Below are 144179 nucleotides of genomic sequence, written 5' to 3' on the forward strand. Positions count from 1 at the left end.
TCCAAGGGCCCTGGACAGACCTGGTTGTGTCCCTGGGTCTCCATGGAGCTCACACTTGGTCTTGATGTAGCCTGGAGCATCCACTGCTCTGCCTGATCCACCATGGAGGCTGCCAGGTTAATTAAACACAATATTCCCTTCATAAATCCCTGCTGACTCCTGGGTTTGTCTTTCTTGTGTTGGGAAATGGTGCCAGGATTATTTGCTGTCACCTTCCCAGGGTTTGATATGGGGCAAACCAGCCTAAGCTTGCTCAAATCCTCCTACCTGTCCTTCAGGAAGATAAAGTGATGTTTGCTTTTCCCAGACATCCCTTTCCAATTGCCATGAGCTTCCAGAGGTTCTGTGCTTATTAAATAAAAAATCCCAGACTAGTTTGGGTTGGAAGAGACCTTAAAGCTGACCCAGTGCCACCCCTTGCCATGGACAGGGACACCTTCCACTGTCCCAGGTTGCTCCAAACCAGCCTTGGGCACTTCCAAACACAGACAAGTGAAAACAGCAGCAAGATAGAATTGCACAAATAGAAATCAACTGATGACAACACCAAGAAAGAACTGCACAAATAGAAATCTATTTCCTTTTCAAAGCCTAGAAACTTATATCCTTCCTAAAGCTCTTCACATCTAGCGCTAATTTAGGTGGAGCATCATTAAGTTCTATCCAGCAGAGAGGGGTTGGACAACACATTCCTTCACTGAAAGATGCAGACTCTCTTTCTCTTTGTGTCTCCTACCCTTTTCAAACACTGATGTTTTCACAATTATTTCATTATCCTCTTCTATTTTGAGTAATGAAGAAAGGAAGAAGTAAGGACTCAGTTCAATTACTTGAGCTGGCAGAGGATGAAGTTGAGATAACAAAATCTTAATGGGAAGGAAGAGAAATCTCATAAACATCTTTGTTGGATCTTTGTACAGTGATGCAGAGACTGATTTGACAACAGCAGCTTGGGAAATGGAAGCAATTGATAAACAGATTTGGGGCCAACCTTTCTAAAATAATCAAATGCATGAAACAACTCATCATCATTATATAAATATTATTATACATAAATATATATTAATATATCATTATATATTAATATAATAACTATTTATAATTAATAAATAAATGATATTATTTATTATATTGTATTTAACTATTATTATATTACATGATATTATATTATGATATGATATTATATTTATTACACAATTATAAATAGTAATTAATACCATATATAATTGTGTAATAATTATATATTGTATTAATTACAACATATAATTGTAATTTAAATTATAATTTTTAATAATTTTAATATTTATCTATAATTATATATTAATGTAATATTAATATATGTAATATATATTAATATTATATGTATATATAATTATAGATAAATATTTTAAAAGCAGCCTGTACTGTGATGAGAAGGGGAGGCACTGGTGTGTGCACCAGATTCCCAGCTGTGGGAAGGAGCTGCCAGTCACAATTAACAATTACACAGCCCCTCTCACAAAAGGTCATCTCAATGTGTAATAGTCTTTGAAAAGGGGATTTGTTACATATTTCCTCTTTTTAAATGGTCTAATTCTCAACATCAGCAGTTCTGTACAAGCACAGGGTGCAGTGACAGCCCTGAAGGACAGGGTGACATCCAGAGGGCCCTGGACAAGCTCCAGGAGTTCCAGTGGAACCTCAGGCAGTTCAACCAGGGCTGCTCAGGGCAGCCCCTGGGGTCAGTCCAGGCTGGGAGGAGCAGCTGGAGCAGCCCTGGGAGAAGGGTTTGGGGGTGCTGGGGGTGAGAGCTGGAGCTGCCCCAGCCCTGAACCCCCTGCCCTGGGCTGAGCCCCAGCCTGGGCAGCAGGGGAGGGATTGGGATCGTGCCCCTGTGCCCCTGAGCATGGTGAGACCCCACCTGCAGAGCTGCCCCAGCACAGGGAGGAGCTGGAGCTGCTGCAGAGAGCCCAGGGCAGGCACCAGGATGGGCAGAGGGATGGAGCAGCTCTGCTGGCAGGGAAGGCTGGGAGAGCTGGGGTTGTGCAGCCTGGAGCAGCTTTGGGGTGACCCCACTGGGGCCTTGCAGTGCCTGAAGGAACTGACAGGGAACATGGAGAGAGACAATTTCCAAAGGATGGAGTGACAGGACACAGGGAATGGCTTCCCACTGCCAGAGAGTAGGTTTTGATCGGATATTGGGAAGGAATTGTTCCCTGTGAGGGTGGTGACGCCCTGGCACAGAGTGCTCAGAGAAGCTGTGGCTGCCCCTGGATCCCTGGCAGCGTCCAAGACCAGGCTGGATGGGGCTTGGAGCAACCTGGGCTAGTGGAAAGTGTCCCTGCTCTAATGTTCCTTCTCCCCACCCTCTCCATGATCCATGATGCACATTAACAGCCACAAACACCCAGGCACTCTGCCTGAGGCAGCTCCTGTCTCTCTGTGTGCCTCTGCTGCTGGGAATTGCTGTAACAGTTTGTTCTCCTTTACACCATTATTTGCAGTGTAAATTCTGCTGATGGCTTTCTGTTACCAGTATGCAAAACAAAATCTGCCCCATATTTCCTGATGAATGAGGAACAGCTGTCTGAGGTGCCTGGGAGAGCACAGACACATTCAGTGAGGTACCCAAGGATGCCAGAATGTCTCAGGCACTTGAAGCACAGACTTTTTCAGACAGACAGGACATAACTTATCCTTACATCTCCTAATGCAGTTGCCTCCAAGTGGGAGCAAAGCTATGGATTCTGCTCCTAGACCCATGCAGGTGTTCATTTATTTCCATAATCTTTCTCCAGGAGCCCTCACTGATTTAGCAGGGATGCAGCAGCATGGAGCAGTGATTTCACCCAGCTCCTGAGCCAGCTGTGCTTCCCACACTGCTGTGGCAGCTGGCTCCAGGCTGGGAAGCATCACTAACACCACAATGATGTGATTCTTCCTCTCCATTGGTGCTTTCTAATCCCTGCCCTGCTCCATCCACTCTTTGTCACTGGCCCTACAATTACCAGAGTTATTCACAGCATTGTGCTGCTGCAGGAGATAAGGTCAGACTTCTGCACAGAGATATCCCACGTTGTGGCTGATGCAGGCAGTTCTAATTCAAAGGGAAAATAAAAAACCTACAGAAAATTAAAAAAAATAAAACCCAAACCAGTCAGCCTGACTGTGGAAACACTGTAAAACACCAGCAGGCTCTCACCAGTTTGTACCCACACTGATTAAACAAGCATTTTATGGACATCATTGCACCTACTCAAGTGCTTAATGGTATAGTTCTCTCATGTTCCTCCCACTCTCAATTGGGACAACTTGGAATTTATATGGTAATTAAATGCACCCCATTTTAATTAGCCTTTTTCTAAAATATGTAAATATGGCACTGCTAACCAGGTGATTTTATTAACCATTTTTTTGGTCAGAATTCATCCACAAATATCAGCAGTTCTTTCTTGCTCTAATATCTCTGCTTCAGATAACAGGAGATGATCTCTGTCACAGGCACATTTTATGAAAAATCCTTTCCCTAGTTTTTTTTCTCCTGAGAAGCTGAGAGGCCTCAAGAACAAAATGTAAACAATGGTTATCTGCTGCTGTGGAATGCAACAGGTGGATCTTTGATTGGTTTCATGTGGTTGTTTCTAATTAATGGCCAATCATAGTCAGCTGGCTCAGACTGTGTAGTCAGTCACAAGATTTTATTATCATTCCATTTCTTTTCTTTGCTTGCTAGCCTTCTGAAGAAATCCTTTCTTCTATTCTTTTAGCATAGTTTTAATATAATATATATATCATAATAAATCAAGCTTTCTGAAACATGGAGTCAGATCTTTGTCTCTTCCCTCATCCTAAGACCCCTGCAAACACCACCACCACAGATCTCTGGGGCAAAAAGGATTGGTCACAATTGTGATCCTGATTTAGAAAGAGTGATATTTTTCAATTCATGTTACTGCATTTGACAGCTTCAGCTTCCCTGTGCCTTAGCAATAACAAAGCCATTGGCAGAGGTGTTTAAGAGCAAAAAAAAAAAAAACCCACCCCAAAACAGGCAAAGGCAGCTGTAATCACATTAAATCCTTATTTTCAGCTCAGGAATCTTTCCTAAGGACAAGCTGTCAGCTCCTTCAGATGTGGAGCCAGGTGTAAAAGGGCACAGATCAGCCCTTTAGAAACAAGATTTTTTAGACACCACCAGGGGCTGAGGCAGGATGTGGAACCTTTTCCAAATGGTGATGGGACAGAGACGGTCAATGAGTGTCATTTCTGAAAAATCCCTTTGCCAGGATTTTTCTCCTGAGAAGCTGAGAAGCCTCAGAGGAAAAGAAAAACAATAATTATCTGCTGCTGTGGAATGCAACAGGTGCAGCTTTGATTGGTCTCATATGGTTGTTTCTAACTAATGGCCAGTTCCAGTCCAGCTGTCTCAGACTCTCTGGTCAGTCACAAGATTTTATTATAATTTCTTTTCTATTCCTTGCTAGCTTCTGATGAAATCCTTTCTTCTATTCTTTTAGTATAGTTTTAATAGATCATTTTCTTTTCATAGAATATATATCATAAAATAATAAATCAGCCTTCTGAAACATGGAGTCAGGATTCTCATCTCTTCCCTCATCCTGGGGACCCCTGTGAATACCACCACAAATGAGAGGAAGGATCTGGGGGGGAATGGCTGTTTAGCACTGCCATGCAGCAAGAGGAGATGTTAATGAGTCCTGCCAAACACCAGAACTCTGATTTTCCCCTGGCAGAGCAGAAAGGTCCCTCCTGAGTCCCCAGGTGTGATGAGATGAGAGGTGTTCTGGGGAACCCCAAAGGCTGGAGGAGCACTAAAGATCATTTTGTGATGAGCAGATAGAGCAAGGTCTTCTTCAGGCTTGCCTTGCCAGCCCAGAGTTTAGATGTTTCAAATGTGCTTTCTGGGCTGCCATGAGTTACCTGCTTCAACAGCTCGGAGCAGGAGGGAGAAGCCTCTGAGTGCTGTGTTCAGAGTTATTAGGAGAGAAAACAATCCCTGCCTGGCAGATTGCCTGCAGTCAGCATCTCTGCACTGGAGAAACACCTTCTTTTTGTTTCCCTGGCAGCTGCCCTGGGTTCCACACCACGCTTCAGAGACCAAAGAACAAATGCCACCCCCAAAACCTGCAGAGGCTGGCACAAGGAATGAGCCTTTCTTGACAGTGCAGCTCGAGGGTGAGAGAGAAGAGAGCAGCAGTTTTGCCACCACTGCCACTGGCACATTTCCTGGGAAAGGAGGTTCATGTCCCAAATAATCAAAATGAATGGGAGCACCAGTGCTCAGCTCTGTTACAGCGCACATGGGCAGCAGGTATCTCACCCATCCTTGGCTGCGGAACATGGGCTGCAGAAAGGACAGGGGCAGAAAATGAAGAATAATTTAACCATATGGCCCTTTAGTTTGTGATCTATCTCAGTGACAGGATGGCAGGTACTTTATGTTGCACCTGGAGCAGAGACACCAACCAAAAAATGGGGTTTTATTACTAACAAGGTTGGAATAAAGACCAGAGACTGACAAAATCTCTTTGTTACTTTTCGTTCTAAAGTTGCCCTTTCTCTTCCAACTTCTGGGTGCATTACAGTGCAAATCAAGTTAGTTTTATTCATGTTAAACATTTAGTCATTAAACTGCTTTTGAAATTGTTTAGTCCTACTGCAGAACCCAAATACCCGATTAGAGATTTTTCAGCTATTTGTGTTAAACATTGAAAATTTAAACCAGAATATTAGAAATGGGAGAAAAATTATATTATTTAATAAAATTTTATCAGAACTTTAAATGCACAGAACAGATTTGTGAAAGCATTTACATTTCCATAAAATCATGAAAGTTGGAAAGACCACCAGGATCATCAAGTCCAACCTGTGACCAATATCTTTCCATTGTTAAGTGCCACATATTCTCTTTTTTGAATATTTGATGTATTTAAATCCCATTAGCTCTGAATTCTGAGCTAGGCTGATCACAGTGATTTATTCTTATGAGGTGCATGCTCTTTCTGGTAGTTTTTGCAGAAAAAAAATCCACATTTAGTAAGATGGCTGATTCAGAATAATAAGGAGTCACAAATAGGGAAAACACATCCTCTGCTTTCCTTCCGTGCTTCTTCCTCTCCTTCTCCCCATAGCTCTTATTTAAGTTTGTTTGTAAGCAGAGATTGTTTTCATCCTATTTGAGTGATTTTGTGTAAACCAGCACTGAGAGAGAACAGGACTTGGGAAAACTCAGGGGGTCAAATCCACAGCAACAATTCTTTGTGGATACAGTAAAACATTGTTTTTCCTTTAAAAGTTTTGTTCCAATTTCAATGACACCTCAGTGATCCTTTTACTTGCTATTTTACCTTAATTTATCCCCTAAGGTCTATAATTTCATGGGGTGATACTCTATTAAGAATGTTAACAAGATTCCAAACACCAAAAAAGGTACCATGCAGAGCTGCAAAGGCAAAGTCAAATTTATCAGGGAGAATTAGAGCAGCCATTATAGAATAAAAATTGCATGTTATAGTAAATATTTTCCTCACTGTGTAAAGAACTTATTTAAAACAAGGATACACCAGAACAGGACTCATTATATATGCACTCCAAATGTATCATATAGCAATCTTTTACCAATAAACTGGGAAATTTCTCATGGAGAGCTGGAAATTTGTTTTCAGGTTATTACAAAAGGCCATTGAGAAAAGTTGCTGGTACCTTAGACCTTCAATGTATATGAGTTGCTAAAAAATAATGTATGTTTTTTGCTCCTTGAATGAGATGATGCTCAGATTCTTCTAACATGCCATTAGTTTCAGTATGAACTGAGCTGAACTGGGTTGAATTCAGGAGAATTCAAAAAGCTTAAAACCAGGCCTTAGTCTTGTGGAGTTTGGGTTGTTTGGTCCATTGGCTTCTTTGTGCTCGAATAAGACTGAAACTTTTACTGCTGCGCATTCAGTGGCACTTCCAGAAATTCAACTTTTATCTCCACATTATGATTTCTTCTGTTGTTCACTTCATGTGTTACCTCAAAAACACCCTGTGTCCTCCTAGGGATCAACAGCAGAATCATTTTAATTCTTCAGGAAATAAGAGAGACCTTAAAATAAGAAATAAATCTCATCCTTCTGTGTGTGTGTAACTTTCCTTGTTAAAATCACAGTTTGTTTAAAATCTTTAATTACTTTACCTCTCATGTATGCACAGTACACAAGGAGATGTAGCCATCCAGATAATAAGGCCATAAAAGATGAAAGTCACAAAATAAAATCTGTCGTTTTGTTTTCCATCTTCTCTCTTCAAAAGAAATAATCTCAGGCAATACAGAGAGAAGATAAACACAGAATGCTGTTAAAAGTGAAATGAAAGATAAAGAAAATATTTACTTCCTGAGGTATTCCCACCTGATATAAAAGATAAAAAAGTTGGACTTTCAAGATGATACTGATGGAAATATTTCCCTGATTTATTTTACCATTCCTCAGCCACAGTGTGTGTGTGCAGAATGTGATGTCCATTATAATAATCACATTTTCTGGTTTTCCAGACAGTGCTCACTAATCTTTCCTTGAGCTGTGGAAACAATAAGATGTGCTGGATGTCATAAAATAAATGTTTTGGTTTATTTTTCTCTTCTTTGTGATGCTGTCATCATAAAAACCTTGCTGCTGTATGCTTTTTTTTTATTATAATATGTTTGATGTTTTATAGGTATTGAATTTGGTGGGATTAGCAGTGAATATATTTGGAAAATCATCTCCCACTCCCCAAGATACAGCTGCTGCTGGGGGAAAAATGTGCCATCCACTATGATAGCTGTAGTCAAGGATGATAAAGAAGGGAAGAATAAACATCCAGGAAATTCAGGGCTAGGAAAAACGTCTTGGAAATAAATTACCAAAAGAAATGAAAGTGGAAATATTGTCTGAATCTCCCATGTTCATATCATCTTTGATTCTGGAGTGGCTGCACTGAATTATCTGCCATTCCCTTGTCAGTAACTCCCTTAGTTAAAAACTGAGAGCTAAATCATTCCAGAATTTTAAAAGATGCACGTCAGATAGCAACTGAACCTCTCCTTGAACCATGGTGTAAATTCTCCAACAGTTCATGTTAGAAATGTTCCAAAATTTAGGAGAAACCTGGAGAGTTGATCTAAACATGCATCGTAAAGTACATTTCTTTGCACTTTAAGATTCTTTAGGAATTAAAGATTTAATTTAAGATTAAATATTAAATTTAAGATTCTTTACTAAACTTGACCAAAGGAAATATTTGGGATTACTAAGGCCATTACTGTCTCTGGGCACAGCTCTGAATGAGGAAAGGCTGGGAGAGCTGGGATTGTTCACCTGGAGAAGAGGAGGCTTCAGGCTGACCTCACTGTGGCCTTCCGGGACCTGAAGGAGCCAACAGGAAAGATGGAGAGAGGCTGTTTGCAAGGAATGGAGGGACAGGACAAGGGGGGATAATGGATTCCCACTGCCAGAGGGCAGGGACAGATGGGCTATTGGGAAGGAATTTTTCCCTGTGAGGGTGGGCAGGCCCTGGCACAGGGTGCCCACAGAAGCTGTGGCTGCCCCTGGATCCCTGGCAGTGTCCAAGGCCAGGCTGGATGGGGCTTGGAGCAACCAGAGATAATGGAAGGTGTCCCAGGGGTGTGGGACCGAATGAGCTCTAAAGATCCTTTCCTTTCCACACCACCCATCTTTCACACATGGCCCTCCTGCTCACACTCCAATCCTCACTTGTCCATTTCAGTCCTTGTTTTCAGCTTTTCCTTTTTTCCATTCCCTTTTTTTCCAACACAAAATGCCTTCTCTAAACCGCAAGAAATGTAAATATGGTGGGGTTTCAGTTTATTCCAATTTTTTTTCAACTTTGAACATTTAAACTTTGACACTGTTGTTGTCTCCTCCGACGGGAAAAGCTCAAAACAATTTGAGAAGGGCTGAGTTTCTGGAACATCCCTGGTCACCCCTGATTCGTGTATGAGCTGGGAAGCATTTGTACAGCTAAGGATAGAAATTCAATGTGAGCTGAGACCTCCTTCTTCCTGTCCCTGGAAAGACCAAACACTCTTCTCCTCACACTAATCTTGCAAGAGTAAAATATTTCAAGCAGTGCAAAAAGCACCCCCCAACCTCATTTATTTAAAGCTTGTCTCCCATTTCTCTGCTGAAACCCAGTTCCAGGCTGTTCATTTATGCAGGCACAGAGACCTTTCCCCACAATGTGCTAATTCTCAACAACCTATTAAGCTGCACCACAGGCTCTGCCCTGTGCTGAGGCACATATTGCTGAGAGAAAATGTTGGAGTGCTTTTCATTTCCCTGTGTTCAGCCACAATGTGTTTACAACTGGGTGGGTTTCAAGGTAGATGTAAATAAGCTTCTCCCTGGTATACAAGCAAGCACTTTGTGCTAGATTTCCTTGCTGATTGAGAGGAAATGGATAGCAACATTACAGTGCTGTAAATCACAATTTGTGCCTGGCTCCTCGGATCATCAATTTGAAAATCTATCAGAACATATTGTTACAGAATAAACAGCACGACTCTGTCGGAGCTTTCTGGCTCTTCCAAGTGCTCCTGGATTCAGGCAGGTGCCTCCCTTCAGAGCAGCTAATAAACCCAGGCTCTCTCTCCCTGTCTCTGGGATTAGGCTAAATCCAATTGCATCTTTCAAAACAAATACAGCTGCTGGTTAAACATCCTTTCTGATCTAGGGGAAAAAGGAAGAGTCAGGTTCTTCATGTCTTCCCAAATCCGGTTAAAGCACAGGTGCCTGCGGGGTCTCTAATCTTATAACCTGACACATACAGAGAGTGCCCATCGGAGCCACAAACCAACTCCTGACACATGATGGGAGCCCTTCCCCTCACCTTTTAAATGGAATCAGTGCTGAGGGAAGTTCTTCTCCAGGTCATTTTAATCACTCAGCCAAGAGCACCGAAAATCATAATCCAATTGAGCTGCCTCTGTCGTCTCCCAGTATTTGCCTTGCTGACTTTCTTCTCAGCTTAAGTTAAATCAAGATCATCCCTGGTCGATCTTGTTGACCTACACTCCTCTACTAATAATATTTAATGAAAATTGCAAGCATATCAAAAGCACTTATAAGATGCAGGGAAAAGAAAAGCCCTTCTCACCAAGGACAAATCATGACAAATCCAGGAGGTGTTGGCTATCCTGGCTATAAAACCAACAAATTTTTAAAGCTTATTTTATCTCTGCAGGTCACATAATGAATGATCACAATTTGAAGCATGTCTGATTCAGAGAAAGAGATGGGCCAGCTCCTTATATGCATAATTAATACATCATATATAGGAATAAGATAATATTTGTTTCTAGCATAATTTTATGTGTTGTTTCTCAGAAGTCTATTTTTCCAGAGAACAGTCAGATATTCTTCTCTGCAAACCAAATGGGTTCCTATGAAGACAGAGAAATCAGACAGCCAAGAAACAGTGGTCCATCATATTTTAATTTCTCTTTATCTATCTATCTATCTATCTATCTATCTATCTATCTATCTATCTATCTATCTATCTATCTATGTAGCAGATGAAGCAGTCAATCTGCTTCAAAACCAGCTTTCTGCTTTCATTTGAGATCTTTCCTGCAGCAGCTTATGTTCCTCTGATATTTCCAGGTCAGTCAAGGATATTTCCAAAATGTTTCTTCTCATCACTAAGATAAAAGTGGGAGCTGCTTCCCAGGAGCTGTCCCAAGGAAAGGTTGGGACATCATTACCATCTCCACCACTTCTGAGGTGCCAGGAGATGCAGCAAACTGACAAGAGAAAGTCACATCCCACACACCTGCTGGAAGGACAAGGGAGATTAAAAAGCCCAGACCTGTCAGCTTCACCTCATTCCCTCAAGCTTCCTCATCTTGTTAAGAATTCAGACCCATGCAGAACAGTTTGAGACCAATAAAATCCATCAAGAGTCTTCCAAGGGAAAAGCAGACCAGACCTGATCACTTTCCACAGTGAAACAAGGGGCCAGGTGGACCTGGGAAGGACAGTGGGTGTTCTTTACTTTCTTTAAAGTGAGGTCATAGACAGAGCCTTCCATAAAAGTCATCTAACCTAAATGGAGAGCTGTGGGATTTGTTTTGTTCCAATTTCTGCCCACCAATGAGGTGGGCAGAAAATGGGCTGGAAAACTGCTCTGAGGTGACTGGTGGTACAAAGTCCAGCCAGTGGGTAGCAAATCCTATTGAGGAGCCCCAGGGGCTGGTACTGATATTGGGATGGACAGGACAGGGAACATCCTCAGCAGGTCTGCAGACAGGGTCAGACTGGGATGCAATCTGGATGGGGAGGGCTGTGATCCCAGGAGAAAGGGCCAGAGCCCAGGGCAAGCACCTCCAGCTGTGATTAACCTGAAATATTGCTCTCCACAGTGGCCTAATGGGAGCGTGAAGATGAGACAGAGCAGACTCTTCTCAGAGCCATGCTCCAGCGGACAAAGAGGCAACAAAAACAAGCCAAAACATCGAAAATTCTGTTTAGATAGAAGGAAAAATTGCTGCCAGCGTTGTGGTCAGATTTTTGCCCAGATTTCCCAGGGGCACTGTGAAATTTTCATGCTTGGAGACAGCAAATCCTAGAGCTGGGAAAGGCTCTTAGTGACCTCCTGTAACTGTGCCTGTGCTGCCTGACACTGGACTCAGTGACCTCTGGAGGTCCTTCCCATCCTGTGATGTTATTCTCTGTCTCCAAGGTGTGGCAGCATATCCAGTGCTGCTGCTTGTCTGGATGGAGTGGGAAAGCAAGGGGAAGAGGGAAATTTGTTATAAAGCACATGTGTCTGGGTTAGCAGTTCTCTGACATTCCCTTTCAATCATTAGCCACAGGCCATTATTTCTGCTTGTCTGAGTACCCTTGACGTGTAGGAGGTAAAAAAGAAAAAATAGAGTAAAGTGCCTAAAATGTTTTGCCAATGAGAAAATTTGATGATAGAATGTCTCCTCAAACTGTCCTTGTCCTGTATTCTCCTGCCTGGGAGAAGTTTTTAACTTCTCTTACTTTCTGATTTAAAATATCTCTGACTTTGTCCACTGTGCATCCCAATTAGACAGAAGAATAAGCTGTTGTTAAGCTGTATCTTGTCAGACTCCTGCAAGAACAAAAAAAAAAAAAGAGAGGGAGTCTGCTGCCTTTTCTCCTTTCTTATATGACTCAGAGCTCTTGCATAACAAGTAAAGCAAAGTCATGCCTTGATGAGAGAGGTCAGAGCCTTTGGAACAGAGAAAAAAATTCAATTGAAAAATCAGTTCTATATTTGGAGCAACAGCAACAACAACAAAAAGCTTTTTCAAAGGAAAGGTAAGTTCATAAATATTTTGTAAACTTTCTGTAAGCTTGATTAGGAACCTGAAAGTGCCTAACTTTATTTAATATCCTGCCAACTTCAATCTGTCTTTTACTCTTCTAAGCAACTGTCTGCACCAGGATCCTGTTCCCTGTCCTTGGAAAACATGTGTTAACCCTATTAGCAGAACAGAAGGGAAAAGCTGAAGTGAAAAGCTCCTCTCCCTTGATCTGCACAAACACCTTGAAAGCTGTTGACATGTTTGGATTAGAGTCTAAGTCTATAGCATGTTGGAGCTACACATCTGGCATTTCTAATGACACTGTTTCAGGAAGCTCCATAAACTCTGAATCTTCACCTAATGGGGAGTTGGCAGTGAATTAGTCCCTTTAAACCTGACAGAAATGATCCAAACTCCAAGTTAACAGGCATTTTTTAACTGTTTTGCCATGTTGCATCAATGTGTGTGCAACACTCTGTGATGGAACAGGCCTTGGTTTCTTTTATGTCAGTTAAGTTTATTAATTATTGATACTGATCCAGCCTGGGGATTCCAGCACAGGAAGGTGCTGGAGCTGCTGGACCATGTCCAGAGGAGGCCCCAGGATGGGCAGAGGGATGGAGCAGCTCTGCTGGGAGGAAAGGCTGGGAGAGCTGGGATTGTGCAGCCTAGAGAAGAAATGCCCAGGGGTGACAGAGAGTATAGTTTAGATTGGATATTGGGAAGGAACTGTTCCCTGTGAGGGTGGGCAGGCCCTGGCACAGGCTGCCCAGAGAAGCTGTGGCTGCCCCTGGATCCCTGGCAGTGTCCAAGGCCAGGCTGGACAGGGCTGGGAGCAACCTGGGACAGTGGAAGGTGTCCCTGCTCCCTGGATGAGCTTTAAGGTCCCTCCCACCCAAACCATTCCATGGTTCTGTGACTTCTCTATGATTTACTGCTGACTTTAAGTGTTGTAACAATTTACTTCTACACACAAAATGGCCATTCCCCACCCCAGGGATGGATGGGGGCTTTCCCCAAAGGTTTTTCCCAAGCTTTTGATCCCTTTTCTAAGCACAGGTTTATCTCTAATGAGGCCCACAGTGGGCTGGGATGGTTCAGTGCATCCTTGCAGAGCTCTGGTGTTCCCAGGCCGCAGGTTCTGATGCTGGGCTCACTCAGCCAGAGCCTTCTGGCCAGGAATCCACTGTCACACGCATGATGGGCACATCCAGAGAAGCAGAACTTGCACCCAGTGGGAAGCTGAAGAAGTTTTCAACCAGTTTTACACTTCCCTGAAGTATTTCCTGAGACTTTTAGAAGCTGACAGCCTGATTCCCAGCATACAATCTTTCCTGGGAACTGTTGCCATGCTCAGGACACAGCCTTGCAGTTGTCTGCTACAATGCCACTACCAAAAGGATGATAAAATAATTTTATTTCACTATTTTTTTTTTTAATGATGGATAAGACAGAGCAGAGGTGAGGCCCTTCCCACATTTCCAGATTTTCCCTTTCTTGTATCTCCTAACTATTTTACTGACCCACAGAAGAGCTGTATAAATAAACTTCACCTGAAAGTTTGGTGAGGAAAATACCCCATGGGAATTTGGGGAGTGATAACTGAAAGCCTGTTTTTTAATGGTTTACACAATAAAAACAGTATGGAAGGAATTGTCCAATTTATTTTGAGGCCAAGATTGATTCTGTTGTCCTTATATGGCAATAATAGATACCTGGAGAAAATAATACATTGATCACAGAGCAATGAGACAACTGAATAAAAATTAAAAACAATAAATTAAAAGCAATAATTCCAAAAGTGCTAAAGTTCAGGATTTTGGGCATCCATTTTCCATACTCAGGATTTTGGGCCTCTTTTCCATTCTCTAACAGATGTCCAAGTTTTGGACATCCATTAGAGTATGGAAAAGAGGCCATCATCTTCTTTCCTTTAGTGTATTCTCAATTGCTTCAGTCTGATCTTGTATTTCTATATTCAAGCCTATGCTTGTAGGATAAGCACAAGCAGAATTAACACATCATCCATGACTTTTTAAAACCATGTAAGCACTAAATTCCAGGTGTCTCATCCCTACCTAACTTGCCCATCAATCATATTTTTTCCCTGCGAAGGGCTTTCCTAGTAAGACAAATGCATGAGGAGGTGGATTAAACACTTAACTCTTTAAATTATTCTCATATATGTGCTTAAATAGTCAGCAATTCCATCCCCTGGAAGTGCTAAAGTGAGGAAACATCCCTCATTTTCCTGAACTTGTCTTCTTCCATGCACAGCAAAGTTTCACAGACAAAATGGCTATTAGAGAGGGGAGAAAACAATTATTTTGTCCTTCATTTAAATAATATCAAGGCATCGTTCATCTCACAAGGAATTACAGAGTGTCCCTAAAGAGTGACACTAAAATGCAATGTAATTTGGTGGAGAATAACAGTTAAAATAAATATTAAAGAGATGTGTTCCTTTTTCATATTTTTGTGTCAGTAACTCTGAAATTTCAGCAGCATTGAAAAAAAAAATTTAAAAGCATTTTTGTATTTTTCAAAGCAGTGGGAGCAAAGCTGTAGCAGTGCAGATTAAAATCAAGACTGCAAATCTCACTGGCTTTGGTATTTTGAAGATGGACTGATTTTTATTTTAAATTTTTTTCCTGAATTTGTGTCAAAAAACTTTCATTGCCAAAATCTCTGTATTTTTTATACTACATAAAAATAAAGGTTTGGATTTAAGACCTCCTGCTAAAACCACCAGCTGCAGATGACCCCACATGCTCATAGAGACCATGGGTGTATTTTCACCTTGTCTGTGCCATGTGGAACCCAGCAGGTCTGACTTCCCTTGTAACCAAAGCCTCTCTGGATGCCATAAGCAGTGTGTGACAGAAACCACTTTGGGAATTGAAGGGAGATGCCATTCCCAAGAAGATCTTTGTGTGCCTCCAGCACAGAAGTGTTTGCAGGATGGAAGCAGAAATGTGCCAACACAGCTACGAGAGCTGGAAGGGATGTGAGAGGGTGCTTTTCTGTGTGCAGAAAAATCTGGGATGTTCTTGGCACACCTTGTGTTCTCCTCCACCTGTGCTCCCAAATTATCCAGCACAATCCTGGGGTGACTGCTCCTTTGCTGGGAACAAGTGGGAGATTGCCTGAAAATTGCCAAGAAGGCTGAAATATGGGAAGAGGAGAATATCTGTACAAAAACTCGTGGCTAAAATAAAGATTTTCCTTGGCTTTAATATCAAATGCTGCTGGAGTACATAAATTGGCAAATTCTTGTGCTGCTTTATTGGGACAAATGGCTGTTGTCTGCTTTAATATACCCCCAAGTACTCCAATAAGGACAACAATAAGTCTGGAATATCTGCTTTCTTCTTAGATTGATATAAACAGCAAAAATGCACTCCTTTGTTCCTGCATGCTGGGATTAAATGGCTTTTAAACAGTATTTTTGCATGTCTGCGTGGGAGCAAAGTAACAAAAGAAAATTAAAGAAGTCTTCCCACCCCCAACCCTTTCTTTCAGTTGAGCTCAGGGTGGAATATTGTATTTTCCCCAGAAATATTCTCCTGAAAATCAAAGAAAGTCTGGTTCTTAAGCAGCCTGTGGATTCTCTTTTAATAAAATCTAAAGTTATTATCCTATTTTTATTGGAGACATCCTGAGTGCACATGTACTCATATTTAGGCATGTGGAAAATGTGCCAAGATAAAGTTATCCATAAAAAACCTCTGTGTGTAGGAGCCATGCACAGTAGGCAGAGACCTTTGGCTTACCAGGAATTTGCTCATTACCTCAGTCTGGTTAAATCACAGAATAATGAAAAATATCCTGAGCTGGAAGGGATCCATCCACAGGTATCATGGATTCATCTCCTGACCCTGCCCAGACACCCCAACAATCCCACCCTGTGCATCCCTGGCAGCATTGTCCAAACCCTCCTGGAGCTCTGGCAGCCTTGGGGCTGTGCCCATTCCCTGGGGAGCCTGGGCAGTGCCAGCACCCTCTGGGGAAGAACCTTTCCCTGAGCTCCAGCCTGACCCTGCCCTGGCACAGCTCCAGCTGTGGAATGTGCTGCATTAACATTTATCCAGGTTGTTATGTGACCCTTCACTTGTATTTCCCCCATTTTAGCCTCACCATTCCTCTGGATGATGTCAAAACCCAAACAAGTTCCTTCTTCCTGGACTACTGTGGCAAATATTTCCTTGGGGTTGTCCTCCCAGTTATAAAAGGAAAATAAAGTCAACCTACTGAGCTTCAATTTGTTACTGGAACACATTTAGCTCAATGCTGTTGTCTGATACATCTGGTTGTGGCTGGACTCCTCACTGGAGAGATATAAGCTGCTTGGAACATTCCCAATGGTATTTTATGGAATAAAAGCTTGGGAACCTGGGGAATTCTTCACTCAGGCATGGACATTAAGCATCAGCACATTTCTTTATCCAGCAGTGAACATGTGTGTGTGTATATAATAAATATAATATAATATAATATAATTAATATAATTAATATAATACATTATATAATATTATATTACATTATATTATATATAATGTAATATATAATATAATATTTCTAATATATCATTATATATATTTACTGATGTATTATATATATTTCTATATTATATATTTTTATTTATTTAATTTCTAATTTATTTCTATATTTTATATATAAAATATATAAACATACAATATAAAGCATATAATACATTATATATATTATATCTTGTATATACTATATATTAATATTTATGTTTTATTATATCTATATATTATTTGTATATTTATTATTATATTATATGTAACAAATATATTCTAATGTATTTTGTATATTATATACAATATATCTAATATATATCAACATAGATTTTTATATATATATGGTTAGAGTTTGGGTCAGGTTTAGGTTTAGGGTTAGGGTGTTAGGTTTATACATATATATGTATGTCTATATAGATATACATATATATACTTTTATACGTACTTTTTTACATATATATATACATACATATATATAGACGTACTTATAAATATATACATACTTATATATATACAATATATATGAACTGCAATGCTTGCAATATTTCATCTCTGCTGTCCCATGAGAACTTTCTCATTAACTTCCACCTTCCATTTTTCTGACACGCAGACCCTGGAGCACCTAATTAACTCCTGCAAGGAAGAGTTTGGAAAATATGATCCCAGATTCTCTCAGAATTAATAACATCCTGACTGGGAATATCCCAGAGCTTGAACAGGCTCATCCTGAATATTTAAATTTGATGAAAGAGGTCTGCTCTGCTGTACCACTTTGGGCAGAACTGAGATATTTTAAAAATAGGCCCAGGATTTATTTTTCACCATGTAAACAGGGTGGAATAGCACAATTTTAGTTCCATGTGGAAGCACAGCCATGTGTTCAGTAAACAACAATTCCTTGGTTCTCTGCCAAAGCCTGAAACAGAGAAAAAAACAGGTACTTGTGTAAATACACATCACATTAATTCCCTCTACAAATCTCTGTATAATAACTTATTTCACATGAATACATTTGCAGTTTTCCCTCCTTTCCACCACAGCACTGCAAGTTACTTGTTTTGTTACAAAACATGTCAGTCCTTATAAGAACTCAGTGGTTTAGATATAAAAAGCAAATACAGAATCTCAAAAAGTCTAATAAAATCTGACAAGCTGTTAAAAGCACAAGAGTTCTGCTAACTCTGGTTTTCCTGTGCTCATGGAGGCTTTGCCATTAAAGGGTTTTAACAGGGCAGAATATTTAAGCTATTCCTGCAATCAGTTGCCCTGTGGTAGGTGATGACACTCATATCCAATTAGAAGAGCAGCAATTATATAATTTCTGGAATTTCAAGGAAAAAATACTGATATTCATGTGTAGTGGTTTAAATTATGCCAGTGTGAAGTCCCTTTTTATGCTGTGGAATATCAATTAAATATATCTGTTGGGGAGATGCTATTAAAAAGCTGGAATGTTTACTTCATTGACTGAGCACTTGTAGAAATAAAACATTAAGTTGTGAAAATGCTGTTGTAACAAGGCCAGTAAATCATGTTAGGGCTTTTAATGAATGAGCAATATTCAGTTTCTGGGTTTGGTTCTTTGCTATCACTGGTGTTTGGTGTTGGAGTATCCACCAGAACATTAAAAAAAATCCCACTGCACACAGAGCAAAAGAGTTTAACCAGAAGAGGTGAAATTATAAAACAAACCATTAGGTAATTTCACAGATTCTCAGCAATAAAGAGAGATTGCAAATACTGAGTCTCAAATTCTTTCACTGACTCAAGAAGTGATTCAAGGTCAGAATATGGAATTTGAAGGACACTTCCAGCCCCTCATTTAATCTCATTTCATGAGATCTGTCTTTCTTTTCCTTGGGAAAAGAGGGAGACAATGGGTATTCCTTTGGGTGGTGTAGTCCATGATTTACAATCATAGTCCTTGTTAGAGGGATTGGCTGATAAAATAAATACATTTTAATTGGACAGCTTCAGGATCTGCCTCCAGAAGCTGCCTAAAAATGATCATTTGTTATCAAATGAGCCTCTTGGCTCCAGCCAACAGAGAAAATTCCACTTTCTTTGCTATGGCCCACACCCACTTCTCTCATAAACCTTGACCATTTGCTTCAGAACTTCTGAAACTGAGCCAAAGAGTAAAAAACTTTTCTTTTTTTTCCAGAAAGCAGGAGAAATAGAACACAATGACCTTGCAATTTCCCTAGCCCCGGCCGGGCTAACCCTTGAAAAATGCAGCACTGAAGTGAGCAGAACAGCTTGTGGAAAAGCCTGACATCCCCCAGAGTTCCAGTTCCACTCCTGTGCTCAGAACAGCCTCTGCAGCAGAAGGCTGGCCCAGATGACAGGAAAATAACAGCAAAAAAACAATAAAAAAACACATTTATTTCACTTTGAACCTGAGAGCTCTTCCAACAGCTGAACCTTGTCTCATTCACAGCACTCTATTTCTACATTATAACTTCCTCATTACAACAGGAGTTTGCCAGACCTTAAATAAGCACTTTTACTGAGAATATAAAGATTAATCCTTTTTGCTATTACTTTCAATATTCCTTGTTAAAGAGCCACCCATATATGACATTTATTAATGTGTGTATACTGCATATTAATTCCAATTAAGTTCTACAGTGAATAATGCTAAGGCCCTCAAATTAAGTGATTTAATTCCTTTCCTCATCTAATTGCTGAGACTATTATTTAATGTCTCTTGTTTTTCTCTCTATTAATCTGTTTGCTTTATTAAATTGCATTCTGTTGTTCCACTCAGAACTTGTGCAATTAAAAGAGGCAAGGAGAAGGTTTTAAAAAAAAGAGCAAAGCATTTGCAGGGAAGGAGAAGGAAAAGCTGGTGGAGGGAACATACATATCATGGGGTACCTGTCACAAGTTGTCCTCTGTAAGGGAGGGAAGAGCTGGAAAGGCTCAAATTGCAAGGATTATTAAATAATGGGAAGGAAGATAACCAGGGACCTGGGATGCACTGCTGGTGTTGGACCCCCCTGGGGCTGCATAGGAAAACAAGGATGGAGCTCCTGAGTCCAGCCCAGCCTGGACTGCAGCTGACACAGACAAACTGCTAAAGCCAAAAAGACAAAGCTCTGTGCTTAACATTTTCATTTTAAGCACAACTGTGTCACCAGGCTTTTCAGATGCTGTTGTAACTAATGGTTACAAGCCTGCACTGCTCTGAAAAGCTTCTCCCTCTCAGTGTTCCCTGCCCAGGAATTGTGAATTTTTCCTTGCTTTTAGCATTATGTTTTGTTGGTTTTTTTTTTTTTTAATTTCATTTTTCCCTTTTTTCCTCTCCTCCTGAAGGAAAGAAGCAGAGCAGGAGGGTTATGTGGGATAAAGGCATGGTTCTTGTTCACTTCTAAGACTTTCCTGTGACAAGGATAGTTGCTATGAATATAAAATCACCTTTTTTTTTTTAAACACAGTTTAGCTAAGGATGAAATAACTAAATAAATTAGGACTTGTTTCACTGTAATACCCGTGACTGTAATGCAGTCTGTAATTGCAGCATTTCTCTAGGTCTGTTCACAAGGAACCTGCACATGTTTGAAGTTCACATTACTCCTGTGGTGACTAAAATATTCTGTGCAATAAGGAGGTAAAATAATTGTATCATTTCTGCAAATGAGCCCTGTGTTCAGGAATGAGCTGTGCAGTGGCAGAGAGACCTGCACTCTTTTCTGCATTCACAGTCTCCCCTCACACTGGGTAATTGGATGCAGAGCCATTTCCACACTATTTTTCCCATCATCTTGGAAAACACCTTATGTTTTGCCCCTGACATCAGCCAGGATGGACATGCAGTGTGAAGGGCAGCAGCAGCAATAACATTGATCCCTGCTCTGAATTCCAAAACGGGTGTGTGCTCTGGGGGTATCTGACTTCCTTATGGAAACCCAGCACTGCTGAGTCAAAATACTGCACAGAACAGCTCATTGTCCTTCAATGTCCTGCCAATTACTGTCATTGAAGTGGAGGGGGAAAAAACTACAAAGAGATCTTGGTTTCAGTTCCTTTCCACAAGTTGTAAGCACACAATGAGTATTTGATTGATTTATATCAATCTGCCATTTTAATCCGCAGGAAACAGAAGTGTGGGAATGGCAGACAAACTCTTTGCCACAATTCTTTTCTCTTCCATCCCGCAAAACTTACCTGTGGGCATTTTCTGAATATTGTATCTGCACAAGTTCATACAATCATGGAATGGTTTGCATTGGAATGGACATTAAATCTCACCTTGTTCCAAATCCCTGCCAAATGCAGGGACACATTGCACTAGGTCAGGGTGCTCACAGCCTAAATTAACTTTGGAGAGCAGAGAAAGGAAGGAAAACATAAACAACTTGTTTCTTTTCACTTTTTTCTCTTTAACCTGGGACAGGACCCAGGGAACATTTGAAGCTGTGCCAAGGCAGGGTCAGGCTGGAGCTCAGGGAAAGGTTCTTCCCCAGAGGGTGCTGACACTGCCCAGGCTCCCCAGGGAATGGGCACAGCCCCAAGGCTGCCAGAGCTCCAGGAGGGTTTGGACAATGCTGCCAGGGATGCACAGGGTGGGATTGTTGGGGTGTCTGGGCAGGGACAGGGTTGAACTGGATGCTCCTGTGGGTCCCTTCCAGCTCAGGATATTCCATGATGCCATGGTTTTTACTTTTCTGCCTTCAGCATAACACAGGCTGGTAAAATCCTGTGGGATTCTACCCACAGACCTTGTCACAGGGGTTGCTGTTGAATGCAAAGAGGTGGCATTTTTCCTGGCACCAAAAAGCCTCTCTGGGAATCAACAGTGTTGATTCAACATTTTGGTTCCCCCCACCTGGTTCTGCCCAGAAGTCACCCCTGTGCTCCCACACAGAGCCAGTATCCCAGCTCACCCCCTCCAGTGGAGTGTGTCCTATTGTGTCAGGGAAACACCCAGAGGTCACCCCCTGCCTGAGGGATCTCATCCCACAAACAATGTCACAGGGACATTCCAAGTCCAGCTCCTGGCCCTGCACAGGGCAATCCAACCGTTCTGCTGCAGGTCCAACTCCTCTCCTGAGCAGCTGGGTGCCACACTGGCACTTGCTTTATCTCCCTGAGCATCACCCTGACCACCCCAAAACACTCAGGTGTAGGGCAGTGCTGCTTTTCAGTGGGGTTAGAAACAGAGGGAGTGATGCTCTCTGGAGTGTGAGCTGTGGACTGGGACACTGCAATCTGCTCCTCCTTGGTCTCTCTCCAAGCATCTCTTGCTCCCAAAGAGCTCTGTTTCCACAAGCCTCTGCAGACCTCAGCTTTGCTCTCTAAGATGTGAACTGCTGGCCTCTTGTTTGAGCTGTGATCCTCTTTATATTCTTCAGAGATTGTAGCTGTGGACTGATCTTGGCACCAAAATCAATCTTTTTTTTGCAAGCAGAAGAGGATTTTTACATGTCAAACCTTTTGTTCTAGGATCTTAGAGCTTTACTCACTGAGGTCTAAAGAGTAATTCCTACTTTTAAATTTTTTTTAGCATTTGCAATTCACATCATGAGTTTTCCTCTGGTGGATTCTCTGTTGTCCCCGATAAGATCCACAGAAGTGACTCTGATGGTCCCTAATCTGAAAGAATAATTGTTTCTTAGATTTTTGGTTTGCTTAGTTCTTTTTTTTTCCCTTCTCCTATAAATCTTTAGCTCGAATCAGTGTGATTATATAACAGACAAATCTGGCCCACTGCAAACTAAAGTGTGCTGTGTTTGCAAACCAAAAGACTTCTGAAATAAAGCTGGAAGCTGGTGGAATATCTGTGAAGTGGAGCTGCACCCATTTCTTTAAATTCAGTAATTCATTTCAGCCCCTGTCTGGGTTTATCTGAGTGACAGAAAAGAGCTTTATTACTGTTGACTTCGGGTAAGAGAATGCACAATGAGATTCTTTAAATGACTTGGATGTGTTTGGACAGCTAATATCTCAAAAAGTCTATTATCTGTATTGACTGCAACACTACAGAATGTTATAAAATTAATTATATTCTTCATAGCTTAACAATGATTGCCTCATTTAGAAATATAATTACCTATCACTGAGGTTTTCAGCCAGAAGGGGTTTTTTTTAACAGTGTATAATAGCTTGGTTTGTCAGACTTCATTGAAATCCTTTGCTGCTTTCTTCTCCTCCTTGTAAAAGTTTGATATTTTAGTTGACTTTTTCTTTTTTGATGCCACAGTTTTATTCCAGGTATTTAGTATTGTTATTCACAAAGGACAGACTGACACTAAAGGAGCAGCCTGGCCAGCAAAACAAGGAACCACAAAGTGACAGCAGGTTATGGGATGCTCTGGGATATGATGGGATAGTCTGAGAAGTGTCCTTCTCCCTAAGATTTAAAAGAAGGGAAAATTATTATTCAAGAACAAAAAGTATGATCCATCTCCTGAAAGGGTCATTCAATGAGATAGAAGTAAGGAAATGGAAACCTGACAATCTTTGCCGTGATTTTCCAAGAAAACCCTTTCCAGGATTGTTGTTCTGATTTAAAGTTACTTTCTTGAAGCACAACCATTATCCCTACAGACACATCAAAGCCAAACCCACCTGCTAGAACCCATAATTTCTATGTGCATTTAAAAAGCACAGAAAAGAGAAAATAAGTGCTGAACACTGTCAAAGTTTATGTCAGGTTATGCAAACAATGGCTCCCTTGCCATCCTGCTCCCAGCTCCATCTCTCTCCAGCCAATGAGGCAAGGAGTAGTTGAGAAACACTGAAGAAAGGCAGATAATGCACTTTGTTCCTATTATTTTTCCTGCAGACACAATTTTTCCCCCTCGATTGTATCAGAGCTCATCATTCTCCAGAGCCATTAATCTGGCATCTGTATCGACAGCGTGGGATTGTAAAAGATGTTATTTATTTCCTCCTGCCTTCCAGCTCCAATAGGAGAGAAATACTGAGCTGCCCCCAGCCTCAGGAACTAAGTAATAAGAGGAAAATGATGCTGTGTGATAATTTAAGCACAAAGAGATCAGATCCTTGCACTCAATACATTGGTTTTGCTTAAAAATTGCAGCAGTTTTGTTGGGTTTTTTTTCAGGTTTAGCTGAAAATTAGAATTTAGATGTTTGGATTGAAGCTGATTTAGCAGATGAGATGCTGCTTTGTTTTAAAATCTCTCTTTAATAAAAGACACCACTAAAATTAGGTGGATCAGTAAAATAAATAAAAGAGCAACACTTCTGGGGCTTTTCATTCCCTGTCTCTGGTGGGGGTGATTACGGAAAATACATCTGTAAAACAAACACAGGCTGCTTCTTATGCAGGCACAGTGTGTCAAAACAAACAGCACCAATCTTTGGCTCAGATTTGGGCTTTTTAGCACAACCCCTTAAATCCAGCACAAAATCCAGCCCTGCATATAGATGCAGAATTATGTATTGATGTCACAACCATATGAACTTACACTGAATGCTTTCTTACGTGAGCTGGACACCTCTAGAGCCCTTTACCTGAGCACTGGGGAAATTGTATTTTGTTTATATAAACTGAGCCCCTCAGTTTACTAAATGATCAGCAATATTCAGAAAACAAGGACTCATTAATTATATCCACACAGTAAAATACAGAGTAATTTAGAAATGTGTTAATTCCTAATATTTTACAGATATTTTTGCTGTGAGGCCCTGGCACAGGGTGCCTAGAGAAGCTGTGGCTGTTTCTAAAACTCTTCCAGATCAGCCTGGAGCAACCTGGGATAGTGGAAGGTGTCCCTGCCCATGGCAGGGGTGGCACTGGATGACCTCTGAAGGTACTTTCCTGCTCACACACCACCCAGCTTTCACACTCCAGTTTCCTCACTTGTCCACCTCAATCTTGTTTTCAGCATTTCCTTTTTTTTCCCATACCCTCTCTATGTCAGCAAACACAAAATGCCTTCTCTAAACCATGAGAAATGTGAATACAGCGGGGTTTTCGTTTATTTCAATTTATTTCAAGGATTGGGGGGATCCCTTTGATCTTCATGGGGAGAGTTTGGCTTTTCTTGGCCTTTTTTGTAGCCTTCTGTACAGTTCCTACAAAACCTCCAGTGCCAGGCTCTCCCCAGTGATTTTGTCTCTCCAGGATTGTCCCCACACATAGCCAGGGAACGCTGGAATTGCTGTGAGATGTGCTCCAGAAGGATTGGGACACACTTGCAAAAGAAACACAGACAAGAATTCATTCTGCATTCTGAGGGATTACAAATACCTGAACAGGCAAGGATGTTGAGTCTTAACTTCTTTTTTGCCAGGGTATTAAATGCATGAGATGGTATTTCTTGTTTGGACTCAGATGTTTATTAGTTCTTATCTATATTACAGTCTCACAAACCATGAGTTCTGCATCACTCCTTTCTAACAAACTAAAAATGGAGCCCTATCACTCCCTCTACAAGGCCTTTTAAACTGTCTAATTAAGAAATGACACCTAAATTATTTTTATTTTTAACCCAATAATCAATCATCCATGGCCCTCAGTGCGGACTATTTTATCCAATTACACAAAACTACCCAAACCCATGAAGAAGAAGGAGAAGAAGAAGGTGAAGAAGAAGGACCAGCCTTCACTCTAAATCCTCCATCTTGCTTTATATATATTACTATATTCTAAAACCTCAAACTCTAAGTTTTTATGGGATATTACACACTTCTATTCAAACTCCACACCCATAATCCCAGTTCTATCCAATTTTGGAAGCTTGCTCCATGGCCTCAGGTCAAATTCTCTTGCGTATCAGCACAGAAAGTCTAAAATTCTCAGTAACCAGGGTTCCAACACATGAACACATTTAATCCTCACCCTTTTACTTGCCAAAGTGCATGGAACCTTGAGTCACAGCGTTGCTCCCTTACAAGAAATAGAATATCTCAAGAATCACCATCCAGGGCATGGTACAGGACGTTTCCTCTGAGCACAGACTATTTTCAAACAGACTCTGAGCTTTGGAAGTCTTCATTTCAAGGTTTTATGCTCTCTCAAAGTAGCAAAACAGAGCAAACACCTTCTGAAGATCTCCACACAATGAAGGTGGAAAAGTAATTTAATCTTGGATCAATATTTGCAAGTGGTAAGTGGAAATTGCTACTCAGTAAGGATTTTGGCTCACACAATTCCATTTCATTCTGCTTTTGTGTGGTGCAAATCTGGGATAACGTTCCCAGTGTTGGATTGTAGAGAGAGAAAAGAGGTAGTTGCACTATTTATTCCCTGCTCTATATGAATATAGAACCTTTATGCATCATATACCATACATTATATGTGATACATCATCAATACCAATAAAATATATGGTAAATTTTGAATATATTGAAGTGCCAGACCATGGATTCAGCTGTGCAATTGAGCAGGTCACAAGCTCAGCTGGTGCCACACTTGTTTTGCCATTTAGTGAATATGAATTTCAATCTCATATATAAATAGATATACATATATATTTAAACATACATAAAACAATATTATCTGTTAAATAAGTAGAAATTTAAAAGATTTTGGGTTTTCTGTTGGGGTTTTTTGTGTGGTTTTTGTTGTTGTTTTGGTTTGTTTGGTTATTTTACTTCTTGTAGCTACACAAAATTAGGTAAATAAAAAGCAGACTAATGGCTGGATCACTTCACCTCTGCCTTTCTTTGTCCCTTGGTCAGTACAAGATTGGTTTGTACAAGATTCAGTGAGAACAGGAAAAAACTCCAAGGGTGAAAGTGTAGGAAACTCACCTTGCAAAAGCCACAACATGTGGAGGTGTCAGAGCTGTGCCAGCAGTGGAGGAATTTGCTTAATGAAAATTTTCCCCAGGCATCCCCTAATGTCACTGGTGGCTCCCAGTGCAGATTACCCATCAGTTAGCACAAATTTGCTTTTTAATTGGCCTGTATTGCACCTGCCACATGCTGGCTCCCCAGCATCTGAGGCACTGGCAAAAGGAGGAAGGTGGAGATCTGGGGGGATTTCATTTAATGCATTCCAGGAAGGGCCTGCACAGCAACAATTAATGTTTAAAAGACAAGAATAATGTGCACCAGCACGAAGTGATGAGGACAAGGCAAGGGGAGCTGGGGAGTAACTAATGAACAAGATTAATTAGCCACAGCAGAAAGATCTAAAGCTCCAATGGCTTCAGGGGGAAGCTTTAATTCTGTTGACTTTTGTGGGTCCTGGGAACAGCCCAAGAAGTCCAGGAGTAAGGGATTCATCAGCAAGGCTTTGTTTATCCATGTTTATTTTAAAATGATGCCAAAATCATGTGTTCTGGAGGTAAACTGTGAACAGCCAGGCAAAGGAACCACAGGCAGTGGGTCTATATTTATTACCATATTCTAAAACCTTAAACTCTATGTTTTCCTCCATGTGATATTAGACTCTTCTGGCAAGACCCAGGAATGGGGGTGCAGTTCTCCTTCCCAGGTACTGGATGCTCCAGGTCCCCTCTTCCCATTTCCCAAGAGTAAGAGAATTGAACTTCAGTTGTGGAAGTTGGTTAGAAACCTCTCAGTTTTGTTCAGATCTCCCAACTATTTATTTTTCTCCCTTTCTTCCAGAATGGCTGGGCTCTCCTTGCTCAGATTGCTGTGGAAGTCTCAGGGAATTGATGTTTTTATATAGAGAATTAATGTGTAAGTTCCTTGCAGTGAATTCCAGTCCCAAAGCATGCAGCCCCATGGCAGCAGTACCAGCAGAAGGAGCAATGTGACTCCACAGCTCCCAGATGTTGTGATTCCAGAGAAATAATATCCTGCAGAAAGCACAGGCAGCTGGCATGCTAATTCCCAATGTTTGCATCTCATCAGGGCCTCTGGGAACTGCAGGAGTGGGAATGCAGTGAAGCTGCTCTGAGTTGGGTTTGTAAGGACAATCTCAATTCAGCATCAATCAATAAATAAATAATCTGCTTGGAAATTAAAAATAAAATTGAAATATCGATTCTAGGAAATGTAAGCATTTGTTTTAAATAACAAAAATTGGAAAAAACTTGAATTTCAAGTTTTAACTGGTTTTGTTGAGGGTTTTTCTACAAGTGACTGCACTTCCTTACTGTGAGTTTCATTCACAACCAATTTCTGCTAAAGGATCTCCCTCTTCCCCCTCCCATACCACTCCCTTGTCTCTGTTCCTTATTTCCTTGGGATTGTTTAAATGACCATGCAGAGATGTTCCATGAGTTGGCAAAAAGCCTTTTTCCCTCCAGAGTTAAATTCCAATCAGGTCAGTGAACTGATCTGCCTCACTAACCCAAGAGTGGTAGAGCAGTGGGAAGAGTTGGAGAAGGGAGAAAGGAGGCAGAATTGCCCCAATTTCATGTGATTTTACCCTGTTTTATGCCCATAGCATTTCTTCCTTATTATTTTACCCCTGCCATCCCCTTTCTCCAGGTGTCTGCACTATCTGTCTATAGTAGTTTATTAAGTTCTTCCTTTACTTTCAGGAAAAACAAAGTTATTTAATAAAGATATCCAAAATAAAGATACTCAGCTAGCAGCTGCATAAGTACATATTTGAAATTTTATCTTTGCAGTGCTGGTGTGTGTTGCAATATCTGTGATATATTGCTCTTCCCTTTGCCTTATAACAGACTACCTATTATAGAGGCACAATTTAATAAGGCCATGTACATTAACATTATGGCATAATTTCCTGGCTGCCAGACAGGAGAGATTTTGAATGTTAAACTGTGTTTGATATGTTAATATAGGATGTAAGTGCCAAATTGGGCTCTATTAACAACACTTGCTTAAAATATTTTCCAATTTTCCTGTTGAACTGGGATGTGGAGGAAAAGGCACTTGGTTGGAAGGGAAGGAACTGGGAGCTGTTTGATCTCATTTAACTGCAGCCCAGTTGGCGGAGCTGGGAGCTGTCTGTAGGAAAATCCAGCAAACAGGAGAACACATCTTGCTAATGGCATGAGATGAGCAGCAAGGAGTCCGTGAGCAGCAGATTTCTGGAAGATAAATGGAATAGAATTGTCATCAGGCACTTCCTCAGCTGTCAGAGATGTTTAGAAATAGATGGGCTTCACTAGGACAGTATTTCAGCTCATGTCCTGAATTTCCAGATATATAACCTGCCAGGAGTGTGGAGGTGGGCAGGTCAGGCTGTGCTCCCAGGAACAGGGACAGGAGGAGAGGGAACGGCCTCAGGCTGGGCCAGGGCAGGCTCAGGGTGGACATCAGGAGGAATTTCTGCATGGAAAGGGTGGTCAGGCCTTGGCAGGGGCTGCCCAGGGCAGTGCTAGAGTCCCCATCCCTGGAGGTGTCCCAGAAAGGCCTGGATGTGGCACTCAGTGCTCTGGGCTGGGGACAAGGTTAGACTTAGACTTGATGAACCTGGATATTTTTCCAAACTTAATGATCCGGGGATTCTGAATCTCCATATTTCCTTTTAATGCAAGGTGCCCAAGGGGAACTGTAAAAGAGATAGGAAAATTGAGAAGCCCTACAGCTGCATAGATCAACATCTCTAGAAACAAATTACCCCTCTTCCAGGGACTTTCATTTTGACTCAGGGTAAATTGCTTCTCTTTTTCATCTCATAGCATCTACTTTATTTCTACAGCACTTTTAAACCCTTTTGGTTAGGTACCTCGTATTGTGGGTAGGTAAAATCTACATGGTACCACCAGAGATGTAATACTAATACTAACTAAGTGTAAATGGAACTGCTTCTATAAGCACAGAAAATGTTTTTTCTGGATGAGATTAAAGCAGTCCCTTAATTTTTTAAAAGTCTAGAGGTTAAGCTGCTAAAGGCCAGTTGAATCTGTCTTCCAGCTCAAAGAGCAAATACCATAATGAAAATACACTGAGGGAGCCTTTAAATCAGTCTTTGTTCTGCCTGAATGCTAGGGGCATTGGTCCCTATCCTTCATATTGCTGCTTGTATGTGTCGCAGAAAAATGGAATCATGAAATGGTTTGGATGGGAAGGGACCTTACAGCCCATGGGCAGGGACACCTTCCACTGTCCCAGGCTGCTCCAATCGCCATCCAACCTGGCCTTGGACACTGCCAGGGATCCAGGGGCAGCCACAGCTTCTCTGGGCACCCTGTGCCAGGGCCTGCCCACCCTCACAGGGAACAATTCCTTCCCAATATCCCATCTAACTCTGCCCTCCAGCAAACCATGTCCCCTTGTCCTGACACTCCATCCCTTGGAAATTGTCTCTCTACTTTTTGTCAGCTTCTTCAGGCACTGCAAGGCCACAATGAGGGCATGCTAAACCTTCTTTTCTCCAATTCTCCCAGCTTTCCCTCCCAGCAGAGCTGCTCCATCCCTCTGCCCATCCTGGTGCCTGCCCTGGGCTCTCTCCAGCAGCTCCAGCTCTTCCCTGTGCTGGGGCAGCTCTGCAGGTGGGGTCTCACCTGAGCTCAGGGGCACGATCCCAATCCCTCCCCTGCTGCCCAGGCTGGGGCTCAGCCCAGGGCAGGGGGTTCAGGGCTGGGGCAGCTCCAGCTCTCACCCCCAGCACCCCAAACCCTTCTCTCAGGGCTGCTTCAGCTGCTCCTCCCAGCCTGGACTGACCCCAGGGGCTGCCCTGAGCAGCCCTGGTTGAACCTCCTGGGGTTCCACTGGAACTCCTGGAGCTTGTCCAGGGCCCTCTGGATGTCACCCTGTCCTTCAGGGCTGTCACTGCACCTTCAGCTTGGTGTCACTGCAAACCTGAGCGTGCCCTCCATCGCCTGTGTCATTAATGCAGATATTAAACAACAATGTATTTATATTCTGTGTTTACACATTTAAAGCTAAAATCTGCCTGTATGAGAAAGGAATGGCACAATCCTGACCCAGCCTCTCCTCAGCAGGGCTAACGCTCAGGATCTCAGCCTGAGCATGGGGCTGACACCAAGTTACAGCCAGCTGGAGGCTTGGCTTTGTCAATCACATGTGACATTTAAAGCAATTTCTCACCTTCACAGGCTCCCACCTTTGATAATGTCAGAAGCAAAGCACAGGATGCTGTCAAAAATCAAAAAGGCACCTGAATTTCCCTTCTCAGTACTTCCCTTTCTGCACTGGGAATCTTTTAGAGAGACCTTGAAAATGAAGGAAAACTTTAAATCTATTCCTGCCTTAGTAACAGTAACAACATAATGACACTCTAATGGTGTCAAAATTGGTGAGCTAAAATCAGGGAGAAAACTTTGACTTGTTTTGGTTTTTGGGTTTTTTTTTTGTCTCCAAAGGGTTTTCTAAGGATCTCTTCAGGTTCTAGCTGCAATTTGAGGAAACACTTTTCAATCACCAGTCCTTGCCAGAGATTTAAAGCCAATAGGAGCACCAACAATTGCAAAGGGCAGTCAAATCTGCACTTTATTTTGGAAATACTTTGGGGATTTGCAGCTCCAGAGTCCTCAGCAATGGAATAACTCTCAGAGGACTTGGTATAATTCCTCCCTGAAGGTCACACATGATTTCTGTCTGTGTAGCTCCCTAAAGAAGCTATTAAAATAATGACTGCTTTGTGATTTTTTTAAATTTTCTTGGGGGCAGCCGGTGGATTGTCTTACAAATAATTTACTATGTGGGAGTTGCTGCAAAAGCCTTCAATTCTTTTTTTATTGTTGAAACTCATCACACAGCATTAAATTAAAACCAGGCAACCGAGGGAAAAATGAGTATTGACAAAATTAGAGCCATTCTGAAAAAAAAAAAAAAAAACCAAAAAAGAAACCCTGACACTTCTTTATAGTGGCACAGAGTTTGAAAACTTTTGGGGTTTTCTTTTCTTCCACCATCAAATTTCTAAAATGTTCTGTCTGGGATTTGACTAATTTAGAGTGCACACCCCCAGGATGCTGAAGCAATGATCATTCCAGCTTGGGAAGGAGAGTCGGAAGTCTAACTTTCATGCTCAGTCCTGGCCCATATGAGTAGATATAGTGGCAATGTCTGCAAACAGCTTTAAAACACTTCAGTCCTGACCTAAAATGCCTTGGTTATTTTTATCACTCCATCTGGAACTGCACATCTTGGTCGAAACACACAAAAAAATGGTCTAAGCTGTGAATCAAAATGGATAATTTCTAAGGAAAGCTATTCAGAGTAATGGACAAGAAAGAAAATTATTAGACTTAAAGAGGACATGTGTATTAAACCTCTCCCTATTCAAGCATTGCTGAAACAATTCCTTGTGTTGGTCAAGTAAAATACCATCAACTACTGGATATTGCACCTCTCTGATTTATTTCACCTCAAATTTGGGAAATTAAGTAAATTATCTTGACTTCAATGAAGTATTGGGCATAATGTCACATTCCCAAATTATTGGTTAAGATGAAGATGGTTGGAAATGACACAACAGCCCTGAGAAAGGTATAGAAAGAGCCAAGCTTTGCCCTTAATTACAGAGCTGTAAAATGAAAATTTTCCCAAGCAGAGCCTTAGGATTCCTGATGAGGTTTTCTGGGACAGCAGCTACCAAGGCTGTCCCTTGCAGAGTCCTGTTGGTAAATTGGTGTCTCTGACCAACAGGTATCCAAGGATTCTTCTCCTGTCCCAGACACTGACCGAGGATGCCCAAAACCTGGGATATGTCCTGGCCACAGCCATGTCCTGGTGTCCCCTCTAGACAGGTGGTGGCTGACAACCCACCAGGGCACAGTGTCCCATAGAATCAGAAAGGTTGGAGAAGTCCTCCAAGATCCTCAAGCCCTCAGGAATGCGTCTCACTTGAAATAGTGAGGATAACATCCCCAAAGCTCACCATTAATGTTTCTCAGTTTGTAGACATTGTGGATGTAAGTTTGGGGACTTTCTTTGCTGTTTATTTTTCTTTTTGCCTTCTCTTTTCTCCACATGCAGGTGAGCATATCCAACTCCATCTCCTGGCTGTGATGGATGTGCTGCCCTCTTTCCTCAGCTCTGGTGTCAAGTCCAGGGGAAGCTCAGCCCCTGACCTGCCTCGGTGCTGCTCCCCAGCCCTGTCCCACATTTATCAGTGCAATAAAATAGCTGCAAGCTGCCTCCACTGAGATTTGCTTGGTTGTTTGCTTGCTTTATAAACACACCAGGTGATTTATTTTGGAGTTTCCCTATCAGGTTCACCTGACAGAACATTGCTGAGATAATTTACAGTTTGTTTCCATTGATGTGGACTTTTTAGCACTTCCTGACAACAGACAACCACTAATAAATAGGAGATGAATTATATTAATACTTTCTGTCACTTACAGAAATGTTTTCTTCCCCCTTCATATTTCAACTCAGTCATATCATTGTCTGCTGAGTTATTACAATATGGGAAAACAAGGTTTTTTAGAAGTATTAGAGAGATCCTAGATTTTCCTCACAGGGATACCAAACACCTGCCTTCAAAGATAATGGCAGTAACAATTATTTGCATTGTAACCCGAGCTCATTTGATAGCTAGAAGCTGCTGTTCTTATCTCTGAGCCTCCCAACCTGTCCCCAGTGAGACAAGCACAAATGAAATGCTCTGTCATTTCTCTCTGTGATACTAAACTTCGTGGAATGGGAGGGACCTGACACGGAGCAAAATCAGCCGCAAGGTCGCCTCTGGTGTTTGTTTTAGGTATGCAAATAAAAACAAAGATGTAAATGCTGTTCCTCCAAACAAGAAGTGTAAACTCATAATCAGCTCCCCTAACAGACCATGAGCTGCTGCAGGCCCTGCCAGCAGAGGGGAGCTGGTAGTTCAGAGGAGCAGAGCTAATAACGAGTCAGGTTGTTCTCACACATTGCAGTGAGGGTGAGCAGCTCGGGTGTGCTTCATCCAAAACACAGTTCTGCTGCTTTTATTAATGCCCTCAAACACAATTAGAGGATTTTGATGGGATGCTGGGATGAAATACTGCCCTGTGAGGGTGGGGAGGCCCTGGCACAGGGTGCTCAGAGAAGCTGTGGCTGTCCCAGCCCTGCCCTGCTTCTCCTGCACTTTCTATGGAAAGGGGAGGCTGTCACACAGGTCAGAAAGCATCAAAAGGTCTGATTTTTCAAACAGCAGTTTGAGGAGTGCATTTGTATAATATATTCATCAAGAAAAGATTATATAGGCAGGTAATAGAAGTGAAAAGATCCAGATGGGACAAACAACTATTTTTAGTGTCGTGTCTTGACCTTTCCATTGCCTTCCTGAAAAATTTCAGTCCTGAATCAGCACTCTGTCAAACAGCTGGCAGAATGCACACCAAATGTAAGTTTTATGAGTCCCACCATCCAAAGGCTGCTTCCATCCTTTTATGAGACTGATGCTGGATATCCCTCCTTTAAATTCTGGTCCATCAGCAGGGCACTCCCATGCCCAGACTGGTGTCTGTGTGTGTGTACACTGTCTCCAAGTGGCATTTTTTAAACACAAGTGTCTTGAAGTGGCTGACATGGGTTGTTTTGCTGTGTAAAAGGAGCAATTTGGCATGGACAAAAGCTGCATTTCCCCGTGCTGTTATCAACACTAAATGGTTTTCACATTGTCAGCTGTTCTAACACCAGTGTACATACCCAGAGCAGGCTTTCTGTCAGGTTTTTATTATAAATCTCTATGCTTGAGTCTATCTCAGCCCCATCTCTCAGCACTCCCTGATTTCTGATATAGATTTATTTCCATCTCCTTGGCACTGCTGTGTGCTCCCTTTTATGGCTGTGAAATATTTGCAGGGCAATCCCTGAATCACAAGGCACAGGGCAGGGAACAGCACCCTGTGCTCACAACATGCAAATCCACTCCCCCCTTTCCCATCCTTCCCAGCTTGGTGGATTTACTGTGCCCTGTTTGCCTCTCGCTGCCTCCTTGTGCTGGGTGGTGTTTCTCAGATTTAGAGCTTGGCAGGCTGAGAAATTTAATCCTGGTTCTAGCAGCAGACTGTGGAGCCTTGGCAGGGCTGCCTACACAGATGCAAATAGACTGGAAGTGCTCATTATCTGAGGAACCCTCAGCTCTTCAAAAGCAAACAAACCTCTTTTTTTTTTTCTCTCCCTTTCTTCCCACTGTGCCACGCTTCCATGTAAAAATAAGGCAAGAATATCACTTCAGAAATATCTTCCGTGCTTTACAAAAATAATACAAGCTCCTAGCCTTTTCCTAAACATCCCTTAAATCTTATACAATCCCCCAAATGCTCTTCCCCTGGGCAGAGATGAAAGGTGACCTGAGGTGACACATGGCAGAAAGTGCCACCAGGATGGTCTCCCATTACCGCCAAGTCAGAGACTGGGTTTTGGGGTTCCCCCATCCTTCCTTGCCCTGCCTTATGCCCCTGTGCTCCACAGAATATTTGGAAATCAAACTTTTATCCCAGGGTTGAAAACAACACCCAGGTTTGGACAGGTATTTTGAGCACATTGTCCTAAAAATGTTAATGGAGGGATTTGGCACTCTTCATTCCAGACAAATGCAGAGCCCTGTTTGGAATAAGTGAGATGAAAAAGACTTTCATTCACCAAGCAGAATATAAATAATATCAAGGCTGACTGGGGGTGAAAGGCCTGACAGCATGAGGGATGACTGCTGCTGTTTGCATGGCCCCATGCTCTGCTAAAGAGAGAAAAGTACCCAGCCCTGAACCACGGAACAGGCAGAGCAGGAGCACACACCTGAGGAGGGAAAAAAAACCCTGGATGGGTCTCATTTTTACAGTATAATTCAGAGAAAAGTCTGCACTTAAATGCTTCAGATATCAACATCAAATGGTGTGATTAAAATCCTTAAACCCACTGTGATTTTTCAAGTGCAAGTGGAATTGGGTTCAAAGGATTCGACTCAGCTGAGGAGGAATGAAGCTCAAAACTGAACCACACTCAAAATGTGGCCTGCTCAACACTTTTGTCACAGCTGATAAGATGACCTAAGTGTGTCCTAGTGACAACAGAGGCAATAAGACACACTGTGAATATCATTCTTGCCTTATGTTCTTATTTGGATCTCCATCCAAGATGATGAAAGAGGAAAAGGGAACACCAATTAGGAACTAAAAATAGAACTAGGAATATCAGGAACATAGAGAAGCTGTGGCTGCCTCATACCTGGAAGAGCCCAAGGCCAGGTTGGACAGGGATGAGAGAAAGCTGGGATAGTGGAAGGTGTCCCTGACTCTGGCAGGGGTGGGACTGGATGGGCTTCATGTCACTCCAACACAAACCATCCTGTGACTCTGTGATTATCCTTTCTCATATGACAGATTCTTGGAAGTAGGACCTCAGGTATTTAGCCAGATATTTCATTTCAAAGTATCTGGCATATGAAATGAAATTATGAGAAAGAAGTTCTTTGAGAAAAATGAGAATCAACATGGTAGCACTGTGGTGCATCCTGGTTCCCAAACAACTGGAGCCTGGGTATGATTTTCCCAGACTCTGGCAGGTGTCACAGACATCCTTTATGAAAAATCCTTTCCTTAGGATTTTTCCTCCTGAGAAGCTGAGAGACCTCAGGAACAAAATGTAAACAATGATTATCTGCTGCTGTGGAATGCAACAGGTGCATCTGGGATTGGTCTCATGTGGTTGTTTCTAATTAATGGCCAATCACAGTCAGCTGGCTTGGACAGAGAGTCTGAGACAGAGACTTTGCTATCATTCCTTCCTATTCTATTCTTAGCTAGCCTTCTGATGAGATCTTTTCTTCTATTCTTTTATTATAGTTTTAATGTAATATATATTATAAAATAGTAAATCAAGCCTTCTGAAACATGGAGTCAGATCCTTGTCTCTTCTCTCAACCTGAGATCCCTGTGAACACAGTCACAGGCAGGCACAGAAATAAATGTTTCCTTTAAGAACAAAAGTGTTTATAATGAAGCAGAAGACTCTCCTTGGGGCTTACCAGGAGACCTCCCTGAGTTAAACAATTTTTCTCCTGGCTCAAGGGTAGATTTGTAGGCACCAGATGCAGAAAAACAGTTCATGACCATTTTTTCCCTGCAGGAGTTCCCACAAAGCTGAACAGTCGGGACCAAAAAGGGCCTCAGCACATGCAAGCACATGCAAGCACAGAGCCAATGGAGCATGAGATGATATTTCAAATAAAAAGCATCCAGGCACACAAAGAGACTCATTCATGGAAATGGTGCCATCTGCAGCAGTGGAGATTTAACTCACAAGCACCCACAGGAGTGAGGTAACAGAGGCTAAGTTCTTTTCCAGGGTTTTTTGCCCACATCAAAATTCCTGAGGGAAGTTTAAGGCCATTAATGGAGTGGAGTCACAGATGGAAGCAGAGGTGGCTGGAAACAGTTCTTTTCTTAGTCCACTTTCCTTTATATTTTCAAACCAAGTGGGAAGTTCCAGCAGAGAGCAGTGAGTGAGCGGAGCGAGAAAGAGGCCAAAGAAATCAGGAGGCTGTAACTGGAATTGTAATGATCATGGAATCACAGAACATGGAATGGTTTGGGATGGAAGGAACCTTAAAGCCCATCTCATCCACCTCTGCCATGAGCACGGACACCTTCCACTATCCCAGGTTGCTCAAAGCCCATCCAGCCTGGATTTGGACACTTCCAGGGATCCAGGAGCAGCCACAGCTTCTCTGGATACCCTGTGCCAGAGAACAATTTCTCCTCACTGTTCCATCTGACCCTGCCCTCTGGCAGTGGGAAGCCATTTCCCCTTCTCCCATCACTCCAGGCCCTTGTAAATAGTGTTTCTTCATTCTTCTTGTCAGGTCCTTCAGGTACTGAATGGATCCCTAGTAGGAGAGTAGGAAAGATGAAAGTAGCAGGAATTTAATGGAAAAATATGTGAATTACCTACAAAAAGCTTCTCATGCACCACAGAACACAATTAAGGAAAAGAACTGAATCCCAGCCATGGAGTTTTGGGGGCAAACTCCTCTTCTATGCTCAAGCTTGCTTGGTGATTCCAGTGTGAGGCCTGTTTGCACAGCACAAGGTCTGCTTGGTTTTCCTTGATGCTGTTACATACTTTCTTTCAAAAATTTTCAAGTTTTTGAGCTATTAATTTTTTAATCATTAACCTGACAAAAAGGGATAGAATGTAATTAAATTAAAAAAAAAAAAAAAAAACAACACCAAATCAACACAAACAAACAAAAAACTTAAAACCAAACCAAAAACACTCCCCATTTGGTTGTCAAAATTCAGCTGAACTCCCTGGAACAATGGAGAACCCAAATAATTTAAGGGACTTTATCTGGAGCTCCCATTTCCATCTGAACATTGAATGTGGCTTGGTACAACCTGATCTAGTGAGTGGCATCCCTGTCCACATCAGTAGAGTAGAACTGGATGATCTTTAAAGCCCCTTCCAACCCAAAACTTTCCATGATCCTGTGATTCTCTGCTTTGCTTCCAAGGAGATCCATGCAGTGTGTTTAAAGGGTCCCTGCAGTGGGAGTCATTAGCATTCCCTGTCAAATTCTGAAGGCTCTTTGTCAGATAGGATTAGAGGGATTTCTTTTTTTTTTTTAAGAGATGAAATCCCTTTTGGAAATATCTGCATTTTGATAAGATTTACTGATCAAAGGGTAACTCTTCTAGAACAGTGAATTTCAGCAGGACTCCAGCTCCTGTGCCAGTTTTGAAATGAGGGCAGCAGTTGCCAAGTTATTTGGGTGCTTTGGAGCTGTGACCAGAACCTTGCTTTATCCCTCAGTTACAAGCTAACAATCTTGAACACTCATTTAGCAGGTCAAAGTGGGCCATTAAGTTGGGGTTTTGGTGTTTGATTTGTGGGCCAGGGCAGCTCTGTTCAGTCCCTGTCTCATCCCACATCTGTCATTCTTAAAAATACAAGGCTTGTTTTTAGGGCTGGGTGGGTTCTCTCCTTACTGCAGGTTTGGAGGTCTGTGATTATTGTAGTGTTAGGATCTCTGCAGTTCCAGGATCTCTGACTAACACCCTTCTTAACTGTGACTTGAAAATGTTTATTTCAGCCAGAGAAATGCAGCTGGATTCAGTTTAACCCTCTGACAAATCATTCACTGGTAACATCAAGTTAATGGAACCACGATTTTATCTTTTGATAGTTTTGAGATGGAGGTGATCTGTGGTTTAAAAATGAAGTTATGGTTTCACACAAGAATTATTATATTGTGATATTATATATTATCTAGAGGAACATAAATAAAATTGTTTAGCAAAATAATTCTGCCTTTCTGTTTTCAGTGCTTTTGTCTTTTTCATTCTAACAAAACTCCTGGAGGTTTTTCACTTCAAGCTGGATTTGAAGTGGGGCACCCAAGGGATCATTTTTCAGGGAAGATCACAGTGACTCAGATATGGAGCCTGGAATTTGCAGAGGTAAATGGCCAAGGTAAAGCTCAGAACTACTACAGAGAATAAAAAACAACCTTTCTCTAAATACAGAGTGGTACCTCTGGAATTGTAAGGAAAACTTGCCCAAGAGAGTAAAACCAAACCAGGGCAGGGGCATCAGCTTCTCTTTAGTCTCACACCAGCTTTACACCTGTTAGTTCAGCAGCAAAGGCCAAAGCCAACCCCAGGGATCTCACTGCAGACATTTTGGCCAAAGCCAACCCCAGGGATCTCACTGCAGACATTTTGGCCAAAGCCAACCCCAGGGATTTCACTGCAGACATTTTGGCTAAAGCCAACCCCAGGGATTTCACTGCAGACATTTTGGCTAAAGCCAATCCCAGGGATTTCACTGCAGACATTTTGGCTAAAGCCAACCCCAGGGATCTCACTGCAGACATTTTGGCCAAAGCCAATCCCAGGGATTTCACTCCATTCCCTCCTCTCCTCTGGGGGACTTTGCCACTGAATCCAGCAATCATTCATGGCAAGGGATGAGCTGGGAAGAAAATCAGTGCATCCTTTATAGCATTTTTGCTTTCTTTGGGAAGAGGATAGGAGACCTCAAGGATAGAATTTCTTCATAAAATGATTGCTTTTTCTCAGTTTACTTCAAATAACTTCCAGCTCTGCACTGAACTTGGTGGACATCTGTGCATCCACATTCTCCAGCCAGAGCTATTCCTAAAGGGATGTTTTGTTTCTGACAGTTTTAGTCTTTCTTTTCCATTATATATTTGTTCCCATAGCTCAGAAGAACATGGAGATGTCTCTGGAGATCCACCTCATTCTCTAAATGGGGACAATAGACTTTTTCTGGAAAAAAATTTATTGTTTAAAAGTTGTTCTTATGCCTTTTTGATGTTATCCATTCTGACAATTTTTGGAATGCCTAACTCATGGAATCATAGAATCATTCAGCTTGGAAAAACCTTTAAAATTCATAAGCTTCAAGCCCTCAACATGGTCAGGAAACACAGGAATGATCCCCTTCCACCTGTAATTCCCTCTAACAGCTCTGATGTCTTTTCTGCATGACTGAGGCTTTAAAGGCAATAATTTGTATTTAACACAGCAGATTCTGTTTCATTGCTCTGCTGTTTTCTTTTTACCTCACGATTTTTCTACCCAAAACAAACTTCATGCTGACAAAGCATCCAAGTTTTGATTTAATTTTGATTTCATCAGTTCACTGCTGTGGCAGAAAAACACCTCCATGCAATCATGGAATATCCTGAGCTGGAAGGGACCACCAGGATCATGAAGTCAAATTCCTGTCCCCACCCAGACACCCCAATAATCCAACCCTGGGCACCCCTGGGAGCATTGTCCAAACCCTCCTGGAACTCTGGCTTTTGGAGTTTTCTCTTCTCCCTACAGATATCCAGAAGATGAAAATTTTAGCTGGACTGTTATACCAAAAGGAAAAAAAAGCTTGGGAAAGAGCAGCAGGTTTTTGTCTCCCTGTCCCAATGGACACCCTCATGTTGTGTAGGGGGACACGGCCCCTGCTCACCAGGGAGGGGAGGAACAAATTCCTTCCCATTATCTCTGTTTATTAAGCACTGTTCTATTTATCTTGCCTGTCCTATACAGGGAGAATGCTCATCTGAGACAGCAATACTAATAACTTGCCAGGTTGTTTTTTTTTTTATGTTGCTTTGCAATAGAAGGCAGGAACATCATCTTAATTAGTCCTAGAAAGGGAAGAAATGCAAATACAGCAAGACTGAACTTTAGACCACTGCAAACTCTCTCACTGGCTTTCAAAACAGAAGCCAACAGCATAAATTGCTTTTATGAAAACTATTTCCCTGCTTTATGATGTCTGGAAAAGCAGGGATACACATATCTTTTAGGAAATCTTTTCCTTCACAATTTTGAAAGGCTATTTCTTAATTCAGAAATACAAAATGACAAGTACTTATCAGCATTATACAGCATAGAATATCCTATTCTCAGGTGAGTCTGACAGAGAAAGAAGGAGCAGCAAGGGAGAATGGAAAACCAAACCCAAACACAAGCTATATGAAAAAATATTTGATACTGTCAAATCTGGTTTTGTTAGGGTCCCGGAGTGGTTTGGAATGGATCTAAAAGCCCATCCCCTGGCAGTCACACCCCTGCCATGGGCAGAGACACCTTCCACTATCCCAGGTTGCTCCAAATTCTGTCCAGCCTGGCCTTGAACACTGCCAGAGATCCAGATGCACCCACAGCTTCTCTGGGCATCCTGTCCCAGGGCCTGCCCACCCTCGCAGGGAACAATTCCTTCCCAATATCACATCTAACCCTGCCCTCTGCAGTGGGAAACCATTCCTCCTCATCCTCTTACTCCAGGGCCTTGTAAATAATATTTTATTACATCTAAAATTAAGTTTTGCTAATTGAAATTCCCCCAAAGCAAATAGGAAGTGACAGAAAAACAGAGGTGAATTTTAAGCTGTTCAAGTTTCTTTTCCCCACCTTTTTTTGGTCTTTGCTTTTCACCTTTGCTTTTTTTTTTTTTTGGAGAAATTCTTTATTTTCTTTTTTACTGCTCCAGTTTATTGGTATCTTTGGCCCTGATATTGTAAAATAAAGGTTGTGTCACACTGTAATGTAGATTCAGGAATGAAAGAATTTTCAGTTTCCATACTCTGTGAGCATCCCATAGGAAATATTAAATCCATCTGTATGACGTTTTAGGAGTCTTCTTTTGGATTATTTTTAATTCAACCTATTCATTCCATCCTTGTTGCTTTATCCTGCTTGCTCCATGCAATTTCCATCTGCCAAAGGGGCCCAGTGGTTGGATTTCAGCTTGCACCCAGGGCCATGCCTAGGAAATAAATTAATTGTTTGCCCTTTCCAAATTCCCAACGACTTTTCTCCCCAATCTTTGAGGTTTTTTCCTAGCACAGACATAGGAATTCTTCTGCAGCAAATTTCCCCTCCCTTGATGGGGTGGAATACAAACGAGCAATTAAGCAAAGCCCTGCACTTTTAGCCCTGGTTTTCTACCCCCTGAGCCTCTAATGGGCTTTGACTTGATGATTTATTTGTCTTTACCCTATCTGGAGCAGGATTTCAACCGAGCTGTAACAACTGGGAACGATATAAGAATTTTCTCAGAGAGAAAATGGCAGGGAAAACTCCAAGCCATTGCCTGAAAGGCCATTAATGTGTGTCAGGGAGAGAAAGGTTATTTAATGCCAGAGGAATTGATACTGTAGCTTAGGCCAGTCCAAATGCTCATCCCTCTGGTGAGATGATAACCTCCTGTTCTGAGAATTAATTTATGAATCCTCTTTAGAGCTGGGAAACTTCTCCAATTACTGCTTGTAGCAGGCACCAGCAAAGAGTGTGTCATTGGAGGAGTTGCCTAGGAAAAGCTGGGTAGTTTTGGATTACTGTTGGCTTTAATTTCTGCTTTTTCTTGTTGGCTTTAATTTCTGTTTTTTCTTATATTTATAAATTAGAGTACATTGGTATATTCATATATTTCACATAAACACATATTTTACTCTATTTTGGCTTTTTGTTGCTTCCTGAGGCATCACAGATAAGATCTCCAGCAGACATTGCATGTCACACACTCAGATCCTGCTGAGAACATTCCCACCCTGTCATTACCAAGGTACTGAAAAGGGCACACTACAGAATTTTTGTCCTAACCATCACAGTGCTGAGCAGGATGCAGAATTGAAAACAAGCATAACAATATCTGAGTGGCAATATCTCAGTGTTTCAGAGCTGCAAATGCTCCTGTGGTGGACTCAGCAATAGAAAATAAAATTATCTCTAGCAAATTACCATGAGTTAAGTGCACACTGAGTAGCCAACACATAGGAGAGGAAAGGGGAAAAGATGAATCTGTTATAAACAGAAATGGTCCTCGTATTAAAACCTATTTTTCAAAGATTACTGAAGACGAATGGAGTTTGACCCCACTGAAGATTCCCAGAACCATTAAGTTTGGGAAAGATATCCAGGATCAGAATTCCCACTTTGTCACTGAGTGCCATGTCCAGGCCTCGCTTGGACACCTCCAGGGATGGGGACTCCAACACCTCCCTGGGCAGCCCCTGCCAATGCCTGACTACCCTTTCCATGCAGAAATTCCTCCTGAGCAGCACCATAACCCGAGTGTATCCACACAAATCATCCTTGGCTGAAATTGCTTGTGTTTGTATCAGGCTTTAATGGGTGTTAGTGGAAACCACTGGATCTATGCCTCCATCTTTTCCTTCCTTTATATGGCCACCTGGGAAATATGGAGAGTGTAAAACTCTGCTCAGATCAACTTTCCTTGGCAGAAATATTTTTATTATCCCTCTATTTCTTAACAGCGAGCAGAAACGTGGAGGAAAAACTAGTTCCACATAACGAAACCAATTTGCTTCCTCCTCATTATATTCACTGAGATTGCATTTCAGCAGTCAGGAAGATGGAAGGGAATATTAAAACCTTTAGATAACTGTCGACAATTATGTGTGAGCTTCAAAATTCAGCCTATAAAGGGAGGGGGTCTCTCATGCTGCAGGGTTTGTGACTGTCCAAGCAGCAATATACAGGTATAATTCCTGTGGCTGCGTTCCCTCATCATCCAAATCCAGCAGAAACCCACTGGACCATATAAGCTTCCACTCTTCTCAATTAAGGGCAATTAGTGCTGCTGTGCACAGGAGTGAGACAGATTGTTGTGGCACCAGAGACAAAACAGATTCCAAACAGGAAACAGAATATGGCTCTAACATCCTTAAGTGTTGTTTATGGCAAGCCATAAATGCTTTGCACTGTGTTTATCTGAAATTTATGGGGTTCTCAAGCGAAAACTGAAACTTGCCAAAAAGAAAAAACAAAGTAGAGAGAGAGAAAGAGAATTATACCAGCAACTACAGCCAGTGGTGCTTCTGCCTAATCAGGTTATTACAAAATCTACCTTTCCAGATGAGAGCTGATTGCAGCTATCAAAGCTAAAACACACCTGCTCTCCCCTGCTCACTCAGTACACAACAGAAAGCCATGGAAAAGCACTTTGGGAGTGAATTCAAATATTAACCTATTTTGAAGTGTTTTCTTTTAACAGGGAGAACTTTAAAATCAGTAATTTTACAGGTTGAAATGCAGGCTTAGATTTAGATCATGACTAGAAAAATTAAAATTTCAGAGGAGAATTTCCTATTGTGTACTTTAGGGGCTGCTAGATGGAAGAGTCTTTTTTCTTGAGCACATTCAGTTCTAAGTCCTCAGTGCTAAGATTTCAGTGAAGGTCAAGGAAACTCAAGGTTCAAGTACTGATTTTCTTCAGGTGTGTTGATAGTTTGAGGGCTGAAGAAAGGATTCAGTGCTACCTGGACCTGAGACAGAACAGCTGATTGAAGGGCAGGAGCATCTCCCATGGCAACTGTTTGGATTTAAGGGCGCACATGTTACTCAGGATAAAAAAGCAGCAGCTTCACAAAGGACCTGAGTTCTCCATGTCAAAAGACTTGGAAGAAAGGTGATGTTGGACAAGCACAAAGAGCTCCTGGACAGAAAGACTCTGATGCTCCAAGTCAGACTTGGAGGAAAGGAAAGTTTAGAGTTTGGGAGGTAAAATTATTATTGTGTCTTCCTGGAGCTGAAGGAAACAAAAAACCCACTTGTTCCCCAGGGCAGTAGTGGTGTCAGCGGGAAATGTGAGTCCCTAAAGTCACACTTAGTGTTGGGTTAGGGAAGGGCTTAGGTTTAGGAAAAATAGGGAAAAATAAACAGTTTGGCTTTGTCTATGCAATAAACTGTTACAGCCCTTCCTCAGGCCACAGCCAGGGGAAGATTTAGATGATAAAAAATAGTTAATTTGGTGAGAAGTCATAGGAATATGCTCTAGATGTACCTGGGGCTGATCTATGTCATCTTAAGAAAAAAATAACACCTGCCTAAAGTTTTAATTTTGAGTTTGTTTGCTGCTGGTTACTCCTGCCTGCATTTCCAGGGTCATGAAGACAGCTGATGTCACCGTTCCCAGGAGACAGCAGCTTATTTGGGGGATGAAGCAGTACTCTGAATCTTTTTATTATTTTTTTTCAATATTGCTTAAAAGATGACCTCTGTATTAAATAGGCTCCTAAGGTACTGGAGCCACAATGAAAGTGATTAGGATTAAATAACTTTTATTCCCCCATTACTAAGTGGGTCATAGCGCTGCTGTGCTTAAGGGGGGTTTAAAATGACCATTTGCTGAGATATTCCTCATACTACTGTTATTCAAAAATCCTGAATTCATTATTCTGCCCAAACTCCCAGAGACTACATAATTTATTGCACTTATATTAACATGCCTTCTAGAAGTACAAAAGTAAAGAAGAGTATACTCAGGCACAGAATATATTTCCCCTAAACCACAAATTGAACACAGAAAATCTGATTTGAATTTCATAAAGGTGTGACTGAGAGAAACACGAGTGAAAGTAATGATCTTTTGTAAAAGTGTTTGCTTGCAAGCTGATCTGGAAGTTCCCAAAAAGGAGTCACAGGGCAGAGCAGAACCTCTGTCTTATTGGTGGCTGTTTCCACATCTGTACCTTTTAGTAGCAAAAGTTTAAGTAGAATGATAGTTAGTTTGTCACAGGGTGAAAAGTAGAATTTTGGGGGTTTTAGAATGGGGGCTCAAGGTCCCAAGATGGAGGAATTTGGGCATGCCATATCCTTCTTTCTCTTTCTTCTTGGCCTCCATCTTCTGGGTGATGCAGCACTTTTGGATTGGTTTAAGGTAGGAACACACTGTCTAACATAGGTGATAGGTATTGTAAAATTATTGTAAATAATGTACATGTAGTTTTTAGTATAAAAAGATAACACCACCTTTGAAGGCAGTCAGAGTGCCACTGAATGGACCTCAGCAGGCCAGGAAAAGAATTTTATAGATAACAGAAAAACAAACAACCTTGAAAACCAGAACAGAAGAATCCTGACTCCTTCTTCCATTGCCAGGCTGGGAAAAGAGATTCTCTGACACATCTTGGGGTCTGACAGGACTATAGAGACCCCTGAGAGATGTCTGGAAGGACTGAGTGGGTGTTAATCAAACAGAGCTCTCCCAGGGAGGGGTTTTAGCTGCATGTGCACACTCACACAAACACCCACACATCTGCAATTTTCCAGGTTAGTCCAGCACAGCCTGGGCATTTCAAAGCCAGGGCTCTGCCTGCTGGGAAAATGCAGAAAACAGAGTCACTGTCATTCCCCTTTGGGTCACTTTGCACAGAGCTCTGAGACCTTTACCAACTATTTTCATCACAGACAAAAAATCCAGATATGTTCACCTGCCTTTCTGCAGTGGTGACCTTAAAATCATCCTCGTGCAGACAAAATGAGTTAGAATAGCCAAAATATTGGCTTTTATGTCCAGGGAAAAAGTGACTGTGTGAGGCTTGGCTGGAAGAATTATCTGTAGTACTCTCCTGGGGAGCTGTTCAAACCTTTCTGGATTCATGGATTTCTTATCCTTGTTTGATTCTAGTAGATAGAGACCATGTCTCACCCAGAACCCAGTATTTTAATCCTCTTTTTGTTTTTCTTTTTTAAAAAATCTTCTCTCTAAAGCAAAAAACCTGCCACAAAAACATTTTCCTTGACAAATTTTTTTTACATGTATTTGCAATGTCACCCTGGTGTCAGTAACAGTGCCCCATTTCTTCAGCTCTCCCTAAAGGCCACTGTAAATGAGTGAGGTCAGTTAAACATCCTGACATGTCTCTTTAGGCCATTCTCATTTTATTCCATAGATGGTTCCTGTCTCTTCTTCAGCTGAAGGGTTAAAGCTGTTCCCAAGTCACCATTTCCCAGATGGAGACTTCTCCTCATCAGATTCACGAGCCTTGGTGGAAAGTCTCCCTCCATGTTTCTGCAAGCCCAAATTAACTTCTGCAGTTAATTAGCAGCAGTGCTGCCTCAGGAGTGGAGAAAAGCAGTGGCTGGGTCTTTTCTCACTTTCTAATCCTCTACAGGATCATACCATGGAGAAAAATACTTACAAGGGATGGAGTGACAAGACAAGAGGGAATGGCTTCAAACTGCAAGAGGGCAGGGTAAGATGGGATATTGGGAAGGAATTGTTCCTTTTGGGATTGGGGAGGTCCTGGCACAGGGTGCCCAGAGAAGCTGTGGATGCCCCTGGATCCCTGGCAGTGTCCAAGGCCAGGCTGGATGAGGCTTGGAACATCCTGGGCTAGTGGAAGTCTGTAATCAGGTGATCTTCAAGGTCTTTTCCACCCCAGACTATTCTGAGATTCTGTGATTTCCTCCCAGAAATCTGGTGTGCCCACACTTGATAAATGGGATGGATGCTACAGTGATGCACCTTCCATGCAAAGCTCATCTCCTGTGCCTGTAGGGCAGAGCCAGGCTCCTGTCCTTCATCCCACATTTGCACTGAAATTTGATGAGTGTGGAATGTCCAGCCTGACCTCTGGATGGACACCAGGGCTCACTCACTGCATCCTGTCAGAGCTCGGAGACAGTGACAATCACAGCACACATGAAAATAGCTGTGATTGTCACTTCACCTCATAGGATCAACAGTTAATCTCCCTGGGTGTCCTCCAAACTGCCTCTTGTCCGCAGCAGTCGGGTGGCACTCCTGGTGTCACTTTGGCCCATGTCCCAGAGCGCGGTGCCAGGCCCTGGGCAGAGTTTGGCTGGTGGCAGCAGTTTGGGGATGGTCACTGTGGTCTGAGGGAGGAGGGGCAGGGCAGCCAAGCTCAGTAGAGTTTATTCCTTTCCATGTGGGGTGGGAATACCTCCCAGGAGACACCAGCTCACTGCCTAGAACACAAGAGGACACCTGATGTTGCAGGACTAAAATTAGACTTTATGAACACCTCCACCAATATTTTTTCTGACTGATCTTTTCTTACAAGCCTATTGTGATGATGCACTGCAGGTAGAAATTATTCTTCCAAAAATCCCTTTTTTTGCTGAGTTGTTTATGCGACAAGTGGCTTTTGCTGTGGCACTGCTGTGTTTGGTGGATGTATTAAGTGCCCCAACAAGGCTCTGCAGCACCATCATCCATTTGTCTTGCAGCTGTATCTTCATGAATTTGTCTTTCAGTTTGCCAGCAGCTTGTAGGATGTGACACAGAGGTTTTTATTGAGTGCCCTGTTATGTATTCGTTGAACTGCTGCTCCTGGACACCAGCAAACAGCACTGACCATCTTCATTTTACGCTGTATCTGTCTCCCTCCTCTCCCTCTGCTCAGCCAGTCCTTCATTCAGTTATTGCACTATACTTTGTCTCTGTCTCATTTTGCCTCATTGACTGCATGAATTCCTATTTTCTTATTGATTGCCAACATATTTGAGAAGCAAAATCTTCAGCAGATCCATCTCAGTCTCACATTAACTGAGTCATTTTTTTATTATATTCAGCAACCTCTCTTTGATGAATTGCTGCTTATGGAAAGGAAGCTGCCAAGGTTTTGGGGTTGAAATCCCTCCTTCCTGGCCATGAAGTTTCTCTTTTAACCCCTCCTTCCTGTCCTGGAGTTTCTCCTCCCCTACTGTTTAAGACACAAGTGCTGCTGGTTCCCAGCCTTTCTCAACCCGGGCTGGTTCTCCTTCAGCCTTGAGCACTGCATCTCTAAATTGCCACCCAGATAAACATCCTGCTCCTCATTATTATTTGTCCCTTAGCTCCTGTTTTGCAGAATCCACACCCAAATTTGGTATTTCTGATGTTATCACCACAGTGACATTGGAAGATTCAGCTTCTTCCATTCTAGGGAATGACTCAGTTCACAGCCAACACCAACTAAAAATTAATCCTAAAATCACAAAATTATAAATGTGGGAAAAGACACCTGGGATCATCCAGTCCAACCTTCAACCCACGCTGGACTGTGTCGCAAAGTGCCACATGCACTGGTTTCTTGAACCCTTACAGGGATGGTGACTCCACCACTGCCCCTCCCAGTGCTTCACCACTGTCTCAGGGATGAGATTTTCCCTGAGATCACTGATTAAAGTGCTGGCAAGGGATAAATCAGAGCTTTTATACCTCACTGCAGCTTCAGGAGCATTGCTGAGCTGTGACGTGGTGCCTGTGTCTCCCAGAGAGGATTAGTGGGTGCATCTGAGCACATCACCCTTTGGGTGATACCAGCTGCTCATGGCAAGTCAGAAAAGCTGGAAATCTGATATAAAGGCACATTCTACCACAAAAATTATGCAGAAGGCACCTCTCCACACAGATTTGTCCATTGCCCAGGTAATTCTGGTCACATCCTGCTGGGTTACCCTAAAACAGCTCTATGTGGAGTATTTGAAAGTTAATATTTCACTGAGGGCAAAAGACCTGTATTAACCTACCCTTTATATTAGACTTCACAACTAGAGTTTCTACCATTCTCCTGATTCCTGATGTCAGGGCTGAGAATGTGACTCTGTGTTGATCCAGCTGTGTTATCTCACTGCCCATGACCAGATGTCTTATCACCCTCACTGCTCCTGTGTTGTTTCACCACAGCCTTCTCCTGATTTAGAAATATATGTTTTTTAAGGAAAAAAAAAAGGCTAAAATTTTCCATAACTTATTCAGTGCACCGAAAAAAAAAATCAGTGAATACATTTAAATGTACCCCAGACAGAAGCAGTTGTTGAAATCCTTGGATGGCAGAATTAGCTTCTAATTTTAGAAAAAAAACAACAGTCATTATCTGGGTTCGAGAAACTCACGTCCTACAGAGGCAAGGCTGATGAATTGCTTCAGAATCTCTTTTCTTATTACCTGCAGCCACATCATTTGGAAATAAATGATATATAACACTGCAGGAAAAATGTGTTTAGGTAATGCAAAGGTACATGCATATATATATATATATATATATATAAAAGTAGAAATATGGATATCAATAAAAATATGCTCAAATGTATATAGGTGTAGGCAAAAAAAAAAAAAAAAAAAAACATGTTTATCATAGCCTAATAGTACAATAGCTCCTTTCACATCCATGGGATGACTATATTCATGGATCTGGTCCTGTAGCTTCCACTGGGTCAGTTAATTTTTATCAGGCAAGGAATGGTCTTTAAACATGAAATAAAATGAATTAAAACAGATTCCAAGTCCACACCCATGCTATATAGCTGCATCTTTGCCCACAAGAAGGAAAGAAGCCTTTTCCCTCTGAAACAAACACAAATCCATAAAATGGGGTGTGGAAGTGTGGGAAATGATTCAAAATTTAAACAAAGGCCAAGATTTGTTGCAGGCTCTGACTTCAGGTCTCATAAATCCTGCATGATTATGGTGGGTTTGTGCTCTGAATGTGCCTGGGACCTGCCCTCCTTTTATCATCTCCACTATTAGATGGTATTTTTTGCAGGCTTTGCCATGGACCAAAGTTCTAAATAAAGAAAAGAAGCCAAGCAGCAGGCATGTCTGTCTCTGCTTTCAGCCTGTCCTACTTACCTCAGCTGGGCTTATCATGCCTTGCTTTTGTCCTCTCCAAAGCTTTCATCACTGGTTCTTCCTCCAGCACATCCAGCAGTTACTGTTCTGTCCATCCCTTCTGTCAGGAACGTGTGACAGGTTCTTTCCCCATCACACTTTCTCCCCTTGCAGCCTGGGACTCCTAAATAGCATTATTTGGCCTCTGAGCACGGCACTTGCCCAACATTTGCACTTATCTTTGCATGTGTTCTCCTAATAAGTCCTACTGGACAACACTCAAAAAAACTAAAGAGGAAAAAACAAAAGAATGCTGATGCTCAAGGTGAATATTGATTAATTCAACAGGGCATTAAACCTTCTGATGGTAATTATTAATAGTTAATAATTAGCTGAACAGATTGTGTTTTTCAAAAATGCTTCAAAACTGACATAGAATGGCTCTGACACAGCTGGTATCACCTAAAAAAAGTATGAGTGCCACTGTGGGTTAAAGAAAAGGATTTTTGTAGCTGTAATCTTGTAGTAAATGAGTGGATTTTCTCTATGTGGGGACTTAGGGAGAAGAAATGTTTCTCTTGCAGGAAGGTTAAAGCTGGGTTTGATCAGATGTTCTATCCACTGTGTGCCTGAACTCGATGAGAAACCTTCATCCATGCAAGCACTGCCCCAAGTCTTCCATTTTCATCCTTCTGAAACAGGGACAGCAACAGATATTTCTGTCAAAAACATCTCTAAAGAAATACAATCAGATTTAACACTTTTGTTTTAGGAAGTATGTTATTTGCAGAGATTCTTCACTCTCCATACTGACCTCTCAGGAGCATCAGCTGAATTTTATCTCCTTTATAAATAATTGGTGGATGTTTTTTTCTGAGATGAGTGTATTCCTAAAAATCCTTTGGACTTCTGTGTTGCACTCATCTAAATAACTGAGCTCTAAAGGGAGGGATATGCCCCAAAGATGTGCCAGAGTGGTCATCCTTAAAACAGCAATTTAATATAAAAATGGACATTAACCTCTGTAGGCTTCACTTAATGTCTAAATCCAGAGAATTATTTTGAGGCTTTTTCTGAAAACTGTTTCCAAGGCAAGTAAATCTGATTTTTTATTTCCTCTCACAGCTTGACAATGTACTTTAATGTTTCTTGGTTGCTGCTTCTCTTCTTGAGTCAGTATATAGGGAATCATATACCATTATTGAGAAAAAACCACTCCAAACTTCTGAAAGCCAATCCTTAAATGATGCAGCAATGTAATATGGGGAATTATATATGATTCCCAGGCAGTTTTAGCTGTGAAAACATCAAAAGCCTGGAAACAAGATCAGAGAGTATTTTTACAAAACACCTTTGACACAGGAATGGAAGGAGAGCCCCCAGGTAACCTCCAGCCAAAATGGTTTTGATGTAAGACAGGTCAAAAATGGATCTTCAGCAAAGAAATGAGCAAAAACTGGGAAGAATTAAATCCTGAGTCTCCCAGCAGTGAGACAGCTCCTGAGAGAGGAAGAAATGCAGCCACCACAATTCCATGCAGAATCCTCACACGTTGAGGGCAAAGTCGAGGAAGAAGCTTAAAATATTTGTGGAAGGCAGTCTCTGAGGAGCAGTGCTGCTGGAAATGCTGGGGTGTTGTGATGATGAGACTTTCACACATATTTATCAGACCCCTAAGAAAGGAGCCAGAAATAACACAGAGATTAATTAACAAAGCTGCCATAAGGCTCTGTATGCCAGGGAAGGTGGTGTCATCACTGGGATGCTCTCCTGCTTTCAAGGAGAAGTAAAGATGCTCTAAAATACTCCCATTTCAGGAAGAAAGAATTGCTTGAGTTTCAGCCCAATCCAAGGGAAATAAAGTCCCATACAAAATAAAGCTCCATTCTCTCAACAAATAATCAGAGAGGCAAATATTAAATATGAAACAATCTCTGATAAGTGCAGAAATTAACTGAGATACAGAGGGGTGGGAGAGATGTCACTATGCTCTGGCAAAACTTGTTGGGTACAACAGAAACCCAAAATGTGAGGGAATGGCTGGTTAAGGATATTTATTGTAAAGCAAAAAGTAAATTTGAACTTGAGTACACACATTAATAAGTAGCTGAAAAACATGGCTGAGATTTCAGAGCAAATGGAAAAAATAACTTCAAAGGGGAAAAAAAGGCATGAGAGAAGCAATTGCAAAAATCTCGTTTAGCAGATGTCCATGAAACCTTCAGCCACAGGTCACAGCAGAAATGAGAGATCTACAAAAGCAAGCAGGCTAAACCCAAATCTGAAAGGGAGTGCATGAGGCTTTCTAAAGATCAATGGAAAATGTACACAAGTGAGAGCCAAGGAAATTACACACAACCACAGGAACAGCCTCCTCTCCCCACAAACCACCCTGGCCAGGGCCCCTGGAGCACTTCTCTCCATATTTTCATCCCATTTTCCAAATGGAGTATTTCATTCTGAGTTCTTACCAGCAGCTGTGGGGATGAGGAGCACCGCCAGGAGCCACTCACAATATGTAGCCTTATAATAATCAAAGAAACGAAAGCAGCAGAAATGTCTGCAGAAGGAAGCTTTCTGCAAGAAGTTGCTCACATAATTATTATTGGATTGTTTGTTTTTTCCTCAGTTAATTAGCTGCCAATGTCCATTTTATGTCTCCACTGTTGTTTGACAGCTGAGGATCTTCAATGGGCAGTTCCTAGAAAGGAGCTGAAGAAATCAAAACAACAATAATAATAGCAACAACAATAACAATAATTCTGTAATATCTTTGCCTTATTGTTTCTATTCTCAAGTTCCCTGTGAAGTGAAAGCTTTCTCTCAACCTGAGGCTGCTTCTAAGATATCAAAAGCCCTGGTTTTAAAATCCTCACACCACCAGTCTGAAAAACATATTAACAGTGCAGGGGATCCAATACAATTCTTGAGGATGAGGAATTTGTTTCCATGACTACTTCGATGCAGCCTGGAAAATTTTCTTACACCTAGAGGAAATTTCTAGAGATCCTTGATCCTGCTGGAGGATTCAATAGCACTGGAACTTGAGAGAGGGGCACAACAGGCTGCAGACAGTGAAGGACATCCTTGGAGGGCATTGAGATGAGATCCTTATCCTAGGGAGAGACACCAATTGCTCACTAATATTGGACTGATCAAGACTGGTGATGGCTTGGGCTCCACTGGAATTCATGACCTCAAGGGACATAAGACAGGAAAAATGTTTAGTAAAACCCCTACAACCTAGGAAAGTGAATATTCATTGTTTAAGGAACATTTTTTTTTCCAGAACAGACCACACATAACTGGAGACAGGGCAGCAGAACTGCCACTGTCACAGCTCAATAGCAAAGAGCACACCAAAAGATCAGAGGAGTTTTGGGTGGTGACCCAAACTGGCACATTTTAGATTAAATTTAAATACAACCCTTTAGGTAGCCTTGAAGGCAAATAAACAGTAGTAAGAAGTCATCACCATGATATCCAAAGTGTATCCAGCATTCTGAGAAAAAAGTCTAGTGGGGATCAAAGCTGCAGGTGAACCAAACAGGAGGTTGGGAAGGTTGGGTCTTTTTCCTAGACTGGGAAATCAGTACAGAATTCATGTGCTACAGCTGTTATTTATAATGTCAAGATTTACAGCTTGCTTGCATTTGAAATACCAGCCAGTGATATCAGAATAAAGTAGAAACTGCCTTATCAGAGGTTTGCAGTGACACAGAACATATGGGAGCCTCCAGTGTCCTGCACACAGGGAAAGCTCTGACATCTGTTCCAAGGGATGGGAGCAACACCTGAATAAAGCAGTGCTGTTTGCACCTGCTGGAATGGGCTTTGCAGGGGAAGAAATAAGAACACTCCATGCCCCAATTCAAAGCAGCTTTTAAAAAACATGGTGAGAAGAAAAAAACAAAAAGGCTTATTTTGCATCTTCTTTTAAATTAATGCCCTGGATTGCAACTAGCTATTCAATGTACAGAGGTAGATTTGTGAAATAAAGGTGCGAGGATTCATTTTATGAGGGAAGAAATTGAAAAATTCAGTGTATAGGTTGTTCAATTTGAAATACATTTGTGGAGTGGAAATTCCTGAACTGGCATGGCAGCATTTCTGTCACATTATTCTGGAGTTACTCATCATATATAGAAGGATTTGGTAATTATTTTTGATAGGTTTGGTGTCATGCTGGCCCTCATCAGTTCATTAGACTCTTTCACATCAGATCATCATCATAGTTAAGTCATTTAAGAAGTAAATTGAAAACATATTATGCATAAAATGTCAATCTACTGCCGTGCTCATTTACAATCATTAAAGATGTGCATATCTCCATACAGTTATGTGTATTTATATAGCAGTAGTAGATTGCAGGAGATTTCATAAAGCATAATGATCAGTATCTCTGTTTTATCAATGGAGAAATAGCAAAAGGCAAATTATATAACAGCAATACTCGTACAAGATTCATTATTATCAAGTCTAGGAGAAAATGCATTTCAAATTAAACTATGTTTCTTCTCTCCAGCCTGCTCACCTAATCCTGTCCTGACCATAGTGTTGTCCATGCACATTTCTATATTTGAGATTTTTTTCTTTTTCTCTCTTCATTTCCCTCTGGCACATCCAAGGCACATCCAGAAACAGCAGGATAATGAAACTAATGTGATCTAATTAAAGTACTGATTGTGGTGTTCTCCAAAATACCACAAATACCTGTTGGAGATTCCAGAGGAGGTACCAGGATGGTCAGAGGGATGGAGCAGCTCTGCTGGGAGGAAAGGCTGGGAGAGATGAGATTGTTCACCTGGAGAGGTGAAGTTTCAGGGTCACCTCATTGTGACCTTGGAGTGCCTGAAGGAGCTGACAGGAAACATGGACAGAGACAATTTCCAAGGGATGGAGTGACAGGACACAGGGAATGGCTTCCCACTGGCAGAGGGCAGTGTTAGATGGGATATTGGGAAGGAATTCCTCCCACCACAAACACAGCTCCTTTATTAACAGATGAGGCTGAAAGTATTTCAACAAGAGATCTTTAGCAAGCACTTTAAAGATTTGGGGGCTACAACACAGAACTGTTACAAATGAGTGTTTCAGATTGCTTAAAAAAATAATTGGCAAGTGTGCGAGCAAAAACCAGATTTAATATTAAATGAAAGCATGACAAGCTTGTTGGCAAGATTCTCTCTACTACCTACAGGACAGTTAAGGCACAACAAAGGAAAACAGGCAACAACAAAAGCAAAAAACCCTAAGAAATCAAAATATAAATCATCCAAAACCTGTGTATATGTGCGTGTGTGTGTGTGCGTGTGTGTGTGTGAGACAGAAGACCATGAGGGCAAGGATAAAAAGGAACACAACTCAAAAGCATAAGAGCACTCAAACATAACAGTACTTTAACTTAACTTAAACCTAACAATTTAACAATGAAGTAACACTTAACTTACACCTAACTTAACTTATACCTGAAACTTAATTTATAGCTTAACCTTAACAACTTAACAGAGGAATAACACTTAAAAAGATTTACCTAACTTATAATTTTGAAATTATACTTAGCAACTTAGTGATGAACAACACTTAGAAGCGTTTAAGTAAGGTGAAGATGTAAGTCACAAGCTTCCTTATGGGCATAACTTACTTAGATAGCCACATTACTTAAACATCTATTGATGCCTCTGGTTTTAGCTTTTATATTTTTCACATTCTGTGCTGCTTTAGTGTGTGAGTCTGGGCTTCATATGAGGGGATGGTGAGCTCTCTGCACAGAGCAGGGAGACAAAACAATTCCTTCTGTAGATGGGAACCAAGGACAGCCAATCCAGATCTCAAGCCCAAGATCATAAACAACATGGACTGAAGAGAGAAAACAAGAAGGATGGGACTTCATGGGATAAAGCTGTAACTGGACAATTAGTCCCCATATGCAAATGGACCAAAACCTATAAAAGTGTGAGACCCTGTGTCTGGTTGTCCATTTTTGTGGCTGTTTTGGGTTGTGCTGCCCAAGGTGGATCTATTGGTAGAATCACCATCTCTGGATGTGTTTAAAAAAAGACTGGGCATGGCACTTGGTGCTGTAGTCTAGTTGAGGTGTTAGGGGATAGGTTGGACTTGATGATCTTAGAGGTCTCTTCCAACCTCATTATTCTGTGATACTGTGATTCTATTATTCTATTGAGGCCTCTTAATAAATCCCTACTTTACTCTTTAGCTCTTGTAGTCACTGTTCTAGGTCAGCCTTCTCAAGTCATCACTAAGAGAGCAGCATATCTCCCAATATCTGCTCTAGCCCATGCACACAGACACAAAGAGTCAGTGCAAGCAGGGCACCTGTGCAGAATCCCCCTCAGAGCTCAGTGAAACGCTCACTTCAGTGCCCTTGTATCTCCCGGCAGGAAAGGGTCAGGCCTTGAGAAATGAGGGGTGTTAGCCCAGGATTGTCTCTGGTTGGGGATGCTCCAAGTACAGAAACATGTAGTTCTCTGGCTCTGCCAGGTGTCCTTCAGAGGGAGGTTCTGCTCACAGCCCACTGTGGCCAAGGACAACTCCAAGGGCCCCATTTTGGGCCCCGTTTATGGGGCCCCAACAGAGAGGCTTTGCTCATAGCAATGTTTCATTTCCAGCCACACTGTGAGCAGGTGCTTTCTCTGAAATGTGAGAGCAATGTCAGGCTGTAAAGGCAAGAAAAACAGCTCCAAGGCTGTTCCTAAGGAAAACACGAACTCCTTAGACAGCAGCGGTTGCTGGGAGCAGAGAGTGTTCCTGTCACTGTTGAGAAGATCTAACAAACAGAGGAACACAATGTATTTAAGAAGGTTTCTTTTCTGTTTATTTTAGCAGCACGCTGTCTTTTATACCTTCTCACAAAGTTTATACCTATTCATGGGCTACAATAAATCAACATAATGTTCATTTGTGCAAAGAGGTCCCCACCCCTGTTTTCCACCTAAATCTAACTGCAGGCCCCTCGTTTATCTCCTTTTCTGCCCCATTTCCACACTGACAACCTTGGTGGAACTCCTGCAGGGGAAAAGGCAACTCTTATCAGCTTCTCTTCTTCAAATAACTCTTTCTGCCTCACAGAGTCCCTTCCCCTTGTTCCTGATGAGCTGAGGAAGAGCTGAGCCCTGTGGCTGTTTTCAAGGCCGAGGCCTAAGGAGCATTTCTCAGAGCCAGAGCAGCCTGGGCAGGGCAGGGGAAGTGCACAAACACACACAATAAACATATTCTAGGTGGTTTAGGTTTCATTTTCATTTTGCTTGGAATTGTGTCCCACCTTTCCCAGCTGGAACACCTCAGCAGGAAGGCCCCTGACACCTCACTTCATATGGCCTTTTTGGAGAGCAACTGGGTGAGCAATGAGTTGAGGTGTTAGGGCATGGGTTGGACTCAATTATCTTTAAGGTCTCTTCCAACCTAGACATTCTGTGAGTTCTGTGAAATCTGTGAAAAGACCCCAAGGTGAGGAGCATCGAGTGGTTGTTAGAGAAGGGAGAGGTTTATCCTTAGCCAAGGTTATTTTGCTTTCTTCATTCTGCTGAAATATCTTTTGGTGCAACATTTGTAAGAGATTGATATTGTTTTGTATTCAGCAGAGATGTTCTTAGGAAGAGGAACCTGCCCAACGAAAGGAGAGAGAGCTTGGAAAGATAGTCTCAGTCTCCATCAGGCCTTTAGGTAATTACTGTGAAAGAAAGGATGGTGATGTCTTTATTCCCATAAAAATAAGTATGGATCCACAGAATCATAGAATTATTAACCTTGGAAAATATCTTTAATATCATCCCCCCAGCACCACTGAGCTCACTACCAACCCATGTCCCCAGGTGCCACATCCATGTGTTTTTTGAACACTTCCAAGTGTGCTGACTCCATCACTGAAGTTTGCTCTGAGGTTTTCCATGAAAAAAGTGTCCCTAATACCCAATCTAAACCTCTCCTGCATAACTTGAGGCTGTTTCCTCTTTTATTGTCCTTTGTTCCCTGGGAGAAGAGCCCAATTCTGACCTTGTCCTACTCCCCTGTGAGAGAACTCCTCTAGAAGCCAGGTGAGTGTGAGAATAGGAGAGGGAAAAAGCATGAGTGGATTTGGCCATTCCAATCCAAATCACCACCAAACAAGAACATTACAGCAAGAGCAGAAAAGTTTTAAAAAGTTCAAGGATCCCATTGCATAAATTGCCCAATTCTTCTCTACTTTTTCTTCTCTGGGAGAGGGAGTGTTTCTAATTCCCATTTTTCACCAAAACTTCAGAGAATGAAGAAATAAAAAAACATGTTCAGAAACAGTTTTTTCCCCCATAAAATGCTCTAGGAACTTCCCTTCATCAAACCAAATCTCATTTTTGCAATAGTAAAAAAGTATTTAGTTTCTCAAGTCTCAAAGTGTTTGTTTGGATGCAATTGGAAGGAAATTTGTGAGCACTTCAAGAAGTCTGGTGCCACAGCCCCATCTTTGCAGCACTGCTGAATCAGCACCAGTGGATTTAAAAATATTCCAATTTGAGCTAAAGAAATGGGAAAATTATTTTTCCTGGAATTTTTGTTTTACTTTGGTCTGCAGAGCTCTCAAGCATCTGCAGCTCTACATGAAAGCATCTCAGCTGAGCTCTGACAGCAATGCCTTTTTTATGGGCAGGTGTTAATCCACAGAAAAGTAAATGCAGGAAAGGTTGAGCTGCCCTCAGGAATGATTGACTGCCATGGCTGGGAAAGGTGTCCCAAGCCTGCAGCTCTGTAATGGACATCACTTTAATTATTGAGCTGGGAGTGTCAGCTCAGCAGCCACATGGTGCCTGCTCCCAGCTGGAAGTTAATCAGAAATGTTCCCAGAATTATCCCATGGAATTATATGAGACACGTAAGGGAGAAATGACAGAGGGATCAATAAATGTGGAGACAGAAACCAAAATTTCAACTCTAAACTCAGCACATTTCATGTTCTCTTGAATAATATTGAGGATCCAAACCCATTTTCTATCAAATCTGGTTAAAATCTTCCACAGAAATATTCCCTAAATATCAGATGAAAGGAATACATTGAACCAGGCCCCAGTGCTCAGTGTTAATATAATTCCCGTCCTGCTTCTATTCATAGTATTTACTAAAAAACAAATAAATTAAATCTTCAAAGACTGATAATGGCATTGACCCCAAAACCCAAACAAAATAAGGAACAAATCCAAGTATCCTGTCTGAGCGACATGGTAGCTATTTCTTGTCTTGTGAATCTACAGCTTTTCAGACCAAAACCACTGAGCTGATCAAGTAGGGAGCTCCATTTTAATCTTTTCCTCTTGTTTTTGTTGTATTTCTTCTTCTCTGCCTGTGTCAGGTGTAAAAAACAGGTATCTGTGCTAGAGTCCTTACTCAAAATATGAGAGCACAAGTGACAGAATTCCAAAGATGCACCAGATCCATCAGCAGAAGATTTAGAACTGGAATTAGAGCTACTTGAATGGATCTACTCTGCAGATAAATATAACAAATGTCAATTATAAACTTAGTTTGCTAAAATGGAGTTTATTTTGAAATTAGTTTGGTTTTTCAAATTGGGGATCTGATTTCCAGATGCCACTTACAAAGAACTTTTAAAATTAGCTCCCCATTTTATTTTTAATCACAAATAATAGAAAAGATGGATGAAATTCATCCATCACTCTCAAATAATGGGATCTGAACACTCATAACTTCACAGGTAACATTCCAGCTGATTGTTGTTCATCTGGACTGGAGCAAAATGAAGATTTTAACTTGTTTAGAGGGAGGAAAAGTAATGCTGTAAAAAGTATGGGGATTGTGCCATTAGAAACATGATCCAGTTTTGAGAAATTAGATCGTATAAGCCAAAAGCAAAACATATTTTCCATTGCTTCTCCCACTCCTCAAATTTCAAGTAAAGTGTCTATTAAGACAGTTTTTTATGACCTTTTATGCAGCTTTGGTAACATTTTCTGCACTTAACTTCATCACATCCCCTAATTTTACTGCAGCAACATCAAACTGTAATGATCTTGTTGCCATAAAGCAAAGTATTGTCATAAAGGCAACTTTTCCCAATCTGGAAATGTTTAAGGAGGGCAAGTAAGCCAAAAGAAAGTTTCCTTGGCACTCAGAGGCAAGGCTCAAATGTTAAACCCACAAGAAATGCCAACAGTTTACAGAGGTGTAATATTTTAAAAATGGTGAAAAAATCAAAATGCTTAATTTTATTTTTCCCCTTTTCTTTACTGCCTCCTTCCCCGTTTTCCTAGAGATGCAGGACACCTCTGTTTCCATAATAATGAGTTATAATTCACAATTTAGCCTTACAATTCACATTTCTCTTTCCCACAGTGACATGTACCTTGCAGTATATACAAAATAAAACCCTAGGATGAAAATCTGAATGTATTGTATATTTAGAGTGCAAAGCAGATTTTAAAAAAAAGAAACCCAACAGCCTTTTCAGCATCGTCATCATGAAAATAATAGAGAAAAAGAACATGAATCTTTTAAATTCCACTTGTAACTAGGAGAAACTGCTGTTAATGTGAAAGAAAGAACCTTTCTACCTACTGTGGCACCATACAAAGCATAACAAAGATATAGGAGAAACTGTGGTACATTCAGGGCTTTTTCTTTTTCTATTTTGTAAGGAAAGAAAAATTAAGTAGGTAGATGTCAAGAGAAAACATAAAGGATAAGAAAGAACCCAGAATATATCCCCATTTAACTCCATCTTGCACTGTTTCAAAGGCTTAATAATAGGCTAGAATTCAAATTATCTCATTATTGAACTGTGTAGAGGCAATTTTCTGATTCACTTGAATCAGAATTCCAGCCTGGATGGACAGGAGATTTCCACTGTTCTGCTCTGCAAGGTGTGGATGGAGTGAGGGCACAGGGGAGGGCAGAAAATCTGCATCTGAGAGGGAGCTGCAGGGAAATGAGCATCTCAAACAGAGCTGATTCCCACCTGGAACACACAAGGAGCCGGAATTTAACTCATTCTAACGATTTCAAAGGTGCCCCTGCAGAGAAGGAATTTGTTCCCTAGAAATTTGTGGATTACTGATTGGTGGTGTTAAATGTTAACAATCTGTTACTGGAGCATCACGTACCAGTTTGTTGCACCTGATTCCCAGAGCTCATTGTTCATTTTTCCATGGATTTGTTGCACAGCTGCCTGAGCAGATGATGTGGAACAACTACACCTCATATCAAAGACAAGAAGGGTTTCTTTGGTTCTCTTCTGCAGATCTTTCTTCATTGCTGTCAGATGTTACCCTTTTCTGACCTAGAGGCAGAACAACTCAGAAGCCTTTTAAAAACTTTTATTTCATTTTCAGTCTCATGAAAAGAGTGGGACAATACAGATGTTGTTATTCACACCATCACAATCAAAACCCACCTATTTCCTAATTACAATAGAATATAAATGTTTTTAGCCTATCAACTTTAAATATACCATGCTATAAACACCTTAAAACTAATCATCTAAAATTACCCTTCATAGGTTCTACTACAATACATTTTCCATAAAGTATCTACAAATACAAAGTATCTACAAATCCATTTCCCACACTGCCATCAGAGAAACAAAACCAAACTGTTTGCATTAAATCTGCCTCAAGTTGTGGGGTTCTGGACATAAGGGCTGTAAACAGAAGTGTTTGAGGTTCTTAACCAAGATGAAAAATTCCTTGTTCCTGTCCTGTCATTTCCCTGCTGTGATTTGTCAGGCTGGGCAGGACTAGGGGTGCTTTCCATTCCCTTCCTTCCATCAGGAAATGTCTTTTACATTTATTTTTACAAATTACAACTCCTTAGGACTAAGGGAACTCCTTCCTTCCTCCTGTGGGACTTTTGCTGACATTCTGAAAGGAAGGACATGCCTCTTCCGAGGCTCTGTGTCACATTGCAGCATTTTAAAAATCGTTAGATTAATTAGCTTATTTAAACAGCTCATAACTTAATAGCTGATGCTATTTTTGATGCTTGATACAGATATAGAGATGATATAGATAGATATAGACATATAGATATAGATATAGATATAGATATAGATATAGATATAGATATAGATATAGATATAGATATACATATACATATACATATACATATACATATACATATACATGTATATGTATATCCAATTTTTTGGGTTTTTTCTGAATTTCCCTGATCCCCAAAATCACAGAATCACAGAATGGTTTGGAATGTGGTGTCAGAGGGTGGGCAGGCCCTGGCACAGGGTGCCCAGAGAAGCTGTGGCTGCTCCTGGATCCCTGGAAGTGCCCAAGACCAGGCTGGACAGGGCTTGGAGCACCCTGGGATAGTGGAAAGTGTCCCTGCCCATGGCAGGAGTGAGTGGATCGATCTTCAAGGTCCCTTCCACCCCAAACCCTTCCATTATAGTGTTTTATTCTAATATTCTGCTAAAATTGTCTCTGATTTCCAGTCCCAGCTGGAAAATGTGGAGATACCTTCAGAGGTACCTCCAAAAAGCACTGTCCTGACTCCCTCCTGTGTTCAGTCTCCAAGCACGAGCTCAGCGCCCTGAATTTCATATCAGACACATTTATCTCAGGGCAAAGAGCAAGTGTAGAAGCTACAAATTACATTTTCCCTTTCCCAAGCACACCAAAGGAGCTGTGGGTTTCAGACAGGGATAAGGATCTTAATTAACCAAGGAAGTCTGTAACTGGCCGGGAAACACAAACAGTTTTCCATTGTCTGGCAACAGGACCATTTGCTAGGAAGGAATGTCACCTCCTTTCAGGCTCAAGTGTCACTAATTGGTGCACTTGAGATGGCCATAGATATCCCGAGGATAATTACTGCTGTTATCCTCAGTGGGAACCTCTGGAAAGGCAGCAGTGTTTCCCACCTGGCTTTTCTGAACTGCAGATCCCGCTGGGATAGAGATTATAGCCTGACTAACTCACAAAACCGCCTTCTATTCTGATTTTAAAAATGAGGATTTGTTCCAAAAGAATCACTAAATCCCAGAATTGTCAGATTATTATTTCTGGGTAAAGCCCAGCTGTATTAATTTCCACTAGTCAAACTCTGTAAGAATGACTGAAATTATAATATTCACCTCTTTTAAAACATCATTATTCTTAATAACATCTTATTCTTAATAAGAGCAATAATAATAAAATTTTATGCTGATAGATGTCCATGCAGTTTCTTGTCTAAATTCTTTCTCCTTTTGAGCATTTCCAGGGATGGTGACTCCACCATTGACCAGGACAACCTGTTGCAATGCCTGACCAGTCTTTCCATGAAGAAATTTTTCTGAATATCCAACCTAAACATCCCCTGACACATCTTGAGACCATTTTCTTTCATCTTGTCACTTGTTCTCTGGGAGAAGAGACCAGCCCCCACTTCAGTGCCACCTCATGCACCTGACTTCCTGCAATCTCCAATTATTAAATTCTTCCACAACAAATCTGAAAACATAAAGATACATAAAAGTAGTGGTTGTTTGGGGAGTTATTGCCAAACAATCCCTTACTGTGTATGTCAATAAACAAATCCTCCATTTCACCTTGCAGGAAAGCAGATTTTCCACACATTTGAACATATATAACCCAGCACTATTATTTGCAATTAAAGGACCCAAATAAAATGCACATAATCCCATATTCACCACTTAACACAAACCAGCACATTAATACTGATTCCCTGCACTTAATTGTCCATTCCCACCACATCGTGCATTTAGTTGTAAACTCTTTGAAGTGCACTGAATTCTCTTAGGAGCTTTACTGCAATTCAATTTTAATTTGCCTTTTTTATGTAGCATCTTTGATACAATGGATCTTGGAATTGTGTGATAGGAAGGTAAAAGTAATGAGAACACTTTCCAGAGTTGCACATTTGTAGGAGCGAGGCAAAATGATGTATGGACATGAGTGAGAGGTAAAAAGAAAATGAATGTCTATTTTAAACCAGAAAAAAAGCAGCATCCAGCTACTACCCCATTGGCTTTCATCCTGCCTTCATTAAAACCTTTTGGAAAGTCATCTTATAAAGGAGTAACACTCAGAAAAGCTTGTAATGCTCAGAAAAGGGAAGACACTTCATATTTCATGCAGCTAATTATTTTTTTTCCTGGTTTCACTCCTTGCAGGAGTCAGCAAGGAAGGAATTGCTCACTTCACATTGTTCAGGCAAGGAGGGCAGAACACATTCCTTGGACAGGCTACAAACTCCAGGGCTTTGTGCCTGGGATGGAGCTGCAATTATCCATGTCCATGGAATAATAATGATCCTTGTTAAATCAGCCCAGGTCAGGAGTCCAGCAGGCTCCGTGTTTCGAGCAGGAATGAAACCTTTCAAAGCCACTGGCAGAAACTCCAGCAAGGAGCAAGAGACAGGCAATGCAGGGATCACACCAAATCCTGCTTTTCCTTCCTCTTGGAAAGCACAAGGGAGGAAATCCAGGGAAGTGAACAACAAGTTGTTCAAAGGAAACACAAAAGATTGTTTATGAACACAATACAGATCCAGAAATCTGTGATCTGGATGGACTGAAGTGCTTCGGTTTTCCTCATGTGAAGTATCACATTAGTAAAGTCTGATTGAAAATCCTGCTGCAGTGCGTAGGGGTGTCGAAACACAGATTTCTTCATCTATTATAGTAAGGTGAAATAAATAATGTATTTCACCACAATATGGTGGTGGGATAAAAAATATTTATTATCTTTATAGTGGTGGGATAAAACATATTTTTATGGGAAAACATATAAAATATTTTAAAATATATAAAGAAGTAGAATATGCAAAATATATTTTATATATTTATATATTAACATATAGAATATATTTATATATGAAATATATTAAATATATTTTATATTTATGTATTAAAATATATTGCTATGGTTTTTGAGATTGTGCCCTTCATTTCTGCCAGATTTTCCTCTCTTTATTCATAATTTACCCTGAGCCAAGACATCCTTGCAGCAGATCCCCAGCTTGGTCAACCACACCTCTTCTGGTTCCTTGCACGGGCTATTCCTCCTGGAGGCCACGTGCAGCCTCCTGGGATGGATTCCTGAGCCACAATTGCTGACCACAAAGGAACCATGTGGAGTTTGCAATGAAAGCAAATCTACCTAAGCCTAAGAAGAGAAAACCCCTTTGTCTGTCACCACCATTAAGATCCTTTCTCAAAGCCACCTGTCCAATAAGGAGCTGTTTTTTCTAATACTATACATCAGGATTATAAAGCTCTGGTTCATTTTGGTTCCCTCGCTGCTTGGGAATTCCCAGTGACTGCAATTCCAGCAGAATTTCACTGGGAATTGTCCCTGGGAATACATAGTATCTGATTCCCTCTTCCACAGTCTGTAGATAGAGAGAATGACACTGCTCCTGAGGCAGAGCCACTAATCCCATTACTCCCATCTCTAATCCCATTAACCCTCAGGCTTTCTGGGTGGTTTAGAATCCTGGTTTTGGTTTTAGGAGGTTATTTTTAAAATTATATTGTGAATTCCTTCAACATTACTGGTTTGACTGCTGTAATTGTTGTTGTTCTGAGCTGGGGTTCTTAGGAGCTTTGTGACCTTGGCTGTAGAGTGACTGCAAATACAGACCAAAAACTTTCCTGTTTTTCTGAATGAATCCTTAAAAATGGGCTTTACTCATCTCATTGCTCTTGCTTTCTTTAATTAGTGACTTTACTCCTGCTAAACAATATGTTTTTAATTGCCACAGCCCCACGCAATCATAGCCATGAAGATTTTCCCCATTAATTCAGCTCCGAGGGCTGCACAAAGCAGCACTTTGATCTCATTAGCATAGAAAATAAATCAGAGAGCACAGCTACTGCCACTTATTTGCTGATATGCCTGAGAAACTCCTCACAAGATTGATGATTATTGGTCAGCTTCTCTGCCCCCTTTAGCCCTTTGGCACAGTCCTGCTTTGTGCACCACAGAGCCATGAAAAGAGTCCTTGTACAAGGAAAACCAAGTGGAAGAACAACAGAATAAACTCAGTTTGACCAAGCTGGGCTCACTCAGACAGAAATGGTGATGGAACTAACACAGAACTTGCCCTAGCAGAGAGTTTTGATGCTTCAAACCATTCTTGGTAGGGATGCTGCCCACCAATCCCTATTTCTTTTCCAGCTGATGGTAGATCTTGATGATGCTGATGACAAAGCTTTGGGGACATCACTTTGAGGCTGATGTTTCTCTGATGAAATGCAGAATGCACCACAGTGATATTTGTTCACAAAGCCAAACATGCCTTTCTTGAATACTCAAATTAAACAGCATCAACAAACCAACCAAACAAACTGACAAGAGTTCTTCTATACCTGGAAGTGGAATAAAATTTTTCTACTCGTTTGACCAACATTAGTGAAATGTTGAATTGCTGAATGGTTCGTGGCTTGCTTTGGGCTGCTGATTTCTTGTGATAGAGTGAGAGAAAGCACATCAATCCCTGGCTAATCTGAGTTTCTGCTGGCAGTTTTCTTCTACATAATTTTCATTTTCATAGAATCATGGAATTGTTTTGGTGTGAAGAGGCCTTTAAAATCACTTTGTTCCACCCCCTGCCATGGGCAGGGACACCTTCCACTGTCCCAGGTTGCTCCAAGCCCCATCCAGCCTGGCCTTGGACACTGCCAGGGATCCAGGGGCAGCCACAGCTTCTCTGGGCACCCTGTGCCAGGGCCTGCCCACCCTCACAGGAAACAATTCCTTCCCCAAATCCCATCTAACCCTGCCCTCTGGCAGTGGGAAGCCATTCCCTGTGTCCTGGCATTCCATCCTTTGCAAACAGTCTCTCTCCATGTTTCCTGTCAGCTTCTTCAGGCACTGCAAGGCCACAGGGAGGTCACCCCAGAGCTTTTCTTCTCCAGGCTGAACAATCCCAGCTCTCCCAGCCTTTCCTCCCAGCAGAGCTGCTCCATCCCTCTGCCCATCCTGGTGCCTCCCCTAGACTGGTATCAGAAGTGGGACTTTCTCTTGATAATGCAGACAGCAGACAAAAAGAAAAACAAACAACTGATAAATCAAAACCAAAAGAACTCCAAATGAACAAGAAAATCCCCAACAACAACCACAAAACCACAAACAACTCCTAAAATCCATTGCAGTTAGATAAAGAAGAATTTGTAATCAGATTTTTTTCCTGGGCTGAATTTTTCCAATGTTACTGCAGGATGTGAAAAGTTTCCAGTTTGTTTAAGGTGAGTATTAAAGCAAACTAGGAAAGCACACTATCAAAGAGACATCATAGATTATAATAACCCATAAAGCAAGTTAATTTCTTCCCTTTATTTTTAATTCCACCCAGCCATGAGCCATCCACCATTCAGTGCAAGATGAATGATTCCCACTCCAAATGCTTTTCACTTGTCAAACTCTACCCCAAGCCTTAAGTTTTTCAGAATCTAACGTCAAAACACTTTTTCTTTTGGGTAAATCACTGGGAGCTAAGTCTGTCAAAGGAAAGGATTCACTGGGAGTGATATTAATGACAGAGTTCAGGAGGATTTCAGTCCGTGCCATGGTTTGAGTAGCTTACAAAGCTGCTCCATCACTCCAGGCCACAGGGATGGATCCAGCCATGTATGAAACCACTGTGATCATCTTCTAATTAACACATCAGGCAGCTTTTTGCATTAATCACCTTTGTTTAGCAGACAGGCATTGCTCAGGCTCCCTGTGTTGGGTCTCTGCATGCACAGGCTTGGATTAAATTTAACAACTTTGCTGTTGCTAATCCAAAAAAGTTATTTCTGTTCCTCCTCCATCCTGACAAGAAACATGGCAGGAAGGAGGACAGGCAGGAGATATCTTTATCACACTGGTACCAACATGGGGGTTTGACACTTGGCAGATGACAGCAAATATTTTAAACCAAAGAAGCTTTTTAGATCCTTTTGCACCCTTGCTCTCTGCATTTCAGCCCAGAGAACAGAAGGCTCAGAGCATCTTCCAGTGCCTGAAAGGGCTCCAAGAAAGCTGGAGAGGGACTTTGGACAAGGGCTTGGAGCGACAGGACAAGAGGCTTCACACTTATAGAGGGCATGGTTAATTGGGATTTTGGGAAGGAATTGTTCCCTTTGAGGGTGGTGAAGCCCTCGCAGAGTATCCAGAGAAGCTGTGGCTGTCCCTTCCATGGAAGTGTCCAAGGCCAGGTAGGACAGGGCTTGGAGCAACCTGGGCTAGGGGAAACTTCATCCAGCCCATGGCAGGAGGTGGCCCTGGATGGGCTTTCAGGTCTCTCCCAAGCCACAGCAGTCTGGGATTCTGTGAGTGTCAAAATGCAAGGCTGAGCTCTCTGCCACACCAGCACAGACCCTTCCCTGCTCCTCCTGCCCTTTGTATTCCTTATCTGCTCTGCCCACAAGCTTTGCAAAGAGGAAATATGAAGCTAATAAGGAAGGGGAAGGTGATTCAAAATCCTCTTCCATTTCACCCATGTGCCCATGCAGTACAGCCACATTCTAATGGCTGCATTTGTCTTATAGGTAAATGCTACAGAAGTGACATAAATATGACAAAGGGGTTCCTGGTTTGTGGTGCATTGATTCCATTAATTTGACCACAAGGCTCTGGAGAGGGAATTGCACTGCCTACTCATCAATATTTGCTCTTTTTTTGCTGGAGCCTAGAATCAGGCAAGGCCCTTAAAGAGCTTGTTATAAATGCAGCTCTGGCCTCTGGAGACTCATTCCTGCCCAGGAGTTTGAAAAGAACTATCTTCAACTGAATTAAAAATTTCTCCAAATACATCATGACATTCCAAAATATTGAGCTTGTTCAGATATACTTCTGGATTTACATGGCCCTGAATAGCTCTCTCTGTCTAGAGGGTTTTCTAAGTTTATTGCAGGCTAATCATTTCAGCCTCAGAGTTGTTAAAGTTGTTAAAGTTCCACAACCATTTAAAACATGAATCAAAATAAACTTCAACAACCATTTAAAACATGAAACAAAATAAACAATCATTAAATCCATAAGGCAAATATTAATGAATTTTCTTCTGTGGCATTCAATGTCTGCTTGCACAGAAATAACAGTGACTTATGCAGTGAGGAGCAATCAGAAATTTCTGGAATTCCTAGTGTGATTCTCCTGGTGATAAAGATAGGCTATATTCTCCCTGTACTTGCTTTTCTGTTATTAAATCAGCATTCATCAACAACACTTGGATAAAATATATTATACTGCATACATATGACATGAACCCAATAAATATATATATAAAATATGTACATATAATAAATGTGCCCCATTATTATGGGTCTGATCACAATCTGAAAAGCAGTGGCCTGAAATATAAATATGCAAAGGCTGATATTGCCCAAGAAGCACAAGATTTAGGCTTCCAGCTCACACCATTATTTATTAGCAATTGCTCAAATCATAATTAGGCCTTTTTTTAAAAGCCCACACTGGAGGTTTCATTGCCATTTCTTTACAGCAGCCCTTTATAAATCATTCATCTGGAGGTTTCTTTCCCATGTGCCGTGCAAACATTCCTGTAAAATCCTCTTAATGGAGTCTATGAATCAATGCACAGCCAAGTGTCACCGGTGGAATCGATGGCTCCAGAAGCAAGAGGACCTTTTTAGAGGCAGGTGTCGAAAACCCTGACTGAATTAGAAACTTTAATCTATGGCAGGCATGAAATTTATGCTCCAAAGAGATAGTTTGAAAGTCTTCCTTTTTTTTTTTTTTCCCCACTGCTACAGGTATAAATTCCTGTCAATGGCTGAAAGAAGGAATGAAAATTCTTTTAGGCTAGAAATAAGACTGAAGGAATATATAACATTAAAATTATACTGATCCTCAAATACATGAAAGGCAACTGAAAAAAAAAAAGAAAAAAAAAGGAACTGACAGTGCTCTGGGGCTTAAAATGCAGAAAGGGATACACAGGGTGGATCCTGGGAACACTTTTTGATAGTGAAGGCTGGAACCCTAACTCAAAATTCAGTTATTGAACAGAAGTGACCTCATCACCAGTTATTCCAGTATTGTGAGTTCCAGCCCCACTGGGAAGGACAAAGATTCAGTGACATAAAAGGGGCATCACTTGGTTCTCCCTGGTCCTCAGAGATGCTGACCAACCCCACATGAAAGCAGCCCCCAAACCCTCACTTTAGCTATTTCTTCCTAAATTCCTCCTTGTCCCCAATAACTTCAGTATGCTGTGTGCTTTTTTCAGTTTACTTTGTGCTCTTCCTACTCCCTTCACTAATTTTATCGTTTTGGGTTTACAGTTAATGACAAAATATGGATTGGGGAAATATTCCATCACTTGTTTTGCCGAGAGTTTATCCTCATCTGCGCTTTCAGACAATGAAACAACAATGTTATATATGGAAAAATGATTTTTGAAGTGTAAAGGTACAAAACCTGGACTGTATTTTATTTTAGCTATTTCTGCCAATTCAAAAATTCTAAGATAAATCAGTATAATTTCATAGGCTTCTTAGGAAGTTTATCATCACATAGTCTTAAATAAAACCCTACAATTAATCTGCCTGCTGCTTTGTTTTATTTATTTTTAAAGAAACAAGACCTTTTGAAGTCTTGATCACACTATACAGTCTGTTATTTTCATATACTTGTTTGGGTCCAGGAAGTCTTGGAAATAAATAAGTTTAGAGGTGAAGGGAAAAAAAGAGTAAAAAAACAGAAAAAGGACTGTATTTGTACTTCAGCTTTTTAGAAAAAAACCCATGATGTTGTCTCTTTACTCTTTTTTACTCATTAATTAAAGCTGACACTTCCAAAAGCAGTATTAAATTACCTGAGATTTAAGAACTCATCTGCTCTGCTCATCTATTTTAAGTTAAGGTGACCAGACACCAAAGCAGCTGCTGCCTCTAAAGGATAATGGAGTTTACGACCATGTATCCCATACAAAATGTCATCTTTATCCAGGGATGGGGAAACCTTTAACCCTTGAAAGAACACCTTTGGATCAAACAACAGGAAATCTTTCCAGCAGCATTTTCAACATGTTTGAAGAGGGGTAGGGAGAGGAAAGGTTTTAAGGTTTCGTTTCAGGGGTTTTGGTTATTTTTGAGTGTTTGATCACCTGGGAAGCAAATCCAAAAGAAACTGGGATTGTTTTCCAAGGTGATAACACTGATAACTGATAACACTGATAACAGACTCCTGGAAAAGTCTAATGAGGAGGGGCTGAGGGAGCTGGGAAGGGGCTCAGCCTTTAGAAAAGGAGGCTCAGGGGAGACCTTGTGGCTCTGCACAACTCCTGACTGGAGGGGACAGCCGGGGGGGGTCAGGCTCTGCTCCCAGGGAACAAGGACAGGAACAGCCTCAGGCTGGGCCAGGGGAGGCTCAGGTTGGATGTTGGAAAAAAAATCAGTCACTGAAAGGGCTGTCAAGCTCTGCACAGGCTGCCCAGGGCAGTGGTGGAGTCCCCATCCCTGGAATATTTGAAATCGTCAGGATGTGGCACCTGGGGAAAAGGATTAGTGCTGAACACAGTGGTGCTGAGCTGGTGGCTGGACTTGGTGATCTTAAAAATATTTCCCAACCTTAACAATTGTCTGATTCCATAAAGCTTCTTAGGAAATGATTAGTGTTGCAGCACAGGTCTAATTTTAGCAGATTGGAAGAATTAAAAATAATCCACTTGTTTTGGAAGTCATTTAAGTTGAGGTTGTTATGTAAGTACTTTTACGGTGAAAAAAAAATACATCAGACACAAGCCATGACAGAAACTATCACTGCCTAGAAACTGGCTAATTTTTTAATCACCATATATGTATATATATATATATATGTTTAGACACGAATCTGTATGTGTTGTACAGGGAAGAACAAGAATTAAACAGGGATGTAAAGGCCAGAGATAGCTAATTCTCCCTAATTAAGTTTTCAATCAACGAGGCAATCAGCACAGAGCTGCCATCAGTGCTGCTCTGAGAGCATCCCGAGTCCTGGAGCAGGAGCACCGGGCATTCCAGGCTGAGTGCCTTAGGATAACACTCTCCTACACCCCAGTGGTAAAACAGGGACACGGCTCCCAGCAAAGCCTTTCCCTCGGTCAGGATAAGCAAGCAAATCGCTCTGGTGAGCACATCCAGGCTCGGGATTTTCCCTTGAATATCCCATCAAACCAAAGGGGATGTTTGCAAATGCTCAGGTATTTATTTCCCAATAGCTGCCAATCAGACTGGAGGTTTCCTCAAGGGAAAAGGATGGAAATGCCTTCATTACAAAGGCAGTGTGAGTGTGGAAAAGGCCAGGTGCCCTGTGCTGTGGGAGGGGACGGGGGGTTACAACAATTCAGATGCACTCCTAATTAATGAGGTGGCTGTGGCTAAATGGCATTTATGCCTTCAGTTTTAGCTTTTATATTTTTCAGATTCTATGCTGCTTTAGTGTGCAGTTCTGAGTTTCATATGAGGGGATAATAAACTCTCTTCACAGAGCAGGGAGACAAAACAATTCCTTCTCTAGCTGGGGACCAAGGACAAATGATCCAAATCTCAGGCCCAAGAGCACAAAAAACGTGGACTGAAGAGAGTAAAACAAGAAGAATGGACTGCATAACCTAAAGCCGTAACTGAGCAATTAACTCCAATATGCAAATGGAGCAGAACTTATAGAAGTGTCAGACCTTATGACCAGTTGTGCATTTTGAGACCATTTTGGTTCATCTTGGGTGCAGCACCGGCTGGGCTCTTGTGCTGCCCAAGGTGGATCTATTGAGGCCTCCTAATAAATCCCTACTTTATTCTTTAACTCTGTCCAGCCTCTGTTCTAGGCCAGCCTTCCCAAGGCATCACCATGACAAATTTGTGTGTCCTGGGGCCTCATTCCTACTGGGAACAGGAGGGACTGTTAATTAACTCCAGTGGCCTTTGGACTGCACTAAAAGCTCTACTTGGAATAAGATGGAGTTCTCTATGGAGAGGCTGAGCACTTCCAGACCCTGTGGAGCCTGACAGCTCCTCCCTAGGGCTGAGCATCCAAGAAGAGTGCAGGAGAGCTTCTCCTTCCTGCACTTGAAATCAAACTGGGGGCTTTGAAAGGAGCCCAGGAGGTCTGGTCACCTAAATGCAATAACTGCCCTTGAAATTCTTGGTTAAATTGTGGGAGTGATAAAATAAATTCATTCTTTCATAAGATGCAAAAAATTGAAGATTGTTATGGAATGCTTAAGTTGGAAGGTACCTTAAGCATCATCTTATCCAACCCCTTCCATGGGCAGGGACATCTTCCACTACAGACAGAACCCAACATACCCAGTTTTGATTTAAATTTTGCCATTTTTTATGAAACATCTTAGGAAAAATTAACATAGAGATCTTTTTCCTGTGGTTACATTGTACAGAACAATATGACAATTTAATTGCTGTAATCCACAAACTTTCTCAGCAGATCTGGGTTTGTCCCTACATTTAATGTTTGTTTATGCTTGGGTAGTTGGTACTAAAAAGGATACAATTGTGCTGTCATCTTCAAAGTATCAGAAAATACATATATTCTACAAATCCCCAAAATGCAGCAACAGAGTAATTGACAGCCATGATTATTGTGCCCTCTAGGAACATTCTGGATGACAGATGATGGTAATTTCCTCATAAATCATGTCTAAACCATGAAAAATGCAATGGAACCTCATTTAAGGAGTATGATCTTACCAGGACTAATGGAGGGGGGTAGAATAATTTGGGTCTGCAATGTTTATTTGAGCTTTTAGGGATAGAATCTTCCAGAAATTGCTAGCATGTGTGTATAGAGAAAAAAATCCCATTTCAGATGAGCAGCACCATCTCTTTTGCCTCTCCTGTGTTGCTGTGGTACTTTTCCTGATCCTGGCTGATTGACAGAAGGGAAGAGCTGCAGCTCCTATTTCAGAAAAAGTTACTAAGGTAGCAGTGAAGGGGTTTTTATTCAGGACTAGAGGAATAAAAGGAAAAAAAGAACATTTTAGACTCTGAGAATCCAAGTGAACAATTCTACATTTTCTACATGCTTTCAAGCTGGAATGTTTTCATTATTTTTAATATAAAGGAATTTTATTTTCTATTTTTGACTAGATTCGTTGAGTGTGAATTAGGCTGTCCTGCTCCACACTACATTTATATTCTGTGAAAAGCTCACAAATTGAAGTCCCAGTAACTTCTTTTTTACCATCATTATCTCCCCCATTCCACCTGTGTCTTTTAACATTTTCTTTTCATTACAGAATGTGGTGCCCAGTTTACTCTACAGTTCAGAAATATTTCACTTACAGGGAGCAGTTTGGGGTATTATGGAATCCCAGAATTATGTAGGCTGGAAGGGTCCCCAAAGCCCATCCAGTACCATGGACAGGGACACTTTCTGCAGCCCAGATTGCTCCAAGCCCCCTGGCCTTGGACACTTTCAGGGCTCCAGGGGCAGCCACAGCTTCTCTGGGCACCCTGTGCCAGGGTCTCCCCACCCTCACAGCCAAGAATTGCTCCCCAATATCCCATCTAAACCCATTCTCTTTTAATTTGAGTCCATTCCCCCTTGACCTGTCCCTCCATCCCTTGTGAACAGCCTGTCTCCATCTTTCCTGTCAGCCCCTTCGGGCACTGGAAGGCCACACTGAGGTCAGCCTGAAGCTTCTCCTCTCCAGGCTGAACAATCCCAGCTCTCCCAGCCTTTCCTCATGGCAGAGCTGCTCCATCCCTCTGATCACCTTGGGAATGGGTGAGAAGTTTGAGCCTTGAGCAGATCCATGTTTGGTGGCACACAGGGGCTGTTCAGGGACACAAGACAAAGTCAAGGAAATCACTTCATGGGCACAATGCACTCAGGGAAAATCAAATCATTGTCCAATAAGAATAGACTTAAATTATGAGAAACAAAACAAAATTAAAACAAAATCTTTCCCACCCCTTCTCCCCAAGCTCCACATCACCCCTGAGTGGTGCCAGGGATGGGGAATGGGGGCCGTGACAGGTCCAGTACAGCTCCCCTCTGCTGATCCTTTCATCACACTCTTCCCTTGCTCTGCCAGGGTTGTTCTGCCATGGGCCACAAATCCTTTGGAAAAAAACCTGCTCCTGTCTGGGTCTTTCCCTGGGCTGCAGGAGAATCTTCCTCCCTCTCTCCTTCACCAGCAAAGAAAAAAGAATAGAGAAAATACTGTTTCATTTTAAAACTAAAAGCCTTTGAGGACAAACTGCTGATCACTTTACTTTCCTCATCCAAATTAAAAGCAAAAGGACCAAGGCCTTCAGGCAGGATCTGCTGCTTGCATTTGTGATGTCCCAAAAAGGCTCAGAGGGTTTATCATCAGTAAATCATTTCCACCCCTGGAGCACCTTCTCTCATCCCACATCCTCCTCTGTCAGCATCTTCCAGGCTGAACAACCCCTTTTGCCTCCAAGTTACAGCACTGGAGAAAGGGAAGGGAAGAAAAGCTTTTTAAATAGGAATTGCAACATTCCCCATTGTTCCTAAAAAAGGCAATTGTTTTAATCTTCAGATGTGCTGCAAGGAAAACATCTTTGTAAGGACTTCTGCAAAGATCACAAGGCTTGCAGTGCCTCTTAGGAAGAAAACAGATTCTTTCTCTGGGGTAACTTAATCAGCATGACAGCTTCATCCAGAACCTGGATTCAGAAGAAGTTTAATGGCATTAGGAACCTTTAGAGCTCCATTAATGTCCCCCATCCTGGAACTGCACTTTATACAGTGCAATGTTCCCTGCACAACTCAGAGAAGAGGCCTGAATAGATCACAGTTCAGCCAAAGTTTAAGCAGGTGAAAGCAGGTTAAAAAAACCCAGTTAAACCTATTTTTTTCCAAATCTAATAAAATTACAGACATCAGATAAGTATTATGAGGGTAAAATTGCAATAATTGATAGTAATACACCTTCCCCCCGACACACAGTAAAATGTAAGAGTTTCTGTTTCAATGACTTTACTATTATGTTGTAAACACTTAATTTTGTATGTTATGGCTACAGGAATTCCATTTCCAAGCATTTGCTTTTCTGTAAGCACTGGCTTTGCATGATGATAAAATAATAAAAAAACCTGAAGGCATTCCAGCTTTCACAGAACCACAGAATCATGGAATGGCTTGAGTTGGAAGGGACATTAAAGCTCATCCATTTCCCATGGACAGGGACACCTCCCACTAAAAAATCTGAAGTTGCCTTTGTTTGGTGAAACCACCTGAATCTTAACACTTCAGATACAACTTCTGTGTCTGTTCACCAGAAAAAGGTTCAGCAGTGTCACCTTTCATGTTCCATCCACAGCTTGACCTTTAAAAGTGCATTAAAAGAAAATCTCTGATTCACAGAATAGTTTGATCTGAAGGGACCTTTCTAAAGTTGTCCAGTCCAAGCTCCCTGCAATGAGCAGGGACAGCTGGACCAGTGGCTCAAAGTGTCCTTTCCAGGGATCCAGGGGCTATTCTGGATCCCTGGAAAGGCCACTTTGAGCCTTCTCTGGGTGCCCTGTGCCAGGGCCTCCCCACCCTCTCAGAGAAGGATTTCTCCCCAGTATTCCATCTAACCTCGCCCTCTGGCAGTGGGAAGCCATTCCCTGTGTCCTGTCCCTCCATCCCTTGTCCCAAGTCCCTCTCCAGCTCTCTCAGGGCCCCTTTAGGCACTGGAAAGGGCTTTGAGGTCTCCCTGGAGCCTTCTCCCGGTGAGCACCCTCAGCTCTCCCAGCCTGGCTTCAGAGCAGAGGGGCTCCAGCCCTTGGAACATCTGCAAACCCAGTACCAGGATAAAAAGACACTCAAAAAAACCCCATGAAGTTCACCTTTAATCATCTCCCCTCAAAGATTTCCACTTAAAATACTGAGTTCCTCAAAGTGGGGTACAGGAAATGCAAAGATTTCAAGATAAACATTTTGCCCATTGAAATTAATGCTCCTACCATTTAAAGCCATCCCAGCTTTGGGATAAGAAGAGTTTTAGGTGCTGAGCTAGAAATGTGCCTTCCACCTCAACACAGGAATCTGTATGTGCAGCCAGAACATGCCAAGAAAAACCTTTGGAATGGTTTAGTTACACAGTTCAGTCTTGGGCTTCACATCAAACCCAGGGGAGAATCCCTGCTAAGACAAACCAGTGAAGCACCTCCGAAGTGCACATTCCTTTCATATCAAAAGTGAATGCTTTGAAGTTTTGAAAGAATTTAATATTCCAGGACACATTACTAAAGCCATAATCCCAATCATTGTCCTCCACAAAGGGAATAAGGAGAATGATGGACAATATCCCTGTACTAAACATAGCTTAAGCAGCCACTTGGGAAGTAGAAGGCAAAATATTTCGAGTTTGAAGGTCTAAATGCAAATAAGCAGATGAGGAAATGCTTCCCAGGAAAACTCTCAAGGCCTTTAGCAGTGTTTGAAGTCCTCTCTTGCAGCCTGTGTAGAAATCTGTGTACCAGCAATCATCCCTGGAATATTTGAACACTCTGGGAAGTGTCTGAGCACCAGAGATAACAGGAACTTCTCTTTCAGCCTGGAGAAAAGGGAGCACAGCCAGCCTAAAGCAAACACAGAGAGTGTTGGTGCAATGCAATGGAAGAGTTTGGAATCTCAGACTTTGAGTCTAAAGAAACCCAGCAGAGGTGAACTGTATCTTCTAATTAAGGATGAGGCTCAGGTCAATTCTAAAAATAACTCCGACACAACGTTTGCCAAGATATTGGCTCCTCTGAGGGTGAAAGGAATCTCCAGATCTCTGTGGCCATAGGGAGAAAAACTGGAATTACCACTAGGAATCACTCTGCTGTCCAAAGAGCTGACTTTCTGGCACTAGCCAAAAAATCCTACCATAACAAAAAATTCCTCATGGAATTCAGCATGAAATTCAGGTGCAGCACATGATTTGGAGCAATCCCAGGCAGGAGCACAGGAGAGCAGCCCTGTGGAGAAGCACTCAGGGGCTCAGGTGGATGAAAAGTGTGGGCAGCAGCTCCAGGGAGGAGATTGTCCCCCTCTGCTCTGCCCACCTGAGACCCCACATGCTGCATCCAGTCCTGGGGTCCCAGCACGGGCAGGAGAGACTTGGGACAAGGGATGGAGGGACAGAACACAGGGAATGGCTTCCCACTGCAAGAAGCAGGGTTAGATGGGATATTGGGAAGGAATTGTTCCCTGTGAGGGTGGGCAGGCCCTGGCACAGGGTGCCCAGAGAAGCTGTGGCTGCCCCGGGATCCCTGGCAGTGCCCAAGGCCAGGCTGGATGGGGCTTGGAACAACCTGGGACCGTGGAAGGTGGCCCTGCCCATGGCAGAGGGTGGCACTGAGTGATCTTTAAATCCCTTCCAATACAAACCATTCTGTAATTCCATCATTCTGTAAGAGGGGTAAAAAAAGTATTTCCCAGAATTGATAATCATCAATAGAGAGAATGGACAAAGAGAATTTTAGCCAACAAAATTCAGCTGTTCTGCCTAAAATGTTGTTTCCCAGCAGCCAAGATCTCACCAGGTGTTTATGGGATGTGATCACTGCATTGTGCCAAATGCAGGATCATAAAATGTAATTTTTTAGGGAATGGTTCAGTGGGAGTTTGGCAGTGCTGGGTTAATAGCTGGGCCTGATGATTCCAGAGGTCTTTTCCTACCTATGTGATTTTATGAAAATTCCAGTTATTGGTAAAATAATAGCAGAATTGGCTTGCTGCAAGTTACTGGGCTACATATCACTACAGAAAAACTTTAATTAACTTTAGCAAGAGAACAATAAAATCACCTTTGAGAATTGGCCCTGAAGGAAAAATCAGCTTTGTGACCCTGGCTCCAAAGAAATGTAATTTTACCCTTGACTTCCAAAGGGCCTCAATTCTACGTGTGATGTACTTAGGCTCTTTTTGGATTCAATGTGAATTGTTCCTTTGCCTTTGAGAAATCCATTGGATTCTTGAAAATATTTAGGGACCTTATTTCAGCAGCTGTTTCATCAATATTTGTACAGCTTCAATGGCTTAAATTCTGTTCACATCTCTTTCTAAATACTTTCTCCATTTTTATTTTCCCCCAGATTGAGCAAAAACATTTAAATTGTTTAAATGACTGCAAAAATTGGATTAAGAATACCAAAATGTTCAAAAGTCTAAAAAATGAAAGCTAGGCCTAAAATAAAATTCCACCATATTCCATGCAACAGTGGATGACATATTTCTCTCTCTCTGCTTTTTGTAACATTTTTGCAATATCTGCAATGAGTATATGATCTATATATTTAATATATACAGTAAATAGATGCAATAAATGCAGAATATGGCTTCAGCCAGGATTTCCACAGAAACATCTGAGAATATTATGCTGTCCACGTGCCAATAGGAGTACAGAGCTTTTCACATTATTATTTAATGTCAAATTTTACTTTCAAAGAGAAATTAGAATTGGAATTTTTGTCATATTAAAAACAGTCCTTCTAACTGTGCTTAGACACCTGAATATTTAACTACCCATTTCTTATCACAATGCAATTCTGTTGATCACTTTTGGGCTGGAAATGTCTTTTCTTCCCTTACAGTCACTAGCAAAACATTTAAAATAATCACCAACACTTCCACAAGACAAAAGCCAAGAAAAAACCATTCTGTACACACTTCCTCTCATTTCCAAGTTAAAATCAGAGCCTTTAATGTTACTTTAACATGTGTTAATCATATCATTAATGTTATGACTGACAGACAGAAATTAGTTTAATGGAGAGTTCAGGGTCCTTAAATCAAGACAGGCTTTTGGGTTCTCATGATTAATAGAGTAATACCCCAGCCACATGTGCTCGAGCTGCAAAGGAAGATGGATAATGAGCTCCTGCATCCACTGAAGGAATTTTAAAACCTATGGTGGACTACATTCCAGTGGAGTACATTAGACAGGAATTAATGCAGGATCATTTGTCTGTCATAGCCAATGTTCAAAGGAAAAGAGCAGAGACTAAGCAGGGATATTCACAGCTCCAGCTGTGGAAGGGCTAATGAGATGTGGGATGAACTGGGGGAGAAAAGAGAAAGGACCACTTGGTAGGTATAAAGATTTCCTTCCAGGCGCAAAGAGATGTTTGGTGATATGCAAGACTTTCCTGGCTGGTGCAGTGTCCACCTAACAAATCCCAGTTCCTCTCCACACCAGGCCTCACTGGAAGGAGCCTGTCTGCACAGTCCTGCCCAATTCTTACAAGAAATTCCACATCAGGAAGACACTGACACCTGGTCTCACATAATCCAGACTGGCTTGGGTTGGAAAGGACCCATCCAGTGCCACCCCCTGCCATGACAAGGACACCTTCCACTATACCAGGTTGCTTCAACAACACTGCCAGGGATCCAGGGACAGCCACAGATCCTATGGGCACCCTGTGCCAGGGCCTGCCCACCCTCACAGGGAACAATTCCTTCCCAATATCCCACCCAGCCCTGCCTCTGGCAGTTAAAATAATGCACTATTTTCCTTCTACCATAGTTTCTCCAACTTCTCCTGTAATTTGCTTAATTCTTTGTCAAATTGCTCAGTCTTCACAGAATTTATGGTGTTGGTGGTGTTGCAGTCCTCCAGGGAAACAGCAGGATCAGTAATCTTCACTTTCCAGAGAGAAAACATGGCCCAGGAATGGTTTTGAGCAGCTCTGTAGAGATGTACTACCAATGACCTGGGGGAATTACAGGTGTAATGCGGTCTGTATGACCTGAGCTGAGTTAGAAAACATTAATTACAGGCATTGAGGCAGTAAATTAGTTTATACACCTTGCTGGTTTTGTACAAAGAGTAATTGTTCTCTGTGTAAGTTGCAAAGATAAAAGTCTGAAATGTTCTTGATAGTTTTGGCAATATGAATTGTGTATTTGTGCTAAACAAGATCAATATGTGAAGTGTTTGTTTTCTAATGATAATGATAAAGTAATTTCTAATGATAAAGTAATTTTCTTTTATTCCTCATCATTTTCTTATTTTTCTTAGTGATCTTAAGATCCTCATACTGCTTCCTTTAGTTGGAAATTATGTGATTCTTATCCTGTATACTTTTACCTCATTCAGACAAAAAGCAGAGTGCTTTAATTAATTTTTTAATTCATAAGCTTAAGACGAAATCTTTAGCTTGTAATATGTTACATAATTATTGTGAATCCAGTAAAGAACAGAAATTATAGACTGTATTTCAGCAGGTAAGTAAATAGTGAAATGAAATGAAATGAAATGAATAAATGAATCAAGTAAAATGGCTTGGTTCCAGTAAACTAACTTAAAATATCATGTGACCCAAAAAAGTCATGGTTTTGTATGAAAAAAGGAAATGCAGCCAAGTAGTTTCCTTCAGATGCAACACTGGTTGTGTAGTGGAAAGTTACACAAAGTGTGTCAAATTCAAAATAAAAATTAGGGATTTTTTAAAGAATTCATCTTAATAGCCTATAATTAACTCAGAAATTAAGAAGAAAAAAGAATCCTCCATTAAAAGTAATCATTGGTGAAGGTTTTTGGCTTGAAAAAAGAGCATGAGAAGAGAAGGAAAACTTGAGGACAAATCAGTTCCTTCCTACACCAACTCCCAGAAAAGAGATATTTTTGCTGGAATTCAAGAAGCAACATGCAGGGAAGCTCCCTGAGAGTCACCAGCCCCAGATGCAACAAGTTTGGCTCCCAAATAATGAAATTTGGGTACAATGAATACCATATTTGGTGAGTTTTTCATGTTTCATGGAAGATGGTACATCCAGTGAAGTGTATAACTCCCACCCTCAGCATTTGGCTGAGGCTCAGGTGAAACACTGAGCAAACCTGGTGACAAAGTGACAGTGACACTGCTTAGCTTGCCTGATCCCTATTAGTTTTGGAAAGCCCCAAACCCTCCACCCTGTTAAGAATTTGGATAGAAAGGATAGAAGTCCCTGACAACTGCAATAAGACAATTACAGACTCACTCACCTCCAGGAAAAGTTTTTGTAATTTCTAATTGGAGATTTAGTTAAGATCTGAATCAAGAGGGTTTATATTCCTTCTGCATATTCTATTTTAATTGCTTTTTACAGGCTGGCTGGAAGTGCCATGAGGTACAGAGTTATAATTTGAAGATATTATAAATTTTCCTTTGGGGAGTGGAAAAAGCCAGCAGAGAGGGGAGCAGAGAGAAGGCAGTGCTCCAAAGGAACTGCCTCCATTCCTCTGAGGATTCAGTGCAATGCTGCCTTTACCCATTTTAAACCCATCCTTTTGTTCAATTAGTGGAAGGTGCATTTTCCCTTCTTTTCCCTCATTTTATGTGATCAGCCAAAAGAGAGCACCTAAAGAATTGTTAAGGGTAAAAATGTACCTTGGGCTTCATGCAAATGAGAACTGGGCTCTGCATTTTAATGAGTGAAGCCTGTAAACTTTGTTCTTGCTCATTAGCTGGAAGATGTGTCAAGACGTGGAAGTGCAATGGACACTGACAGCAAATGAGGTCCAGGGGCCTTGGGGCTGCTTCTCAATTTCCCAGTGTTTTAGTTACTCTTTGCAGCCTCTCCTATGATACAGCAGTGATGATAGCAGCCAGGCTAGGCAGAAATTACTGTAAAAGCTGTAACTTTTATAATGAATCCCAAGTTCTTACCAGAGGTTGTAATAATATCCTTAGTACTTCCACAGCCCCTCATAAAAAAACATTGCGCGGCGAGTTGTTCTCTATTAAATTGTTAGACAATCTTTTATTAAAACAGTCTGAAAGCTTCCTGGAAAGATTAAAATGAAACATTGAGGTAAGTTTTAATCCTGGGCTGTTGGTAAGGTCACCACTTGGGAGGATAACCCATTTTACAGGCAGGTGCAGTGCTGAGGGAGGGAGCCCGTAACAGCGTTAGCGCCGCACAACCCGTAGTGCCTCATAAGAGAGTTTGGTGTGCCTCAGCAAAAATTCATTCCAGAAGAATTCAATCACTTCTTGGGAGAACATTCTGATGTGAGAAAATAATTGAGTGCTTGACATCCAGCTCCAGAGGTCAACCACTGAAAAGGCAATATCTTGGCAATAAATTGGGATGAAATTGTCGAATTTGAGTTGCGAGGCGAGTTTGTGGTTTTATGGAGCAGATGGCTCAGATGGTGTGAGGTTCAGGGAGTGCTTTCCACTCAGAAAATAGCACACCAAAAGCAAGGTGTTTGTGGGGGTTTTCCCATCCTGGTGGGCTTTAAATTAACCATTTCAGACTGAGTTGAGCACTGCAGAAGTAGGCTGAGCTGGAGCTTCACTCAAGACAGAACAGACTTGGTTTTTTAAAATCAATCCCACTGGTTGGTCCACAACTTTATGCGCTTTTTCTATAGGGGAAAAAATGGGTCTAGTAAAAAATATTATCTCCTTTTCACAGCATGGCCTATTATACATTTAAAAATTATCATGGCTATGGAATCATAGAATCATTAAAGTTGGAAAAGACCATAAATTTCATTTTCAGAACCTTAACCAGAAGAGGCTGTTTCTTCTCCTTTGGGATTAGAGTAACATTCAGTGTTGACACCTGTGACTTTTTTCTTGCAACTCTCACTGTGAGAACAGCTACAGAGAACAATGTGAAAAGCCTTTTTTTTGTAAGAACCCTCAATTATTTTCCATGGCATTTCGAGAATCCTGTTATACAACATTCAAAGCTTGTTGTAGAATCCAAACCCAGAAACTATCTGTGCAAATACTACATCTAATTTTCCTGTCACATTCACCTCAGCACAGGAAATCAATCCAGCAGGAAGCAGAAGATTTTAAAATAGATGGCAGTGGCAATCCAATAAAACCCATAAATAAACAGGGGGAAACACCCTGTGTCAAGTGTGGATTTTCAGATTTACTAAATATATATAAACAAACCTGCATTGTGATTTGGGTGGCACTGAGGTCACAACTTCAGTGGTTTCACAGCATATAAAACTGGGAAGAGGAAAGAAAAGAAAAGAAAAGAAAAGAAAAGAAAAGAAAAGAAAAGAAAAGAAAAGAAAAGAAAAGAAAAGAAAAGAAAAGAAAAGAAAAGAAAAGAAAAGAAAAGAAAAGAAAAGAAAAGAAAAGAAAAGAAAAGAAAAGAAAAGAAAAGAAAAGAAAAGAAAAGAAAAGAAAAGAAAAGAAAAGAAAAGAAAAGAAAAGAAAAGAAAAGAAAAGAGTAAAAAAAAATTACCCAAAATTCTTGAAATCACTGGTAATAATAACAATCGTAATCATCATCATCATTGTGATTTTGTCAGGCTGGTAAATCTTAAAAACCTAATTAATAAAAATATCATGGTAACTACATTTTGAATGTTTTTTCCCATAGGTTTTTGAGTAGCAGAGTTGCTGGGGACTTTCTTTGTTTGTCTGCTTTTTGCTCAAGAAATCCACAGTATCCCAAAGACTCCTCCAAGGATTCAATAATGCAGACAGTTTCTGCTCCAAGTACTTCCAGCAATTGTTGGCATCTTTTAGGACTGTCTGGCTGGAATTTATTAACATATATAGCCAGAGCTCTCTCCTCTATTGAAAGGCAATATAACACACGTTCCCTGACAGATTAAAGCAAGCTGCACTATAAATTGTGCAGATTGAGCCCTCTTACATGGCTTATCCTAATCATAGCTCTGCCATTTGCTTCTCATGACAGGATAAAAATAAAAGTACCATAAAACTAAAATAAAATAGACAGTCTGCCATTCCTCCTTTAGAAAACATTTGTCAGAATCTCTTCAAAAATAATTGGGAAGAAAATGTGCTGAATTCTACAATTTATTGAGTCATTTTTAAAGCTTGTCCAGGCATGTTAAAAGGCTGCATTCTTTATATCAGCTAGCTCGGGAGAGGATGTATTTTACATTGTCAAAACCCTTTCAGAGTTTGCTTTTTTTACCCTTAAGAATAAGTTTCCCCTGACTTTAAACTTAAATATTTATCCAGTGAGTAAGAAACAGTGAAACATTTAGGTTCACTCACCGTGCCAGCCTTCAGTGATCTAAACCCTGCTTTCCCCTGCAATTTTTCTATAGTCTCACAATTTACTTCTCTTTTTCCCTTTCTGCAGTGTCTGCATTTGAACTGTTGCTGCTAAGGAAAGCTGTGTGAAAGTTTTCTTTTGCTGGAGATATATATATATATATATATATATATATATAAGGCAGTTTATGGCATATTCTTCAGTCTTTTTTAAAGAGAACTCTGAACTCTTCTGGCACTTTCAGCAAGGGCAGCTGCTTTCCCTCTTGGGAAGGAAATGGGGAAATGGTCACTCTGCAAAGGATGAATTCTGGAAAGTCAGTTTTCAGCTGTAATCACAAAGATTGACATCTGGGAGGTGTTGTCACAGTCCGGTGACAGGGGGAGACAGAAATATTTAAAGCAAGGATTGATTTAAATATTTCTTTATAGAGCTGGGGTGATGGGGAAAGAGGCCAACTCCAAAACTGTGTTTGCTGCACCAGTGGGGAAGGTGCAGCTCATCTCTGAGCACACCACATGAGATGAGGAGTGGAGTTTGTCCCACCTGAGCTCAGGTCTGTGCAGCAAGGCCATAGAATGGGGACAGAACAATTCCTGATTCCTCCTTTGTGTTTTTCCTTACCAAAATGAAATAAAGGTGTCTTGGTAAAGCACAAAAAGCACAAGGTATAAAATATCACCCCTGCAAAGCACAGATTGTGACATCAACTTTGTGACATGGAGATTTATAAAGGATATTGGGAAGAAATCCTGCCCTGTGAGGGTGGGCAGGCCCTGGCACAGGCTGCCCAGAGAAGCTGTGGCTGCCCCTGGATCTCTGGCAGTGTCCAAGACCAGGCTGGATGGGGGCTTGGAGCAACCTGGGACAGTGGAAGGTGTCCCTGCCCATGGCACAGCAAGAGCTTTAAGGTCTCTTCCATCCAAAACCATTCCATGATAGCTACAGTACACTTTGTGTCTGATACAGAAAACAATAAATTGAACAGCTTTGTTTTGCATACACTGGGACTTTTCGAGGGCCAAGAGTGGCTCAGTACTTGAGAGCTCACGGTCAGGTGTCCTTCCCAACTGCAGACTACATCCATTCATCCTGGTTTTGGAAAAACTTAAGCTCTACCAGCATTTTGTAAGGTTTTGTCATCAAAAAGGTGCAGTTTTGTCAGCCACACAGGATTCATCTAAAATTATAATTTACATCAATCCCAAACTGCTTGAGCCACTTCTGTGGCACTTCAGTTCTGATCCTGTGTTCAGGAATGTGCACTAACAACCTTCCTTACACACTTACACCTTGCACACCAGAGAAACTGAGCAGCAAGGTTGGTGCCAACCAGGGCCCAGCACTGTCCGAACCCTGCAGTGACATCAAATCAGCAAAATCATTGAAGCAGAGAGTGACAAAGGCAGCCTGACTGTGCTTGGCTTCACTACAGTTTGTCACAGCTGGTGGGATGAATGCTTCACCAGGAGCTACCAGCAGGGCAGGGAGGTGAAAAGGAGGAGCAGCAGTGAGACTGAGCAGGACTCTCTGTCTCATATGCAAAAACTCTGGTGACATGGAGGAGGCTCAGATTATAAATACAGGACCTTTGTTAGGCACCAGAAATTGGTCACATGGACCAGGCTGGGAAATACATGGGAATGAAGGATTGGTGCTGGAGGTGCTCAGCACCAGCCTCAGTTAGCTGCAGGTCCCTGTGGTTGAGCTCAGGAGGATTTTCCCTTTTCCCTTTGCACACCCTGGCAAACAGGGAGCCTTTCAGCCCACAGCACTGCCCTCTGTGCCAGCACCAAGCCATTCGCAGCCTGGCAGGGCTGGGCTGCCACCCCATGTGCTGCAGCTGCTGCCAGGCCTGCTCAGGGAGCCCGGGCAGCTCTGCACACATCTCCTGGCCATTGCTCATTTGGGAGGGGAGCAAGCAGGAGCCTGGGAGTGCAAAGACAAAGCCAGCAGCTGCTTTGCTGGGGGCCCCAAGGACAGGCAGTGTCCAGGCTGTGGGAACCTGCAGTTTCAGCTGCTCTTGCCAAGCACGTGTCCTCCCAGGCTCGGTGTCTCAGTAGATTCCCAGTGAGGCAGCAAGAGCTGCATTTTAGTGCTGCAGCACCTCTGGGGGCTCCTGGCACAGCGAGTGGGATCCAATCTCCTGCAGGAAAATCACGGTGTGCCTCCCAACCATTGTATTGCTTATCAATTCCTGTGGCTCTAGAGAGCTCCCAGAAAAGTAAAGTACATCTTTGTAATGCTGTTAAACATTCTTCATTCTTCTTTCTTCACATTTCTGGGAACTCAGAAGTGTGGGAAGTGTGTTCTAGCACAAACTTAATTGTGATTTCATAAAGAAACTGACTTCTGAGTTCTTCCTCCAGTGCATCATATTACATGATTTTTTCCACCATATGTGATTTCACCTAGGAGTCAGCCCCGCTAATTATTAGCAAAGGATTTCTCAAGTTAATCATCTTCTTAGAAGACTTTTGGGACCTTAACCAAAAGGTGTTTACTGCAAGGCCTTTTGAAATGCAAATCACTTTTGCAAACTTCAGAAAGCCCCAAACTCTATTTGGATTCATTTGTAAGTAGTTAAAGATCAAAGTCCCTCCAACTTTGAAAGAAGATACAACATCTTTTTGTTCCAAAATGTTGATTTATTTTCCCCACAAACTTTCACAGCAGTGTTTGGTCTCATACTTTTTGGTACCTGCAAACAGCAGTCAGAAATCCTTCTGGCTGTTTCTCTAATGATTAATGAGTTGCAAGATGCATTTCTTTATTTCATAACCTTTACTATCACAAGAGGTCACTCAATCTGTGAAGGTGACAGCTTTGGATATAACTTTGCAACATTAAAAATGTGTGACCCACAGTAAATTACACAACTTGTTCTTTTTGTGGGCAGTGCTGTCAGTGTTTTTCATCTGTGGCTTGTCTGCAGACCAGGAGAGCTCTTGCAGCCCCATTTGTCATGTAGAGAGAGCTCCATGGTGGAGCCCGTTAAAAAATTCTCATGGACCACTTTGTCAGAAGTGAAGTGTCTGAACTTATCCGTTACACAAACTCAGGAGGAACTGAAGCTGCTGGAAAATACATCAAGCCATTTTTATCCAGACCCTTATTTGAAGCTATTCTGATAGTTCTCTAATATGCATTAGAGAAATTATTCCAGCCTGCAAGTTCTGGTGCCATCTGGACAAATTAATTTCAACCTGCTACCCCTGTTACAGTTTCAGACATAATGATTCAGCTGTTGGTGCGTTGATTTTCCAGCTTCTTTTTCACTCTTTACTGAAAAGAAATGGCAGTGAAGATCTATGAATACAGTATGGATTATTTAAAATACTGGACACAGCTGAAATTGTTATTTGTAACTGTTGTGACACACAAAGGTACCTCCTGCTGCACCTGAGAGAATGGTTTGGGATGGAAGGGACCTTAAAGCCCATTCAGTGCCACTCCTGCCATGGACAGGGATACCTTCCACTAGCCCAGGGTGCTCCAAGCCCTGTCCAGCCTGGCTTTGGATATTTCCAGGGATCCAAGGGCAGCCACTGCTTCTCTGGGCAATGTTACAGGATGGCTGAATCATTAAGGTTGGAAAAAAGACCATGGAGTTCAAGCTGTGCCTGATCCCCACGGTGTCTCCAGCCCAGGGCCCTGAGTGCCACATCCAGGCCTTCCTGGGACACCTCCAGGGATGGGGACTCTAGCACTGCCCTGGGCAGCCCCTGCCAAGGCCTGACCACCCTTTCCATGCAGAAATTCCTCCTGGTGTCCACCCTGAGCCTGCCCTGGCCCAGCCTGAGGCCGTTCCCTCTCCTCCTGTCCCTGTTCCTGGCAGCACAGCCTGACCCCCCAGCTGTCCCCTCCTATCAGGAGCTGTGCAGAGCCACAAGGTCCCTCCTGAGCCTCCTTTGCTCCAGGCTGAGCCCCTTCCCAGCTCCCTCAGCCCCTCCTGGTGCTCCAGACCCTTCCCCAGCTCTTTTCCCTTCCCTGGACACGCTCCAGCCCCTCAAGGCCTTCCTGGCCACGAGGGCCAGAACTGGACACAGGACTCGAGGGCCCTCAGCAGGGCCAGCCCAGAGAGACAGTCATGACAAGAGTCAGGCATTTCTACATATCAAAACACCACTGAAGTGGAAAAAAAGTTTTATCAAACTTCAGCATATGATGGTTTGTATTTTTCTCTCTTCTTAGAGCTTAATTTAAAAAGTTAGTGGAAAAGGTTAGTAATAATTTTAAAAAAGGACAAAAATTCATTTTAAAGCCCAATTTATCCTAAAACTTCAATTAAATTTATCCTAGAACTTGGTTACTCAAATACTCAAATGAGTAGAGGGGTGTTTTTTCAGTCCTGTCCAAGTCACAGATGCCAAACTCTGTAGATTAAGCCAGCAAGTATTTCAGGAGGCACTACAAAAGTCAGGTCAGAGATCAGAGGAGAAAAGAAGAGGATATAAACCCCAGGTCATCCCCATGCTTGGGTAGGAGCCTGAGGTGCCAACTATTATTAGCTGGGACTAGAAAGCATGGCTGACTTTCCTGCTGGAATAAATGGGCACAGACCTGCCAAAGCCAGCACACCTATGACATTTACACTGGCAGAATGTCTGACCCACATTCCCCCTGGTCCCTTCATTTTGCCCTGCTAACTCCATCATTTCCATCCACCCTGCTGCCATCCTTACTCCTGCCTCTCCATCCTCCCACCTCCCAGCTTTTGTCATAGTAACCCCGTTTACAATCCATATTTACCTTCCTTACTGGGGGATGGAGCGCATGGATTAGCATGATTTCAAATAGATAATTACAGGGACACATCTCCTTCAAAGAGAAGATGAAAGTCAGTGCAGTGGAGCTGGAAAGATAGTTCTAAAAAAGCCAGAAAAGACAGTTAGTGCTCAGCACGGGGGGAGGGAGGGTGGAAAGGTTAATACACTCCACAGAGCCATTGCTTAAATTAAACCTGGCCTTTGAATGCTGGCTCACTCCAAGATACACCGGATACTATCTCAAATTGCCTCAGCCTTGCTTTCTTCTTCTCTCCCTTTCATCCATTCAGTGAGTCCTGACTCCTGTCAAAGGCACCTGGCAGAAACATTGAACTCCAAAGCATTCCCAGAAAAGAACTTAGATGAGCTTTCTCCCTCTCCACTCCTCTCTCTTCCCCTCTCCCACACATTTTTCTGTTCACACCTTGGTTGCAAGCTGCCAATTCCTGAGCAGGAAAGCTCAGCCACAGCTCTTCCTGGGGACAGCAAAACACTGGCAGGCACCTGGGAAACTTAAGGAGCAGGGAAAGACCAAAGCAGGAAGAGAGGAAAAGTGAGCAGAGCTTGCTCTGATTGCACAGGTAATACTTGTTCAGCTGAGGCTGGACAGAGTTAAAAAAAAAAAAGTAGGGATTTATTAAAAGGCGTCAATGGATCCACCTTGGGCAGCACAAGAGCCCAGCCAGGGCTACACCCAGGATGAACCAAAATGGTCACAAAATGGACAACTGGTCAGAGGGTCTCTCACTTTTATAAGTTCTGCTCCATTTGCATACTGGAGTTAATTTTCCAGTTACAGCTTTAGGTTATGCAGTCCCATCCTGCTTGTTTTTTTCTCTTCAATTCACCATTGTTTGTGTTCTTGGGCCGGAGATTTGGATCATTTGTCCTTGGTCCCCAGCTGGAGAAGGAATTGTTTTGTCTCCCTGCTCTGTGCAGAGAGCTCACCATCCCCTCATATGAAGACCCATACACCAAAGCAGCACAGAATCTGAAAAATATAAGAGCTAAAACCTGAGGCATCAGAGGCACATGGAAAATCAAGGGAGCATAAAGAGTTTTCTTAATAGGGAAACACTGCACAGCATCTGAATAGTTCTCTGGGGAGGAAATTACTCAATGCTTTCATTGCTTGCTGAAATTGGAGAGCTCATCTTGTGCTCCAGCAAATCCTCTGGGTGTGTCTTCTTTTCTCCTTCTTCTCGCTTGCCCTTCTCCCAGAGGTCGCAGAATCTCCTGGGTGGGAAGGGAACCACCTGGATCATCCAGTCCTACCCCTGTCCCTGTCCAGACACCCCAACAATCCCACCCTGTGCATCCCTGGGAGCATTGTCCAAACCCTCCTGGAGCTTTGGGGCTGTGCCCATTCCCTGTTCAGTGCCCAGCACCCTCTGGGGAAGAACCTTTCCCTGACCCACCAGACCCTGCCCTGGCACAGCTCAAGGTGAGGCAATCAGGAGCTTGGAAGAAGTTATAAATAAACTTCATGGGCATCCAGGAGACCACATGAGCCACAAGAGGCTCCTAAAACTGTAGGATTTCCAAGAATTTCCAAATTCCTAATACCCACATCATAGTTAGCGATTCCAAGATAATTATGAACTGACAAACATCATAAAGTCCAATTGCTGAGATCTGAATGGAATAATCAATCTCTAATTCGAGAAAATTGCCACACTTACTCACAATAATTAAATATTATGTGCATGTATAATTAATAGATGTCTAAACCATCCAGAACAACAAATCCATCTTCATTTCAATTTAACAACAGAGGGCGTTTAAATGGAAGCTGATTGATGCAATGGAAACTGATGGATGCAATCACAGTGTTTAGCTTTTTTTTCCCCATTTCTTGAAAGCAGTTCTTTACAAGCTCATGACACTGAGAAACTCCACTTCCATGGAATTTAATGACAAAATTCTACATGGGATTAGCATGACAATGGATAGTGACAGCACATACCCAGGGTTTTGAAAACTCCATCCTGATGTTTCTTCCAGGATATGTACAGGCTCTGACAGTGGGAATTTTCATATCCATTGCCTCAGTTATCTGGAATTTTATATTCAAGCTTTACAATGACTGCAAGCATTGGACAGAGATTCCTGGGAATTACACCTGATCCAAGCTCAAATTAATGCGGGAAGCAGGCTGGCTTCCATTCACACTGACTGCATTTCAAATAGGACTTCAGTGCCTAATGATTAATATTTCACTATAATTATTTGTTCCAATTAAATGTAGCATGATTAAGTGACATTTTCCCCTGTGAAGCTAAACTGCATTTTTTTTTTAAAAAAGAAGCAATGATAAAATTAATTAAGGGAGGTTTGACTTGCTTATTTTGCCATTTAAATTGCTCTTCTTTTTCCATTGCTAATTGAGAAATTTAATTTCTCCAGGATAGTTCTATTGTACACAAAAGAGGCTGCAATCTGATAATTAAAAGAAAAAGGAATATTGCTCCCCAGAAACATTAAAAATAGAGAAAAGCCATTCAGAATAATAAGACCAATAATAGCTCCTGTTGATTTGGTGACCAGCTTTAAATTTGACAATAAGTTCTGAATACTTGGTTTATGAAAGATATCAGATACAACAGCAGGAAAAAGTAGACTCTTTGTACCATTATTTGAAATTTCCCTGAAATAAAAATTGAGTAACATGCAAAGTGCTTAAAAACCCTGGCATTTTCTTAATATTTTTCTCAGACAGGAATGTTGACTTCTGAAGAATTATCAGAGTATTTTTCTGGAAGAACCTCAACTGTGACTCCTGACCAGACAAAGCAGCAAAGTGGCTCTTCAGCAGAACTTGCACAGCAGAGAAGTTCCAGCTTGCTCTGGAATCCCATTCCCTTGGACATTCATTATCTTCTGGCTGATATTTTTAAACCTGCCTATGGGATTTGGATGCCCAATTCCCATTAAAATTAAAACAGGAAATGAGGAACCAAATTAAGTAATTGAATTAAAATTAATGAGAGCTGGGCATCCATATCCTTAAGGCAAGTTTGAAAATTCCAGCCAGTCAAGTTTTAGGACAATGCCTACATTTCAGGACAAATATGTGTGCTCTGGATGGATATGCACTGACCTACAGGAAACAGGGAGAAGTGTTTCTGCCACACAGTGGAAAACACTTCTGTCAGTGGAGGAAAATATCTCCAAACACTGACCAGTGCTAAAAAATGACAGATATAAACCCGATATATATCTGCATTCAAATCCTAGGCAATGGCTGCTCATAATTCAGATAATAAGGGCTATCAGAGCATGATTTAGAGCTGCAGTTTGATTTTTAAAGAGGGATTGTCATAATATATTTAAACATTAGTATATACTATTATTCAGAGCTTCCCACAGATTTCCCTGTCACTTCAAACATTATTATTTTATATTACTGGAAGAGATCAATCACTTCCATTTAATATATTTAAAATTACTGATTTTCCCCCCCATACCCTGCATAGCTCACCTGTCATAAAAAACAGTCCACGAAGTTTATGGGTCAGCAAGAAGCTGGTTAATAACACAAATCATAGATTTATATTAGCACTGGAAGTTGGATTTGTGGCTCCCAAAAGTATTTATACTTTTGCTGACAACTAAAATCATACAGCAATAGAGATCTGTGGCAGCCTAATGGACTTGGGCTTACTTTGTTTTGCAGTTTTTAGAGTGATCTTCATTTAGCAGAAGACTTTAAACTGAGTTTTTAACTAGCTCACTCTCATTTCTGCTACATGGATGTTCAGGGATCTCCCTACCAGTCAGCCAATTCTTAAAACAAACTCCCTTCATGTCACAGCAAAGATGCCAAATTTCACTGACACAAAGAGAATTCTTCTGAGAGTTGAAGGTAAGGCAAAAATGAAACCTGTGTTTTATCAAAGAAAGGAACTTCCTATTAAATAATCCAAGTATTGATGGAAATTTAATAGTTGGCCAAGCAATATATAGTTAATGTCTTAACACTGACAGTTCTCTCTTTAGGTAGAATTTCAGATTTCCTTCATGCCTCTCAAAGAGTCTCTTAATCTCCTTTATCTCAAAGTACACATTGGCAAAGCAGCTCCAGGTGAATCACTCTATATCCCAAAATCCTGGATGTGCCCACATCTCGTGCTACCCCTTCAAGGGGTGGCTGAGCCCTGCTTGGAGGGGCTTGGAGCATTCTGATCTGGGGCATAAAAATCATCCTATTCCACTCCCTGCCCTGGGCAGGGTCACCTTCCACTACCCCGGGTTGCTGCAAGCCCCATCCAGCCTGGCTTTGAACACTTTCAGGGCATGGTTTATAGCTACTCTCCTCCCTAATCCATTCAGATGCAAATCCAAGAACTGCTGGTGGAAAAAAAAAAAAAAAAAAAAAAAAAAAACCACAACCAAAAAACAAAACCTTAACACATTTAAGAGAGTTTAGGAAAAATCCTGTAAAAACACGAAGGTTATTCACTGTCCTGTGACGTACATCATTATTAGCCACATCTTTCTGATCACTACCCTGAAATTTCCCCAGCTTTCTCTCCTTCTGCTCCATGTTTTATTACTTTCTTTCTAATTTATCACCACATGCATCCAAACAAGAAGCTGTGTCCTATTAAGCACTTTACAGGATTTACATTATACAGCCATTACTGGAAATGTTGTGTGTCATTAATAAAACTGCTGCTAATTTTAAATAAACTCCACTGTTTCACAGAGGAACATGAGCAGATATAAAACTTGGGGAAAAAAAATCAGATTTATAATGTCATAAAGGATAATTACCGAGAACATTATCAAGGCAAAATTTCTCCTCTTCTCCCTGTAATTAGTGTCCAAGGATCTATTTAGAACTTCTGCTTCCTCTAGGTAACATAACAGTGGTTTGGAGGATACACAGCACAACTCACTGATGTAGATCTGGAGGGGAATTTGTGTGAGGAACAGCTGAGGGCACTTGGCTCCTTCAGCCTGGAGAGGAGGGGAGCATAAATGGGGGATGCAGGACACAAAGGAATGGCTGGAGCTGTGCCAGGGCAGGGTCAGGCTGGAGATCAGGAAAATGTTCTTCCCCAGAGGGTGCTGGGCACTGCCCAGGGAATGGGCACAGCCCCAAGGCTGCCAGAGCTCCAGGAGGGTTTGGACAATGCTCCCAGGGATGCACAGGGTGGGATTGTTGGGGTGTCTGGGCAGGGATAGGTCAGAATCCATGAGAAAAATTAAATAGTAAATAAAATAAGAAATAAAAACAAATAGAAAATAAACAGTCTTCCAAATAACTTCCACTTCAGTTTTCAGCAGGTCCAAAGGTTATTTGGTTTTTTGTTTTATTTAAGAATCCCTGCACAGGAAATGTTGACACCCACCAACAGCAAACCCCAAACGAAGCCTGGCAGTTGTCAGGTACAATAATCTAAGAAGAAAGCTGTGAAAATTTCTCCTTTAGAATGTCTGCATTGTACCCCCAAGTGGCTCTAAGTTGTTGCAGGTGTTCTTTGCAGTGCCTGTGTTAATTCTTCACATTGCCTGGTCTGGGCACTGCTGTGTGTTTTATGTGTGATGGGAAGAAGGGGGGAAAATCACATTCTCAGCCAATTCTCATCACCACTTCCCTAAATTCCTGGGAGACACTGGCAGGGTAGGATCTGCAGCAGCAGCCTCTCCTGGGAGAGCAGCAGTTAAATGTCCATGGATGTTGTAGTGCTCCAATGCAGGCTGATCCTTAGGGATGACACTGGCACTCACTAAGCTGCTACAAGCCTGTGACAAACCTCCAGAGACCTTTATTTACTGCACTGTTATTCTTCCCAGAGCCCAGATAATTGGAGCAATCCAATTTACAGTCTGTCTGACAACAGTCAGACATGTTGGGGTGTTAGAGGGGACCTTTGACATGACCTGTCAGTGAACTGTATCTGTATTTCAGGAGAGGTTAAAGCCAAGTCCAATCTGCATTTTCCCTAGGGAACTTTATGGTACTTTCCAAACCACACACTTGTCCCATATTTCACCCTTGCTCCAAACACCAGCTGATTTATTCACTATACATGCTGCTTAACTATTTCTTTCTAGCTGTTTCACACATGCCTGTTGCTTTTCCACTAGCAAATCCTGAGCCACTGTCCTTAGGAAACCAGCAAAAAATCATTGCAGTGGCCGTGGTGGAAAGTGTTTCCTTCTTGCTTGCACACTGGCTCTCTCTAGTCCTGTCCACTGAGGGCACTTTCAATTTATTTTGGGAATATTGGGCAGAATGGAAGCTTTGGAGAAGGTTTATTAGGGTGAGCCTCCTGCTGGGTCACACCTAAATCCTTCCCATGTGGGACTCTAGATGTGGCTGGATCCAATCCTGTAGCCATGATGTTTTCTGAAAAATCCTTTTGCTAGGATTTTTTCTCCTGGGAAGCTGAGAGGCCTCAGGAGCAAAATGTAAACAATGGTTATCTGCTGCTGTGGAATGTAACAGGTGGATCTGTGATTGGTCTCCTGTGGTTGTTTCTAATTAATGGCCAATCACAGTCAGCTGGCTCAGACTCTCTGAGTCACAAGATTTTGTTATCATTCCATTTTCCATTCCTTTCCATTCAAGTCTTCTGATGAAATCCTTTCTTCTATTCTTTTAACATATTTTTCATATAATATATATCATAAAATAATAAATCAGCCTTCTGAAACATGGAGTCAGGATTCTCATCTCTTCCCTCATTCTGGGACCCCTGTGAACACAACCACACAATCCCAGCCCCAGGCTTGGTTTGCCTCAAGGATTGTACAGGTGTAACTGAGCCTTTGGATGGGATGGAAACCCAAACATAATTGTATGACTAATTAAATTATTTATTTAAATTGATTATGATAATCAAGATCTTAACCAGAATGATTTACTACAAAGTATAGACAGGTCTAACTATGAGCACTATTTATTGAAACAATGATATAGAGCTAGAAAAAGAGTTATTAAGTAGTGATTGATGGCACTCACCCACCCCAGTGACAAATCTCTTTCCTCAAGGAGTGGCCTTGAGGGTGTCCCCACTCCAGAGAGGAATCTCCACACTCCTAGAAGGGGGGTGTTAGACCCTCCTGTTAAAAAGTGGGGTAGGTATTTATGGCCTAAAGTTGTGCCAGTGTTTCCTATAAATTCATTTGACAGGCAAATGCTGAATATTTAAAAGTGCAAAGCAAACTCTATAGCAGAAGGGCTCAGCCTGGATTTTGGCTTTACATCAGCAGATTTTTTCCCCAAGTGTGTGCACACAAGACCAACAAAATAGCCTCACATTGACTAATATTTATTAATCAGCAGTGCCTGAAACCAGTTAAAAGCTGAAAAACAGGAATCTGAAAGAGCTTCTCTCTGTCTAAAAAAAAACATCTAATAAGTAATAATTTTCCCAACAGGGAGCCTGCTTTAAAAAGCTTGCATGTTCTTCCACCAGCTCTGTGTTCTCCAGAGGTTTCTTTCCATGTTTCTCCCTCTCCCAGAGTTTTTACACAAAAAGGAGAAGAAAGACAATCAGATTTTGGTTAGATTTATTTTTGTAGGCCAAGAAAATGATAAGTCAGGTGTAATCATGTCTGAGCTGATCTTACACACCTTGGCCATGCCTTTGAATATCACAGCATTCAATAGATCTTCAGCTGTGTGGAACTGACACAAATCTCAACACATCCCAGCTACACCTCAGTGGAACATTCCTCACTTTTCCCACTGTGTTTCTGTGTTTTTGGCAAAACAGAAACAGATTTATGTAAAATTTACACAGATTTGTGAAAAACTTATAGACAATATGGAAAAAATACAACAGAATCATTCAGTTGGGAGGAATGGGCAGTGATCATCTTGTCCAAGCTCCTCACCAGTTCAGGGCTGATTGACAGATTTGTGAACCAGCAGAGGAAGTTTTATGCCAGATAAGGACATTTGAACATCAGGATAAGTCTTTCTTGCTCCACCTGTTCCAAAGTCTTATTTCACTTATCCACCAGTCAATCCCTTCCCTTTAATTGTCACCTAAGCTTGGGCTGAGCAAAAGTCAAAATAGCTCCAAACATTTATTTTTACTACCAAAAAGCCTTGAAGGCTCAGGAAATGCAGCACTTGCTGTGGAAATGCTGGAGGGTTCCATACTGGCATAGTCACTGTCTCTAAAAACTTACCAACTTCACATAATGAAAATTGTAATGAAACACTCTGTATAAAAGCACAGCATTGAAACTGTGATTTTTATTAAAAAATAGTACTTCAGGAAGCAGTCAAATTTGAAGTTACAGTTAATTAGATTATTCAAGTCAAATTGCTTGTTCTAGAAAGCATGAGTAATGAAAAAACACTTTCATTATATTTTAATTTTTATACAAGTCAAATATTTATTTCAGAAATTTCCCAGGTATAATAAAAATGCATAAAGTCAGAAAGGAACCTTAAGAGCAAAACACAATTGCTGAGCTGAACCTATTTCCTCTCCAGCTTTTTATTTGTTTGTTTTTCCTGTTTTACCAACAATTCTCACCTTACTATTGCATGATTTTTCACTTTAGCAAATGAACAATCAATGAGTTTTACTGTCCTTCTAAAATCTTTGGAATCTCAGAAAATTCCAGCCACAGATACTGAGCAACTTTCTCAAGGTCACAGAAGGAACTGGGAAATTATTTGAGTCACAGTCCAATAGCTTGGACCTCCTCCCTCAATAGACCTCATTAATAAAAACTGGCTGAATTATATTAATAGGAATTAATTTTTTTCCAGGCTGGAGCTGTGTTTGATAGGAATAGGATACAACTGGCTCTCTGTGGCATTCCTAACCCTTAACTATAATGTGTGTGTGTAAGGCTGTGACAAATGAAAGGACTCATGTGAGCGTCGTTCTGAGAGAAAAATTAAATATGTAGGTCAAGAGGCAAGCAAAGACACTCCAGGTTCATGTATTTGGACCACACAGTAAAGTTTTATATGTTTATTTTGTATTGCTTTATTTGCTGTGCCACAACAAGGCTTTTATACAGGCTCTCCCTCATGCCTAATAATAAATGAGTTTATGATGATTATAGTGTAACAAATGAACATTATTCAGCATCCTTTGACACAGCATGATGATGGTCCTTTAGTTCTGTTTTACAGTTTGAAACTTCTATTCCAGTTTCCTGCTCCTTTTTCTGCCAGCCTTTCTGCCCAGCAATCTGCATTCTGTGACAATGAATAAGCAAATTAATGCCATGACTAAGGTTCCTTTGCTTTAGTTTAGAGATTTCCCCCTCTAGATTTCCTTTACCTTCCTCTCTGAGCTGAAGACAACCCTTATCAGATTTATTACCACTGTCAATCAGTAGATTATGAGCATTCATCTGAGACAAGAGTTCCTCACCAAAGCAGACAGGAATTTGCATGTAAACAACCTGTCTAATTTCTCCTCGTAAGAGCCTGGCTGGAAATGCCCATTCTTTAAACTGGAGGTTTCAGAACTGAGGCCTATTTTAATCCAAAATACCAAAACTCTCCCCATTTCTCATCCTTCTCCCCACCATTAGTGCAAAATCCCAGAGCACACAATGTGCTGGCCACAGATTTTGTCTGTAAAAACTGCACAGTGAGTCTTGTTCTAAACTTCCTCCAAACTTAAACTGACTTCTTAAAGATTTTAATAAAACCAGCTTAAAACACCCCAAAAGCTAAACGAGGCAAACCCAAAGATCACCTATACACGACTGAAGTAACAGGGCTACTAGAAGTGCCCAAAATTGAGTAAAATCAGAATCCTCCAAGGTTGCCGCCATATCGCCATTAAGTGAAAGCTGGCATTCCCAAAGATTCCATTCTGATGGTGGGATCTCCATCACAACCACAACTCCACCCAAACACGTAGGCCACAGTTAACCACTGCTAACCTCAAAGTTAAGCATCTGTCTTCCACTGTAGGGAACTGTGAGGACATATCTTAAAAGCAGATGGTCTAGGATGAAATTGAGTCAACAAGACAACCTTGTATCTGAGGATGTTTATTGGTAATGAAAAAACAACAAAATTTAAAAAGGATGAGGGCAGGATTGGAGGTGGGCAGGATTGGAGGCAGGCAGGGTTGGACACAGGTGGTTCAGGCAGGGACACACACGAGGGTGAGCAAGAGTCAGGGAGGGCAGAAGAGCCAAAAGGCAGGCTGGAGCCAGGACAAAAGGGGCAAAAACAGGCCAGGGCCTGAAGGAGACCTCAGCAGGTTGGAGCCAAAGCAAAAACATAAGACCTAGAAGGCCCCCAGACTCAAAAAGCACCAAAGACAAGATATTAAAAACCCCCAGAGCTTCTGGTACAGTCACTTTTATGCCCCCTGGCTCCTCCCAAAGTCCACCTGGTCCACCAGGAGACCAGTCCAGCCTTCCACAGCAGTCCATTGGCGGGACCTTTTGCCAAACTGTGATGCCTTAAGTTTTAACTTTTCTATTTTTTAGATTCTGTGCTGCTTTAGTGTGCAGCTCTGATCTTCATATTAGGGGATGGTGAGATCTCTGTACAGAGTAGGGAGGGAGATAAAACAATGCTTGGCTGTATTGGGTCTCTTCAGGCACAGGAGAAGGCAGGAATGTCTGGGATTCAACATGGCTTTGAAAATCACTCCCTTTTTTAATTAAAAAGGGCTCTTCTGAAAGGAAAGGGTTTCATTAAAAAGAAAACCAAAACAACTCTTTATTCCTTTTGCTTCAATTCTACCTAACAATTTATTTCCAACACTTATTTCACCATGAACTTCCTGTTTGGAATTACTTAGCTATTAGGAACAGGTAAAACTACATGTCCCTGTTTTCATATAAATACTCACCCAAAGTGCAGGTAACATGGAAATAACTTTCTTAATAATTGCCATATCAATTTCTTCCTCCCCAAATCATTCATTACTGAAAGACCCTCCCTAGCTTGTGCTACAACAGAGCAGGGCTTTGTTTCCTCTTGGAAATCACTGATTTAGTTAAGACTTTTAATCTTAAAACCTGCTAAATTGTGATAACAATTAGGTTGATTTCCTTCCCTCTGCAAGTGCTATACAAAACCCCATCAATCAAGGTGTATCTAATTATGAAACTAAGTTAGTAGGTGTTTGAACAAGATGGCTCAGGCTCTCAAGGGACCTGAGAATTGAATTGGTACTCGAGACATATCAAATTAGTTAATGATTTGGGGACCTTTATTCTGCAAGAGCATGGAAATTAAAAAAGAATAATGAAATTCATTAGAGCTTGGGAACATGCAGAAAGGAGGACATTTGGGCCTCGCTGCATGGGAAGTATATCTTGGTAGAATAAAGACAAGTGGTGGTGAGGGGAGCACTCCTGGTTTCACAATTCACCTTACAGGTGACCGCAGCACTGCTCATCTCATTAATTATCAAACACAACTCAGCTCTGGACCATTTCAAGCACTCACAAACAGCCATGGCTTGGAGCTGGGGGGGCTTCCCCCCTTTTTTGAGGAGGAAGAAATGCAAATCCAGGCAAATTTGCCTTTGGAATAGGGAGAGCCTGTCAGGTACATGAGTAGTGCTGGTGCTGCCCTGACAGAGCTGCAGGACACCACACCTGAGGAGAAGCTGATTTCAGCCAGATGGTTCCAAGCAGTGTCTGAGCTAATCTGGCATTCCTCACTGCTGTATTGAGTTTCTGGTTTATAAATCCAGCTCACTCTGTGTGTTCATTTTCTGCACAGCCCCTTCAAAATCAACACACAGACAGCAGAGACATTCCTGGCATTAAGGAGCAAAGAGCTGGATAACAATACCTTTGAACAAGGGTGGAAACCTCTGCATTATCCAGATTTAAGTCACAAGGAGTTTGGTTTTACCTCACACTCTGCACTGAGTCCATTTAAAATACCAAAATATCTCCTGCTTCCTAATTAATTCCTTCATTTGGGAATATTTTACCTGATCAGCACCTCCTTTAGCAATACAGAATTGTGGAATCCCAGAACAGTTTAGGTTGGAAGGGACCCCAAAGCCCATCCAGTGCCACCCCTGCCATGGGCAGGGACACCTTACACTATCCCAGGGTGCTCCAAGCCCTGTCCAACCTGGTCTTTTACACTTCCAGGGATCCAGGGGCAGCCACAGCTTCTCTGGGCACCCTGTGCCAGGGCCTGCCCACCCTCACAGGGAACAATTCCTTCCCAATAGCCCATCTAACCCTGCCCTCCTTCAGCTTAAAGCCATTCCCTCTTGTCCTGTCACTCTTCTGCTATTCTGAAATTGTAGTATTATAAAAACAGATTTAGAAAAAAGGATGTCCTATTGCCTATGTTTGTTGGTTTGTGTTTTTTCTTTTTTTGTTTTAAGTAGAAAATACAACAAATAAAGTTTAGTCAGAGCTCAGAAGTTGCTTTTAGATGAGGAAAAAGCAATAAGGTAAAAAAATTCCTTGTACTGTCCTACCTGCTGTAATGGAGCAGCGCAATAACACTGTTGGTATCAGCTGATAGAGTTCCTCTGAGTAAAGTAGAACAATTCCAAACTACAGGAAATCTAGAACCTGGTCTTTTTAAGGGCCTGTTGTGAGTAAGTATTTTTAGCTTAAAATTATGCTTTTACTTGTTTTCCTTCAGCAGAATCCTGAAATGTCAAAAAAAAAACCCTCCCCATTTCAGAGACAGATTCCTCCAGCCTTGCAAACCAAAATCAGATTTCAAAGAGTAACAACCACGTTCCTCTTTCTCAGATCCTTCAGAAGAGTTTTCATAATCATAATAATAATCTCATAAATGACATATTTACAATCTAGTGAGCTAAAGCTGAAGGGTCAGGAGGGTTTCCAGGAGATCTTTGGGTTACCCTGAAAAGTCCAGGCAGAACTGAATGAGATGGTATAACACAAATTTCACTTTTGGGGATCCTTCACTTCAGTCAGACATTTGCAATACACATTTGCCTAGAATTACCAAAAAAATCACATGATTTATTTTCCAATAATTTTTCTTTGGCAAATTAAAGGCAATTATTTAAGTGCCTTTTAGGAAGACATTAAACACAGATATTTCATAAACAGGACTTAGGAGCATGGGCAAGGAGCTGCTCACACAATTAAACAGTCACTGCTTGAAAAATAAGGATTAGGGAACCAGCAAAAAATAACCAGGCTAATTAAATCTGCTAAAAACCAGGAGAACACAGGAGAAAATTCATGCAGTCAGCAGAATTGACTTACACACCGAGTTTTTAAGATTGATGAGGTATTTGTTGAGAGTGGCTTGAATGGTTTTAGCCAAAGCAAGGAGTTTGGGGATTGTGGCAACTTCAGTTTTAAACATCTGCTATTTCCTTAATTAAATAGGTTTAAGAAAATTATTACAAAAGTCCATTTCTGGTAGCTTTGGAACTCATCCAGAAAGAGCCTGCTGAGTAAACATGCTGTTAATCTACAATAACTGAAAAGCGGTTTTCAGTCCCCAAGCATGCTGTCATCCACCACCTTGCCTTACTGAGGAAAACTAACTTAGGTGCCTTGAAAATCCCCTTTCAACCTCAAACCTGCTGCAAGGGTGGCAAAGATGAACCTAACACCATCGAGGGATCAGTAACAAAATTAATTGAGATCATTCCCCTGGGAGTTTGTGTCAAATTTCACTGTTACTTGCTCTTAATTCACCCAAATGCTTTAACTCCCTGCATGCACAATGATGGCTTGACCTGCTGTGTCCCTCACACTGAGCTTTCCTGTGCTTTCCTTACAGAATCATTGAGGTTGGAGACACTTCCAAGGTCATCAAATCCAGCCTCTAACTGAATATTTCATTTTTTAAACTGAAGTTTGAGCACTCCCATGGATGGAGATTCCACCACCCAATGCTCGACAGCGTTTCCATGAAGAAGTTTTTTACCAATATTTGACCTGAACCTTTCCTGGCACAACTTGTGGCCATGTCACCTTATCCTGTCCCTGTTTCCTGAGAGCAGAGCCCAATCCCCACCTGGCTGCCCCCTCCTGTTATGGAGTTGTGGAGAGGGATCCAAGACTCCCCTGAGCCTCCTTTCTCCAGGCTGAGCTCCCTGAGTACCCCCAGACACTACTCAGAGGGTTTAAGTTCCAGCCCTTTCCCAGCTTTTTTGCCCTGCTTAATTTTCTTATTTCTAATTACCATTTTCTAATTTCATGGATTATTTTTTTTCCTTTTTTTCAGGATGACCTCATTAGAAGCATCCTGGTTAGGAAGGATGTTGGTATTCCTAAGCTACATTAAGATGTTAAATTGTAAAAATTCTGCCATCTTCCCTTCTCTAGATTCTATTTTTGCTCAGTACTTGAAACAGGTGTGGTTTTTTCCTACAAAAAACCCCAAACCCCAACATTGTGTTCAAAAATCCTGGAAGGAAAAGAGGCTTGGGAAAGCATAGAATCCTGGAAAAGAACCAGCACAGCCACTGGGAGTTACTTCTTTATCTTTGAGTAAAGAGCTTGAGGGCAGAAACATTTTTCCCTGGCATTAATCAGACCCCCTCAAACAAAAACTTCAGTAAGAAGAAACTGTCTTTTTCTCACTTTTTGATATTTTGTTATTTCTTTCTGTGGAGACAAATCATGCACAAGAAAAAAGTTGAATTCCATTACAGTAACAGACTAAGGGGATAAAGATACCTCACATTTGTTTTTATCTTTAATGTTCTCTTTAGCCTAAAGGGATATAATATTTGTATAATATTTGTAGTTTGGAGATAGCTCATTCTGGGGCTTAGAGGAATTTTGAAGAGAATCTTAGTGTACATGAGTAGAAACTAACATTGTGCAGCTTTATTAAAAATCCTCTCATTTCATAGTTTACTAAACTTCTGTATGAAAAGCATTTCTGATAAAATGTTCTAATAATGCTGCACTGAATATCTTTCTTTGACCCAATTTATTAATATTTATTTGGGAGTCAAAAAATCATTGAGCTTGCTGTACCTGTGGGGATTTAATAAATATTCAAGGCCAGGTTGGATGGGGCTTGGAGCACCCTGGGACAGTGGAAGGTGTCCCTGCCATGGTAGGGGTGGCTCTGAATGGGCTTTAATGTCCCTTCCCACCCAAACCACTCTGGGATTCTGTAACTCACTAATATTTAAAACAGTTTCATCAAAGTTATATTTTCTATAAGCATAATTCCCTCTCATTCACTCACTGACAGCCATCAAGACCTGAAGTGAATTTGTATGGTGAAAGCCTCATTCGCTGAATATCTACAAAATCACAGAAATTAAAATATGTATAATAGGTAAAAGCACATAAATTAAAACAAATTGCATAAAATACTGCATGTCATAAAATAAATACATGTTTTCACCATGCCCTGGTGCTGAGAATCAGCACTGTGAGTCAGGAAGGGAGTGCTGCCAAGGGATGGCCCTGCTGTGGAATTCAGGAGTGCAGCTTGTCCCGGGGTGCAGCTCCTGGCAAAGCCTAGAAACCCCCTTCTAGCCAGCATTTCACACTGACAAACAGAAAAACAAATAATGGATTTTTAACCACTATTGACAAGGCTGGAAACAAAGTTGAGTGACAGAAAGGCTTAATTTTGTTAATTAATTTAATTTTACACTACTGTGCTAGGCACTGCTTTGTAGGGTAAAGGCTTCCCTAAATTTCATGACTACTGGAAATGGATCGTATTCTAATGGTGTTTGTCTAGAAGAAAAATATAGGAACATAATATAGTCCTCTTTTATTATTATAAAATAAAGATAGAATTCAGCATCATTATTATTAGTAGCAATAATACCATTATTATTGTTATTAATATTATCTAGGCATGTTGCTGTTTGGAATTTGGAACTGAAAAGAACACAAACATTGTTTCTCCATGAAAACACTTCCATGAAGATATCTGAGGTGAAAAAGGATCTAATTTTTGAGCTAAATAAAAAGACAGGTTGATGAGGGGGCCTAAAATTGGCAGAATTTTTGAAAAGGGTCTGAGGAGGAAAACCCTTCTTCACTTTGTTCTGAAAAGCACATTTTGTTTCATGACCAATCTGCAAGGGGCAGAATGAGATGGGAAACTGCAATTCCAGAAAAAGAAATCAATTTTCATATGCAAATACAAACAATTAAAAAATCCCATTTTGCTTCATTTCCTTGGATCCTCATCACTCAGAGGTTTTTCCTTCATTTCTCTCTGTGCACACTCTAAAAGCAGGAAGTTTTGCACTGGGACATCTGACAGATGTGAAGGATTTTGGGTGCCCTGTGCTGTTTATAAACATTATTGTATCAAAATTCATTTTGCCAAGGGCAAACATTACCTCTGGAAAGAATTCAGCCTTCATGAAGAGGGAAGCAGTATTTCAGGAACTATCTGCAGAATTTCCATTATCCAGGGGCACATCCCATGGATCTCCAAGGTTACCTGCTCTCCAAGGCACATTGCTGAATATGTGCAAGGTTTCCATTTTCCTGACAGGAACAATTACAAATGCCATGCAAGAATAATTCCATACAAAGAAATGAAACAGGCACCAGGAACTCTCCGAGGTGGCACTTACAAATGCTAACGCTGCAAAACAAAAAGAGTGACTGGGAAAAACTAGGTATTTATGGCTATCCTAAAAACCGAACTGGAGGATTTTATAACAGTTCATGAAATAGGTGCTCTTTGATACAGAAATATGGAATTGTTAAGATTGGAAAAGTCCTGCAGGATTTTGGGGTTCAACATTAACCCAGCACTGCCAAGCCCACCACTGAGCTGCATTGCTTAGCACCAGAGCCACTGGTGATAATGTTTTTTGAACCACTGGTGCACAGGTTTTTGAACAACTGGGAATGGTGACTGTTCCCCTGGGCAGCCCATTCCAATGCCTGACAGCCCTTTCTGTGAAGAAATATTTCCAATATCCAACCTGAGCCTGCCCTGGACCAGCCTGAGGCCGTTCCCTCTCCTCCTGTCCCTGTTCCTGGCAGCACAGCCCGACCCCCCAGCTGTCCCCTCCTGTCAGGAGCTGTGCAGAGCCACAAGGTCCCCCCTGAGCCTCCTTTTCTCTTCAGCTTCTCTTCATCCCCTGGGAAGTTTCAAGCTGAGCACTCAGTGCTCCTTCACTCCATGGGACTGGATTCCTGCTGCTGCTGCTGAGTCAGTGTGTGCTCTGTAATTCCTAGCAGAGCCATGGGATATGCAGAGCGCTCAATTGCTGTGTTAGGCTTCTGGAGGAATATTAAGAAGATATTTTAAAATATACTTTGAAATACAGCACTATGAATAAAACATGCTGTTTTTCACCAAGCATTTTGTTTCAGCCAGAGGATATCCCCAGCACCATAGATTCATTTGGTAATTTTGCTCTGGACTGCTCCAGGATATTTTGGCATTTTTTTTTCCCCCCTCAGCCTGTGTGTGTCTGTGGAGTGAGGGACGGCCAAGCAGAGCTCTCCTTTAATAAAGGACATAACTGGAGCATGGAAGATGGATAGGTCAGTGCTGGCATAGCTTACCTGAGCCAGCCTGGGCATGCTCTGGAGGTCATTCCAGGATGGGGTGGAAAAGGGACACTGGGGGATGGTGAAGGTGTTCCAGCACATGGCCTGAGGACAAGGTTAATGAAACAGCCTCTCCCAGCACACAGGACAAGGAGGAATGGCCTTAAGCTGAAGGAGGGAACATTTAGATTGGATATTGGGAAGGAATTTTTCCCTGTGAGGGTGGGCAGGCCCTGGCACAGGGTGCCCAGAGAAGCTGTGGCTGCCCCTGGATCCCTTGCAGTGTCACAGGCCAGGTTGGACAGGGCTTGGAGCAACCTGGGACAGTGGAAAGTGTCCCTGCTCATGGCAGGAGTGGCACTGGATGGGCTTTGGGGTCCCTCCCCAGTCCATTCCATGGATCCATGAATTTAGCCTGTTTTCCTTTAAGGTTTACCGATCTATATTGCCCCCCACAAAGTACTTGGTACAACAGAATTTTCCCAGGGACAATGCAATCTCAACAAGAAAGTGATGGCTTTTAAAGCTGTACAAGTCCTCAGGAAGGCTCTGTGGGATCAAGGTGGTCTGGAATCCATAAGGAAAAGAGAAACTTAACTGCACTGTAACTGGAAAATGAGGAATCCCATTCCAAGTCTATCTTAATCCTGTCACCCTGGAGAGGCTCCCTATGAAGCTGCACATAGGGATGATTGCTGATCTCCTGTCAGAGGTGGAAGTAAACCCTTCTGTATTTAGGCTTTTTCCCTTGTTTTAAATTTTTTGTGCCACAATCTCTTCTCTAGCAGCTCTCCTCCCTCATTCACTGCAAGCAAGTGGATAGGACATTCACATTTACAGTGCTCCTCAATTTTGGGGGTTTTTTTGCTTCTTTTTGGGAAGGAGCTTATGTGTGAAGCCTCCCACACATGAGCTACACAAGCTCCCTGAGCACAAAGCAGCATTTCTCAAACACTGTATTAAAATCCCAGCTCTATTCAAAAGGACATAATAGTAACCCTGCCATCTCAGCATAACAAACCAATGCCAGTTTTATTTTGTTAAGAAATCTATATTCTGCAAGGAATGTAGATTTGATGGAAGGAGGGGACTCTGAGTCAGCCACTGGGAACTCAAAGCCAGTTTTGAGCTGCAGCATTTTTTAACAACTTGAAGCCTCTCCTGGAGCTTTCAAATTTTTTAACCTGAAATTTTTTTCTTCTTTTACCATTTTACACACCAATATGCATTAATTTCCACATTTAAATGCAGAACTATAAACTTTATATACATTTGGAGGAAGCTCTCAGGTCAGCTGATTTTCCCATGGGAAATTCACAAACCTTGATTGTTTCTCATGAGCTTGGAAGTCCCTGAGGAAAATTTGTTCTCCAGCATTGCCCAAACTGAGGTGAGCTGACTGTTCCTCATCCTGGTCTTGCCCATCTTCCGAAGAATTAACAGGTGACTTAAAATTTCACAGAATCACAGAATCATTAAAGTTGGAGAAGTCATCAAGTCCAACCATCAGCCCAGCACCAACACCATGTTCTCCACTAAAACTTGTCCCCAAGTGCCACATCCACATGGTTTTTGAACACTTCCAGGGATGAGGATTCCACCACTTCCCTGGGCATCTCCTTTTAATTTTGTATAACCCATTTACAGAGGAAAGAGCAGCCAGGGATAAGAGTAGAGAGTGAAACTTAAGATTCCTACATAGTTTCTTTTTCCTGTAATTTACCATCTAAATAAAGAGTTTTAATTCTTCTCTGTCCCTTCTCCAGCTCTCACAGGACTGCAAACACAAGATACCCTCCAGTCTCACCGTGCCACCCCCAAAGTTCCCGTTTTCAGCAAACACACCACTCCGGTAACAAGGACACCCAGCAACCCCTTCTCCAGCCATGTGTTTTCCACAGCCAGAGCTTCATAGCTGAGCCTTTCCAATCCTTTTGGATGCACCCCTTGGATGGGATCATTTGGGAATTGTTTCTGGCTGATAGCCCCAGTCATCCTTTAAGTTAATCCCCATTAATCACTGCAGGGATCTCTGAAGTTAATTCCAGCATCACCTGCAAAGCTTTTTTTCTTCCACCTAGAGTGGCCAAAAAAAAAACCCAATAAAAATCATAAATATGTTGTTGACCTAACCTTTGGTCCCTCTTCCCAGAGCTGCCTGTTTACCTGGGAGGGCTCAGGCTGAGCTGCTGCTAATGACGAGAGCCTGAAAGTTCACTCAAGGAACAGGCAGCAGCTTTCTGCCAAACTCCCTCTCACCTCAACTTTTGGAAGCTAATAGTTTAACATCTTCCTCATTTTTCCCAGGGAGCAGCTTGGGATGAACAAACCATTCTAACCCAGGCTGAAGAGGCACTCTCCATTTCCAGCAGCCAGACTTCTGAACCCCTTTTTTCCTCCAGGAGCATTCCCTGTGCTTCTTTCTGCACTTTCTCTGGTTTAATGCTGTTCATTCAAGCAGGATTTGAGAGGGTTTGAAATGTAAGTACAGGAACAAATACCTCCTGCTTGTTTCACAGCTTGGTTACAGAGCTCTGACATCTACATGGAAATTTATTCCGACAATTTAATTAGTTTTGAAATAGGTAGATTTCAGATAAAGGCAGCCCATTGTCATTATAAGTAGCCAAGAGACATTTTAGTGGTGCAGGAAAGTTTCTAAAGCCTGTCTCACTTGTTAATTTGGGATTACTGTATAATTTTAGTGTCTAAGTACAGCAAGTAATCCACAGATTTGTCAGATACTGAGAGAGCACTGCTTTTGAACAACTCACACGGCACAAAAAATCTGCTCTGTGAGCCTTCCATGAAAGGAATAAAAAAAGCCAGCAGCAAAAAATCTATTCATTAAATGCCTAGAGGTGTTCCCAAAGATGGTGTTTCAGAAAACTCTCTTGTTTCCACTGGCACCCTGAAGGATTGTTTTGATGACCCTGGCAAGGATATTAATCATTTATGGGTGATACTGAACAGAGAGAGGAAGGATTTGCTGCAGCAAATAATTCCTTTTCCTCTTCACATTTTGATTGTTTTGTTGGGTTTTTAAAAAATGTACCACATTTTTAGTTTAATTTATTCCACAGAAAGCCTCAATGGAGAGGATGTGGAGCCAGTCCAGAGGGATGGAGCAGCTCTGCTGGGAGAGCTGGGATTGTTCACCCGGAGAGGAGAAGCTTTGGGGTGACCTCACTGTGCCCTTCCCATGCTTGAGGGGTATCTACAGAAAACATGGAGAGAGACTCTTTGCAAGGGCCTGGCAGGGGGGAATGGCTTCAAACTGATGGAGGGGGTTTGGATCTGATTTTGGGGAGAAAACCTTCCCTGTGAGGGTGCCCAGAGAAGCTGTGGCTGCCCCTGGATCCCTGGAAGGGTCCAAGGCCAGGTTGGATGAGGCTTGGAGTAAATCAGGATGGTGGAAGGTATCCCTGCCCATAGCTCTGGGCTCCCTTCCAAACTAATTTGGGATTCTAGGATTATTAAATGCAATGTATTTCTTGCTAAATCTGCAGTTTTTCATGGATTTCACGCAATTTTTCATATCCCGTGTTTTTCCTGTATTATTTTCCAAATGTATTTTAGCACAGATTTTTTCCTCAGTCCTTGTGCTCGAGGATCCCTCTAGTTTGTTGCTGCCATCAGCATTCAGAAATGCAGGACCCATTCCCTGACAGGGAGTTGATCTCAAACATTCATGGAATGAATAGTCAGTTATATATTTTGGATCTCTTGTATTGACCTCCAGGCACACTGAGATTTTCTTTAATAAGGGAGATCCTCTTTGTTCCAGCCAGTCAGAAATTAAAAAAAAAATTTTAAAAATCCATGTTAAATGTTCTGTTTTGTTTAGAAAAAGAGGCTGGGGGTTCCTAAACCTTTCAGAGCCATCTCAGGCCAGCATTTTGTAGTGCTCTAGGAATTTCTTATGTCCCCCCAAATTTGGTATCTTTAACCCTGAGTTTTACAAGAAGTGGATTAAGTCTTATTTCTCATGAAAATTCAGATAAATGCCAACCATATTTTCTCTAAATAGGGAAAAATTGTAGCACATATAAGACATTGTCATGTTTTTCTACTTCACCATCTGCAGGATTCTCACAGTCCACAACAAGCTAATAAAGACTAAAAAAAAAATCAGCAAAATGGTCTTCTCTGATAGCTGATATTTTGTAAAGATTACACCTTCTCTCAGAGTGGGTCTGAGCAACATTTTGGCTCCAACATTAATTTAGTGTAAGTTATATGAGCATTATTTCTTCACTAGTGAGAGCCAACCTTTGATGCCTGCCCTGCTTTCGGATATTAAAAACCATCCTGCTTATCATTATCTGTTTTCTTATCTAAAACTTCAGCTGCTCATTTCCTGCCCCTCACCCCTGGCCTGACAGGAGCTGGATGCTGCAATATCAGAGTCCCTCTCCTGCAAGGTTTGCAGGCCATGGCAAGGCTCCAGCCAGATGGAAAAGAGAGCAAGAATTAGATGGAACAAACCAAATTCCCCTGGAGACTGATCCAAAAATTGGAGTCTAATCACCCTGCAGTGATAGATCTGAATTTGGATAGATCTGCAAACAGTTGGGAGCAGCTCCTTTCCTCTGACATGCTGATCAATTGCAAGAGCATTCAGCATTCACTTTAATATCACCCTGCTGAAAGGAACAGGAGAAGTCTCAGGGGAAAAAAAAAAAAGATTTCACAGTTTGCACTTCAGTCACATCTTTTAAAAAAGCAATTATTTCATCTTTGGTGATAAAAGCTTTGACTTGAGAGTTCCAGTGTAGAGAAGACCATGAAAACAGCACTCAGTACCAATCTGACTGAGATGGGACAAGCTGAGCAAGTGCAAAGACATTATCTACAAATGGGGCCCTGGTTATTAATGTTGTCCTATTTAATTAATGGACAGAGCTGTGTTGACCCCCCAGCTGTGGCACCCGAGCCAAATCCCACATTTCCCTGCTCTCACCCCAGGTCTAACACCCTTTCTCATGTGTGCATGGCCAGCCAGCTCCTCAGACCCACCCTGACCAAAGAGCAGCTGCCAGGACCTCCAAGAAACAGCAATTTCCATTCTCTATAGGTTTAAGATCACACATGGAATGCTTTCTGACCTGGTGTTTCACAGTAAAATAAATGCCACCCATTTCCTGGTGTCCTTGGTGGGAGAGAAATCAGCCCTGTTTTCCCTGAGCCCTTCAGAGGCGTTGGGAATTGTGAGTGTTTAATCTGTAGAACCCAAACCTGCACAGCCATGCTAGGTGTTAGACAATTACACCAAGAAGTGGTTTTTAATTTAACAGCCTGTCTCTTGTAGATAAGCATTGTAATCTGGGTGAAAAAAAAACCAAAAAACCACAAAATAAGAACAACCAAACCCCAGACAAAACCCAACAACCCTGAAAGGCAGAAAAAGAAGTGCAGTTAAGAGCCACAATTAACAGTTTAAACTTATTTTTAAATGCTATACTTTGCCTATAGAATATTTTTATCAGGATTAGGAGGGGTGAGACATACTGATTGTTCCCCTGCAAGAAATGCCAAAGAAAAGAGCGAGGAGTTGTGAACAAACCCCAATTTTATCACTTTATCATATTTAGATCACTAAAGTGTTCAGCCCAGTAGGATGTCTGGTACAGCATCATGGAAAAATCTCAGTTCCACAAGGTGGATTCAGGGGCCATCATTGAGAATTTGCCACATTGTGCTGGTTTAGGGCACACATTTATCCCTGACAAGAGCAGGAAAAGGAACACAAAAACACTGAAAGCCACTGGAAAAACTGTGGAGCCTAAGGCCTGTACTGGAGCAGCCATGAAATGAGTCATGGCACAGTGCAAGAAGATTTAGGGAGAGAAAGTGAATTTTCCATACACTGGGCAAGGCCATGCAGCCTTTTCAGTGTCTTTAGCCCATTATTAATACAGTTGTGTGATTTTTGAACAGGCACTGTCACTCCAGGATGGAATTTCCAGAGCTACCTTGCTTTGCACTTGGGAAACACAGTGATAACCCAGAATAGGGAAATGTACAGATTTTTTTTAATTTACAGAAATGTACAGATTTTTTTTTTTTTTTTTTGTAAAATACAGAAATCTACAGATGGGAAAACTGAGAATATTTCTCTCCTTCCTTTCCAACCTAAAGGTCTGCAATCCACAAAATAACAAACATCTGCATGTGAACACCCTCCCAGAACCAGGGTTTGTAGGAGAGGCAGCCAGGGACATCTGCTATGCCATGCTGCCCACTCACACAACCTGGAATGTTTTCCAGAAGTAGTATTTTTCCTCTCTAGGATGGTGTGTCCCTCTGCTCCATGCCAACATCTGTTGGCAAACCCAAGTAGAAGGGCTCTGTGCAAACAGGAACTTAAATATTGGTATTTTTGGAAATAGAAAAGCACAAAGAGGCTTTGAAAAGAAAGCCCTCACAGGCCTCTTAACAGGGCTAAGTGGAAGAGGGAGGAGGTTTTATCATCATGTCCCTCTATATTACAACAAAATTCCTGCAAAGCAGAGTTGAGACTAATGACTCAAATGTATAAACCTAATTGCCCTTCAGGAAAATCCATTTAACCAAAGAAACAGCAAGTACTTTTAAAAAAATAAAGAATCACTGCATTAATTTTTATGTATAATCCATAATTTAAAAAGCCTTAATTGTAGTTACAATACAACTTCTCCCTAAAAACCTGTGGTGGGTTGGCCCTGGACAGATGCTGGGCCCTTACCCAGCCACTGTCTCGTTTCCCACACTAAAAGGCTAAAAAAGAGCAGGGTAAAGACAAGAGATCACCTCCTGATTACCTTCAGGGCAAAACAGGCTTGACTTGGGGAAAATTAATTTATTGATTGCTTGTGGAATTACCTTTGGGTAGTAAGAAGCAAAGCAAAACTAAAACACCTTTCTCCTAAAGCACCTTATCCCAGGTTCAGTTTCATTTCCAAATCCTCTTTCTCCTCCCTAGTCCCAATTTCAGTTTTAGGCCACTAGGCTTTGGAAAGCAAAACCTTTTTAATTTGTGAAAGCCATACCAAAGGAACTCCTTCTTTATGAATGAAAATTGATCAAATCATTCTGTAGGTTTAAATGACAGGAATATTCAAGTTTATTTTCCCCAATCCCTTCCTTTCCACTGCCATGAGAATCAGTGTAAGATTGCAAAATAATCCTGGCAATGCTGCCTTGCTCAAATATGAAACACTGGCTGCGTTTGGCCTTCAATGAAACCTGACATTTCCCTGAGAAAACACTGGGCTTCCTGCATGGAGGCAGAGCCAAGCAGGAAAAGAATCCCTGGGGAGAATTACAACTGCAAGGCTTCCTCAAGCTGTTAGGGACAAACCAACATTTGCTGATTTTAGCTCTGGGGGTCAGCTGGACCAGCTGCCTGGTGCTGTTGTTTGTTTTGTTGCCATGCCAGATGGGGAACATGCAGGATTTCCAGTGCCAGGGCTGTGGTGTTGTGAGGGTCCCCAGGACAAGGTGCATATTTGCCACCTGCTTCCTAGGAAGTCACACTGGGCGCAAGATGCAGTATGCATCTTTTTCTTTTCTGCATTTAAGCTCTGCATTTAAGCTCCTGCCTAAGTAAAATATATTGACTTTATGTTTTAGCGAAGGGTTGTTCTGTTGGCAAAACTTACACAGAGCCTGGGCTCTGCTAACCCAATTTTTATCAGCCAGATCTACCTGTTTGTACTCAGCTGTGCACACCAGCCTCAGTCCTTCAGCACATGGCTCTGGTGCTCCTGAGACAACCTAAATTAACTGAGCATGTGGCAGCTGCTCACCCCAGTCTAGACCTAATAAAAAATCTTAGGTTGGGATGAAAATCTTGGCTGATGGTGGAAACCACCAATACCAGCAGATTTGAGGCTCAGATAGAGGTTTATGTGTTTTAAATAAATGAAATATGAAAACAAAAGTAAGATACATTGACTGCAGCAGTGGCCAGGAAAAGGCACCTGAGCTGGAAGCAAAGCCACCCTCACGTGGTTTCCTCATTCCTGTATTATCTGCTTTTTAACTTGTTTGTGACCCCAACACCAAAAGATGTAAGAAAAAAAAAAGCCAAACAGTGAAACAAAGAAAGAAATCTATAAACTCTCCAAACTAATGGGTGTCCTCTTCTACTCCTCACAGTGTGTCTTAAATCCATATTTGCTCCACTCACACAAAGTACTCTCCTCTCTAATCCCCTGCTCTCCCCTTTAGCAGTAGCAGGATACTTGCTCAATGTCTCCTTGGGGCATTTGCAGGTTTCACTTTCCTTCCCTGCCTTTATCCATTGCTCCCAATGAGCTTGTTTGCTGCAAAGATTCTTTTTTTTTCTTTAATAGATACAAAATGCCTGCAAATCCCACCCCAGCCTGTCACACATCCATGACACTGTCACTGATGTCATGAGGTCATTGCCAGTTTTATTTACAAGGGTGTGTTGTTAGAGGAGGAAAAAAAATGCTTCAAACTGAAAGAGAGGAAGTTTAGATTGGATATTGGGAAGAAATCGTTCCCTGTGAGGGTGGGCAGGCCCTGGCACAGGGTGCCCAGAGCAGCTGTGGCTGCCACGGGATCCTTGGAATGTCCAAGGCCAGGTTGGATGGGACTTGGAACATCCTGGGACAGTGGGAGGCGTCCTGAGCTCCTGTGCTGCAGCTGCTCCATAATCCCTGGGGAAGAAGCTGTACCTGGGGCTGGATTCACCCCACAGTTCTGGAGAATCTCCTGTGCAAGGGAGTTGTGTCAATGGCATTAATTGCCAGATGCAGCAATTAGAAGCCCTCAGAAGTCAGTGCTGGTCCAAACCATAAATCTCACCGCTGTCCTATCCCTTGGATATTCAGGGTGCCAGTCCCTCCCAGGGCTCTCTGTTACCTAACAGGGATTAATTGCTCTGCAAAGATGACACCAGGACAAGGCCCATAAACTTCAGTAAATATCCCAAAAAAACCTAAAGAGAATGAATAAAACCCAGAGCAACAAATCATTCCTCCACTCACCAACAGGGAAAAAAAACCCAGAGAATTAACAGGAATACAAGCAGGACATGTTTTATTCCTTCAAGATTTAATTGCACCATTACTTTGGCCCTTTATGGGCCAAGATAATAATCTTTTTAGGTGCTTATGGCAGGTGGAATCAATCATTAATTTATAATACGGGTTTTGTAACCTGCTCCTCTTTTCTTAACTATCAGCTACCTGCATTACTCCACAATGTTAAATACATAAATATTATATTGCATCTCCTCAGGGTGCCAGGGATATTCTTAGCTGTTAATCAAGCTGCCTCATTTCTTGATTTTATTTGTCCAGTAATTGTTTGTTTGGCATTAGGATGAGAGGTTTAGAGAGCAGTAGGTGACACTGGTAGCAGCAGTAACTCCTGCTAAAAATGGATCCAAACAGCCTCTCATTCCTGACATGAGAGAAAACACATCCGGCTATAATTTTAAACTCTTTAATGGGAAAATAGAGTTCTGGGGAAGTGTTTTTCTTGCTTTTCCTTGAACCCCAGACATTTCCATTAGTACAGTTCTGGTATCAGGGAGGCAGGCAGTGAATTATAGTCCCATATTCATGTTCTCTGTCCCACTCATGGTTTAGAAATCTTAATCCCACCCCCTACCCCAAGCCTGGAATGTCATTCTCTGTCTTTGATGATCCTTTCTGCCCTCCTGCTCCTTTTCCAGCTCTTTTTTTTTATTTTGAGGCAGGACAACAAAGCACCAAATAATACTTGAAGTGCAGGGACAGCACAGTTACGCACAGTGCAGCAATTACATATTTTGGGAAGTTTTTCTCCATCTGTTCCTTTCTTAAAAATTCCTAACATTGTTTGATTTTGTCTGTCATTTGTAAAAAAAATGCTGTGAGGATTTCATAAGTATACATATTATAACCTTTCATGGAGTAATATTTTGGAGCTCAGCATTGATGCCTAGACTGTTTTTCTTGTGTGCCTCACATAATATTAATAATTTTAGTCCTTAATGGATTTTCTTTACTCCCTTGGAGAAGTGCACACATCTCTCAAGTACAAGACAGCTCTATTGTCCAAGAGCTGCTTGGACTATAATATTTTAAATATTATAGTTATTTAAATATTATAGCCATATTTACCCATGAAGTCCCTAATTTTTCTTGACTCCAGAGTCAGAAACCTGAGTTTGGAAGAAAGTCATGGGCTGAGAGAGTTAATATTTAAATTTCATCCTCACTGGAGCTCCTGCTTTTCTTTCAGCACAACAAACGATGCTGGGAAAAAGTTTCTAAAGTGCAAATTGAAAAAGTTTCCTTTTTTTTTTTTTCCAAAAAGGAACTTTTAGCATGAATATGAAGCCTGTTAATTTTTCTCCAGCAAAGAGTAGTCATACTTACCTAAGATCACTCTTCACTAATCACTATTTAAATCCTTTGAAAAACATTATGGTAAATAACACTAAACACTTTTTCTTCCCAAACACTCGATTTTCACTACAGTAAAACACCTGTATATTTCCCCAGATACTTCTCTTTCTATTAAGACATTAAAAACATCTTTTAAATGGGCATGCAGTAGTGAATTGCTGATTTTTCATTTTGCTTCATTTTAATAGAGCTTTGAAAGCAATGCCTGGATCAGGTTTGTGTGAAGAACTGAAAGGCTGAGGAAATAACAAAGGTGTCTGGAGAACCAATTAAACCTTCCATAAAGTTATTATGCTGAAAGGAAGTCTTGTTCTTCACCTTTTTTTTTCTCTTTTTTTTTTTTTTTTTTTTTTTGTAAATTTACAAAAAAAGCCCTGAGGACGGATATTTAAATGCCTTAATACCACCTGCTGAGCAACATCAGTTGCAAAGTGAAATGCTGAAAAGAGTGTCCTGGCGCTTTTGGGACTGTTTGATATTTGAAGACAGGATGTATTTACCTTTTTCTAGCAGGATAAATGTAACACAGTTGATCACTTCAAATTAGAACTGAATCACTATTTATACAGGACTGCAAGAGCTAAAAAATACTTTGTGAGACGCTGGTGAGACACCTGAGACTTAACCTCTTCTCTTTCTCTTCTTTTTCTCTTCTCTTCTTTTTCTCTTCTCTTCTTTTTCTCTTCTCTTCTCTTCTCTTCTCTTCTCTTCTCTTCTCTTCTCTTCTCTTCTCTTCTCTTCTCTTCTCTTCTCTTCCCTTCTCCCTTCCCTTCCCTTCCCTTCCCTTCCCTTCCCTTCCCTTCCCTTCCCTTCCCTTCCCTTCCCTTCCCTTCCCTTCCCTTCCCTTCCCTTCCCTTCCCTTCCCTTCCCTTCCCTTCCCTTCCCTTCCCTTCCCTTCCCTTCCCTTCCCTTCCCTTCCCTTCCCTTCCCTTCCCTTCCCTTCCCTTCCCTTCTCTTCTCTTCTCTTCTCTTTTCTCTTCTCTTCTCTCTTTCTCTTCTCCTTCTTCCTTCTCAGGACTATGGTAATGAATTTTCCTTGAAAAATTTTCCTCTGGCTCATCAGCCATATAAAAGTTAGGATGTTATTTAGAGCAACAGCCACACCAAAGGGACTCTTTTCAAAGAAGCATGAAATAATTTGTGTTGAAAGGGACCTCAAAGCCCATCCAGTGCCACACCTGCCATGGGCAGGGACACCTCCCACTGTCCCAGCTTGCTCCAAGCCCCATCCAACCTGGCCTTGGACACTTCCAGGATTAAGAGGCAGCTTGATCTGTAGAACCAACTGCTGATCCCATTGTAAGCAGCAGAGAAAATCACCAATCTCATTGTAACACAGGGAATGAGTAATCTCAAGGCAGGGGAGGATACTGGGATCCTCTGACCCACTGGGTAGCCCTGGCAGGGGCACAGGCTTCCTCACATGGAGCACACATGGCGAATGGGGCACATCAGCGGCTCTGGCAGCTTGCAAAGTTCTGTCCCATTACCTAAACTGAAATTTTTAAACCAGGGGAATTGCTGTGCTAGCCCTTCAAAAGTGCACTTTGATTATTCCCTGCATGTTTTTTTATAAGTGATATATATTGTGTAATCAAGAGGAAACAAATTTAATTGATTTGATTGTAAATCAGTTGATTGTTTTAACTGATATTAAGAGATCTCATTTCTACGTGCTTATTGACACATGAGTTTTTATTATTTCTTTGTAATTTTTTTTATTTATTTATTTATTTAAGATGTGCTAATTTGTAAGTTTTTCACTCTCTGTAATCACGGTGGATATTGTAAAGAAAGTGGGGCTGGAGCTGGCAGAGCATCACCCCTTGTAATTCTTGCTGGGCACTGACTGCTTCCAGAGGTGTGTTTCCCTTCCCTTCTGTTTGCTTATTTCCAATCCAGCAGCTCCAATCTTACTTCTGTTTCGTCCAAATCACATCCTTTTTGATGTCTGTTCATAGTTTTTCTCTTCTTCCAGTAACATATTTTTTTTTGCTTATATTGCTACATTCTCCTAGAGAATACACAAAGTGCTTTTAATAACATGTACGAGCACTTAGTGAATGGAGGAACTACAGCACCCAGGGGAGGGATCCTCTTTTGTTGGTATCATTTTTAGGTAAGGATGTTTTCTATAATGCAGCTACAGCTACAAAAATGTAATGACCATGGAGACCCAGACTGGAGAGGTCAAAAACATCTGTTTTCTTATTTTCCTCACCCATCTATCAGCAGTGCAAGGCTTCTCTCCATTCCCCATCCTCAGGAATTTTAATTTTCCTCAGTGAAGAATCCCCAAAGACCCCCTAAAATATCTATGTGCAGTTAGGTCAATTCCAGCAATATGTTAGGACTTACTGTAAATGAGAAAGGGGCCTTTTGAGAATCAGAGATATTGAAGTGTTGCCTTTCAGGCTTATTGTAGCCAAATAAAATTCAATAGTTTTCTCTGACTGACTGCTCTTAATCCAGCAGAATGAAAAAGCATCTTATTAGAAGGTATTAGCCCTCTATTGAGCACATGATGCACTGGTTGTGGGATTCCAGCTGAATAAAACTGCTGAACAAACCCTTTATTTAGTTCTCACCTGGTACAGCAGCTCTGGAATGTCAAAACTGGCAGAGACATCCCAACTTTCATTACCACCCTGGAAACCACCTAAGGAGATTTTGCCATGGGTTCCTGGTGACTCAGGGATGGAATTGTTGTTCCCTTGGCTCTTCCAGCCTCCAGGAGAGGGTAAAAACAGTGGGCCACTGGGCAGGATCCTGCAGTGGTGAGCCCAGAGGCTCAGCGAGTGGCAATGACACTGAAAAACAGATCTGGGAAACAGATCGTCTTCTTATCATGGAGTCATCAAGATTGGGAGAGACCCCTTGGATGGAAGCTGCACATTCCTAAACTCTCCCATCCCTTCGAATGGAAGCTGCACAGTCCTGTCCCTAAACTCTCCCATCCCCTGGGATGGAAGCTGCACACACTTGGAGATGGAAGGAAGGACTGGGCTGATGTGGCTCTGGCTAAACCTCATAGAACACACACAAAAATCCCAAAATAAGGTAGAAAATGACAGTCTCAATGTGAAAAGCTCAGTGTTGGACGGCTGCAATTATTTTGGATATCAGGTGTCTAAATCTGCTGTAACAGCCTTGACCTTCTGAGCACGCTCGCAAGGGGCAGCCCGCCCAAACCTGCAGTAACAGAGGCAGCTGAATGTAACAATTCTTTCTGAACTGAATTGCAGCTCAACTTTCAAACTCCCACAAAGAAATGGCACGTTGGGTTAAATTTAAAATGTTCAGCTTGTCTTGCACGTGGCTGCCCCACAGTTTCAGGCATATGCACAATTAAAATAAAGACGATGCATTTTATTGAGTATATTTGTGAAGCAGAAACGACTTGTCATAGCAAATTCTCCTAATTTGACTTCTCTTACCTCATGATTTTGTCTGTTTGCACATACTCTGAGTAGGCTGTGGTTAACCTCCCTCCACCCACAGCTGAGACAGCTCTTGGTTTGGGTCTGGGCTATTTCTGCAAAGTGCTGCTGATTCTCTGCTAAATCGCTGCATTTTTTGAAAGACCAGACAATGCAGCACTAATGAAAGCAGATGGTTCACTTCAAACATCCAAGATGCCAACATTTCAGAGGAGAAGAATTCAAAGGAAAAATCCTATACCAATTAGCTGTGGGATTAGGAAGAAATTAGGAAGAAATTCTTCCCTGTGAGGGTGCTGAGGCCCTGGCACAGGGTGCCCAGAGAAGCTGTGGCTGCCCCTGGATCCCTGGCAGAGTCCATGGCCAGGTTGGATGGAGCTTGGAGCAACCTGGGACAGTGGAAGGTGTCCCATGGCATGGGTGGCACTGGATGAGCTTTGGAGTCAGTCCAACCCAAACCATCCATGATTCTGGGATTCTATGAATTGCAGGAGGAAGAAAATAGGTCTTGAATACACATAGCAAAATCTAAAAAAATATTAATATTTTTGGAAGACGATCAAGAGACTTTCTTTTTGACCAAATGTGATGAAAACAAATCTATGTAAACTACAGGAAAAAAAAAAAAGAGAGAGAAAATGAAAAGAGAAAGGAATAGGGTAAGCAAAAGAAAGAGGAGGAGGTAAGGAAAAGGAAGAAAAGAAAATGAGGAAGGGGAAAGGAGAAGAGGAAAAGAAAAGGAAAAGGAAAAGGAAAAGGAAAAGGAAAAGGAAAAGGAGAAAAGGAAAAGGAGAAAAGGAGAAAAGAAGAAAAAAAAGGAAAAGGAAAAAATATATTAAAAAGGAAAGAAAAAAGTCTGGGAATTCTCTTAGTTATAATTAAAAAAAAAAAAAAAAAAAAAAAAAAAAAAAAAAAAAAAAACAGAAGGAAACTGCATGCTTGTGATTAAATGGATGCCACTGTTCTGCCATTTGGAGGAAAATTGTTCCTAGATCCTGGATCCAGACACATCAGGGCAGATGTCCTGCTGCTGCACTGGATAACTCTCTGCTCTGGGAAGCAATGGAGGTGCAGGGACTCTCAGAATCCCTTCTAGACACCTCCAGAACACAATTTGCAAACTCCTTACCTGACACTTCATCACATCCTGACAGAAAGGCACAGTTTTCCCTCTCTAACACGATTTAGAAAGGGTGACCAGTAATGAAAGAACACACACAGGCACACACACATCCCTCAAAGTGACAAATCTGTGTTAACCCCCTGCTTTAACAGCCATTGATCAGCAGAGAATTCCTGCCTTGGAAGGGCTCTGTAGGCTGGACAAGGTGTCCTTAGGCTGGCACATTCTGTCATGCTTCAGATTAAATTGCAGAGAGACATAAAGATACCTCCTGTGAAAGTGATCTTTGTGTGGTGCCTTCCTCAGCTCAGGGCATGTCCTTGAAAAATTGATTTATCTGTGCAAAGAAACCTCAGTGGCTACAAGTGTGTGGGGCTGGGATGAGGCATCAGCACTGGATGGGGCTGACATAGAGATTTTCCCCTGAACACAAACAGAGCCCCAATTCTGCCCTCCTGCACAATTCCCAGCCTAAAGGCAGCTTGTAAAGGACAGGAACAATTTCAATATATCAATATATTCCTCACTAGACTGAACAGACAGAGATCTCTGGCTGGGCTTTATCAATACAGCAGGTTCTGGGCAGTTTGTGGCAATGAGCCATAGGAATGCTGAAAGACTTTTAAGATTGCTGAAAGTATTTCCAAGAACTCTGCAGCTTCCCTGAGCAGTGGAGCCCTCCTGTAAAAACCCCCCAGGATGCAGTAGTTCCTATCATGAGCAAAAAGGCTGAATTAACTTAAACCACCTGAGAAGCTGATTTAAATGTTGAAACACAGGCAGTACAAACCTAACGAACCTGTTCTGTAACTTGGGCCACACAACTTCTCTGTGGCTGCACTTTTGGGAGCTGATAGGTGCTGAGGTCACACAGTGCCTCTCACTCACAAAGGTCTTCCACTGTCACTGACTTTCCCAAGACTTGCAGAAATTCAGCATTTTGGGGTCTGTGCACTGCTGTTTGTTGAGTTGTACTTTATCTTTGGGTCTGAAGTGGGATCTTTCACCCAGCACCATGCTGGGATCTCTCTGCTCTTGGGCTGCGGATTGTGATCACAATTTTGGCTTAAAATTCCTCTTATTTTTGATGTAAAGAACATCCCTTCCCAAATGTCCTTCCTGTGGGCACCCCCAGAAGTGCCCAGAGTCCTTCCCCTTTTCAAAACCAACCTTCCCTACCAAAGCCAGCACATTAAAAATAAATCAATGCACGACACATGTAGAAGTGGGAAGTGTCGGTTCTTTCCAGTCAAGCACAAAAGTGGTTGGGTAATTTCAAATTACTTAACAGCACTCTCAGACTCTCATTTCTCCTTTTCAAGATGAGCAAACACAGATTTACAGTAACTTGTCATAACATCTCAGTCTAATGAGAAGAGAGAGGGATCAGCTGAATATAAACAGCGTTATGACGCAGCTCACCTGAGCGTGGCTTGAAATAGAATTCTGTACCAGTCATATCAAAGACAAAGATACTGAACATGAAAATGTGCATCTTACTTCCTGGGATGGCACTTTCCTTTAAATGTTGTGAACTTTGGAATATACTGAAACTGAATTGGAAAGCCCCTCTTGCAGCAGAAGCAGCAAAGTAGGTGCAAAGTGACTCAAACCTGTATTTAAAAATCATTGCAACTGTAATTAAACAAAGGAGGATCTGGGCAAGAGGAAACATCTGCCATGTAGAGAAAATGTTGCACCCTTAAGTACCTTCATTGGAAATTTAGTTTTCTTTCATGTCACGGGAGCAAGAGGAGCTATAAAAGCATAATTTAACATGCCAGTAAAAATAAATTGTAATGCATTTATTCCATATCATATTTATTATGAATGGTGCTGCTCAGCAGGGTAGTTAAAAATTAACATACTGTAAGTCGCAGAGGGGAAGTTTAGGAGACAAGAGGTGAATGTGTCCTTTGCCAATAGATCTAAATTTTAACAGAAACCAGGCAGGCTGCTGAGATCTGACTTTATTCCACCAGAAACAGAAAAAACTTGTGGAAGTGTCAAAGAACTCCAGCTCCTAAGGTTGTAGGCTGAACAAACTGAGGTTTTCAATGCATACATTGAGGTTTTTGGCTGATAGTAACAAAAAAAGCTATCCTATGAACAAATCCAGCCAAAGCAGCTCCTGACACAGCCTTTGCTGTCTACCCTGAGGAGCACTGAGGGTGTTTTGCACCATCCCAGAGACCCCAGGGTCAGTGGTGCCAGGATTTCACCTGGAAACCCTGTGGAGAGGGAAAGAAATGCAAAATCATGGATGGTGACAGCTTGGGCTCTTAATGATAGGGACAGTGAGAGGATGAAGAGGAAGAATAAATGAGAAATTCAACCTGTTCACTCATCTCTGGGTCCTGGGGTGCAGCTTCTCTGGTTGCCTCAGGAATCAGCTTCTGTTGGAGGGAACTGGGTATAACTCTCTCAGTCAGAAAAAAGAGAGGGGTTTTTTTTAGTTGGTTTAGGTTTTGTTGGGGTTTGTTTGTTTGTTTGGTTTGTTTGTTTTGGGTTTTTTTTTGGTTGATGATTTTTCACCTTCTGGAAATTGGAATGCACCCGTTGGAATGCTGAATTCCCCAGCTCCAGCAGGAAAAACAAAGACTGGGCAGGAGCTGCAGGCTGTTCTGGGCAGGCAGAGTTGTTGGCTAAGGGCTGGCTGAAGAGCCTGGAGCTCTCCCTGCAGCCATCCCTCCCTGTGCCAGGGAAATTCCTGATAAATAATGACATTCAGAACAGCATGAAATTATGTCCCAGAATTACATTCACTATCATAATCAGTAGTGTAGTATTTACAGCCCTAAAGGAATAAATAAAATAATTAATTGCATTATAATGATAGTTATGATAGTGATGATATTACAATAATAATAAAAATAAAATAATATTTCCAGCTCATTTTTACCACCCAATTTTGCTTATTTCACTCCAAATGCAAACTTATATCAGCTGGATGTTTGCAGCAGAACATCAAAGGAGGTGGGGTAGAATTTTTATGAAAAAGGTTTTGATTTCCCACGAGAAGAACAGAGTTATCTTAAATCAACTTCCACCACTTTCTCTTCAGGAGGGTGCTGGAGAAAGTATCAATCATTTAAAAGCTGAATTGCTCAGAGCATTTGGTTTCTCATCATTTCTTTTGACTTGTGGGAAGAAAAAATCCCTTCAATTGCCTTCTGTTTTTCTGTAGTTCCAGGCATATCTTTTTGTGCCTTTTTCCCCCACATCTCTGCTTTTATTCATGAGTTGTCACAAAAGTAGGAAAACAAGTAGAAAACAAAGCAAAACAAAACAGGAGATAGCTCAGAGAGCTTGACAGCGAGCTCTGCCCCAAGGCCACCAGTTCAAACCCATCAGAAGTCAGCAGCAGCTCAAGTATCTGAGATTTAATGGTTGTTTGACGACCTCAGTAAAGTGTGGAGCCTGTTGGTTTCTCACACTGTCACAGCAAGGAAGTCTATGCAGAGAATTTGGAAAGAGCTCTTGCTGGGTAGGTGATGCTTCGGGTCACTGATGAGGAATGTGTTATGGAGAATGGGTTAGAAAAGTTGGTATTCCTCAGAAAATACACAAAAATCTCTGCTCAGAAGCCTGGAGCAGAGCTAGGCTCACCCCAGAGGAGGAGGAAAATGTAGAGAGGGAGGTCAGAAATGAAAATATATTTAAAAAAAACAAACTAAAACACACAAGTCAGATTTCTAAATTGTTTTTTAATTTCACTAAAGTTGCTGTACTGCACTGTGGCTCTAAATGACACTAAAAATATGGGATTAGTGGCAAAGAATCAACGTGCCAGTGGAAACTGGAATATTGGTTTTAAATCCCTGATTTTAACTACTGCTACAACACAAGACAAGACAGAATGAGCTAAGAAAGGAAAATATGAGGAATTAAAAAACAAGACAGCCCAGTCCTTTCCTTCTTCACTAAATTTGCCATCTCCATTTCAGTGCAAGGTGTCTCGTGGCAGGGGTTGGAATGAGATGAGTTTTAAGATCCTAAGATCCCTCCCAATCCAAACCAGTCTGGGATTCTATGAGGGAAATAATTTTTTTTTTTTTTACTGAAACAGCCTCTATGCTACAATATAATCTTATTGATAAAGACCTTCATCCTGCTTTAAAAATGCCATATAGGAATATCAGTTCCTGCCATGGGCACAGACATTATTTCTATGGGATTAAAGCCTGGTTTCCATCCTTGTGCTCAGGATGAGTAAATCCTCACCTGGACCGTGCTTAGTCTGCCCTGGAAGTTTTTTGGTGGAAATTGCTAGAGCTCAGATGAGGCTCCCAAATGAGCTACTCCATCTCCAACCAAATGAGATGCTTGACAGAGGAATTACCCTGCAAGTCCTTGTCAGGGTGATCTGGAGTGCAGATTAGTCTGTCATAAAGGTGCTCTCTGGCCTGGAGATGGATGACAACACTCAGGGCACAATTAAGCTGCTTTATTGCTGTGTTACCCATGAGTTGATAACCAGGGCAACGTTTGTTGGTGGTGTTGTTACAAAGAGGGGACTTTTATTAGAGCTCTTGATTTAAATGATCTGCCCATTTGTGGTCATTAAGGAAATGCTCTGTCCTCCCATTAAATCAATAGTCTGAAATGCCTTTCACTGTCAGGCTCTGCTATGGTGTAGGGATAAAAGTGGATCTGATAATTAATTAACCTGAGGAGATGGACAGCTCATGTCTAATGGCTGCTTCTAGGGCAGCACTACTCAAACTCACCAATTATAAATCAGTCCTACATCACCAAAATCACAGAAGTCCCATGGCAGTGGTGATGCCCCAATGTCTCCATGGCTCCAGGGATCCTTTCTCCTGGCTGTGACAAATTGTGTGTCTCCCTCACACTCTGGCTTTTCTCATGCTTTCCTCACAGAGGGAGGTTTTTAGGATATTGGTCCTTTGAATTCCAAAGGGCTCATCTTTTGATTCTTAATGCACTGTGCATGGTCGTGGAAATATGTGCCTGGAAAAGAAAATAGTCATTCCTCAAGCTCATTTCCTTGCTCCTCCCATCCGTTGGTGATTCAGTCTCCAGCTTTGCCAACCAGTCTCAAAGCTGTTTAGCTTTATGTCATGCTCTTCTTTTGGGAAACTGTGCCCTTCACCTCCCTGGGAAGGGGCCCTTGGAAAGGCTGATGGTGATCTCCTCCTGGCAGAACAACATCAGGAAGCTGAGATCAAATGGGAAATTGGCAGTGAGTTTTCTATATCCACATTCATAGAATTATGGAATGATTTGGGATGGAAGGATCATTAAAGACCGTCTTGCTCCAACACACCTTCCACTAGCCAGGTTGCTCCAAGCCCTGGAGCAACAGGAGGAATTTCTGTGACAGTGTTCACAGGGGTCTCATGTTGAAGGAAGAGACTAAGATCTGACTCCATGTTTCAGAAGGCTTGATTTATTATTTTGTGATATATATTACATTAAAACTATAATAAAAGAACAGAGGAAAAAGTTTCATCAGAAGGCTAGCTAAGAATAGAATCAGAAAAAATGATAACAAAGGCTTGTATCTCGGGCAGAGAGTCTGAGCCAACGGACTGTGATTGGCCATTAATTAGAAACAACCACATAACACCAATCCCAGATCCACCTGTTGCATTCCACAGCAACAGATAACCATTGTTTACATTTTGTTCTTGAGGCCTCTCAGCTTCTCAAGAGGAAAAAATCTTAAGTAAAAGACTTTCATATTAGATGTCTGAGACACTGTCCAACCTGGCCTTGGACACTGCCAGGGATCCAGGGGCAGCCACAGCTTCTCTTGGCGCCCTGTGCGAGGGCCTGCCCACACTCACAGGGAACAATTCCTTCCCAATATCCCAACTAACCCTGCCCTCTGACAGTTTGAAGCCATTCTCCCTTGTCTTGACACCCCAGGCCCTTGTCCAGAGAATCCCAGAATCATTAAGGCTGGAAAAACCTTCCCAGGCTATCGAGTCCAAGCTGTGCCAAATCCCCCAGCCCAGAGCTCTGAGTGCCACATTCAGGCCTTCCTGGGACACCTCCAGGGATGGGGACTCCAACACCTCCCTGGGCAGCCCCTGCCAAGGCCTGACCACCCTTTCCATGCAGAAATTCCTCCTGATGTCCACCCTGAGCCTGCCCTGGCCCAGCCTGAGGCCGTTCCCTCTCCTCCTGTCCCTGTTCCTGGCAGCACAGCCCGACTCCCCGGCTGTCCCCTCCTGTCAGGAGCTGTGCAGAGCCACAAGGTCCCCCCTGAGCCTCCTTTTCTCCAGGATGAACAGCCCCAAATTCCCTCTCCAGTCCTCCTGCAGGCCCAAGAACCTTTCTCAGGAGCCTTGAATAGAAAGCAGCTCCAGATAAACAAGCCAGCTCTCCTTTCTTCGAGAATAATTGGCTTTATCTTTTGCCCACCAGCTATAAGCCCTACTTTTAATTTACTCTTTTTCTTATTCACTTTTTGATGTAACAGTTCATCGAGGGTTTAAATTCCTTTTCCCATGCAGCCCTTTCATCATGCTTCTAATTACCTCGCCTAATTGCACTGAACTGGTACGAGCCCATAATTTTTTTAAATTATTTTCTTTAATTACAATTCTTTACCAAAGAAAATGCCACTGGAATGCATCTTACTGAAACAAAACAAAACAAAACAAAACAAAACAAAACAAAACAAAACAAAACAAAACTGAAATACATCTTCCAGCATTTTGAATAATTTGACACACCTTATCTTCACTCTGAGTTTGTCCAAAGTCATGCAGCACCACATGCAAAAAAGGACAAAAATGTACAAAATATTAAAATAAGAAGGATGGAGAGGAGGAGCGCATGTGGAATATTCTCTAAACCTCAATGTCAATATTTTTCGCCTTTGAAGTGCAAATGCCATCCTCTGTGGAGGAACAATATCTTCATTGTGCTAAAGCAAGTCTTTGAATAGTTTTGAGAATCGATGGATGTTAATTGGGTGTGAACAAAACACTTGACATTTCCACAGCAGGACCTGTGGATGAAAATTAGCAACTGCTTCTTTTATATCAGCAGAAGACAAGTTGGTTGTTTTTTTTTTTAAATCTGTGGAATGTTTTCATATTTCTGCAACCAAACTTCAGCAGTGAGAGATGCTCACATGGGGGTAAGAGAGCTGTGATCATAATTTAGAATGACATCAGAGAGATTCCTCTGTAAGATACAGGCCACTGACAAAAACTAAAAAAAAAAGTTTAAAAACTCAACTTCAAATTGAATTCCATGCAATACAGTGCTGAAAAGAGGTGCCTTGTTCAAAATTTCCACAGCCTTGTGTTCTGGAAATTTGATAATGCCAAAGTGGCTTATATTTACATTTTAAAATGGAACCAAAGAGATTTTCTATTTCAGTTTGTGAACAAACTGAAGTGTTGTCTTTTCCCATAACCCAACACATTGCCTGAGATTACTCCAATACAAATCCCCAGAAGGGAAAAATCATTTATTTAATGACAGTGAAACTCTGAGGACTGAAGCATCTTTATGTACATGTATTGGCTCATTTATTGCCTTGCAAGGCTTAGCCTCAGCATTTCCATTAGCCTCCAGCTCAACAGATGACATCATTTCTATTTTCCAGGATATTTTGGCTGTCACTGATCTGCAGTGCAGTTGCTCTATGAAAGATGAATGTCACCCCTCATCAATACGCTTTGCAATTTAATTAATTTCTCAGCAGTGTATTAATTAGGCAATGAGAGTGGCCTGGAACTTCCATAGATGAGATGAGAAATGGATAAAAATTGTCCTAACTTGGCAAAACAGGGCCATGCATGAGGATGGTGCCAGTTTCTCCTAAGGAACACCCATTGTCTACCAGGAGAGGCATCTCAGAAAATGCCCAGGCCTTGCTAAGCTGGACATTGGGTTTTGTCCTTTCTAATGACCAAACTCCCTCTGGACTGGGGAATCTGCTGCTAAATGAGGAAAAACTGCTGCCATGCTGAGAAGGAAGAGTCCAGCCCTCAGCACTGGGGAAAGAACAGAACCAAAAGGTGAGAAACCTTCCATGAAAGACAAATTCAACCCAATCTGTGTTCCTCTGATGAGCAGGGACACTGAAACATTCACTGTCCAACATCAGGACAGTTCTTTCTAACACAAGTTTTATTTTTTACAAGAGAAGCTCTGAAAACAACAGTTTGAAAGAGGATTATAGGGTTTTTTTGTCATGGCCATACATTTCCTGCAATGCCTTCATACAGGGCCTTGAAAACAGATTCTAGCTCCAAAAGAGACTCAGAACTGCTTAGGGCAGGGAGCAATGGACAAAGTGCCCTGGGTTAACTTGTCATGGCGAGCCAACAAAAGCTGTAGGGTTATGGTTGTGCTCTAGTCCAAAATTCCCAACATTATGGTGCTCTCAAAGGGAAATCATTGAATCACAAAACCAAAAAACGGTTTGGGTTGGAAAGAACCTTAAAGGCATCTCATTCCACCCCCTGCCATGGGCAGGGACACATTCCATTGTCTCAGGTTCCTCCAAGCCCCATCCAACCTGGCCTTGGACACTGCCAGGGATCCAGGGGCAGCCACAGCTTCTCTGGGCACCCTGTGCCAGGGCCGGCCCACCCTCACAGAGAGGAATTTCTCCCAAATCCCTTCCTTACATAGCTGGATTAATACAAATCCACAGGGCTATAATGGCACAGCTCAAGTCAGTCGCCCCTTCAGAGAAAAAATAAAATAATATGAGAAAAATGAAAAAATCACTCCTATTTATTTGGGATCAGAGTCATCTCATTTTTCTTCTGGGGTTCAGTATGAGTGCCCCAAAGGTTTTGCTTCCTGAAGACTCTAAACACAAAACAAATGTGTTTTTTGTCTGAGGTTGCATGAGAATTTTTATTGCTTCTTTCATGGTGGACTGACCTCAAAGCTAACAGAGAACAATTTCAAGAGTTGTTTTCATTGTTTTAAGTAGGATGAAAATAAACATTAAGTGCTTGGACAATTGCTTCTTGACTTCTAAGGGGAATGATAATGATTGTGTTCAAGTGAGAGGGTTCTTTCATCATAGTCAGTGTCCTGCTGAAACAACAAACCCAGGAGGGCTTGCTGTGGAATCCTTGCTGTTCCATGACCACCACAGCCCTACAGCACAGCCCAGGTTGGAATGACCACTGCTGGAGCCTGCAGGACCTGGGAAGCAAAGCCAGACAGACAGAAAGGCACAGCCACCACAGCTGGGAGGGGAAGCAGCAATCATTAGGAAATCATTCTGGTGCGCAACGACTTCCTAATTGCTCCTGCTGGTTTTGTCAGGCTCCCTGCAGTGCTGGAAGTGTCAAGACTGCATAAAAAAGCTAAAGCCAAAGAAGCTGGTGGCAGTGCCACCCTGGCAGGGTGTGTTCAGGTTGCTGCACAGGTTCTGGCAGCCTATTGTCCGCTGATAAGAACCTACTTTGGTGCAGTGCTTGCCTTCAAAAGAAGCCTTTGAGGATACCTATAACACACAAAGCATAGTTCTGGTGTCCAGGAACTAGCAGAAAAATCATAGAATCATGGAATAATTTTAGAAAGATCTCAAAGCCCATTCAGTCCCACCCTCTGCCATGGGCAGGGACATCTTCCACTATCCCAGGTTGCTCCAAGCCCCATCCAGCCTGGCCTTGGACACTTCCAGGGATCCAGGGGCAGCCACAGCTTCTCTGGGCACCCTGTGCCAGGGCCTGCCCACCCTCACAGGGTGGAAATTTCCTTCTATGAATCTAAATCTAAATCTGCCCTCTTAATCAGCATTAATCAGAACAAGCAGAATTAGCAGAACTATGACTTGTGACCCAAAGCCTATTTAATGAACTAAAAACAACTCAATACTTCACCTTGTTTAGGTAAGTGATGAACTTCCCTAAAACAACAGAGAAAATCTTCCCTGTGCCCCAAAACTTCCAATTTCAGCAAAACCTGGGTCACCATGAGAGCAAAACCATGTGGAGGAATCAGAATTCTCTATTCTCTTGGTGTCCTTTGAGAATAGCAACAAATAATGGCTAAAATTAGTCCAAGTAATTTATTTGGATTTTCAAACGCGTTTTGTCAAGTTCCTGGGGGAACACTCAACTCAGCAGCCTTTCAAGAAGAGGTAAAATAGCAGAAAGGAATGATTTACTTTAATCACCCGAAAAAACAGAACTCCTGGGAGCTGCAGAATTTCCATGCTCAGACTGAAATGTACAGCCTTAATTTTTTTTTTTTTTTTCTGAGGGGTGGAGCAGCAATGTAGCAAAGTTTGCCAATTATTTGGGTAAGTTCAGATGAAAGGACACATTAAAGGCAATTCAAAGGGATCCAGCAAGTCTGGGTGAGCAGGAGGGGCACTGGCTCCTGGGCAGGTGCTGCTGATGGAATGAAGACTTGGAGCTATTCAGTCACATCCCTGTAAACACCAGGCAAAAAGGAACCATTATTCAAAGGAAGGGAGATGATTGGGGGAATTTATTAATTTTTATTTTTTAGCTCTCTTGCTTGCGCATTGAACTGAGATGTTGTGCTGCACACTACACATAGATGGTCAACACTTTTAAAACCTCATTTCAGCTATTGCCTGCCTTTAAATATATTACAATAGATATAAATATATAAAAAATGTTATACATACATTTAATATGTGCGAATATATATATGTATATATTATATATATATTATATATATAATAGGTATAAAATAAATATATATAATATATATTTTATATATTTTATATATATATATAAATATATATGCATATATATTACATACACACACACACACACACACACACACATATATATATATATAAATAAAATATATCCCTATATATATATATATATATATATATATATATATATTTCCACTCAATTATTTCCACTCAATGACCAACTTTTCACATCTTGGATTTCCTTGTCTCCTTCTCAGCCGTGCCTTTGTCACTGCTGGAATCCTCTCCAGGTGAGTGACACAGCAAAATGCAGCACATTCCTGCAGGGAGGGGCAGGGATTTATCTGCAAGGACCCCTCAGGAGAGCAGGCTGAGCTCCCAGCAGCTCCCAATGAGGGCTGTGTGAAGGCAGCAGTGAAATTATTCCACTCCTGTTCACCACTGGATTGATGCTGCTCTTTGCTGAATAAATAAAAAACACAGCTCCAAGTGCTTGGAGCTCAGTTAGGGGAACCAGCATTGATGGACAGCATCAAAACACACCATACTTACAGAGCTGTTAAGCCCCAGCCTTCTAATATTTCTAAACAATCAAATTCCAGTGCTTAGCAAGGTTCAGGGCTTTGTACTTTTCCATCAAAGTAGCCAGCTTTTGGCAGATGGGAGGAATTTCTTACACTGGGTACTCGGGAAAAACGTGTTTGCAATTCCTCTGCTGCCATCTACCCTCAGAAATGTCTTTGTGCAGCCAGGCTGGTCCTTTCCACAAAGTTTGAAAGTCGTTAACCAAACTCTAAACCCTACAAACAAAAGGTCTTAACAACAGGCAGCTGGGTTCATTTGCATTTTCTTAAAGACATTTTTGAAAAAACCCAAAATAACACTGAAATAAAAAATCAAAGGATGACTTGAAGCATAATCCATCACAAGGAAAGTCCCCAAATAAAAAGCAATTGCGGTCATTTAACACATAAAATGCTTTCTTTTTAAAAGCAGAGACAACATGTTTGATTCTGAGGATGTGCAGAGAAATTCTGGTCTGATGAAAGTTGGCAGTAACAAACAGGAGGTAAAAGGTTTGTTAATTTTCTCTGTGATTTCATTGCCTACTTCAATTTTTCCCTTGATTGTGTTGTGCTCAGGCTCCATGAGAAGACTATATAAAAAATCCACTCTCTTTTTTTACTTATTTTGGTCAAAAGAAACAGCTGGATCTTGCAATCTGTTCTTTGAGAAGTGCACAACTCAAACAAGTGTCCTCCTGGAAATGTGGAACCATGCTCCAGTCCACCTGGGAGCATCTCCACCTTTGCACAGGAACAGGGAAGAGCCAGCTGGGTTCAGGGGTTCTGCCAGGATTTGCTGTGTCCCACTCACCCATTTTAGGGCTCCAATTAGTGCTGGGTTAATGACAATGGTCTGAGAGGGCTTTCCTAGCCTTAAGGATTCTGTGATTCTGGGCTGGAACATCTTTCTCTTGTCCCCTGCCAAAGTCCAGGTGCGCAGGGATGACAAGGAGCGGGGTTTTCTTCCTATTCTTGCTTCCAGATATTTTCCAAGCATCAATACCCTTTTCCATGGGGCTGTGACCTTTAGGTATCTATTTTTCCAAGCAGAAGCTGAGTGAGGGGGCTGATAAAGATGTTCTTGAGATGAAACTAAGCTCTGTTCCCTTCTGTAATAACAGAGCTGAGATCTTAAAATCAGAACCATGTCTGCTGCTGGCAGGTGGCACTGACTGTGGTGGGTCAGTTTATGGTCATTTATCAGTTTTCATGGGATCACAGAGTGTCCTGAGCTGGATCATCCAGCCCAGCTCCTGGCCCTGCACAGACTCCTCACCAATCCCACCCTGTGCCTCTCGGGTTGCTCTGTGTGAGGCCAGGTTTAACTCCCTCCTCATCACGAGGTCTTTTGGAATCATCTCCTAAACCAAGATTAATGACACAAATAAAATCAACAAAAATTCCTAACTTCCCAAATAAGGTGAATTTTAGCAGGTAAGTTTGTTCAGGAACAGAAAACATTCAGGCCCACTGAAAGGCTGTGGCGCTGGCTGACATAAAGAACAAGATGACACAAAAAGACCAGGTTAAATTCAGTTAAATTCTTCCTTTGGGGGAGTTTTTCTCCTTTCTAGCATTCAGTCACAGCTGAAATTGAAGAGGAATCAACAATGTGTTTAGTGCCACATTCCTAAAGCACCCACAGCCCTGCAGAAGGTGGCAAGGGAAGTCAGGACTAAAGCCAAAGCACAGCTTCTGTTGTGTATTTTTAACATTCCTCCTTGGAATGTTAAACTCCTCAGTAACAATTTTATTTAAATACAGTGGCTCACACTGCTGCCACTCCTTAAACATTCTCCTCTCACCTGCCACAGGCAGAGCAGACCCAGCTGCTGCTCAGGATGATTGAGAAGTGAATTTACTTTCTATACATTATATTTCCTATACATTCCTATATATTTCCTTGTTTGTGCAAAAGTTTGATCCCTGGTGCCTCTTGCTCCTCACTGTTTCCTCAGTCTGACATGAAGAAAATACTTTATAATTTTAGAAGACAGATCCTACTAATCAATGTCCAACGGAAAGTGCACAGCTCCACATATTATCTCATTGTTTCATATATTTAATTGCTATTTCCTTGTTTCTCCATATTCCATGGGATAAAAAACACCAAACAGGGTTCTGTTGGATTAACTGAGATATCAAAGAGCAAATTCCCGCTGGCCCTCTCTCTCCTCCATGGGCTCCTGGCACTGCAGTGAGTTGCCAATGAAATAAGAAAGCAGATTAGATATAATTCACTTCGAAGCTGCTCTGATAAAATCCAACAAAGGGATCTGACTTATTTCAGATGCTCTATCACTACTTATCCACCTATTGCTGCCAAGAGCTGCATTGCCAAAAGACTGATGGAAGATTAAAAAAAAAACAAACCCATAGCAACACCTTCTGCTGCAAACCCTGCCAGGGTGTTTGTTCCATCTGCACTGAGATCCCAGCTGAACAGGGGCTGCTGCTGCTGCTCCATCTGCAGAACAGGGCCCACACCAATTGCCTGACTTATGGTGGGTTTGGAAGGCTGTTCTATGGAAAAGATGTGCAAAACAGCTTGGCCTTTTCCCCATCCTCTCCTGTGTTTTCCTTCTTCTCCCTTTTCACAGAGATCCTCCATAAAAATGCATTAATTCTGACCTGATGCTGCTCTTGTGTCTGCCGATCCTTGATGGAGAAATGGGTAAAAGGATTCTCTGGACAATTTTTTTTCAACAACACTTTCAGATTTTTCTCCTATAATTTATTTTCCACAGAAATGTGTTTCATCTTCCTTCTGAATACACAAATGTAACTATGCTTGATTTTGGTGGCGTGAGCAGAGAAGGACTTGGGGAGAAAGAATTTAACCCCTTCAATATTTAGGTTTATTAGAAAGAATTTTTCAACACCCCACTAATTAATTGCTTGAAATCACAGAAGTTCAAAAAGCAATTACAAGTAATGATAAACTGCTTTTTCAGATGGGTTGCAGGTGTCACATCTGAGGCAAGGGAGAGAAATGTAGAATATCTGTCCACTCTTTTCCTTGTATCCTTGTTTACCTTGCTTACTTGTTAAGGGACATATTATGTGAAAAAATCCATTACTAGCAAGAATACAGTGACTAAATATAAAAACAAACAAACCAAAAAAGCCCTTACATTTTAAAATGTCATTAAATCACACTTTTTCATAGAGATCCACAAGCCTCAAGTGAGTCCAGTGGGAGGAAACATGAGGGGCTGAAGGAATAGTCTAATAACAAGCTTAATTCAAAATACAAGGAGCAAACTGACCTTACTGGCTAATAACAACTTTCTTTAAAAAAAAAAAATCAAAATAAGGTACAAGATGGGGAAACCAACCAATATTCATCATTGTGTGCAGCCCCAGAAATGGTGTATGTATAATATGAAAAGATAACAGACCATATGTGCTCCAAAAATTAACCAAAATAAAAGGCAGCTAATTCGCTTCATTTTCATTTAACTGGGCCCATCCTCTGAGCTTTAATTTGCAGGCACTGAAGGTGAAACTCAAGCTGCTAATCTTAATCATTGTTATCTGCATAGCAAGATTTATGATTCTACAAGTTTTTGGAGAAACAAAGATGATAATTTACAAAAATGTGGTGACACAACTTGTGTATTATGCAGAGGGAAATATTACAGTGGGAACAAAGAGCAGGGATATCAGAAGTCCCTGTCATTTGAAATGAGGTTTTGGGAAAAATATAAACAAATCTTCTGAAGCTCTGACAGGTGCTTAATCCTGCAGTGAAGTTGTGCTTGCAAAGGCACAGAGGCAGGAGGGAAAGCAATTAATGTGGACCTGGGCATGAGCACAGTCAGAGTGAGAGCTGGAGCACTGGGAGGAGCTGGGATTCTGAAGGGTTGGTTTGGAGCGCAGGAGGGAGCCAGCAGAGCCTGCAGCAGCCTCATGTCCCTGTCCCTGCCCTGTCCCTGCCATCCCTGGGGCTGGGACCCTGCTGGTCACCTGGGCACGGCCAAAACTGCCATTCTAGCACTGCAGAACTGTAAATAATGGAGTATCCTGAGCTGGAAGGATCATCCAGTCCAGCCCCTGTCCCTGCACAGACACCCCAACAATCCCACCCTGTGCATCCCTGGCAGCATTGTCCAAACCCTCCTGGAGCTCTGGCAGCCTTGGGCTGTGCCCATTCTCTGGGGAGCCTGGGCAGTGCCAGCACCCTCTGGGGAAGAGCCTTTCCTGATCTCCAGCCTGACCCTGCCCTGGCACAGCTCCAGCCATTCCCTGGGTGCTGTCCCTGTCACAGGGCGCAGAGGTTGGAGCTGTCCCTGCTGAGCTCTGCCCTCAGCCTCCTCTGCTCCAGCTGAACAAGCCAAATGCCCTCAGCTGTTTCTCATTTGTCCCCTCCAGACCCTTCACCCTCCTCAGATCCCTCCTGGGACACTCTCCAACAGCTTCAGACCTTTCTCATATTGTGGCACCAAGACTGGTTGGAGACCTTGGTTTTGCACTGATGCTTTTTCACATGTTCACATTCTCCTGCTCTGGTCCAGCAATTAAACATCCCATATTTGTGGGCAGATTTCCCCCAGGGTGAGCTCCTGGGGTCAGACACTGAACCCAGAGTGAGAGAGAGCAGGTTTGTCAGAGGAGCTGAGCAGGAGGGATCTGTCTCTGCTCCGCTTGCCAGTGCTCTCAGACAGGGTTTCAGTCATGCCTGCATGTCAGCAGCTTTCCTGGGGATTCTCTAAAGAGCCTATCAAGCTGACCACCTCAGACAGGCAGGGCCAGGGCCTCTCTGCTCTCCAATTCCAATGAGCTGTGCTTAATGCAGCATCTGCCTTGTCTGTCTTCTGCCTGCCCATGTATTAACACACAGCTTTGTGCTGCTCCCCAGGGCTCTCAAGCATATAATAAATAGAGTTCCAGCTCACTGAAACCTCCTGCAGCAGCTGAGATTGTCATTTGTTTTGCTGTGACTGCTCATTTGGAAGTTCCTGGCTTTGGCAGGATGGCAGAAGTTTCCACAGTTGAAAGCACATGCTTGGGAAGTCAGTGGCGCTCCAACATGCTCCTGCTAGAGCTGGAAGAGGAGCACCCTGCCTCAGGAGCCCTCCTGGGGCAGGGAAAGATCCTGGGGGGAGTCTCAAGCCTGGGGGAAAAGGATGGAGAACACAGGTGCATGCAGAGGATGCAGGTTGCTTTCCTACTGGTCTGCAGTAGCAGAAATCAACAAGGGAAGGCTTCCTTCCCTTCCCTTCCCTTCCCTTCCCTTCCCTTCCCTTCCCTTCCCTTCCCTTCCCTTCCCTTCCCTTCCCTTCCCTTCCCTTCCCTTCCCTTCCCTTCCCTTCCCTTCCCTTCCCTTCCCTTCCCTTCCCTTCCCTTCCCGTACTGAATTTTCCTTGAAATAAGAATATTTATGCTGATTGTTATCTGTGATCCTGAAATAAACTGCTGTAAACAACAGCCAGGTTGTTTCCAAAGTGACTTCCTCAAGTATCTTGCTAGATTATCCAAAAAAAAAAAAAAAATTATCTTATGCTCCATCTTCTGCTTAGCAGAGACTTCTGGCACCTCATGGCTTTCTGCAGACATTTGTTTCAGTGACACAAAGTGTGGGTGAGAGATCTCTTACATCCAAAATACCACAGAAAGGCTTGGGTTGGAAGGGAGCTCAAAGATCATCTCATTCCAAAGGTGTAGGGGGAGGAGGAGGTGAGACAGGAGCTCTGGCAGTCACAGTGTTCTCCCAGCAGCTTTTTCCTCAGGGCAACCACAGCTACCAAACCAAGCAACACCCCCACTGTGACACCAGAAACAAACCTAGGGTGCCAGCCTGTGTTTCTTGGCTCGTTTAAAATTGGAGCACACACATCACAATGTATGGGTGAGATGAAACCTACGGTGTCTACCAAGTGCAAAATTAGGTGAGTGCTGTCTCCTGGGTAAGGAGAGGAGTGTCACAGCCTCCTCTCTCACTGTGGGATTTAGCATAAAGGAGCCTCACTAAGTTCTCATGGGGGAAAATCCAGCCTGGAACTACACCCCTGGCCACTGCAGGTGTTTCTTCCCAGCCCACTGGTGCCTGATAGGAGCTGAGAAAGCTCAGCATCCCAAACCCAGCTCCTGCCACACATGACTCTCCACTATCCAAATCCTTTACAGGCTCCAGAGCCCACAGTCCAAGCTAAGAAAGGCTGCCCCAATCAACACCCGTGTCATAGTTTTACATAAAAAAATTAACACAAAACTTCTAACCACTACAAAACTAAACACACCTTGTCACTGCAGGACACGAAACAACATGATGTGGGCTCACTGCTCTTTCCAAGATAAAAAAAGGGATTTTTATTTTTCTGACTTCGACATTTATGGATTTCCAGAAGTGACAGTGGATTGGAGGCCACCTCTCCAATGACACTGGACAAACCAACAGTCCATCAAATTTCTCCTCCTCCATAAAAGAATGCAAAATAATAAGTTAGTTACAGAAAGTGTGTGAGAAAGTTTGTAACAAGAATGTAAACATCAGAAGGCTTAGAAAATCTAAAAATCAGGACGACAACACCTCTCTAAAAAACACATTTTAAACACAAAAAAAAACCACCAAAAACTTCCTCTTTTCCTTCTAACCTGAAAACAAATAACAAAACCAACCTAGCCTGTATCTCAGCTAAACTAAACCAAAGAAACTCTACCACAAAACTGGGCCCCCATCTCCTGGGAGCCAAACCCAATCTCTGCTAAACTAAACAGAACAACTACTGGGCAGGGAGACTGCAAAACCTACACAACCTGTCCCCACCCAGCTTAGGGGGAAAAGAGATGGATGTCTCCTCACCTTGCTCCCAAATTCATTAGGAATTTTGAAGATTAGTTTAGCCCATGCTCATTTTGGAAAGTCATCATGGAGCACTGGTGGGGTCACTGCTCTGTACAGCCAACTCTTGCTGCTTTTTCTGCTTCTCTTCCTCTCCAGAAGTTAAACAAACCTGCACTTCAACAAACACAAAGGGAACATCTTCCCTTCCCACCACAACCTACCCTCTTGTTTCCAGCTGCCCACGACAGTTAAAGTAAAAATCCATAAGAGGAAATTCAGTGCAAACCAACCAAATCTGAAACCTGGAAAAGTAAAGTGACACCCACAAGCCAGAGGGGTTGGCAGGCAGGAGCAGCCCCACTCTGTCATTCTCTCCAAATCCCTGCTCTGACAGATGATCTCCTTTCCCTCCTGCTCCTCCCCTTCTGGAAAAGCCCCTGAGCAGGGTGGCTGCCAATCTCCAAAATTCTCATAATGCAATTAATGGAATCATCCTTCTCTTCAAAGAGAAATGCTGGTGAAAATACACTGCTCTGCCTTTGTGTTTATTCAAGTGTTCCCTGCTGGCTCAAGAGACTGGGACATCATTCCCAGAGCCATTTCTTTTGGGATTGAGCACCCACAACAACCAAAAGCATGGGAGGAGCTGCTGCTTCTCCCAGGAGAGACAAAACCTCTCTGTGGCTGTGGATTTCTGCCTGCAATCACAGCAAAGCCCACCTGAGACCCAGTGCTGTCACTGGGCAAATATCCTCATCCCAACAACCTTTGCATGGCAAATAAAGCAGGTCTATCAAAGAGCAAAACTTCTAAAGCAGCAGCATGGGTTGGAGACCTGCTTTATTTCCTGGCCTTTTAATGAGGGTTTCTCGTTAGAGGACATGGCTGGAGCTCCTTGTGAACAGTTTAAAGGAAAGTGAACATCACTGAAGTCACTGCAGTTTGTCATCTCCTCCCCAGCCTATTTTATTTATATTTAGGGCCACCACATAAAAGCTTTGCAAGCTAAAATAAAAGTGGCTTGGAAGCAGTTGTGAGATTGCTGTGAAAAGGCAGCTTGAAAATAGATCCTGCCTGAAAGGGAAACCTCTGCTGGGAAACTTTCATGTCCTGATGTGAAACAAACCCAGAGGGTTTGCTTTCAGTGCCTGCTGAGCTCTCACAGGCACTGTGGGTGTTAAAGATCCTGGTGTCAGTGGGAAAGGGGCCTGGGCCACTCCCTGAAAGCCATCTTTCCACAGCAAAAAATAAAGGAGACCACAGGAGACAGGTGTCTCAAAGTTTCAGGACTTCCCAGCTCAAAATTCCCATTTACAACCTTAAAAATCTTTTGAGTCATGTCCAATACTCTTCCCAGATGTTTCCACCTTGGAGCTGCTTTTGGAAACTGCATTTTTTTCTTTCTCACCCACTCAGCACTTCATTTGTCCTTTCAGTGTGGTTCTTCCCATTTTCCCCATGGCTGATGTCCCTTCCACTTAAGCCAACAAACCTTCTCTTCTAAATCAGTTAATTAACCTTCTCTTCTAAATCTCATCCTCAAAACTCCTTTTCCTGCTGCAATCCCAGCTGTGCCCCACTGCTCCTTGCTGTCCCCAGTCTCCCACCATCTCCCCTCACCAATGGCCCCTTCAAGGCCCACTCACCTGCCTGCATCTCCTTTTGAAAGGTCCAGAAGCATCCTGAAGGCACAAAAAGAGCATTTTTAAGAGCCTGCATGGGTGGAGATCAGGGACAAGAGGGAATGGCAGCTCATGGATATTTGGGATATTCCCAAATATCCATGAGCAGCTGGGAGAGTTTTAGTGCTGGGATGGCAGGAGGTGAAGCAGCACCACAAACTCTGACAGCAGCACAGAGAGAACAGAGTTCTGCATTTTGCTCCACACTTGCTCCCATCTCCCATTCCTCAGCTTTTCCATGAGCCATGTGGGAGCCTCCTGAGGAGCTCACATCAGGTCAAAAACCACCAAACCCAGAAAGAGCACAGAGGTTTGAAAGAGAAAAACCACTTCTCAAGCAATTTATTTCCCAATCCTTTCAAAGCCACCTTATTTCAGGTGTGTTTGACACCTCCTTGTCCTCTGTAGAAGGTGCAAAGTGTGTCAGGAGACAGAGAAAATAAAAGGGAAAAAAAACAATTTGCTCTAACTTCATTTCATTTCTGCAAGTGTCATTTAGGGAGTGGAATATTGTTGGAAAAGGCCCCTGCTGGAAATGCAAACACGTGGGCCATTTACAAGTCATTTTACCCATGCATGAAGCGCTGCTTCAGGTCAAGGGTGGCTTCTGGCCACTGATTCCTCCCATGACATTTTTCAGTCCTTTTCTAAAGAAATATGAAAGCTAAACTGCTGACATTCAGAGCTTCCTACTCAGATATATTTTTGCCAGGGAAAAAAACCCAACTGTGTGTGGTTTAATCACTAATCAAAGACAGAAAAAGTTATTTATCCTGTTAGGTCTGTGGAAACACATTCATTTTTTTTCCTCTGTAAATCAACATGGAAAAGTTAATGTTTCTATGTTGGTCCAAAAGGGATGTTTTGCATGTTTTCCTTCTTATTCTCCAAATTCTTAATGTCTTAACATGAAAAGAAGTGATTTCTTAACAAAATCAAAATTTCCTTCAGGGAAGATCTTGTTTTCATAAGACACAACTGTTAATTAATAAAGGGGTTTGCCTCTAAGAAAAACCCATTGGTTTGACCCTAAATTCCCTTGCAGCCTTTAAAATCCTCTACCTGTTACAGGTGGAGGCAGAGGAGAGGGGTGGGAACATGACACTGGTTGGAAGAACTGACAGCAGGAATTGCTGCATTTTTCCTTTACTCCCCCTCCTCAGCTTCTCTTTGTCGTGTGTCCACACAAACCAAACTTGGATGAAAAGGACTCAGAAGTCCTTGGATAAAAAGTGGAATGGGATCAGAGGCCAGAAACAACTTCATGAGGTCAGGAGGTGAAACCCTGCTGCCCTGTGGCCTGGGAAGTCTTTCATGGGGCAGGAGGAACCATCACCACAGGCTTCTCTTCTCTTCTCTTCTCTTCTCTTCTCTTCTCTTCTCTTCTCTTCTCTTCTCTTCTCTTCTCTTCTCTTCTCTTCTCTTCTCTTCTCTTCTCTTCTCTTCTCTTCTCTTCTCTTCTCTTCTCTTCTCTTCTCTTCTCTTCTCTTCTCTTCTCTTCTCTTCTCTTCTCTTCTCTTCTCTTCTCTCTCTTTATTGTTTGCTGTACTTTATTAAAAAAGGAGTTTTTTCTGGAGTGATTTAAGGGTATTTATAATAACTCCTCACAAAGTTGGGGGCCACATTTCATTTAGCTCTGAAATATAAAAAGAAGCTTGTTTACCCTTTTTCCATTGGAATCCAATATGCCCTGTTTCCATGGCAACTCCAACACTTCCCAGCTCTAACTGTTGCACAGGCAGGAAGTGTTTAACCCTTGGAAGTGTGCGGATCTGAATCTTTTGGAATCAATACCAAAATAATGACCCTTCATTGCATTGTCAGGCTGCCTCTGACAAAGGATGGTGCAGGGTTTTTGTCCTGTTTTGTGAAAAATACCCCACCCAAGTGGCTTTATTAACTCAGGTGAGGAAGAAAAGCAAGGAGTCA

The sequence above is a fragment of the Ammospiza caudacuta genome, chromosome 7, assembly GCF_027887145.1.
Source record: "Ammospiza caudacuta isolate bAmmCau1 chromosome 7, bAmmCau1.pri, whole genome shotgun sequence".
Lineage (NCBI taxonomy): Eukaryota > Metazoa > Chordata > Aves > Passeriformes > Passerellidae > Ammospiza > Ammospiza caudacuta.